Source organism: Peromyscus maniculatus, chromosome 8 (assembly GCF_049852395.1).
Source record: "Peromyscus maniculatus bairdii isolate BWxNUB_F1_BW_parent chromosome 8, HU_Pman_BW_mat_3.1, whole genome shotgun sequence".
Classification (NCBI taxonomy): domain Eukaryota; kingdom Metazoa; phylum Chordata; class Mammalia; order Rodentia; family Cricetidae; genus Peromyscus; species Peromyscus maniculatus.
In genome coordinates, this window is record NC_134859.1 from 88833168 (window position 1) to 88975335 (window position 142168).

At 48.8% G+C, this 142168-nt stretch overlaps 2 protein-coding genes and 1 long non-coding RNA gene across 8 annotated transcripts; 2 read left to right on the forward strand and 1 right to left on the reverse strand.

The window, feature by feature from the left end:
* Positions 1-10242: 10242 nt before the first annotated feature.
* Dhx8 (DEAH-box helicase 8) lies at positions 10243-47730 on the forward strand. The gene is made up of 23 exons (XM_006970630.4): positions 10243-10667; positions 16511-16596; positions 17319-17391; positions 17758-17843; positions 18794-18903; positions 19263-19670; positions 21151-21295; positions 21386-21589; positions 22255-22342; positions 24757-24854; positions 26441-26588; positions 30126-30307; positions 31278-31472; positions 31756-31941; positions 32039-32249; positions 33336-33517; positions 35297-35437; positions 37608-37763; positions 42701-42838; positions 44234-44362; positions 44528-44724; positions 45302-45481; positions 47031-47730. The coding sequence occupies exons 1-23, from the start codon at positions 10520-10522 to the stop codon at positions 47248-47250; spliced, it is 3711 nt and encodes a 1236-aa protein (XP_006970692.1). The 5' UTR covers positions 10243-10519; the 3' UTR covers positions 47251-47730.
* A 2395-nt stretch (positions 47731-50125) lies between these two features.
* On the reverse strand, positions 50126-65315 carry Etv4 (ETS variant transcription factor 4). 6 transcript variants are annotated; one of them, XM_006970628.4, is made up of 13 exons: positions 65085-65315; positions 64499-64609; positions 64212-64305; positions 63938-63985; positions 57342-57395; positions 55860-55986; positions 54567-54731; positions 54119-54387; positions 52212-52286; positions 51986-52054; positions 51626-51798; positions 51287-51388; positions 50126-50986 (listed from the first exon to the last, which is right to left on the reverse strand). In XM_006970628.4, the coding sequence occupies exons 2-13, from the start codon at positions 64556-64558 to the stop codon at positions 50762-50764; spliced, it is 1461 nt and encodes a 486-aa protein (XP_006970690.1). In that variant the 5' UTR covers positions 64559-64609; positions 65085-65315; the 3' UTR covers positions 50126-50761. The 6 variants fall into 6 exon arrangements, with proteins under 6 accessions (XP_006970690.1, XP_042138798.1, XP_076433800.1 ...); XM_042282864.2 differs by having other exon boundaries at positions 64212-64308; positions 65085-65238; XM_076577685.1 differs by lacking the exon at positions 65085-65315 and adding an exon at positions 64777-64883 and having other exon boundaries at positions 54567-54713.
* LOC121831466 (uncharacterized) lies at positions 53122-58219 on the forward strand. Its single transcript, XR_006074919.2, has 3 exons — positions 53122-53221; positions 54481-54580; positions 58095-58219. It is a non-coding gene; the product is annotated as an uncharacterized LOC121831466 (long non-coding RNA).
* Positions 65316-142168: the final 76853 nt, after the last annotated feature.

Sequence of the window (142168 nt, forward strand, 5' to 3'; positions counted from 1 at the left end):
GATATATATCTGACACCTTCACACAACTGCACATAAAACGGAGTTAAATAAACTTTAAAAAATAGTATTGTGGGTCCAGAGAGATGGCTCAGCAGTTAGCACTGGCTTCTCTTCCAGAGGACATGAGTTCAGTTCCCAGTACCCACACAGAAGCTCTTAACCACCTGTAACTCAAATTCTAGGGGACCTGACCCCCTCTTCTGGCATAGTGCCCATGTAGACGTCAGAGGACAACTTTGGGGAGTCAGTGGGTCTTGGGGAGCGAGCTCCGATGGCTAGCTTGGCAGCAAGAACTTTACCTATTGAGTCAATCTCCCTGGCCCCAACCGGACTTTATTTTGTGTTAGCAAAAATAGCTGGACATTGCCTGAAGAACATGTCTCCCTGTGTTCTGAAGGAAAAAAAAAAAAGATCTCCTTGTGAACAAGAGTGATAATAAAATTTAAGTGGTCAAGAGGATAATGTCTTTGTTGGTTTTTTTGTTGTTTTAGTTTTAAATTTTTATTTTATTTTTTTGAGATAGGGTTTCCCTGTGTAACCCTGGCTGTCCTGGAACTTGCTCTGTAGACCAGGCTGGCCTCGAACTCACAGAGATCTACCTGCCTCTGCCTCCTGAGTGCCTGTTTTAAATTTTGATTACATCTATCTATCTATCTATCTATCTATCTATCTATCTATCTATCTATCTATCTATCTCGTGTGTGTGTGTGTGTGTGTGTGTGTGTGTGTGTGTGTGTGTGTGTGTGAACACTCGAGATACTGCAGGAGTACAAAAGTCTGAGGTCAACTTGCAGGAGTCACTTCTCACCTTCCATCAAGTGTGTCCTGGGGATCTAATCAGGACCTCAGGCTTGGGGGCAGGTGTACTTACCCACTAAGACACCTCACTAGCCCAAGGGGACAATTTCTTAGTCACACACCCAGATGACATTTCCAGGTAGCTATGGATGACTAGCCTTGGGCCTCTCAACTGGGACAAGATGGCTGTTAGGAGTTGGAGGATACAGTTAGGGTTTAAAATCACTCTGCATAAATTTACTTCTGAAAAGCAGCCAAGGTAGAGACTTCAACATTTGTGGTCTGGCCGGAAGTCCCTGAGGCTCATCTTCCCACTTCCCTGTATCTTCTTGCAGATCCAGGATTATAGTAACAGCACCTAAAGTATCCAGACCTGTGCCCAAACAGGTGCTTGATAACAGTGATTTGCTTTCTTTTTCCAATGCTTAAAACTCTCTGTGTGGGGTGGGGTCACAGACAAGGAGGCACAGTGTTGTGTATGTATAGTCATAGCTTCTTGGGGCAGGGGGACTGAGGCAGGAGGACCATTTGACCTCTCAAATGAGTTCCAGGCCAGCTTAGGCAACACAGGCCTTACAGTGCTAATATTAAAATTATCATGAGCACACAAACATGGCTAGCTGCATGCATTCTACTATAAATGTGATTCATGTCACTCAGATATTGGCTGTGGTACCCTCTGATTTCTTTTAACTGGACGCACAGGATCTTACCATGTTCTCAACTGGGCCTGAGCAAGTTCAGTTTGAGCTTTTCAGTGTTTTTCCTGGCCTGTGAAGAATCAGGCAGGCATCTAGTCCATGTCAATATAAAAAAATGCTTGTATTATTTACATGGCGTGATACAGGCACATAGATGTAATGATAGCGTATGGTGTGCCAAACACTCAAAATAGCGGAATGGCTTTCTAAATTGCAGTTTAAGTATTCTCAAATCACTACTTTTTCCTAACAAGCCTGTGTCCTTACGATGCTGTCAGCACAATAAAAAAAGGAGGAACTATAGCTCTCCTCATTTTCTAGCTTCTGAATGTATGTCTTCTTCCACGTGACAGAAGATCTGTGACTAGCCACGTGGCTGTGGGCAAGCCAGGGTATTCTCAATTTGGAAAACATTTGGGTGTTGATGGGATTCGAGGCTTTGGGGTGGACTTCTAAGAGATGACTCAGACAAGCCTTTAAAGAGAAGGGATGATGGGACTTTCAGGAGTCCGGAGTCTGAATTGTTCAAGAAGCGTAGGACATATTCAGGAGTGGGACTAGGAAGAGGTGTCCAGGCCATGGCGAGAGTGTGGGAGGTTCTGGGTTTGATTTCCAGAACTGCAAAATAAATAAACATATAAGTAAGTAAATACATAGATAAGTCCTAGCTGGGACAGGCAGCAGCCCTGCTCCCTTCATCTTTGAAGAAGGTAGAGTGTTTCCTGGCCATCTGCAGCTAAAAAAAAAAAAAAAAATGTGTGTTGTGTATGTATGCATGTGTGCATACACACGCAGAGTTCAGAGGTCAGTGTCGGTTTTCTACTGGCTGGCCATTGAACTCCAGGGTCCTCTTGTCTCTGCTTCCTCAGGACTGAGATCCTAGCTACAAGCCCCCATTTGCTCCTGCCTGGCTTTTGAATTTTATTTCTTAATTTTTAAAGTGAGTGCTGGGGATTGAATTCAGGTCTGGGTGCTCGATGTGGCTTTATCAGCTGAGCCATCGGCTCCCTGTCCTCATAGGAATTCAGCTGACGCTAAAAAAGCCAATACATGGCGAAAACAAAAGAAGTCATCTTTCCTCCAGACGTACCCACATAATAGCGGTTACCTCCCCTTCTTTCTCCCTTTCCTCCTTTAGCCAATTTGCAGTTTAAAAAAAAAAAAAAAGAAGAAAAGAAACCAAACAGGGCAAGATGGTCATATCCTGGGGCAAATGACTTTGTAAGGCTAAACCACAAATTGGTGTTTATGACTAGCTCAGACTCACACTAATGTGTGGCAATTGGATGCTTGTTAGGGACCTGGGATCACTGTTGGTCTGGGGGTGGGGAGGGGTGGGGGACCCAGTCCCCTGTTCTCTGGCCCCCTCCTAATTGCCCATATGCTGGTTTTATTTGGTGGCTCATCTGGGTGGAGGGAACTCTGGGAAGAGATGAATTCATTCTTAGTTACCTCACCAGATTGCTAATTTTCACTGTGGTGGCATAATTACTATGGTCCCCAAATGGAGAGACAGCTATTCTGGCCAAGGGCAGCAGCTCTTGCCAGTACTAAGGCCCTCCTACCTGGGGTCCACACAGTATGTGGCTTGCTTTGTAGAGATGCTCTGGGATTTGGGATACAGTGCATGCAGGGCTGTTACTCTCCATCACCAGGGGAGGCATGACAAAGGAGGAGCCTCTTCTGGGTTAAGGGCAGGGGCCTGTGGCTTATCACAGACCTTCAGCTAAGCGCAGCTCAGCGGCAAATGTCATACTTAAGAATGTCCAAGGTCCTGCGCCCAATCCCCAGCACCTAAATAAACAAGCAAATGACCCTTGGCTCCAGGCCCCCGGAAGCTGCTTTAGGCTTGGCTCACAGAAGGTCAGCACAGTTCCAGCCTCTTCTCCCTCTTCCCATGAACTCACTTGTTGGTGTGGCTTGGGTTGTGTCTCTCTCCTGAGGAAAATGACCTCAAGCAAAAACCAGAGGCTGCAAAAATAGCCAGTCTCTAGATGGGAGGCTAAATTTCATTAGGGATCAGGCAAAATGCCTAACATAAGTAGTTACTTTGTCTATTACCTATAATGTTGATTTAATCACACACCGCCCCCCCCACACCATACCCCCCCACATACCACACCACACACATACACAACACACACACCATACTACACCACATACACCACACACACAGACACAGCACACACCACATACAACAGCACACACACACACACACACACACACACACACACACACACACATCATGCACATCACACCACACACACACACATACCATACACACATAACACATATAATACACCACACACACACACACACACACACACACACACACACCACAGACACACACAACACACCACCACCATCCCCCTCCCAGCACTAATGTGCTATAAACTTTTTGAAAAAGAAAAAGATGAAAACCTGGGTTGAGAATATAATTCAGTGTTATAATGCTTGCCTAGCAGCTAGATACTCTGGGATCAATCAATCTTAACATTATAGTAAATAAATAAATAAAGGAATAAACCTATAATTAGAACAAAATATAAAATTTCGTAAACAAATATGCAGTAATGACTTAGGATTCGCACAGAAGGTGGAGAGGTAGTCAGCCCAAGAACCACATTTCCTTTGTTGCTGTTTCTTTCTCTGAGACAGGGTTTCACCGAGTCCAGGATGGCCTCACCCTCTTCTGATCTAGGACTGTAACTCAGTCAATAGCTTGTTGGCCTGGTTTGTAAGAAGCCAAGGGTTTAATCCCCAGCACTGTATAAATTACCCAGTTTATGGTTGGCTCCCGGTTGGGATCCCAGCACTCTGGAAGTAGAGGCAGGAGGATCAGAAATTTAAGATGATTCTCAACTACACAGGAAGTCAGAGGCCACCCTGGGTGACTTGAGACCTGTCTCAAAAACAAAACAACATCAGAAATGAAGACAAACAAAAACCTTGCTCTGTGGCTGAGGACAACCTTGAACTCCTGATCCTTCTGCCTCTACCTCCCAAGGGCTGGGCTGACAGGCACCAGACAGCATGCCAGCTAAATGCAACTGCTTTCTGCCTCTGTTTTCCCTCATTTACTCCCTTTTGTTACATTTTTGACGTGTGTGTGTGTGTGTGTGTGTGTGTGTGTGTGTGTGTGTGTGTGTGTCTCACTGGCCCTGTCTTATATTTTTGGTTAGCATGCTAAGGAAAGGTTTTCACTGTAACATTTTCATATATGCTCTGCATATGAATCATTAGACTTTCTTCTTGTTCACTCCTTCCTGCTTTAATGGCAGATATATTCCATTACCCCATCTTGTCCCTCTCCTTCAGACCTCTCTTTCTTCTGTTTCACTGTCCTCTTTTTATTTTAATGTCTTACAGATACATATGAAATATATAGTTTGCTTTTATTTTTAAGATTGGGTCTCAGCTGGGCATGGTGCCTCACACCTTTAATCCCAGAACTGGAGAGGTGGGTGGGGAGGCAAGACATTTGGATCTCTGTGAGTTCGAGGCCAGCCTGGTCTACAAAGAGAATTCCAGGACAGCCAGGGCCACAGAGAAACCCTGCCTTGAAAAACAGAACAAAACACACACACACACACACACACACACACACACACACACACACACACACACACGCAAAACAAAAAAGATAGGGTTTAACTATGTATCCCTGACTGGTCTGGAGCTCACTTTGTAGACCAGGCTGGCTTCGAACTCACAGAGCTCCACCTGCCTTAGCCTCTTGAATGTTGGGGTTAAAGGTGTGCACATATGAGAGAAAACACAGAGTCACACAGTTTCTTGACTAGTCCATATCATAGTGTCTGGTTTTTCACTTTCTTTCTTCTTTCTTTCTTTCTTCTTCTTCTTCTTCTTCTTCTTCTTCTTCTTCTTCTTCTTCTTTTTTTTTTTTTGGCCTGGCATTTTAAACACAACCAGGAGATGGGGGTGAGGGCTGATTAACAAAAGAAAAGACCTGCTGAGGAGGAATGTTTTTTGCCTAATACTCTAAAGCTGGATGGATTTAGAGCCCAGAGCATATGTTATTGATGGCAAGTTGATGGCCTAGGAACAGAGAGAATTTTAGGTCAGGAATGTTTTGTGCAAAACCGAGGCTGCGCCTGGCCATTGGAAGATAAGAGAGACAAATAATGGATTGCGATGGGATAAATGGTTCTGGCTGGGGTCTGCTCCTCCCTCTCTTGCCCCAGCTGCCCTCGGAAGACAGGGAACAGACCTGCTTGTGTTTTTCTGACTTCCAATCACCTGCCTCCGTGTTTAGGCAGCAGACAGACGTGTGTTATAAACACAGCTCGGCAGAAAGCGCCCTTGGCCAAGGAGGGTATTTCTAGTGTTATAATTCTCCTTTGATGTTTCCCATCATCCTTTAGGTCCCTCACGATTCTATCCGGAACACACCACAGTGCCTAGATACAAAGTAGATGTCCAATACAAATTTGATAAATAGGTTCCAATCTAGAGAAGAATTTGAGGGGAATCGTAGAGTGGCAAATGGCTCACTTCCCTGGCGTCTGTCTCTCCCCATGAGTGCCTAGATGAAAGGACTGAGGTCATTCTTGGTCTCAGGATAGTTCAAAGGCTCTCCAGTGGGGTCAGGCCATGTTTTATGAAGCATCCCTCCCTGCCTTAAAGACAATGACTGTTGGGCGGTAGTCCCACACTTGGAAGCAAATGATTGTGATTTTTGTCTTCTAGAACATGGGTGTTCCCCTCAGCAGCTCCGTTTCACACCTGCACAAAAGGCCAAAGGTCAGGGCTGTCTTGGTCACAGCAACACTGCTTTGGTGTCAGAAAAGCCTGTGGTTTCTCTTACCAAGCCCCGAAGATGACGCTATAGTCTCCTTGCTCTCGGGGGCCCTGGGGTCACTATGAGGTTCAGTACTTTTGTTTTCTGCCAGATTCTTACCCAGATGTCAGCATCTGGGACAAAGCAGCAACAGTGTGAGAATTGGGGTTGGGGGTGAACACATCAGTCTAGGAACAGGCACGGAGGCTGAGGCTGGGATGCAGCTTGGAGCTATCGTACATAAGTGCAAGGCCCTGGGTTCAGTCCAGGGAAGGAGAGGGGACAGGGGTGTGGGAAAGCGAAGCAGTACCGCTGTCCCTTGGAGGATAATGGCAGGAAATCATGTTTGGTCTATGAGTATGTGTGTGCGCCTTCATGAATTCATGCACACCATATGTGCGCAGGTGTCCATGGAGACCAGGAAAGGGTCTCAGATATGTACCAGGCCTTGTCTTTTAGGGCCATCCACCAGCTCCCAAATCATGACACAGAGGGTTATTTTGAATGCTCAGCCTAGTTTAGGCTAGGCTCTGGCCAGCTCTTTTAACCTAAGTTAACCTGTTTATTTACCTCGGCCTTTTCACCTCTCTTCCTTCTGTCTATCTTACTTTCGCTGCTTCTTGTGGCGGGCTGGCGGCGGCCTGGCTTCTTGCCATGGGCGTGACCCTCTTTCTCTCCACCTTCTTCTCTGGTTCCTCCTTCTCTGGAGCCTAGATTGCCCCTCCTGTCAGCCCCAGGAACAATTGTTTGCTATATTTATTTTTGTGTGTGTATGGATGTGGGTGTGCACATGCCATGGTGTGCGAAGGTCAGAGGAACAGCTTGCAGGAGTCACTTCTCTCTTGTCACCACATGGGGCTGGGGAATCAAATTCGGGTTGTCAGGCTTGGCCACAAGCACTTTTGCCCGCTCATCTGTCTTACCAGCCTGGTGATAATTTATTTTCTTTCTTTCTTTCTTTCTTTCTTTCTTTCTTTCTTTCTTTCTTTCTTTCTTTCTTTCTTTCTTCCTTCCTTCCTTCCTTCCTTCCTTCCTTCCTTCCTTCCTTCCTTCCTTCCTTTCTTTCTTCCTTCCTTTCTTCCTTCCTTTCTTTCTTCCTTTCTTCCTTCCTTCCTTCCTTCCTTCCTTCCTTCCTTCCTTCCTTCCTTTCTTTCTTTCTTTCTTTCTTTCTTTCTTTCTTTCTTTCTGAGACTGGATTTCTCTGTGTAGCCTTGACTGTCCTGGAACTCACTCCATAGCCCAGGCTGGCCTTGAACTTACAGAGATCCGCCTGTCTCTCCCTCCCCAGTGCTGGGATTAAAGGCCTGCGCCACCCCCCCACCCCCACCCCCCGGCTGGTGATAATTTCTTACTCAACTCAAGTTATGAATAAGTAGTGACTTCGTATAGGCCGTTTGTTTTAGTTTTTTTTTGTGGTGCTAGGGAATCTCAAATTCAGGACCTCAAGTTTGCTAGGATTTATCATCAAGGGAGGGAGAGAGGGAGAAAAGGAGAAAGGAAGGAAGGGAGGGAGAGAGGGAGGGAGAGAGGGAGGAAGGAAGGACAGGCAAAGTATCTTCCACATGCTAGGATTTCAGTTGTGTGCCACTGTGTCCAGCTATATTCACTTTAAAAAAAGATTGATAGCCGGGCGGTGGTGGCACACGCCTTTAATCCCAGCACTTGGGAGGCAGAGGCAGGCGGATCTCTGTGAGTTTGAGGCCAGCCTGGTCTACAAAGCGAGTTCCAGGAAAGGCACAAAGCTACACAGAGAAACCTTGTCTCGAAAAACCAAAAAAAAAAAAAAAAAAAAGATAGAAAAGAAAGGAAGAAAGAAAAAAGGTTGATAGAGGCTGGAGAGAGGCTCAGAGGCTAAGAGTACTGGCTGCTCTTCCAGAGGTCCTGAGTTCAATTCCCAGCAACCACATGGCGGCTCACAGCCATCTGTAATGAGATCTGGTGCCCTCTTCTGGTGTGCAGGCATACATGCAGACAGAACACTGGATACATAATAAATAAATCTTAGATAGATAGATAGATAGATAGATAGATGATAGAGGTTGATGATGATGCATGTAAGTGCAGGTGCACGTGTGCCAAAGAGCACACATCGTTTCTGCAGGAAAGCTTTCGAGGGTCAGTCTCGTCTTCAGTCATGAGTTCTAGAACGGAGCCCAGGGGCTCAGGCTTGTGCTGCGAACACTGTTCCCCGCAGAATGGTCACGCCAGCCCGACATTCCCTTGTTGAGAAAAGTTACCTGTTTACTTGCTAGTGGGGCTGTGTTGGGGGTTGGTGGAGGTCAGAGGACACGACCTTTGTTGTCTCTTCTCTCCGTCCACCTTTTCTGCCGAGCCATCTTTTCAGGCCTCTGCTCACTTTTGATCTGCATTTGTTCCCATGAGTCTTCCAGGGAGTTGGGGGCTGGATTCCATGAACACACGTTTAGGCTGTTCCATATACTGTAAGTGTCACAGCTCTGAGGGGGAAGGGTAGCCTGGCAGTCTGGAGCCAAGGAACACCACAAAGTCACATCACACACCAAACCTCACACAAGAGATTTATTGGGAAAGACACGGGCGGGTGGCTGCCCTGCTTGCGAGACAAGCTGCAAAGAGGTGAGCTGGAGGCAGGCTTTATATAGGGTTTCTCTCCAGCTTCGCCTTGCCTGCTTTTATATATTGCTGGGGACTGAACTCAGGGCTTCCTGCATGCTGAGCTACCAACTGAGCTACAACCCCCAGTCCTCAAAATAAAATGAAATACATCTTTCTGTTCGTATTTACTGTTGAGACATACATGCAACATTTCCCAAGCAATTCTAAAAGCTCCTACAGTATTTATTATGATGACACATTATGATTCTATAACCCTTTTGTTTGTTTGTTGACAGGGTCTTCCTTCCTTCTTCTTCTTCTCCTCCTCCTCCTCTTCCTCCTCCTCCTCCTCCTCCTCCTCCTCTTCTTCTTCTTCTTCCCCCCCAGTCAGGGTTTCTCTGTGTAGTTTTGGTGCCTGTCCCAGATCTTGCTCGGTAGACCAGGCTAGCCTCAAACTCACAGAGATTCACCTGGATCTGTCTCCCGAGTGCTGGGGTTAAAGGCGTGCGATATCACCACTGCCCAGAAACAGGGTTTTTCTTGCCATGCAGCTCAGGCTGGCTTCAAACTCACCATGTAGCCAAGGCTGCCCTTCAACTCATGCTTCCCCTGTCTCCTGCAAAGTTCTGGGATTTGTCAGACATGGATCACACCTGGTATATAGAGTCTTTTCTCTTAGCTCTGGCTGTTCTGGAACTCACTACATAGACCAGGCTGGCTTCAAACTCACAGAGATCCGCCTGCCTCTGCTTCCTGAGTGCTGGGATTAAAGGCATGTGCCAACACGCCCAGCTTAGAGTCTTTTCTGACAGAGCTTTTTTTAAAAAAAGAATTATTTATTTATTATGTATACAGAAGAGGGTGCTAGATCTCATTACAGATGGTTGTGAGCCACCATGTGGGTGCTGGGAATTGAACTCAGGACCTCTGGAAGAGTAGTCAATGCTGATGCTCTTATCCTCTGAGCCATCTCTCCAGCCCCTGACAGAGCTTTTAAAATAGTTTTCTGCTTGACTGTGGTGGCACACACCTTTAATCCCATGGTAGGCAGAGGCTAGCCTGATCTATAGAGTGATTTCCTGGATCTCGCTCTGTAGCCCAGGCTGCCCTCGAACTCACAGAGACCCGCCTGCCTCTGCCTCCCGAGTGGGATTAAAGGCGTGCGTCACCACCGCTCGGCTCACTTGAGATTTCTTGACGACAAGAGGTCACAAACTGAGCCGATCAGGGACTAGACACGTCAATTTTACTTTTTCCAGAGAGTCTCTGTTTGCCCGCCCCCCCCCCCCCGAGATTCTAATGCGCAGGCGTGGACTGTTCCGTCGTGAGTCTTCTAGGGGCCCCTTGCACAGGCCGCGGTCGCCCTCTGCTGACGTAGTGCGGAAGCGCGCGGAGCGTGAACGTTAAGGAACCTAAGGGCGGGGAGCGTCCTTTCGCCCGATAGAGGGCGCCATGCGACGTACAGCTTAACTCTGGAGCGTCTGGCCCTTCGACGAGGACTTCCTGCCTGATCTCGCTGGTGCATACTGCGGCCATCGACGTTCTTCGAGTCACCGTAAACAAAGGAGACGTGCGCCGACCCGGAAGTGGAAGCCGTAGCTCGCGTTCTGGCCGGCCGGAAGGAGGCCGAAGGGAAGTTGTAGCCATGGCTGTGGCCGTGGCTACTGCCGGGGTCCTAATGGGCTCGGAGCCCGGCCCCGCGGAAGAGCTCGCTAAGCTCGAGTACCTGTCTTTGGTGTCGAAAGTTTGCACGGAGCTGGACAATCACTTGGGCATCAACGACAAGGATCTGGGTGAGCTGAAGGAGGTCCCTACGGCCCTTGAGGTTGGGGTCGGGGGAGGCCGGAGAAGAGTGGTTCCTGGGCCCAGTGTGTGTGTGTCATCGCGACTTGGGCTCCGGGAACCTGCGACAGGGGCCCCTGCTTGAGAGCCCTCCAGACGGAGCTGTTGGAAATCGTTTCTCAGAGCTGCCAGTGGAGGCTGGGGCTACCATCTCCGCTTGGTTTTTTTTTTTGCTTTTCAGTTCTGGGTGCTTTAACGGCGTTAACCATAGCAGCAGCAGCAGCCCCCGCAAAGATGATGTGAGGATGGTGATTATGGCCGATATTTTCTAGAAGCTCACGAGATACTGTTATGGGTAGTTCTTCATCTGTATTATCTTGTTTGATCTTCGCTACCCTGAGGCGGTGGTCAGCATCTGTGCTGTGAGCTGTGTTTTTGACTAGTCACATATTCTATCAAACACCAGTCATTGTTTAGGGGGCAAACTGTGGCTAGGGAACCCAAACAGAAATTGAGAATGCCTAGGGACCCAGATCATACATACGTAGATGGGAGTCCTTTTGATAATGAGAGAGCGTGTTTGTGAGTCAGGGGCGTGTGGGGAGCAATTCCATTTGCTAGGGACAGGGTTGTTTCATTTGTTGTCCCAGGAGAAAATGGTTGTAGATGGAGGAAGATTTAGAGACTGGTGGTAGAAACATGAGTGAAAGTGTCACCTGTTTTTTATTTTTAAGCATTTTCCCCTTTATTTTCCGTTTATGTGTATGGGTGTTTTGTCTGCATGTGTGTCTGTGCATCATGTGGGTGCCTGATGCCTGCAGAGGCCAGAAGAGGGTTTCAGATTCCCTGGGACTAGAATTACAGACAGCTGTGGGCCAACTTGTGGGTGTTGGGAATAGAACCTGAGTCCTCTGGAAGAGCAGCCAGTGCTATTCACCTGTGAGCTGGCTCTCCAGCCCCAAGTATTTTATTTTATGTGCATGAATGTTTTGTCTGCATGTTTGACTGTGTGTCTGTGTATCAGCTGCATGCATGGTGCCCACAGAGGGCTTTGATGCCTTGAAACTGTAGTTACAAATTGTTGTGAGCTGCCATGTGGGTTCTGGGACTCAAACCAAGGTCCTTTGGAAGAGCAGCCGGTGCTTTACCGCCCACTCCCCCGCAACTCACTCTGTAGACCAGGCTGGCCCTGAACTCACAGAGATCCGCCTGCCTCTGCCTCCTGAGTGCTGGGATTAAAGGCATGCGCCACCATCGCCTGGCTTCAGCCAGGGCTCTTAAGTGCTGAACCATTGCCAGCCCCTCTCCTGTCTGTCTGTTTATCCCTCTCAGGTCTAGAACTCAAAATGAGACCAAGCTGGCCTTGAACTCACAGACATCTGCTGGTCTCTGCCTCCCCAGTGCTAGAATTAAAGGTGCTGGCCAGGAAACCATGAACATGTTGTTTGTTTATTTGTTTTGTTTTGGGGACAGGTTTTCTCTGTGTAGCCTTGGCTGTCCTGAAACTCTCTCTGTAGACCAGGCTGGCCTTGAACTCACAGAGATCCGCCTACCTCTGCTTCCTGAGTGCTGGGATGAAGGCGTGCGCCACTACCGCCTGACGAAGACAGCTTTTTAAATGAACATGTGAAGTCATTTCATGTGGAGGACTCCAGGGAAGGGGAATGTTACAAGAGAGGTCAGGGGGAGCTGGGAATTGGTCGAGTACATACATGGGCTATGGGGTCCATCTCCAGCACCACCAAAATAAATAATAAACAAACCACATCAACAAAACAAACCCCAAGGGGCCACAGAAGTCAGATTTAGGACTTCAAGTGAACTGTTTTCTTACCGGTAATGGAATGTTACTTCTTTTCCTAGGTTAGCAGATGGCGCCTAAGCTGTCCCACAGCCAGTATGTGTCAGGTCACACTTTCTCCCAGTCAAGTGTGCCTATTTTGTACAGATTTAGCATCCCTAATCTGGAATAAAAAATCTGCACACTTTGAGCTCCACCGTGAATCCGTCAGTGTGAATGTACTGCTGCCAGCTTTGAGATTAGCTCTTTGAGTGTAGTGTGCTAAGTATGATTCATTTTTCTCTGCCTTTCTCTAAATAACTTGGTTGAAGTCAGCATTGCCTGGGTTCCAGCCCTGGCTTCATCATTTATTGTGTAGGATGTTATTTCAAGCATCAAGACAATAGCAACAGCCTACTTAGGTTGTTATAAAAATATTGGAAGTAACAGTGCTTGACAGACAAGTGTCAAACTATATTAACTATAGGCATTCTTTGTTTTTGTTTTTTGAGACAGGGTTTCTCTGTATTACAGCTCTGCCTATCCTGAAACTCAGTTTGTAAACTAGGCTGGCCTTGAGCTCAAAGAGATCCACCTGCCTCTGCCTTCTGAGTGCTGGGATTAAAGGCATTCACCACCACCGCTCGGCAACTATAGGCATTCTTATTAACTTGTAATTATTTGTAAGCTATTCCCATATAGTTGGGTGGTATTTGGTGGCTTTTTCTGAATGTCATCAAAAGTTAATGGCATCGCTGGGTGGTGGAGGCAGAGCCAGGCGGATCTCTGTGAGTTTGAGGCCAGCCTAGTCTACAGAGCGAGATCCAGGACAGGCTCCAAAACTACATGGAGAAACCCTGTCCCCAAAAAATAAATAAATAAACAAAAAGTTAATGGCAGCTGGGATGCCTCAGGCCTTGGGATGTGGAGGCTGGATGACTAGTAATTCCAGAGTCATATATAGAGAATCTGAGGGTAGCTTGGGTGTGTATGTGAATCAGGGGTGACTCTGTCTAAAAAACATGTACAATAAATACATGCTAGTACATTTTTTCAGAGATTTATTTTTAACTATGTATTGTATGCTTGGGTGGGTATGTGCACATGTGTGTTGGATCCCCCCTAGAACTGGAATTACGAGCAGTTGTGAGCCTCCTGATGTTGGTGCTGGGAACTGAAGTGAGGTCTTCTGCAAGCAGAGGATGTACTGTTTAATTGTTGAGCCATCTCTTCAGCCCCCATGCTGGTCTTTTTTTTTTTTTTTTTAATTAAAAAATTTTACTTCCTGGAGATATGGCTTATTGGTTAAGAGCACTCACTGCTTTTATGGGGAACCTGAATTCAGTTCCCAGCACTCATATCGGATGGCTCATAATCACCTATAACTGCAGCTCTAGGAAATCTGATGCCTTCTGGCCTCCAAGGGTATCTGCATACATGTAGATATTTCTTAGGTACCATTTTATTGCTGTGAAGAGATACCATAACCAAGGTAACATTCCCCCCCCACCCCCCTGCCCCAGACAAGGTTTCTCTGTGTAGTTTTGGTGCCTGTCCTGGATTTCGCTCTGTAGACCAGGCTGGCCTCGAACTCACAGAGATCTACCTGGCTCTACCTCCTGAGTGCTAGGATTAAAGGCGTGCGCCACCACACCTGGCCCAAGGTAACTCTTACAAAATAAGTGTTTGATTGGGAGCTTGCTTATAGTTTCAAAGGGTTAGTCCATTGTCATCATGAGAGGGGGTGTGGTTGTGGGCAGGTATGATGCTGGAGAAGTAGCTGAGAGCTCACATCCACATCCTGATTCACAGGCAGACAGAGAGAAAGACAACACACACATACATGCACAGTGGTCCTGGCATGTGCTTTTGAAACTTTCCACTCCCCACTGACACACCTCCTCCCACAGGCCACACCTCCTTATCCTTCCCAAAGAGTTCCACTAACTGGGAACCAAGCATTCAAACACATGAGTCTGTGGGATCCATTCTCATCCACACCACCACACTTACTCAGCTTGAAGATCGGATCATCCAGTAATAGCTAGCTGACTTCTCTTGTATAGATTGGGTCTGACCCTCCAGAAAGTGTTCTTCCGTGTGTGTGTGTGTGTGTGTACACATGGTCTTGTGTTTGTCATATGTTGCCCCTTTAGAAACTGTGTGGCAGTGTGCATAGGTCTAGCTTTATGGTGGGGGGGTATGTATGTACTGTCTGGGACAAATCTTTTCCCAGTTTATATGCATTCTAGAGCTTGGTTGAACATTTGGAGGAATATCTTCTTCTCATTTATAAAATCCACAGAACAAACCAGAGCGATCTCATCTCAGCCACTTATGTTTTCCTCCTGGGGCTTTTTTCTTGCCCACTGGTCCACATGCACTCCCAGGAGTGTTCGTCCATTCGTTCCCTTCCTCCCTTCCCTTCCCTTCCCTTCCCTCCCCTCCCCTTCCCTCCCCTCCCTCCTTCCCTTCCTTCTTTTAAGGCAGCGGCCCATGGCAGCATCCCACTCTATAGTCCTGGCTGGCCTAGAACTCACTATATAGAACAGACCAGGCTGGACTCAGACTCAGAGATCAATCTCTTTCCCTCCTGAGTGCTGGGATTAGTGGTATGCCTAGCTGTTTTTCTGTTTTTTATTTTTTAGGTGTGTGTGTGTGCGTGCGTGCGTGTGTGTGTGTGTTTTGCCTGCATCTGTGCTGTGTACCACTTTTGGGCAGTGCCTGTAGAAGTCAAGAGAGGGTTTGGACCCCTTGAAACTTAAGTTGTAGACAGTTGTGAGCCTCTATGTAGGTGCTGAGACCTGAACCCGGGTCCTCTGGAAGAGCAGCCAGTGCTCAGAACTGCTAGGCCATCTCTCCAGCCTTCATCTTCCTCTTTTAATTCACTGTCTTTATTTTGATGTCTACCCCTAATGCAGTCCTTTGTCTTGGGACATAAGAACTTGGAATGGGTGCTCCCTGAACTCACATCTGTGGCCTGGTACACGCATGTTTTTGCTGTTTCTTCTCCTTAACTTATTTTCAGCCTGCTCTCCCTGGTGCTCTGGACTTGCTCACTGTTTCTCTCACCTCCGTGCCTACACTAAAAGGCATGCCTTTCGTCTACCCCTCCTAGCGGCTGCCAGGAATTCCAGCTTGCCTGTCCTGTTGTTTGCTTTTAAACACTTAATAACATTTTTCTTGAGCTTCAAAAACTAAATAAAAATAGTTTCTTGGGGCTGGAGAGATGGTTCAGCAGTTAAGAGCAGGGGCTACTCTTCCAGAGGACCTGGGTTAGATTCCTGGCACCCACACCCATGTGGTGGCTCACCCCATCTGTAACTCCAGTCGCAGAGGATCAGCACCCTCTTCTGGCTTCTGCAGGCACCAGGCATGAGTGTGGTATACAGACACACATGCCGGCGAAACACCTGTCTTAGTTAGGGTTTCTATTCTTGTGAAGAGACACCATGACCACGGCAACTCTTACAAAAGAAAACATTTAGTGGGGTGGCTTACAGTTCAGAGGTTCCGTCCATTTCATCATGGTGGGACATGGTGGCTTGCAAGCAGCCAAGGTGCTGGAGAGGTAGCTGAGAGTTCTATGTCTTGCACAGGTAACAGGAAATGAACTGAGACACACAGATCTCAAAAGCCCACCTCCACAGTGACACACTTCCTCCAACAAGACTCTATGTATTCTAAGAAGGCCACATCTCCTAATAGTACGACTCCCTTTGGGGGCCATTTTCTTTCAAACCACAGCATCTATACACATAAAATAAACCATTTTAAAAAATAGGTTTTTTTCCTTTGCTCCAAGTAGATTATAGTTTTTAAGACATTTGGGTAATCTGATTAGTTTTTAACATACTTTAAAAAATTTCACCAGGCGGTGGTGGCACATGCCTTTAATCCCAGCACTCGGGAGGCAGAGGCAGGCGGATCTTTGTGAGTTCGAGGCCAGCCTGGTCTACAGTGCGAGCTCCAGGAAAGGTTCAAAGCTACACAGAGAAACCCTGTCTTGAAAGAAAAAAAAAATTCTGGATGGAGTCCCCATTTTTAATTCCTTTAAATTTTTTTCATTTACAGCTGAATTTGTGATCAGTCTTGCTGAGAAAAATACCACCTTTGATACTTTTAAGGCTTCCCTGGTCAAAAATGGTGCAGAATTCACAGTATGTATATCTGAAGTTGTTTTTTTTTTTTTTTTCCCTTTTTGTTTTGGTATTGCTACTGAATTTGTATTTTGATAGGACTAAAGGATTTTCAAATGGGAAGGAGACGGTTTGTACATATCAATTAAATACATATCAATTAAATAAGCCATCAAATGTGTAATGTACCATGCTGGTGAGGGAGCCAGATTTCCAGTAATGCTTTCCTAGGAGAATTTCCATCGTTAATTCTCTGAGGATGTTTACATTCTTGTTCTGTGAATCAGGAAGTCAGGAACAAGAGTCTAGGTTTTGGAGGCAGTTTTAAAAGATGGGAAATAAAATGGTCCCTGGGCATGGTCTAAGCCAATGGTTCTCAACTTTCCTAACGCTGTGACCCTTTAATACAATTCCTCATGTTGTAGTGACCCCCCAGCCATAAAATTATTTTCATTGCTACTTTATAACCATAATGTTGCTACTGTTATGAATTGCAATATAAATATCTGTGTTTCCTGATGGTCTTAGGTGACCCCCGTGAAAGGGCTGTTTGATCCCAAAGGGGTTGCACCCCCAGGTTGAGAACCACTGGTCTAAGTTATTACTGTAGCTTCCCAGGGTGGCCTTCCATGCTTTCTTGCCTTAGGCAGCTCAGCTCAAGTGCATGAGCACACTTCCCTGCAGCGAGATTCAGTCACTGATCAGAGCTGACGTTGTCTGTCTGATTCTTCTTTTCTCCAAAGGATTCTCTTATTAGCAACCTGTTGCGTCTCATACAAACCATGCGTCCTCCAGCAAAGCCTTCTACTAGCAAAGGTAAGCAGGGCTCCCAGCTGAGCTGAGCCTCCAGAAGGGTCTGGATGGTGACCACCCTGTAAATTGCTAACTTTGCTAAGCAAAGGAATGCCCTAGTTAGATTCTGAGACATTCAAATGAGGACTGACATGATCCCTCCCTTCCGTCATGGACACAGAGCTTGTTGAGGCTTTCACAGCCTTAGCTTCAGACAATTAAATTGTTTCTAGTAGTTATGTGATTAATATGTAGCAAAATACTATTTGTTTTTCACTTGCTACAACTCTAATGTTGAAATTATTTTATTAACCAGTAATAATATTAAATATCTCTCTCTCTCTCTCTCTCTCTCTCTCTCAACCCTTTCATGCTCCTTAATGAACTAAGATCCAGTTGTTAAACCCAAAACTGAAAAGGAGAAGCTGAAGGAACTCTTCCCTGTCCTTTGCCAACCAGACAACCCTTCAGTTCGGGTACGGATGCTCTCTGGGGAATATCTGCCCTAGTGTGTGCTCTGTCCCTTCTCATCTCCTTAGTGACTGTATGAATTCTAATTTTGTCCATTGCATGATGTTTTTCCAAGAATAGTAGGTCAAGGGTGATGAGCTTGGGGGCTCGGGGACGCAGTGGTGAGGGATAGGAAACGACTTAAGATTCTGGCCAAGATGCCCAGGGTATAAAATTAGAATATTTTTTCTCTGTTACATATTAAAAGATGTAATTATTGAAATGGTTCCACTTGTAAAAATTTTATTTTAGGCTAGATGTGCTGGTGAATCCCTTTAATCCTAGCATTTGGGAGGCAGAGGCAGGAGGATCTCTGAGTCCAAAGCCAGTATGGTTTACATATCAAGTTCCAGGACAGCCAGGGCTACCTAAAGAGACTCTGTCCCCCCCCCCAAAAAAAAAGTCCATTTTAGAAAGAATTTACTGAGTACCGTTAATCTCAGAGATTTGAGGAGAAACCACCGACCTAAATCATGGCCAGATTAATTAAAGCAAACAGTTTACGTCATTTCCAGATCACCCAGTGCAGTGGAAGCGCTGTGTAAGTAGTTGCTGGGCCATACTGCTTAGAGGGTCAAGGAAACCTGTCAACACGCGATTGACTTGAGTCCGGGATATTGTCAGTACGGAGGGTCAGTGGTTTGTGTCACAGCGGATAGCAGTGAGGACTATGGGAAGTAATGAAACGGGAAGCAAGGAAGGGAACGCAGGGAGACTGTTGATTTTAAAGTTTTGATGTCTGGAGCCGGAGAGGTGGCTCAGTGGGTAGAGGTGCTCCCCACCACACCTGACACCCTGAGTTTGATCCCAGGGCCCCCATCATGTGGGAAGGAGAGAACTGACCTCTGCAGGTTAGTGATATGACAGTGGGCAGAGTTTTTTCTTCTCATTACTTTGTTGGTCTCTGACCTTGCAGACCATGTTGGATGAGGAAGATGTGAAAGTCGCTGTGGATGTTTTGAAAGAGCTGGAAGCTTTGATGCCCAGTGCAGCAGGCCAAGAGAAACAAAGAGACACTGAGCACAGGTATGTCCCTTGTGTCCTTGTCCTGTTCATTTGTGTACTATGACAGTTGAATTTCATGGACCTGTTAAGCAAACCCTGGGACGAGTGTGTGGATTTTTGACTGGCTGTGTACTAGATTGGGTTTTCATTGCTCCATGCCAAAAAGATATTCCGAAGTTAGAAATTGGAGCTGAGGGAGGCCAACTCTGTCTGTGGCCTGAGTTTACTGGCCTGTGGGGTGTGGTGGTCATGAAACTTCTGTCCAGTTCAGCAGGTAGAGGGTGCTGAGCTTACACAGTGGCACTGTGCTGGGTGCTTGGGGATGCAGAGATGAAATTGGGTTGATTTATTTTTCAAACAGGTGCTTGTTGATTTATTAGGGACAGGACGAAGAAGAAGAAGAGGAGTCGGAGCCGAGACCGTGACAGAGACCGAGACCGGGACAGGGACCGAGACAAGGACCGAGAGCGAGATAGAGACCGAGACAGAGACAGAGAGCGAGACAGAGATAGAGACCATAAGCGGAGACATCGATCCCGCTCTCGGTCACATTCCAGGACACGGGAGAGGACTAAGGGGAAGTCTAGATACCGGTCCAGGAGCAGAAGTCAGAGTCCCTTCAAAGATCGAAAGGACCGGGAAAAGTATGGGGAGAGGAATCTGGACAGATGGCGGGATAAGCATGTGGACCGCCCTCCCCCTGAAGAGCCTGCCATTGGGGACATCTACAATGGCAAAGTGACCAGCATCATGCAGTTTGGGTGCTTTGTGCAGCTGGAGGGCCTAAGGTAAACAGTTGGTACTCTTTCACGTCCGTGATGGCAAAACGTCTCTTACTGCTGTGTGTTCGTATTCAAAGAGGCTATGAACAATTACACTTTAGTCATTCAGGTATTCAGGGGTTCTTGGAAAGTTTTGCTTCTTGTTATTTTTTTAAATTATATTTTATTTTTGAGATAGAGTCTGTCTGCTCTAGCTGTCCTAGAATTCTCTATGTAGACCAGGCTGGCCTTGAACTCACAGAGATCCACCTGTCTCTGCCTCCCAGTTGCTGTGATTAGAGGTGAGTGCCACCATGTCCAGCCTTTTTGTTGATTTTGGGGTTGTGTTTTTTTGTGATGCTGTACTTCGAACTTAGGGCCTTGAGTATACTAGGCAAGTTCTCTGCCACATTCTTTGCCTTATTCTTTGTTGATTTTGAAATGTCCCAGAGCCATTTGTCCCCTCCTCTGGCCTCGGGAGATCTGCCCTCTCTCTGCTGATTGTGACAGCTGAGGGTTGATCTCTCCTTCCCTCAATCAGTGTCTTTTCTTCCGGAGAGTCGTAATGCTTACAGTTTTATTGTTGGACCAACTTCTTGGTGCTGCTTTGTGAGCTTAAGCCCTTCCTCCTCCTTCCTTCCTTCCTTCCTTCCTTCCTTCCTTCCTTCCTTCCTTCCTTCCTTCCTTCCTTCCTTCCTTCCTTCCTTCCTTCCTTCCTTGTGTGTTGTGTGCATGTGTGCATGTTCATGTGTACAGGTGTGTGTGCCTGTATATGAGGGTGCCCACGGAAGCCAGGTGTTGACCTGGATGTCTTCACAGTTGCACTCTACCTTTGTTTGTTTGTTTTGGGTTTTTGAGACAGGGTTTCTCTGTAGCCCTGGCTATCCTGAAACTCACCTTGTAGACCTGGCTGACCTTGAACTTCAGATCCGCTGGCCTCTGACTCCTGAGAGCTGGTATTAAAGACCTGTACCCCCACACCCAGCTTTTACCTTAGCTTTTGAGACAGGGTCTCTGACCACCCCTGGGGTGCTGATTAGGCTAGCCTGGCTGGCCAGCAAGCACTGGGGTCCTCCTGTTGCTGCCTCCCCGTGCTGGGGTTACAGGCATGCACTGTGGCGTCTGTTTTCTTCTTTTGCCTTTGAGACAGTGTGTCATGTAGTCCTGGCTACCCTGGAACTCATAGAGATCCCACTGCTGGATTGAAAGGCATTTTTATGTGGTGCTGGGATCCAGACTCAGGTCCTCATGATGTGCTGCAAACATCTGCCTACAGGGCCAGCTCCCTCGTGTTCTTGAGACAAAGTCCCACCATTGTAAGCAGTGTATGGCGCCTCAGACTTACTGTGTATCCCAGGCTGAACTGCAGTTCACGATCTTCCCGCCTTGCCTCCTAGGGCAAAGATCTCAGCCTGTGAAGACTGTTTTGTGCAGTCCCAGTAGGAGTTGAAGTATTAGGGGAAGGGTTTGTTTTGACAAATTCCAGAAGTGTCTGACTCTCTCTCAGGAAGCGGTGGGAAGGCCTGGTGCACATCTCTGAGCTCCGACGGGAAGGCCGAGTGGCCAATGTGGCTGATGTTGTGAGCAAAGGCCAGAGGGTGAAGGTCAAAGTACTGTCCTTCACTGGGACCAAGACCAGCCTGAGCATGAAGGTGGGTGATATGTCTAGTCTGTGTCCACAGCTGATGGCCCAGGCGTGTGAGAGACAGCGCATGAACAGCACCCTTGTTATTGTGCCCTAGGATGTGGATCAAGAATCCGGAGAGGATCTAAACCCAAATCGACGTCGAAATCTTGTCGGGGAGACCAACGAAGAGACGTCAATGCGGAACCCTGACAGACCCACTCACCTCTCCCTCGTCAGTGCGCCTGAAGTAGAAGACGACTCGCTGGAGCGCAAGCGACTCACCCGGATCTCTGACCCAGAGAAGTGGGAGATCAAACAGGTTGGGGGCTCAGAGGCATTCAGCATGCAGCCTGGGGGGTAGGAATGTGGGCCTAGACCAGCAGCCCGTGGTGGCCTCTGTCCACTCAGTAGTTGTGTGAGCCAAGTTATTGCACCTAGTGTGCCTCAGTGCCCTTAATCTGTCCACCAGGACCATTGGTGGCAGTGTGGGATCAGCAAGTGAACAGAGTTGAACCTTAGTGCCTACCATCCTGTGGAGGTTGTAATTTTGACTCGGTTGTTGTTTTCCTCGTTCCTGTGAGCTTCAGAATGATGGTGTGTCCAGCCCCGTGTATCACTGGTGCTGTAAAGACAGAATTTCTTAGTTCCTGCCCTTGGGGAACTCACTGTCCAGTGGGATAGAGACAGCGTTAAACATGAGACTGTAGGGCTGGGTGCCACATGATCAGTGTATGCTGGGCGCTGTGGCGATAAGGGAAGGCCCGGTAACCCTTCCTGGGCACGATACCCCTGAGGCCGTGCCTTAGGGCCATGTTGTGCTGTTCCCTGGGGATGGGATGTGTGTCTCCGTCTTGACCTGACATGCTGGGTTCCAGGAGAAGACAGATTGGTTTCCTTGTGTGAGATCCTGGAGTTAACACTGGGACCGAGTCTTGCTCCTAGCGCAGATCTTAGTTACAGATGCCGCCTTCTGCTCTTCACTAGATGATCGCTGCCAACGTGCTTTCCAAGGAAGAGTTTCCAGACTTCGATGAAGAGACCGGCATTCTCCCTAAGGTGGATGATGAAGAAGGTAGTCACTCTGCCACTTGGATTAGCTGGAGGAGGGCCTGGGAGGGGATTGTCAAATTGTCACTAGAGTGGGCTCTCCGTAGTTTAACTGAGTGGGTATCCGTCACTTGTTTCCTGGGGCTCACCACCCCCTCTGGATAGACAGAAGCACATGTTTAGATAACCAGTGTACCTGTGGAATTCATTCTACTTTGTTTGGATCCAGCACCTTTTTTAAAAAAGATCTTAAAAATTTTATTATTTATTTATTTTTTTGAGGCAGAGTCTTTCTATTATGTAGCTCTGGCTGTCATAGAACTTGATAGGTAGATTAGGCTGGCCTTGAACTCACGAAGATCCACCTACCACCTGTGAGATCAGAGGTGCAGTGTTTGAGGAGGCCAGCAGAGGGCCAGAAATCGGATTCCCTGGAACTGGAGCTACAGTGTTGTGAACTGCCATGTGGTGCTGGAATCAAACCTGCATGTCTATTTCTCTACAAGAGAAACAAGTGTTCTTAACTGTCAGCCACTATCCAGCCCCTCAGTGTTTATCTAGGTTGACACTTGAGTTACATTTCATTTGGTTCATTGCCTTGGAGTAATTTGCATATAAATTTGTTATTCATCCATTTTACTTTTTTTCCATGGGATCTCATTATGTAGTCTAGGCTAGACTGGACTCTCTCTTTTTTTTTTTTTCTCTTTTTTCTTTTTCTTTTTTTTTTGAGACAGGGTTTCACTCTGTAGCCCTGGCTGTCCTGAAACTCACTCTGTAGACCAGGCTGGCCTTGAACTCACAGATCTGCCTGCCTCTGTCTCCCCAGTGCTGGGATAAAAGGTATGCACCACCACAGCCTGGTGACTTGGACTCTTGATCCTCCTGTCTCAGCCTCTCTAATGGTGGGATTACAGTCATGTGCCATAATGCCCAATTTTTTTACTTTACTTTAGATGCATATATATATTTAGTTTTTATGATTGTGTGTGTTTGTGTGTGTTGTTGTTATGTGCACTGATGTTTTGCCAGCATGCTTGTCTCTGTGAGGGTGTTAGATCCTGGAGTTACAGTTGTGAGCTGCCATGTGGGTGCTGGGAACTGAACCCAGGTCCTCTGGAAGAGCAGTTAGTGCTCTTAACTGCTGAGCCATCTCTCTATCCCTCATTATTTGCTTTTTTGAGACACAGTTTCATGTAGCCCAGGCTGGCCTGTAATTCACTATGTGGCCAAGTATGACCTTCAACTGCTGATCCTCCTGCTTCTGCCTTTCAAGTGCTGGGATTTATAGGCATGTGCTATCAAGCCTGGTTCTTCATCTTTTTTTATTTTTAATTATTTTTTATTTTTATTTATTATTATTATTATTATTATTTTTGGTTCTTCATCTTTCTATACTTTTTTTTCTTGGTGGTGCTAGGGATTGATCTGGCCTTGCATACCAGCAGTTACTATCACTGAGCTACAGCTCCTTTTCATCTTTAGGAGTAAGATTACTTTGAGGTTCCTAAATCAGCCTGTTAGTGTATGTGTGTAAGACCTTTTATTTTTCAACATGTAGAAAAGGTAGATGTGATGGTACACAGTTGTTACCTTAGTAGTCAAGGCTGAGGCAGAACCATTACAAGTTTGAGGCCAGCCTGGGCTACTTGGTGAGACTGTCTCTGAAATGGGGGAAAAATTGTTCCATAATGAAGTTGGGTGGCAAACATTCATTAATTCATTAGATGTCTTAATACCATCTAGACTATCAGGACAGTGTTCTCCCACAGGCTTGGCTTCTTTGGAAAGCAGTTCTAACCAGTTCTTGGACTGGAGTAGAAATGCCCTGGAAATGGCAGTGGCGCCTGGAGGGAGAGCACAGTCCTCTGTGGTAGAATTTCTCTTTACTGACACCCTTTTGACCTGGGAAGCTATTTCTTTTAAGTCCCCCCCCCCAATAACATTTGTTTATTTGTTTTTGTGTGCATGTATATGTATATATGTATTTGTGTGTATGCACATACATGTGTGCCGTGGCCCATATGTGGAAGATAGACAGAATATCTTGCTATAGTTGGTTTGTCCTTTTACCAAGTGGGTCCTGGAGATCAAACTTAGAACATCAAGTGACTTTACACATGGAGTCATCCTGCGTATGAATGTGTGTGCATGCTTGCATGCGTTCATTCGTGTGTTTTGGTTGTTGTTGTGTTTTGTTTTGTTTTTTATGTGCATTGATATTTTGTCTGAGTGTATGTCTGTGTGAGGATGTCAGATCTTGGAGTTACAGACAATTGTGAACTGTCATGTAGGTACTGGGAATTGAACCCGGGTCCTCTGGAAGAGCAGCCAGTGCCCTTAACCATTGAATCATCTCCCCAGCCCTGAATTGTTCTAATGAAAATGATTGGTCATTTCTGTCTTGTTTATGGCTGATTTGTTTTGGTGGATTTTTAGATGAAGATCTTGAAATTGAGCTGGTTGAGGAGGAGCCGCCGTTCCTGAGAGGGCACACAAAGCAAAGCATGGATATGAGCCCCATCAAGATTGTTAAGGTGAGAAGAATGGGGCTTTTTTACCTGGAATACCCACCAGCTTGTTTTCTTGAAGTGATAGTATCGGCATAAACAGGACTCAGGCTCTCTGACTGGTACCCAGGGTCTCTCTCTTGTATGGAGAGGGGCTGGGCTCTTGCTTTCCTGTTACACCTTCGTCTGCATATATTACCGTATTTGGAGAGAAAACAGAGGTAAACAGAAGAGCTGGCTCTGCCACATTGCTTTGTTGAGGACATAGGGCTTGCATCTTTGGTGTGCTGGAGGGCAGAGCTGCAAGAACGGAAACCAGAATCCTCAAACATTTTGGTGTGGGAAAAGATTATCTGGAAGGTCTGCCAGCCCAGCAAGTCCATATAATGCTCCTAATGGTGGTTGGTTTGTTTGTTCTTTGAGAAAAGGTCTTAACTATGTAGCCCAGGTTGGCCTGGAACTTTCAGATCTCTACCTGCCTCTGCCTCCCGAATGTGGGATTACAGATGTGAGCCCCACATCCAGCTGTGATCCACTGTTAGTTTGTCAGTGTTCTTCTTATGAGGTCTCAGCTGCTTACATTGTTAGTGATTCACTAACCTGTAAGGAAGCATGTGATGAATCTGATTGTTAATTCTGTCTGAAACACTCATACTGGTCTGCATTCTAGTTCTTAGGGTTATACAGAATGTTTTTCCATCCATCCCCCTCCCCCGTGCGCCCCCCCCCCCCCCCCCCCCCCGTGTTTGCATGTCCACACATTCATGTGTGTGAGTACAGGCATGTGGCTGTACTACAGTTCACATATGGAAGTTATATGACAACCTGAGGTGATAGTCCTCATCTTCCATCTTGTTTTGGATGAGTACACCAGGCTAGCTGACCCTTGAACTTTGGGATTTTTTTTTTTAATCTCTACTTCCGATTTCATTGTAGAAATGCTAGGATTACAAAGATACACACTGCTGTGCTGGCTTTTGTGTGGCCTCTGGAGATCTGAACTCAGGCTCACACTTGTGGGGCATGTGTTTTACTCACTGAGACATCAACCCAGTATTCCTCTCTTTTTCATGGATTTTCTTTTGTTTTTGAGTCAAGGTCTCACTACATAACCCTGGCTAGCTTGGTACTCGTTATGTAGCCAAGGATGGCCACAAACTCCCAGGAATCCTCCTTCTAGGATCATAGCTGTCTACGCAGTACCTTGTTCCCGACTTTTCTTCTGCCCTTTATGCATTTAAAAGTAGCATCATCCTCGTTCTCTAAGGATTCTCCTCCTTAAGCTAAACGTTCTTTCACTAACTTTTAATTTTATTTGTATGTGTTACAGATGATCCATTTCTTTCATGTAGCCTGAGACATTGATGTGAACTTTATTCCTTCTCCCATTTTGAAATGACAGTAATTCAACCATCTGCCCTTCTCTGTATTCTTAGGCAGAGTCTCAGCCATGTTGCCTTGGCTGGTCTGAAACTCACTATGTAAACCAATCTGCCCTCAAACCGCCTCTGTCTCCAAGTGATGGGGTTAAAGGTGAAGAGCACAAGGCCGAGCTAACCGCCCACCTTTTCCTAGGTACTCAGTGCACACTCCTTCTTCCTCTGTTGCTTTAGAACCCAGATGGCTCACTCTCCCAAGCAGCCATGATGCAGAGTGCCCTGGCCAAGGAGAGGCGGGAACTGAAGCAGGCCCAGAGGGAAGCTGAGATGGACTCTATACCCATGGGACTCAACAAACACTGGGTTGATCCCCTGCCTGATGGTAAGGCTCTGGAGTGTGGACCTCTTTTAAAATTAAATCTGAGGCTTTGTCTATATACGAAACAGTTGGTACTGCAGACACAGAGTGAAAATTTAGCCTCAGTTTCTCTTTTACATTGGAGCCTGGTCATAGATTTTTTTTTCTTGAGACAGAGTTTCTCCATGTAGTTTTGTGCCTGTCCTGGATCTTGCTCTGTAGCCCAGGCTGGCCTTGAACCCACAGAGATCACCTGGCTGTGCCTCCCGAGTGCTGGGATTAAAGGCGTGCACCACCACCACCACCACCACCACCACCACCACCACCACCACCACCACCACCCACCACCACCCACCACCACCCACCACCTGGCCCTGCTTTAGTTTTTAAACAGTTGTTTAAAATAGATGTTTCAGTGGCCTTGGTCGCATCATCATCTTCTGAACAACTTTAGGACTTGTATTCTAAAGGCAGTGCAGTGTAAGGGCTGGAGATGTAGCTCAGTGGTAGTTGTTTACCTAGCGTGCATGAAGCTCTAGGACCAGTTCCCAGCACTGGGGAAAGAAAGAGTATAATATGACGTAGATGAGGTTGCCCATGCTTATAATCCCAGCACTTGGGAGGCAGAGGCAGGGGATCTCTCTTGAGTTCAAGGCCAGCCTGGTCTATATAGCAAGTTCCAGGACAGCCAGGGCTACACAGAGAAACTGTATTTGGGGGGGAAAAAAGTTCCAAGGCCAACTTCAGCTACATTAAGACAATCTGGGCTATATTTGATCCAGTCTCAAAAACAACAAAGAACATAAAGATAGTATAGTCTTTTATGTATATGTGTGTTTGAATGTATGTACACATGCCGTGTGCATACAAGTGCCCTTGGAGACCAGAAGGGGGCAACAGATCTCCTGGAATTAGAGTTACAGGCAGTTGTAAGCACCTAATATGGGTGCCAGGAGCTGAACTTGGGTCTTCTACAGGAGCAGTGAATTCTCCTAATGGCTGAGCAGCCATCTTTCCATCTTTCCAGCCCCTGTGGTTTTTTTTTTTTTTTTTTTTTTTTTTTTTTTTTTTTTGTGTGTGTGTGTGTGTGTGTTGTGCCTGAATGTTATCTCTTTGCACCTTGTGTGTGCCTGGTGCCCCTGGAGGTCAGAAGAGGGCTTTGGGTTCACTCAGACTGGAGTTACAGATGATTGTGAGCCACCGTATGGGTGCTAGGAATCCAACTTGGGTCTTCTGCGGTAACAGTCAGTGCCCCTAACCACTGGCTATCTCTCCAGCCCTGAGTTTCATTGTGTAGTTCTGGCTGACTTTAAACTTACTGCATAGCTCAGGCTAGCCCTAAATTTGCAACAATCCTTCTGCTTCAGCCTTCTTTGTATTGGGATTGCAGGTTTGAGCTGTCATGACTGGCTAGAACCTGATCTTTTTTTTTTTTTTTTTTTTTTTAAAGATTTATTTACTATGTACACAGAAGAGGGTGCCAGATCTCATTACAGATGGTTGTGAGCCACCATGTGGGTGCTGGGAATTGAACTCAGGACCTCTGGAAGAGCAGTCAGTGCTCTTAACCTCTGAGCCATCTCTCCAGCCCTAGAACCTGATCTTTTATAGGGCTTTGTAGAGTATGTGAAGGCAAGGGAGTAGTAGCCTGTGTTAACAGCTTTGCAGTAGACAAAACACTAGGAAGTCTGTGTGGATGGACTAGTGTGTTGTTCTGGTGGCGAGGGATGAGGCAGGATTGGCAGGCCAGGGCTTTGTAGATGGTATTAGGTATCTGGGCTAATCCTAAGTGCATCATAGAATATAAAAGTGTTGAATTTCCAAAAAAATCATCAAAGGGCTCTGCAGGAGGAGTTGGAGAGGGCCAGAGTAGATGCTTCAGGTGGAGTAGCAGGCTTTTACGATAGTGAGAGGAGGGTGGTGGCCTGAGCCTGGTGCTCTCAGAGAAGAGGAATATCTTTGAGAAGGGTAGCTTGTTGAATGTGGGGACGGGGAAGTAGGAGTGGCCACATGGGAAGTAGGAGTGGCTACATAGCTCCAGGTCTAATGAGAGCCCCCAGTGAGTAATGGTACCTCTGGGATAAGAGACTGACAAGAAGCAGGTTTGTGGGTAAAGTGTGATGGACTTGTGTCTCAGTTAGCCGAAGACACCTCAGTTGGATATCAGGAATACTCAGAAGAGGGATCTGTGCTGTAGACAGAATTTGGGGGCATTATGCTAGCTTAGACAACAGTTTAGATGGAGAGAACAGATGGATTAGCGTTTAAGGGGTAGAAATATTCTTCTATTTTTCTTTTTTTTTTAATAATAAAAAAATCTTCTAGAGCCAGGGAGGTGTAAAGTGTTTGCCTTGCCAGTACTTGGACTTCGTTCAAGCCCTGGAGCCATGTTAATGAAGCTGGTCATGGTGCTGTGTGCTTGTAATCTCAGCACTGGGGGCGGAGGAGGACAGAAACAGGTGACTGAGACTTGCTGGCCAGCCAGCAGGGCCCGCTTAGCTAGTTCCAAACCAGTAAAAGACCCCGTCTCAGGAGAAAAAAAGTGATGACTCCTGAAGGACCCCTGATGTTGTCCTCTAGGTTCCACAGGCACGTATGTGTGTGTACACATACTCACACATTGATACACATGTGTACCTACATCAACACAATGGCGCGCACATGCACATGCGCATAGAATCCTTCATTCCCTAGGAACAAACTCCCTCCCCCTTGTACCCTCTAGTAAAAGGCTCCCTGTGAGACTCCTTTGGCCTCTTTCAAAGCTCACTGATTTGCTGTGTAGATTGAAGTAAGTGGGGGAGGGGAGAGAGTGAGAGAGTGTTTTTGTTTGTTTGTTTTTGAGACAGGGTTTCTCTGTGTAGTTTTGGTGCCTGTCCTGGGTCTTGCTCTGTAGCCTAGGCTGGCCTCGAACTCACAGAGATCCGCCTGGCTCTGCCTCCCGAGTGCTGGGATTAAACACGTGCGCCACCGCTGCCCGGCTGTATGTGTGGTGTTTTAAGAGGGGATCTTACTATGTGGCCCTGTCTCAGACTTACATATATATGAATTTAAATGTTTATTTTTATCATTTTAAGTTATGGGTCTATACCCACAGAGCTAGAGGTGCTGGACGCCCGGTGTTGGTTACAGGTGGTTGTGAGCCACCTACACTGACCATCTCTCCTGCCCCTGAGACTGGAGTATATTTTTATGGGTGTTTTTACCATCAAATTTATAACATTTTTGCATTTTTTTGAGAAAGTGCCCAAAATTTTCTTTATCTTGCTCGTTCTTTCACTCCCAATTCAAGCTACAAATTTTGGGGTTAACTTGAAAACATTAAAGCAGGTGAAAGTCCCCAAGACACCACACACTGTACGACTTCCAGCCCAAGAAAGTGGAGTAGTGGTGTCAAGGGAAGGTGAAGGGGGCAGAGGTTTCTTTGGAGAGCTGAAATGTAAAGTTAGGTGGTGATGGGTCACAGCTTTGGGTATATTAGAAATCCTTGAGCTAGCGCTTGGAAAGAAGGCCATGTAGCAGTTGCTTGAGGCTGGCACTCAAGTTTGCTCTCCTTTCCAGCGGAGGGCAGGCAGATCGCTGCCAACATGAGGGGCATTGGGATGATGCCCAACGACATTCCTGAGTGGAAGAAGCATGCCTTTGGGGGCAACAAAGCGTCTTATGGGAAGAAGACCCAGATGTCAATCCTCGAGCAGAGGGAGAGCCTGCCCATCTACAAACTGAAGGAACAGCTGGTGCAGGTGGGTGCGGTGTTTCTCCGGGGGCTGTGTGTTGGGTGCTGGAGCTTGAGTCCGGCCAAGCACTGTTCTGCTGAGCTACAACCCCAGTCTCCTCAGTGTGTGTGTGTGTGTGTGCATATGTACATGTGTGTGTGCATGTGATGTAGGGGCTGGGCACATGCCTGAAGGCATGTGTGGGGGTTGGAGGACATTTTGTGGGTTGGATTTCTCCTACCTTTACATGGGTTCAAACTCAAGCTTGTGTCAAAGAACCTTAAGCCACCAAGCCGTCTCACAGGCTCCTTACTTTATTTTTTTAGGCATGGCTTCATTCTAGCTGGCACAGGCTGACCAGAAACTCATTCTGTATCCCAGGCTAGCCTTGAAATAATGTTGGGGGTTGGGGATTCAGCTCTGGGGAAAAAAAAAAGAAATAATGATGATCCACTCTCTTACCTCAGCCTTCCCCATGCTGTGATTACAGGTGTGAACCACCACACCTGCCTTTAAAATATTTTTTTTAAGATGGGGTTTCATGTATTTTTTAATCTGGCCTCAAACTTTCTGAGGATGACCTTGAACTACTGATATTCCTGCCTTAGTTCTGGAATTATGGGCATGTACCACCACATAGAAGATCCCACATGTACTAGGGATCTTCTCCCAGCCCTTCCTTGTGATTTTTTGAGACATCTTGTCCTACCATATCCCAGGCTGACCTAAAACCTACTGTGTAGCCTAGATTGGCCTCAAACTCAAAAACATTCCTCCTTCCTGCTTGGTGTTTTGCCTGCCTGTATGTCTCTGCATGGCATGCATGCCTGTTGCCTGCAGAAGTCAGAAGAGGGCACTGGGACTACTGAGGTGCCATGTGGCTGCCGGGATTCAAACTCGGGTCCTTTACAAGAGCAGCCAGTGCTCTTAACGCCTGAGCCATCTCTCCAGCCCCTGTGGCAAATTTTAATAACTGTTTATATTGTGCTGCTTTCAGGCTGTGCATGACAATCAGATCCTAATTGTAATTGGAGAGACAGGATCTGGGAAGACCACACAGATCACCCAGTACCTGGCAGAGGCAGGCTACACTTCGAGGGGCAAGATCGGGTGTACCCAGCCCAGAAGAGTGGCAGCCATGTCCGTGGCCAAAAGAGTATCAGAGGAGTTTGGTTGTTGTCTTGGTCAGGAGGTAAGTGGTTGGAGAGGCTGCTGGGTGAATTCCAGAAGAAAAACAGAAAGGCCCAGATACCAATCTATAAAATGAGAATATTACTACGTTTTTAGATTTCTCCAAGGAGAGAGGTTTTCATTGTCATCAAGTTATTCAGGGTCAAGTTCAGGGCAGGGCAGTCTTTGCTAGAGGAAACCACTGGGATCTTGATTAATTTCCTCTCTGTTAGGAGTATGAGGGCCAGTCGGATGATTTCACAAAGGGACTTCGTGCTTAGGTTTGCTTCTTCTGTCTTGTGTAGGTGGGCTACACCATTCGATTTGAGGATTGCACCAGCCCAGAAACAGTCATCAAGTATATGACAGACGGCATGCTGCTGAGAGAGTGCCTGATTGACCCCGACCTCACTCAGTATGCCATCATCATGTTGGATGAGGCCCATGAGAGGACCATCCACACAGATGTACTCTTTGGATTGTTGAAAAAGGTAAGTAGATAAACACTGGTTTCTGGGAGTAGGATTTGAGTGCCGTGTGACATTTTGCATGGTCTTTTCTCGTAAACCACCTTACATTTCCCTTTAGACAGTGCAAAAACGACAAGACATGAAGCTGATTGTCACCTCAGCCACCTTGGATGCGGTAAAGTTTTCTCAGTACTTCTATGAAGCACCCATCTTCACCATCCCTGGTCGAACCTATCCAGTGGAAATACTGTACACAAAGGAGCCTGAGACAGACTATTTGGATGCCAGTCTGATTACTGTCATGCAGATCCATTTAACAGAGCCACCAGGTGAGGGGAGTGGAAGGCTTTTGTCTTAGGCCAAAAATCCTACTGTGAGCTAGTCTTGAGAAAAACACATTTTTTTTTTATTTTTAAATTTATTTTTATCTTGTGTGCATTTGTGTTTTGTCTGCATGTATGTCTGTGTGAGGGTATTGGATCTTGGGGTTACAGACAGTTGTGAACTGTCGTGTGGTTGCTGGGAATTGAACCCAGGTTCTCTTTGTAAGTCTCAGGCATGCATATTTGGAATGGTGATGGAAATGTTAAAAAGGTGATATAAGGTTTAAATGCACTTAATTAAATGTAGATGGATGATAACCTCTTGGTTTATTTATTTTTGTGATTTTTTTTTTTTTTTAGGATTTATTTATTATATATATAGTGTTCTGCCAGCATGTCAGAAGAGGGCACCAGATCTCATTACAGATGGTTGTGAGCCACCATGTGGTTGCTGGGAATTGAACTCAGGACCTCTGGAAGAGCAGTCAGTGCTCTTAACCGCTGAGCTATCTCTCCAGTGCCCCCCCCCTTTTTTTTTATTGAGACAGGGTTTCTCTTCGTAGCCCTCTTGGTTTCTAGAGCTCATAGTGTGAGTGTGTATTTTCTGTGTGTGTGTGTGTGTGTGTGTGTGTGTGTGTGTGTGTGTGTGTGTGTGTGTACAAAACAGCAGTGCTGTTGGTGTCGCTGTAGCCGTTCACACACAGGCAGAGTCTGGCGGTTTGTACCTGTGGGTCCAGCTACCAAGAGGTAAATCAGGAGGATTGCTTGAGCTAGAGGTTTAGGGCCAGCCTGGACAACATGCTTCAACTCTAGTTCAGAATAAAACAGATCCAAGTCCACTTGCAGGCTCATAATCCTAGCTAGCCAGCTAGGCAGAGAGATCTCAAGTTCAAGGCCTGCCTGGACAACTGAGTGAGACCTTGTCTCAAAATTTTACAAAGGGAGAAGAGGGCGGGGATGTGGCTCAGTGGCAGACATGCCCAAGACTCTAAAGTCTACCTCCCGTACCACAGAAGAAACAACAGAACACCCCCTCCCCCCCACTCCCCACCCCCCACAGAGACAGTAAGTGATGCTTCATTCTCTTCCTAGGTGATATCTTGGTTTTCTTGACTGGTCAGGAAGAAATCGATACTGCTTGTGAGATCCTGTATGAGAGAATGAAGTCCCTGGGCCCTGATGTCCCCGAGTTAATCATCTTGCCAGTGTACTCTGCCCTCCCTAGTGAGATGCAGACCCGGATCTTTGATCCAGCTCCTCCTGGCAGCAGAAAGGTAACGTGGGGCTAAAAGGAGGTTGTTCTGAATACTCTGAAGTCACGTGGGGTCTACAGCCTCCCCGGCATTACAAGCACATGCCACCACGCCTAGCACTTCTCTGTGGGTTCTGGGTCTTAAACTCAGGTCTTCAGACTTTTGAGACACGTACTTTACCAACTGAGCTATCCCGTGTCTGAGTTCATCATTTTTAAACGAGAATAATTGATTTTACAGCTGGACGTGGTGGCATGTGCACGTCATGACACGTGTGTGGGTCAGAGGACAATTTGCAGGACTCAGTTCTGTCCTCCCACCATCATTCAGGTCGTCAGGCTTGGTGGCAGGTGACTACCCACTGAGCCGTCCTGCACGACCCTGCGTGAATTCTGTTTTGTATATTGTTCATTAGTTGATAGACATGAGGTTATTTCCACTTTGGGATATACCGTGAGTGCTTCTGTGAACATTTGTTTACCACTTTACTGGGGTGTCTGTTTCTCTGAGTGTAGTCCTAGCAGTGGAGATAGATGGGAGGACACACGTGCTGTCAGGAGGTGGAGGGGTGAAGGGTGAGGGAAAAATAACTTCATGCTTCTACCTTGCATAGCTGGGTGCAGACTTGGGAGGGGCAGACGGTGAGTTCTTCCTCTGTCTTGTTTCTGTTGGTTGGATTGGTTCTTTGTTTCTTTTTTTTTTTTTTAACTATTTATTTATTTTTTAATGTTCATTGGTGTTTTGACTGCATTTATGTCTGTGTAAGGCTGTCAGAAGCCCTGGAACTGGAGTTACAGACAGGTGTGAGCCACCATGTGGGTGCTGGGAATTGAACCCAGGTCTTCTGGGAGAGCAGCCAGTGCTCTTAGGGCTGAGCCATCTCTCTAGCTCCAAGGTTGGATTGTTTCTAAGCAGGGCCTTTGTGGCTGTGTGGCAGGTAAATCCCTTTCAGGGCCAGTAGATACTGGTCTGATGTGAGACATTTTGGTGCCTCCCAGCAATGATTTTTCTAAGCAATTGTGTGTGTGTGTGTGTGTTTTTAAGATTTATTTATTTATTATGTATACAGCATGTGTGACCAGAAGAGGGCACCAGACCTTATTGCAGATGGTTGTGAGCCACCATGTGGTTGCTCGGAATTGAACTCAGGACCTCTGGAAGAGCATTTGGTGCTCTTAACCTCTAAGCCATTTCTCCAGCCCAGCAATTGTGTTTTACGAGCTGAAACTCTGGGTGGAAAACCAGTGGCAGAGCCAGGCTGAGAGTCATAATCTCGTAGATCACAGATACTGCTGCACACACACACACACACACACACACACACACACACACACACACACACACACTGTGAAACTCCTGTGGCCTCCTGGTTCATTTTACGATGAGGAGAGAAGACGCAGTCCTCGTCCTGTCCACATATGTGCCCGGCCCATTTGTAGTCTAGATGTCCCTGTGGGAGAAAGAAAAATCTCATTTTGCAGTGGCACATGTCACTCCAGGACATCTGTGCTTTCCCAGGGAGCTAGAAGAGTAAACTTAGAGTAATCATCTGCTCTGGACAGTGAGATGCACAGCTCGTTAGACCACCTGAGGTTGGCTCTGGCTGTCCTGCTCGACACCTCTGAGGCACCACCCACTTCCGAAGGAACCTTCAGGTGGAGGCTCTTTCCCATCTGGACACTGGAGACCTGAGCCGGCGTTAAGTGTCACGTGTCTAGAGGGGGATGGCAGCAGATCCCTGGGAAATGTGAGACCTGTTCCGGCTTCAGCTCACTCTGGCTTTGTCCTTCTCATCTGTAGGTCGTGATTGCCACCAACATCGCGGAGACGTCGCTGACCATCGACGGCATCTACTACGTGGTTGACCCTGGATTTGTGAAGCAGAAAGTTTACAATTCTAAAACAGGGATCGACCAGCTTGTGGTGACACCGATTTCTCAGGTTGGCGGCATCTGTCATAAGCTCTTCTCACAATCCTGGTGAAGGTCTTTCTGGGACTCATTATGGGTCTGGGTGGGTCCCTCTCCCTCCCTCCTTTCTTTCCTGTTTGTTTCAAGACAGGGCCTTGCCAGGGTCTCTGTAAGTTCTAGACCAGCTTGGTCTACATATCAAGTCCTGGCTGTCCCAGAACTTGCTTTGTAGATCAGGCTGGCCTCAAACTCATAGAGATCCTCTTGCCTGCCCCCCAAGCACTGGGATTAAAGTCGTGCACCACCACCCCCTGGCTTTGTATTCATCTTTTATAGCAGGCATGCATTAACTTTTATAGTTTGTACAAACCAACACAGTTGACCCAGTTCCAGGCACTCCTGGGTATCTCACATGCACTGCCTCAGGATTCTCACAGCAGTCCTGAGTAGTAGATAGCACCATCATCATTTCACAGTCAGGAGGGTAGGGCATAGCAGGAGGAAAGGACCTGCCTGTTACCACATAGTTGGGAGAGGCAGAATTTGGGTCTAGAAAACCTGGGTGCAGCAGATACGCTCTGTACAGCTTCTCAGGACAGTGTGTCTCTCTCCTGATGACCAGTCATTGGCTCCATGTGCCTTTCCTGATTTGGAGAGGCGTCATGGGAGTCTGTGCAGTCCTGGTCTGAGTGTGTGAGTGTTGTCTGGATTTAGATATGGCTCATTGTCCTTTTTTTTGTTTGTTTGGTTTTTTTTTTTGAGACAGTTTCTCTGTGTAGCCCTGGCTGTCCTGGAACTCACTCTGTAGACCAGGCTGGCCTCAAACTCGGAGATCTGCCTTCCTCTGCCTCCCGAGTGCTGGGATGTACCATCATGCCCAACCATTTCTTTTTTTTAAAGGGCTTGATTTTCTACACTGTTAACTATTACACATTCTACATTGGATGTTTACTAAAGTCTTAAAGTAAAAGTCATATAGTGCTGGAGAGAAAGCTCAGCAGTGAAGAGTGCTTACTATTCTTGTAGAGGACTTGGATTCTGTTTCCAGCACCTGTGAAGGGGTTTACAAACCCTGTAACTCCAGTTCTAGGAAATACAGTTCCTTCTTACGGCCTCTGAGGGCCCCTGGGTGCATGTAGTACACATAAACTCATGTGTGTACCTCCGTATCCACATAAAAATCATAAATCTAAAGAAATAAGCTGAGAGGTGATGGCACATTGCCTTTAGTCACAGCACTCAGGAGATTGAGGCAGGTGGATCTCTGTGAGTTCAAGACCAGGTTGGCCTACAGAGAAAGTTCCAGGACAGCCATGGTTACACAGTGAGAAATCCTGTCTCAAAGAAACAAAAAACGAGAGAAAGAAAGAAAGAGAGAGAGAGAAACCATGCATAAGCCACCCATAGACTAAGCCACTGACAAGTTGTTAAGGTGTTTTTCTCCAGCCATTTCATCCTAATCATTTATACAGACACATCAAACACTTCATAAGCTGGACATGGTGGTTCAGGCCTATAATCTCAATACTTGGAAGGCCAAGGCAGGAGGATCTCTGTGAGTTCAAGACATAGACCCCTAGGCATGATGTCAGGCACACACCTTTAGCACCATTAATCCCAGAACTACTCATTTCAGGCAGCCAGGGCTACATAATGAGACCCTGTCCCAAAAAACAAACAGAACAAAAGCCAACAGTTACTAAAGTTAGTGTCATATTGATTGTAACTTGTGCTTTTCATCTGATGAGTTGTCATTTTGTCATTAAACATTGCAAAGCCAATTGTAAAGTGGCCGCAAAGTCATTGGTGTGGTCTGCATAACTTAGTTAGTTTGCTTCCAGTTTTGGTCATAACTGTGGGGCCGGTGTTTTATGATCTATTCTGCTCTCTGTTTCTTTCCTTCACCCGCCTTGTGTGTGCTTCCCTGGAACAAACTTCCTACAAGTACGAGAATTGGGAAGGGCACCTCCAGTGTTGGGAATGGGCCTAAGCTGGTGACTGAGAAGCCCGCCCCAGTTCTGTGCTGAGTCTGTCCTTCTGAGCTTCCCTTTCCCCAGCTCTCATGCTTAAAGTCTGATGACCCAAACTCTGCTTCATAAAAAGCAGTCAGAAAACATTCGCCAGTCCCCCCCCAACAGATTTCCTGGGTAGACCTGCAAAGCGATATTTTACAGCTGGAACTCTGTATGCTCACCCTCTAGGCTCAGGCGAAGCAGAGGGCTGGCAGAGCTGGGAGAACTGGCCCAGGGAAGTGTTACAGGCTGTACACAGAACGTGCCTACCGAGATGAAATGCTGACCACCAATGTGCCGGAAATCCAGAGAACCAACCTGGCCAGCACAGTGCTGTCCCTCAAGGTAAGAACCAGTCACTCCTGGGATTGGCCTGGGGAACCGTCTACCCCACGGACCTCTTAACCTCAGGAACCTCCCTTGGAATGAAGTGCGATGTCTTTCAGTGTCTTTGATAACAGCTCCCTGTGCAGGTCTGGGCTCAAATTGCAGTTTCCTGGGAGTGCACAGTTTGTTTCTTACTGTAATAACCAGCAGGATATTTGGTCTACTAGGTTTTAGTTATGAGACATTTTCTAAAAAGAAATTAGACAATATAATCACTGCCAAACTACAGATAAACGTATTTAACCCCAGTCACTTTAGCTTTCAGATACAAATCTATTCTTTCCTTGCATTTTGTGTGTGTGTGTGTGTGCGCGCGTGCGTGCGTGCGTGCGTGCGTGCGTGCGTGTGTGTGTGTGTGTGTGTGTGTGTGCACATCTTACTATATATTGGCCTGGAACTTGCTATATAAACTAGGTTTGGCCTTGAACTCAAAGAAATCCACTTACCACTACCCCCAAGTGCTGGGATTAAAGGCATGTTCCATTACATTGGATAAATTGTGGCTTTTAAATCTTTAACATTTATTTTCATTATTTTTAATTATGTGCATATGTGTGCATGTGGATCTGTGGATATGAATGCAGATGCTCTCAGAAGGGAGGGCCAGAGGTGTCAGAATCCCACTGATGGCTGTGAACCTGACATGGATGTTGGGGATTGAACTTGGGTCCTCTGGAAGAACAGCAAAACTGCTCAGCCATCCCTCCAGCCTGGAATTCTGGTTTATAAAAGGGGAAAGGATGTACTGGTTCTGAAACTTTGCAAGGGGAGGCTGTCCAGGTCCCAGCTGTCCTGCAGGGCTTGCTTTTCAGTCGGAATTCTGCTCTTCCTCTCGCTGTCCCCAGTGAGGATCTTCAGTCTCTTTTGGCAGGAGGAGCCACATGAGTCATTTCCCAACTCGTGGCATGTCCCCTGACGCCAATGCTGCCCTGGAGCCCGGGTGCTTCACCAGTGCAGAGTGCTCTCTGTCATTTATTATTCATTTCATGTGAGAGAGGCTAAAGCAGAGCTTCGGAGAGAAGCCCGCTGTGGTCCCTAGAGGGCCAACAGGGAGGCCTCTCTGGCCCAGACTGCTTCTTTGGCCATGTGACTGGGCAAGTTCATCTGCTCAGCCCTCTCTCTGTTCTGTGAGCTTGTCCTGGGAACTGTTAATAGTGTTTGTTGGAGATACAGCTGGAATGATGCAGGCAAAGGCACTTGGCACAGTGATTGCTGACATAACTCTTCATGGTTATTATTCACACAATAAGCAGTTATTGGATACCTGCTGTGCTTATGATTGCAGACACTTTATGAGGAAGAAGTGGAAAGCACACACCCTTCATACAGACTTGAAGAGAGCATCATTCAGTCACTTTATCAAATTAGCTGACGATGTGTTAGCTCCTGTTTTGTGCCATACTGTGTTTGTGAACATAGTTCCTGTACATGGAACTCGTGAATAGGAGGCGTGTTGGCACTGTCATATCCCAGCCACCTACTGTGGTGTGAAACACTCCACAGATGTGCAGAAGGCAGGACAGTGATGCTGTACTCTTTTACTATTGTAAAATATTCATAATATAAAATGTACAGCTTGCTTTGAGCTTTTTTGTCTGCCTTCCTGTCTTCCTCTTCCTCCTCTTCCTCCTCCTTCCTCCTCCTTCCTCTTTATCCTCTTTTTTTTTTTTTTTTTTTTTTTTGGTTTTTTGAGACAGGGTTTCTCTGTGTAGTTTTGGAGCCTGTCCTGAATCTCGCTCTGTAGACCAGGCTGGCCTCGAACTCACAGAGATCTGCCTGGCTCTGCCTCCCTAGTGCTGGGATTAAAAGCATGTGCCACCGTTGCCCGACTAGCCTCTTCTTGTTTGTTGTTTTTTGAGAATGGGCTTCACTGTGTAGTCCTGTGTGTCCTGGAACTCACTGGTAGACCAGGCTAGCCTTGGACTTTCATAAAGATCTGCCTACTTCAGCCTTGAGCATTGGCATTAAAGGTGTGTACTACCACACCTGGCTGGTGTTGGGTTTTATTTAAACCTGCAGCCACAGCACAATCAGCTCTCACTCCCTCACTGAGCCACACCACTAGCCATTGGAACTTTTTTTTTTTTAAAGATTTATTTATTATGTATACAGTGTTCTGCCTGTATGTATGCCTACAGACCTGAAGAGGGAGGGCACCAGATCTCATTACAGATGGTTGTGAGCAACCATATGGTTGCTGGGAATTGAACTCAGGACTTCTGGAAGAGCGGTCGGTGCTCTTAACCTCTGAGCCATCTCTCCAGCCCCCTATTGGAACTTCTTTTGCCGTTTTTGTTTTTATTTTGAGGCAGTCTTGCTGTGTAGCTCAGGCTGGCCCCAAACTTGTGACCCTCCTGTTACTATTCCCAGAGTGCCAGGATGATAGATGTGTGCCATTGTGCTTGGCCATTGTAAGCTTGTAAGTGTTAACTGCACAACATTAGGTCTAGTCTTCGTACAGCCGTCAGCTTGATCTGTCCCAGAACGTTTACATTATCCCTTTAGCCAACTCCCTTTCCCCACTCCCTAGTCTTTGCTAGTAACTTCGCTGCATTCTGAGTGTGCGCATTTACCCAGTCTGCATATCATGCGCACGTGAATTCAGACAGTGTTTGTCCTGCAGTGTCTTCCTGGCTTCACTTAGCAGAATGCTTTTGAGGTGTGTGCAGGGTGTAGTGTGTGCTGGGATGTCATGCCTGTCTTAGGATAACGTTCCACTGCAAGTGTTCAGTGCATTTTCCCTCCATTCATCTGAGGATGGTTATTTGGGGTGTTTCTACCCTCTGACCCTTGAGACTACTGCTGCTGTGACCATGAGGGACAGTATTGAGTTCCTGCTTTCAACATGTTTTAGATTATTTACATGTGTATGGGTGCTTTGTCTGCATGTCTGGTCTATCTACCATGTGTATGCCGTGCCCGAGGAGGCCAGAAGAGGGCATTGGATCCCTTGAGACTGAGGTTGCAGAGTTGTGAGCTGCCCCATAAGTGTTAGGAATTGAACCTGGGTCCCTGGAAGAAGCCAGTGCTCTCAACTGCTGAGTCCTCTCTCTGACTCCTCAATATGTTTTTTGTTGTTGTTGTTTTTAAAGACTTATTTATTATGTATACAGCATGTATGCCTGCAGGCCAGAAGAGGGCACCAGATCTCATTACAGATGGTTGTGAGCCACCATGTGGGTGCTGGGAATTGAACTCAGGACCTCTGGAAGAGCACCCAGTGCTCTTAACTGCTGAGCCATCTCTCCAGTCCCTCAATATGTGTTTTAAGATTTATTTTTTATTATGTGTGTGGCTGTGTGTGTGTGGATATGTGCACATAGGTTCCGGTACTCCCAGAGGCCCTGGAGCTGGAGTTATGGGAGGTGTGAGCCTCCTGACATGGGTGCTGGGAACTGAACTCGGGTTCCGTGGAAGAGTAATGTGTGCTCTTAACCGCTTGACCATCTCTCCAGCCTCCTCCTGATGTTTTTAAGTATAAACCTAGGGATATATAAGTTGGGTCATATGGTAAATCTATGTTTAACTTTTTAAAACATTTTATTTTTGATAACTTGTTAGCCCTGGTTGTCCTGAAACTTAGAGAGAGCCAGCCCTTCCTCTGCCTCCTGAGGGCTAGAATTAAGAAAAACACCGGGCCAGGCCGGGTTTTACTTTTCAAACCACCACCAAACTACTTCCCATACTCCTGTAAGAAGGCTGCAGGCCGTGCTGTTTTTTCTATCCTGCCACACCTCTGCTGCAGCACTACTGCACTGTAGTTTTCACTCGCACTGCCTGCTGGAGCGCGTGTTCTTCTTTGGTGAAACATCTGTTTAAATCTCCAGCTTTGCTTACCACCCCACCTCTCCTGTGAGCCTTTCCCTTTGTTCAGTGACCGAGAGTGGAGATGAGTGTGTGTGGAATGCATACGGAGGGCAGAGGACAACTTTTGGGAGTTGGTTCTCTCCTACCGTGGAGGGCGGGTGCGGTGTCTAGGGATCAAACGCAGATTGTCAGGTTTGCACAGGAAACAGTTTTAGCAGATAGATCATATAACTGGACAATTTTTTTGGTGTTTTGAGACAGGGACTCACGTATTCCAGGTTGACTTAGAACTTGATGTGTAGTCAAGAATGACTTTGAACCAAGTTTACCAACCCCTTTGGGGGGGGGGGTGTCGGTGAGACAAGGTCTTACTATATAGTCTTGAATGGCCAGGAACACTCTATATGTAGGGCTGGCCTTGAATTCACAAAGACCCACCTATCGCTGCCTCTCTTGAGTGCTGGGGTTAAAGGTGTGTACCATCTCACATAGCTTCAGCCTGTTTTCAAAATTGAGTTAAAATTTGCCCTTTTGTTCTGTGTGTGTGTGTGTGTGTGTGTGTGTGTAAGATTTATAATTATGTGTAGCATGTGTATTTGCATGTGGGTGTTTGCACATGAGTGCAGGTGTTTTAAAAGGCCGGAGCACTGGATTGACTGACTATGAACTGCCCAGTGTTGGTTCTGGGGCCTGAACTCCAGAAGAACAGCAAAGTGCCCTTACCTATGAGCCGTCTCTCTAGCACAGAAGGAATGTTTTTTTAAGTTTCCTGAGGGGGGTAGGGGTTTAGCTCAGATGGTAGAGTGTGTGCGTCCCATTCATGAAGCCTTCGGTTCCTTCCCTCGCACTGCATAAGTCGGGCATAGCTGTGCCCGCCTGTAATTCCAGCACTCCACAGTGGAGACAGGAAGAGAGTTTCCTGAGAAAATACATGGTTGTTAATCTTCTGAGCTTCATGTGGTCAGAGTCTGGAGGTTCCTGCCACTCTGCCTGGGCTTCCTAATCGCATTGAAGAAACAGTGGAGCATATGATGGGATGCCTCCGTGTTAACTGGGGAGGCTCATCTTCCTGTCACTGTATTTTCTAGGCCATGGGCATTAATGACCTGCTGTCCTTTGACTTCATGGATGCCCCACCGATGGAAACTCTGATCACAGCCATGGAGCAGCTGTATACACTGGGCGCCCTGGATGACGAGGGCCTGCTCACTCGCCTGGGCCGCAGGGTAAGGGGCAGAGAGAATTTGTGGTGCCTTGTGGGGGATGCCTGGGTCAGTCTCCCCTGGAGAAGGTTTGAGTGGGTTAAATGCTCTTTAGAAGGTGGTGGAGGGGAATGGATAGTGGGAGCCCAGGCTGGCCTGAACTGTTATGTAGCAAAGGATGAACTCTGATCTTCCCATCTCTGCCTCCCAAGTGCTGGGATTCAGGCAGACACCACAACTGGCCCTAAATGCCTTTTATTTTCTTTCAAGAAATGAGTGGAGTTTATTTTTACTTAAGGCTTATTATTATTATTATTGTGTGTGAATGCTGGAGGCGGTCATGGATGCCAAGTTTGTGGAGTTGATTTTCTCTTTCCACCTTTGCGTGGGTTCTGGGATTGAACTCAGGTCACTAGGTTTATGTGGCAACTACCTTTATCTGCTAAGCCATCTTACCAGTTTGAAGTTTTGCCTTTTTATTTTTTTATTTTATTTTAGTGTAGACAGACTTTTCTTTTGGGCTGCCAGCTCACAAAAATTGACACAGAGACTTCTTAGTAATTACGAGAGCTTGGCCTTAGCTTAGGCTTGTTCCTAACTAGCTCCTGTAGTTTGAGTTAGCCCGCGTTATTAGTTTGCTCTCCTCCACAAGGCTCCCACCTCATCCCCGTGCTGCCCGTCCTGCTGCCTCAGCGTCTGGCTGCGACTCCGCCTTCTTCAGTGTCCTCTGTGCCTGGAAGTCCTGCCTAGCTATTGGCCACTCAGCTTTTTATTGAACTAATCAGAGTGAGACATCTTTACAGTGTACAAAAAGATGATGCTCCAACATTTTAGTTTTAGTTTTTGGGGGACAGGGTTTCTCTGTGTAGCCCTGGCTGTCCTGGAACTCACTCTGTAGACCAGGCTGGCCTAGAACTCAGAGATCTGCCTGCTTCTGTCTCCCAAGTGTTGGGATTAAAGGCGTGTGACATCACTGCCTGGCAGGTTTTGCTTTTCAACTTGAATTTTATATTATCACTTTAAAATGTTTCTTCTTAACAAAAAAGACTGTTTACAATTAGTTTTACTAGTATTGAATCTAGTCTTGGTTATATTTATGATTATTACTATTATTGTTGTTGTTATTTTAGAACAGGTTGTTCTGTATGTGCCCAGGCTACCATGGGACTAGCTCCCTGTATAGTCTCAAAAACAAAGAAAGGGTATCAGCAACATTCTCATTTACATCAACAGTAGTTACGTTCTTAAGCTCTGAGAGCTTGTTTAGCAAAGTAAATTTGTGGTGGAGACAGGCACCCCACATCATCATGGGGACGTCTGTGATGTCTTTTCCACTGACTAGTGAGTGCCTTTCATGACTAGTCAGTCCATGTGCATTGTCTACAGGGAAGCAGTTGTAGTTATTTCTTCTTCCTGTAGATGGCAGAGTTTCCTCTGGAGCCAATGCTCTGCAAAATGCTCATCATGTCTGTGCACCTGGGCTGTAGCGAAGAGATGCTGACTATTGTGTCCATGCTGTCTGTGCAGAATGTCTTCTACCGACCCAAGGTAAGGTGCTCAACCCCATGTCCCGATGGGTGTGGTGATATCAGCCTGGGCTGTGGTGTGTGTTGGAGATGCTATGACACCCATAAGGCGCCCATATGTTCTCTGCTAGCTGCTCACTTAGTAGTTGTTAGGTAAGGAGTGACTTTCTGCCCCACTGCTTGGCAGGATAAACAGGCCCTTGCAGATCAGAAGAAGGCCAAATTCCACCAGACGGAAGGGGACCATCTCACCCTGCTGGCCGTCTACAACTCCTGGAAGAACAACAAGTTCTCCAACCCGTGGTGTTATGAGAACTTCATCCAGGCTCGTTCCCTACGCCGGGCCCAGGACATTCGCAAGCAGATGCTGGGCATAATGGACAGGTCAGTCAGGAATGGGTGACGTTCGTGTTTGGGTGGCCATGTCTCCCCGGGTCTTACGACCGCTCGCCTCCAAATGCATCTGCACAGCTGCAGGCACCTGTGGGCTCGTTTCCCACAGAGCCTTTTCCTCCAGAGTTCATCTTTCTTGTGGGCTGTCTCCTCAGGCAGGCGTGTAGCTAAGATCTTCAGAAACTTCCAAAGAGGAAGAGAATTGAATTAGTTAAGAGTGTGTTGTATAGTCGGGCGGTGGTGACACACATCTCTAACCTCAGCACTCGGGAGACAGAAGCAGGTGGATCTCTGAGTTTGGGGCCAGCCTGGTCTACAAGCGGGTTCCAGAACAGCTGGGGCTGTACAGAGAAACCCTGTCTTGAGGTGGGGAAGAGGGGAGGAATGCTTTGCTTACAAACCTCTGGATCATTAGTCCGGGGTTGAATTCTTGCCTGAGCCAAGTATCTGGCTTTTATAGCTTCCTATTGCCCTCCATGTCCAGCGCTGCCTCTGTAGTGCTTTGAGGAAGGTCCAGCACATGCTCACTGACAGGCTCATGTCTTCTCTGCTCTTACTGTCCTGATAGGCACAAGCTGGATGTGGTCTCCTGCGGGAAGTCCACAGTCCGAGTGCAGAAGGCCATCTGCAGCGGGTTCTTCCGGAATGCTGCCAAGAAGGACCCACAGGAGGGTTACCGGACACTGATTGACCAGCAGGTGGTCTATATCCATCCTTCCAGTGCTCTCTTCAACAGGCAGCCGGAATGGTAGGTGGCACATCCTGGGCAGAGAGGAACCCTAAGTCTCTACCACCCCCACTTCTCATTTTGATTTTGCTTGCATTTCTAGAGTAGCAGAAGCTCAAAGTAGGGACACTACCAAGCTCCCCCTCTTTTCCTTTAATGTGTGTGTTTATGTGTGTACAGGGGCACCTCTGTGCGTGGGGGGGCGGGGGCAGAGGACAGCCTCAGGAGTCATCCTTGGGAACACAGTCTTTCTCCTCTTAAGATAATCTTGTTGCCTGGAGCTCACCGTGAGACCCGATTGGTGCTTCTGCCCCTCAGCACTGAGGTTGCAAGTGCACATCACCATGCCCAGCCTTATGTAGGGGCTGAGGGCCGAACTCAGATCCTCATTCTTGCAAGGCAAGCATTTTACCTACTGAGTTGTCTTTCCAGTCCATAAACAGCCCCTTTAAGAGAAGTAAATTGTAGGAGTGAAAGCAGGGAAGATCTTAGAAATCATCTACTGGTGAGATGGTCTTAAAAAGATTTTTTTCAAGGCGAGATCTCACTAAGTAGACCAGGCTGGCCTCGAACTCACAGAGACCCACCTACTTACGGCCTCCCAAATCCTGGGATTAAAGGCGTGTGCCACCACACCCAGCATGGTCTTTAAAAGTTTAAGCCAGGCATGGTGGCTCATGCTTGTAATCCCAGCTCTCAGGAGGCTGAAGCAGGAAGATTGCCTTGAGTTTGAGACCAGTCTGGGCACACGTGGAAACGCAGTCTCAACAAACAAAAGCAGGACTGGAGAGGTGGCTCAGCGGGTGTGGGTGCTCGCCGGGCGGGCAGACGCCTGAGCTCGGTCCCCAGAACCCACAGAAGTGGGGGTGGAGGAAGAAAACCGACTCCTCAGAGTATCCTCTAATCTCCACACACGAGCTCACACTCACACTCACACACACACACACACACACACACACACACACACACACACACGTACACTTAAAGGTGTGTGCCCCCACACCGGCACTACCCGCTGTGCCTTGTCCGCTTGGCCCTCCCTATCCCTTGGTAGTAATGTCTGTAGCCCCTCTCCAGAACCTTGGAATTCTGTGGAAACCAGCTGAGAAACCAGTTTGATTTTACAGATCAAGAAACTGGAATTTGTCAGGCAGTGGTGGCGCACGCCTTTAATCCCAGCACTCGGGAGGCAGAGCCAGATGGATCTCTGTGAGTTCGAGGCCAGCCTGGTCTACAGAGTGAGATCCAGGACAGGCTCCAAAACTACACGGAGAAACCCTGTCTGGAGAAAGGACCTGGGATTTAGAGAGGGACAGAGCTGTTTGACTGTCACTTGATGAGCTCAGGCCTGAGACAGGACTAGAGCTCTTTCCCTGTCAGCAGTCTTGTGCTGGAGGAGGGTAGGCTCGCAGTCATGGGGCGTGGCTTTCATAAACAGACCACCGTCTCCTGAAGGGTAGACAGGAGAAATGATAGAACAAACTGTCAGCTTAGCTGTGGTCCCCAGGGGACCAGACTGGCCCTGGGGTGGAGCCTGATCCAAGGCCTGAGTCCTGTCTCTCTCCCACAGGGTGGTCTACCATGAACTGGTGCTGACCACCAAGGAGTACATGCGTGAGGTCACCACCATCGACCCCCGGTGGCTGGTGGAGTTTGCTCCAGCTTTCTTCAAGGTCTCCGACCCGACCAAGCTGAGCAAGCAGAAGAAGCAGCAGCGCCTGGAGCCGCTGTATAACCGCTATGAGGAGCCGAATGCCTGGAGAATCTCCCGAGCCTTCCGGCGGCGCTGAACATGAGCTGAGAACTCACACGCCTCTCCTGCAGCTCGTGGCTTCCCCTGGCTGATGACAAGCCGCTCCTGTGATGGCCTGTCTTCAGCTGAGCGTTTTCAAAACCTGTCTTCATAGTGTTCAATAGAAACAGACTGAAGCAGGACTTTGGCCAGAGCCTTTAATCTTGGGAGGCAGAGGCAGGCGGATCTCTGAGTACGAGGCCAACCTGGTCTGCAGAGCTAGTTCCGGGATAGCCAGGGCTACACATTAGAGAAACCCTGTCTCAGAAAATCACACACACACACAAATCGGACAAGTTGTTCATCCTGGCATGGGTGATGCATGACACACAGCAAGGGCCCTGATGCCCCAGCTTGTGCTTGCTGAAGGAATGAACTGTGACACTCATGTCCCATGTTGACCTCACTCCCTACCCCTCCCCAGCCTCTGTATTTGGATTTTTACCTCCTGGAAATATTTATTTTCTTAAGGAAACAATGGTTTATTATGGCTTTTTCTTGGGGGGGGGGGGGGCAGCTGAAATGTCAGGCTCCCAGCCCAAGTTCAGGTGGGGCCCGTGGTGGAGTCTCCTAATAGCAGAACCTCTCTGGGTCCAGGAATGATGCTAAGGCCAAACCTCCAGTCTGTCAGCACCACTGGCGCTAGCTCGGCCTTGAGAGCACGTGGTCCCAGATTAACCAAGTCTGCAGAGTGCTTCAGCCTGGTGCCTGGTGGTTGGGGATGCGGCATCTGAACACAAAGCTCTCCTCAATCCCGTCCCTTCTGTCACACTCCTCATTGAGCAGTGCGTTCTGTTTCCTTTGAAACAGCAAGTATTGACACTATGGCAGTGTTTGTGCTTTGTTTCTGCTTTTTCCTCCTGAAGTCTTCAATGGACTGAGCAAAGCCTCCTTCCCACCATTGCCAGCAGAAAGAATCCAAGGAACATAGACCAGGAATTGAGGGACAGAATGTGTGTCCTTAGATGTCACCCTGGGAGGACCTGTGTGAAACAGAAGTAGGAACCCAGCATCCAGCTCCTGGTCTTTTTAAGGAACACTGGACAGTTGACAGATATACATGTCATCCTCGGAACGGGGCCATGCTAACATCCAGACTGTTGTCCTTTTCTCTCCTCTCGGCTCTCCTCTCCTCCTCACTGGAGATGGAATGTATATCCTCCATACTGAGCCCCAGCCCCAGAAAGGGTGTTTAATAGGTCAGGACCACAGAGCTGATTATGGATGCATCTGTAGATATTCCTTCACTTTGTTACTCAAGATCTGGGGCCACTTCTCTGCTGTGACAGTACTTGGGTCTGACCCGACTGCCCATCACAATAGCCATTTCAACTACCGGCCAAGACTCCTTTGGGGGGAAGAAGTCTCCTGTTGAGATTTGGAGGGTGAGCTGGCCTGTCAACAGTGGGCAGTGGGGCCCTTGGCCCTGATTTCTTTCCATACCCCAATGTGTGTTTGAAACTGGGTCCCACTTTATAGCCCAGGCTGCCTTTGGATCTAGCCTTCCAAGTGCTGGGTTTCCAGGTGTACATCACCAGTCCAGTTTTGTCTCTTTAGAAACAAAAAAATGCTTAAAGTATTTTATGTGCATGGGAGCTTTGCCTGCATCAGGCATGTTTGTGTGCCATTTGTATGTCATGCCTGGTCCCTGCATAAGTCAGAGGAGGGTACCAGATCCCCTGGAATTCAAGTTACAAATGGTTGTGAGCTGTCATGTGGCTGCTGAGAAACCTGGGTCCTTTGCAAGAGTCCCCAGTACTTTTTAATAGCTGAGTCATCTCCCCAGGTCCTTGGCTCTCATTCTTTCTCAAGCCAGTATTTCCTAGGATTGAGAGCCCAGATGATGTGGGTGGGTCTTGTGCACAGAACTGGAATCTTCTTGGCCACTGTGTGTGTGTGTGTGTGTGTGTGTGTGTGTGTGTGTGTGTGTGTGTGTGTGTGTGGTGAGAGGACAACCCATAGGGAGTTTGTTCTCTCTCTCTCCACCACGTGGATGCTGGGGATAGAACTCGGGTAGCTAGGGTTGGCAGGAAGCAAGCAACCCTTACCCACAGAGTCAGCCTGCTCCGCCTAAAACTTTAACCCCCAGAATTGGTTTTCTTTTTCTAGTTCTGAATTGAGTCACTACATTGATTTTCGGTGTTTCTAGGAAAAAGTGGTGCCTTGTATTTGTGGGTAGCAGTTGGCTTTCCGCTGAATGGGCTTGTTTTTAACTGAGCCAAGTTCTAGAAAGCTGGCTCTAGATACAGATTCTGTCCCTTTCTGTTCTTGATCTGCCTGTCACAGCTCCTCAATCATACCCTGTGACGTGTCTGCCACCCCCCTAAAAAGCCTGCCCAGAACCTGCTGTCACCTCCTCCCCTGCAGCGTCTTGTTTGGGTACCTTTCTCCTTTTCCATTCTCTAAACACTTGTCCCTGACCTCAGTAAAAGCAGCAACCTGGAGCTCGTGGAGGAGGAAGGACAAGCAGTTAGGGTAAACATGGTCTCCGGGTTGTGGGAACAGCTATGATCACAAAGCCATAGACTGGTGTCTCCCTGGGGATATTCCCTGGGACAGGCCAGCCGAGGGACAGTCAAGGGGCCCCATCTGGGTTAAAAAGTACCCTCTCCATTATTTCTGGATCCTCACACGATCCTGGGCTGGGGAAGAGCAGATTTCACCAAGTTCATTTTCTAGAGGAAAACCAAAGGCCAGAGGGGACTTGCTTTTCTCCAGATTTGCTCAGGAGGGCCTGAGCTAGAATCCAGGAACAGCATTATCACGTCATCATGTTTACATGCCTTGGTACAGACATCAGACTCTGGTCATCTGCTTTATGGCCATAGTTCTTCCCACCCTAGGTCTCACAGAAGCAAAGAGCACCCGAGAACTAACAGGAGAAGCAGAGGTGTTTATTAATGTCTGGCAGATGAGGTGAAGGTGGAACTAGGCATGGGTAGGCCTAGGGCAGAGAGCCAGAAGACCCCTTGGAGCAGGGACCTCTCTGTCCCTGCCTCTACCCAGCACCCACCCCAGCTGCCTTCCACCTGCTCCTGCCCCCCCAAGAGCACAGCACCAAGAACACAGGATCCCGGCTCAGGGCAGAGCCCAGAACCCAGGCTTCCCTCTCCCATGGCGGGAGAAGTGGGGGTGTCCCAGGAACCCCTTGGCCCTGCTGCCATAATAAAGTTTCAAAGCCCCTTGTCTGTCCCCGGAACAGAACAAACACTGGTTCTCTGTGGTGGGAGTGGGGAACTGCCTCCCAGTAAGACCTAGGCAGAGGCCAAGCGGAACTCCTGGGGGCAGAGGTGAACCACAGTGGACTCCAGCGTCGCTGCCTTTAGACTTGTCCTGCCTCCCCTGTCCTTCCTGCAGACTCTGGTGAGTCTGGCCAGGAGTAAGATGGGATAGTGGAGAGCTGATCCTAGAGACGTCTGTGGGTATGAGCACGAGGGCTTCCCCAACACCAAATCTGTTGATATGTACACTGGGCAGCCCCACCCATGGCAAGGGGAAGCCACTGGGGCCTAGTAAGAATAGCCACCTTTGTGGCTAAAGGGCTGAGCGGGGCCAGCCAGTTCTGGGAGGTAGGCAGGGCTCTCATCCAAGTGGGACAAAGGGACTGTGTCCTCCTCACTGACTGGCCGGTCAAACTCGGCCTTCAAAGCTGGACGCTGATTATCTGGGAAGGCCAGGGAGAACAGGGCCTCGGGCTCACACACAAACTTGTACACGTAACGTTCGCCAGCCACCTGTGGAGAGAGGGCTGTCAGGCCAGACATGTGTACCCTGCCTCAGCAGGGAATTTAGAAGATCCTGCCCTTCCCATGGATCACAGAAACACATCAGGACCCCTTGCCTTCCCCCATTGGTTCCTCTTGAAACCCACTCTCTTCGGGATTGTTCACACATTTCAATCTCAGCATGCTTAGGGACCGCTCGGTTTAGCAACTTCCCAGAGGAACGGTGGGATTTACATTTTAGCGTGTTCTCTCTCGGCCCACAGCCCTCCCTCCAACCCTCCTCATGGTCATGCCAAGACCTCACCCGACCTTCTGCATGATGCCTTTCTCATAATAGTATCGCAGTGAGCGGCTCAGCTTGTCGTAATTCATGGCTGGCCGGTTCTTCTGGATGCCCCAGAGCCTGGCGACCTGGGGACAAGAGACAAAGTATTTGGGTGGAGATGCCATCTCTGAGGAAAAATGGGGGGCAGGGGAGGGTGGAAAGCGCATTTGAGATTCTTGGTGCTGAGATCATCTTGACTTGTTACCATACAACGGACTCAGACTAGGTCAGCAGCCCGAGGGTGACAGTGAAGGCAAGGACCATCCTTTCTCCTCTCCAGGCTCCTGAGGTGCTGGAGAGGAGGGGTGGGAACCAACACCCACCTCTTCAGGTTCAATTAGTTTAAACTCCATCCCCCGGCCTGTCCACGCAATGAAGTGAGCATTGGTTGGGTCATCCAGCAGGGCCACCAGAAACTGCCACAGTTGCAAGGCACCCCGGCGCTGGTAGGGTGGCCCCTCCCGGAAAGCTCCAACCCCTTCCTGCTTGATGTCTCCTGGGAAAGTGGAAATAGGTGTGAGGTACATATCCCCGAACCAACCTCCTTCCCTTCCCATGGGACGTCCCCAAACTTTCCTGTGTGCCCCGACCTCTCCCAACAGTGAAATGTGACTCTTATAGGACCCAGTGTGATGGGGTGGAGAAGAAGGGCCCTGACCATCCTCTGCAGACTCTTCTCTGACCTTCAAATTTTTCAGGGACAATGCAGACATCATCTGGGAATGGTCGAAGAGATTTCTCATAGCCATAACCTTGTGGAGGAAGTTGGGGATTGCTCAGATCTGAGGCTTCACTGATTGGAGACCCCACACAATCTAAAGGCACTCCTGCCTGGGGTGACTCTCCCGGATGCAAGGATCCCTCCCCCCATTAGGAGGCCTTAGCCAGGGAAGGAAGGGGCTGCCTTACCTATCACTCCATCACCTGGAGAGGGCCCAGAGAAGCCCTCTGCGTGGAGATACATGGATGCACACCCAGGGACATCTGGGGGAGGGAAGGAAGGATGATGCCGTTAAGTGACTGAAGTGAAGCAGAGAAGCAGGGGAGGAAGAAGCCCTACGCACACTCAAGAAGTTCGTGTCGCTGGCCTGCGGTCCAGCGACTGTCCTTTTGCTACCAAATCCCAGGGGAAGTTCACCCAGAGGGAGCTGGAGGCTTGAGGCCCCCAGTTTGAGGGCTGGGGCAGAGGGCATGGGGGCAGCAGCTGGGACCAGGCAGCCTGTTCAGCAAGGCCCAAGATTCCAGGGAGCAGCTGTTTCCTGTGAGTTCAGGGGAAGGAGGGGGTGAGAGATGAACCTCCGGAGGCTGGGAAGGGTTCGTCTAAGACTTCCTCTGAATGGGCACATGTCCGGTCAGCAGGTCAGGTTCCAAGCCCAGTGGTCTGTTTTTGTTTCTGTTTCTCTCTCTCTCTCTCTCTCTCTCTCTCTCTCTCTCTGTGTGTGTGTGTGTATGAGAGAGAGAGAGGAGAGAGAGGGGAGAGGAGAGAAGAGGAGAGAGAGAGAGAGAGGAGAGAGAGGGGAGAGGGGAGAGGGGAGAGAGAGAGAGAGAGAGAGAGAGAGAGAGAGAGAGAGAGAGAGAGAGAGAGAGAGAGAGAGAGAGAGAGCGAGCTGATTTTTTTCTCGGGTCTAAGTGCATTCTACTGGGTTCCACGCCATGGAACTGAAAACTCCAAGCTCCACCTAGGGAAAGCGACTGTGTGAAGCCACGCTTCAAGTTGCAACCCTTTCCCGCCCCCCTCCGCTCCCACCTATGAATGAGCCGCTGACACCCGACACCTCGGGGGAGGAGACAGGGGGAGGGTTCATTCATGCCTCCATTTTGTGAATGGAATTCCTGACTCCATTCAGGAAAGCGGAGGGAGGAGGGGCAGGAGTTCAAGGGCAAGTAACACGATCCCCTCCGGTCTCCAGCCTTTGAAGGTCAGCAACTCAGAGCATCTCCCTCCTCCAGCCGCCACTTCACCGGGCTGGGGGCGGGGGGTGGGGGGTGGCACCGCCAGGGTGTGAGGAAGGGAAGCACCTATCCTGTTCTCTCCCTGGAGCTGCTAGGGGTTTGTGGTTCAGCTCCTGACCCAGAAATACTATGGGCACCAGGAAAAGAAAAATTCTGCAATTCCAGCCAGCTCTGCAGCGTGTTCTCTCTCTCCCCGCCCCCTCCATTTTTTTTTTTTGAGACAAAGTCTCACTCTGTAGCCCAGGCTAGCCTGAAATTCATTACGTAGCTCAGGCTAGTCTCAAACTCATGGCCAACCATCTGCCCTCCCCTCCATGATGCTGACAGTAATAGGAACGAACAACCACAGCTCTCTCTCTCCTCTCTCTCTCTCTCTCTCTCTCTCTCTCTCTCTCTCTCTCTCTCTTTATGGACACTAGTCAAGGCTAGCCTTGATGCCGATGATTATCCTGCCTCCACTTCCCAAGTGCTTGAACTACATGGGTACACATGTTCAGCTCCTGGAGACAAGGACTAATGACAAATCTCATTTTGTATCCTCTGGCTGCATACTCTTGTTCCAGGCACAGTACTCTGGTCTTAGTGCGTTAATTAAAACTCCCAAACCTCTAACAGAAGTAAATGCCCAGCCCTTCTTATTGCCAAAAGCTGTAAGGGCAAAGGTGTTATATACCCTATCATTTTATCTGAATGTCAGCTGGCTAGAAAACGATCATTCTTTAGAATATATTTTTTAAAAAGTGAATGAGTTGGATTATGAACCATGGAAAGGCACAAACCTTCTAGGGACCTTTGCTTCACCTCACTGCTCACAGGAGTACATGCCACCCCACCTGGTGCCCCCCCCCCCAAGAGTCTCTTACCTGAGTCATAGGAGAAGTCTGTGCGCTCCTGTTTGATCAACACCCCCGCCCCTGGGTACCTGTGCCCACTGACCCCACCCTGGCTCGCAGCTGGCTGGCCAGCCTGTTCATACAGGGGATCGTGGTATTCCTGCTTGAAGCTCTGCTGGGGGTAGGGTGGGCAGGGCTCCGACAGCTGGTGTTGGTAGGGGGCTGGGAGAGGTTCCCGGCCCCCTCCCTGAGGAGATGTGAAGGAGCGGCACATGTCCAGGGACTGCTGGAAGACGGAGCTGGACGGGATGGATGGAGAGGGAAGAAAAGAGAATCTTCCATTAGGTCCCCTTGAGCCTATCACTCGCTGACAGGTGCTCCTCTCCTCCCAGCCAGGTCTCCATGGAGAACTAGGGAACTGAGCCCAGACAGCCTGGCGAGGCCTGGGTCCCTCGGTACTGTGGATCTGTCTCCTTACCTGTGCTCACCAAGGTACCCGTGGCCAGGGTGGGACTGGGAAGAGCTGGAGGATCTCAGGAGACTCTGCTGTTGTTCTGCCCTGGGAAACGGCTGCAGGGGCGACTGTCCAGGGGCACCGGGGGCGGGGGACTTGATGCCGATTTGTCTGGGGGAGTCATAGGCACTGGAGTTGAAGGGGAGATGGGAATATGAGGGGACAGAGAAACTAGGTGACCATCTGTTCTACCCTTCATCCCCCTGGAAGTGATGATTACAACTGTAGCAGTAGAGGAGCTGGGTGAAAATTTTATTTATTTATATATTTATTTAAATTTTTGGGTTTTGTGCCCTCCTCCCTCCCCCGGTGACAGGTTTCTCTCTGTAGTCCTGGCTGTCCTGGATCTCCCTCTGTGGACCAGGCTGGCCTCAAACTCAGAGATCCGCCTGCCTCTGCCTCCCGAGTGCTGGGATTAAAGGCATGGGCCACTACTGCCCAGCAATTTTATTTACCTATTTATTGTAGTTTTGAGACAGTGTTTCTCTGTGTATCCCTGGCTATCCTAGAATTCACTCTGTAGCCCAGGCTGGCCTCTGCCTCCCAGGTGGTAGGAAGTGTTTTGTTTGTTTGTTTGTTTGTAAGATAGAGCCTCATGTAGCCCAGGGTGGCCTTAAACTCTCCAGAATGCAGCCAACAATGACCTCTCTTTTTTCCGCCTCACAACTGCTACGATTGCATGCACATCATCGCCCGCCAGGTCTATGCGGTGCTGACAATCCAATCAGGACTTTGCGCACTAGACAAGCACGCTACCGATTTCGCTAACATTCCCAGCCCCCGGCGAATTCTTTTTTTTCTCTCCCCATCTCCAGGGTCTCGCTTGACCTGAACCTCTCTATGGAGCTAAGGCTGACCTCAGACTCACCATCCTCCTGTCTCAAGCACATGCCATCATGCCTGCCTAAGTGAATTCCTTTTCTTAATCCTTGAACTGAGCCCCTTAGCTTGACATTATCTCTCTGACGCCCAGAGCAACTGGTTTGAGCAGGACATGGGCCTCCAGGAAGAGACTCATTGTGCTCAGGCCTCAGCACGCTGGGGGCCATCTGTCCGCTGTGTGGTGCCGCCTGCTAACACTCAGAGGCATCCCGGCGAGTGCTACCTACGGGACTAGGAAACCCTCCACGGTCCAAGCTTCACCTCTGCGGCTGCGGCAGCTCAGGGCTGCCCTCCCATCCGCCAACCCTCGAGGGAGCCTTGACCTCCTGACACCTTGCCCCAGACTTCACCACACCTTCCCGGGTCAGGGCTCACCTGGAGTAAAGGCACTGCTCTCCATGGTGGTAGGGGAGTGGTGGCTTCCTGCTGCAGGACAGGGCGGGTTCTGTGCGGGGACTCTGGGGTTCCTTCTTGATCCTGGTGGTGGGGCTATGGAAGGCTACTGTGGGGTCGGACAGAGCAAAGCCAGAGTCACGCCGAGGCCGCCAGGGCTTGTGACACCCCAGCTTTCTGAGGACGGGTTAGGTTACTGGTGCAGTACCCTCCCTTCGGGCTCTCGTTCTCAGAACACCGAAGTTGGATGCTTCCGGAACGTTCTGGTTACTCCTGTGGTGACTGGTTTTACTTAGGCTAACGTCTCGTATTAACCAAGAGAACCATCTAAGAGTTAACACGCACACCCCCAGCCAAGAAAACACCTTCGTAAAAGCAAGCACACTGGACCCAGGGCCTTTGGCTTTCAGAGTGCTCTGGAAAATTCCAAGTGAGAGACATGTTCTCTTATTTGGGGCTATAAAGATGCTTTGGTTTTCTGAGGGAGTCTGGCGATGAGCCTGCTTGTATGTCAGCTGAGTAACATACACATGCTCCTAATTATCTGCGAGGAGCATTGGCCTTTTCTGGGCGCTTGCTGGGTTCTCAGAGTCCAGCTACCACTGTGGCTGAGCCCTGGCGTGAGTGATGTCCTGGCCTCCTGCAGTCCCATCAGATGCCCTGGAATCCACAGTTCTGATGTCTGTGTTTTCCATTCTTGTGCCTGCTTTATTTCATGGATGGTGACAGCCGAGAGCAGTACCTCATATCCAAATATCTTTTCTTATATTTTCTTTTTCTTTTTTGTTTTTTCAAGACAGGGTTTCTCTGTATAGCCCTGGCTGTCCTCAAATTCACAGAGATCTGCTTACCTCTGCCTCCCAGGTACTAGGATTAAAAGCCGCACACCAGGCATTCTTTTTCATTTGAGGCAAGGCCTCGCCACGTATCCAGATTGGTTTCAAACTCACTATCCTCCAGATTACGGTGTGGGCCACCATATCTGGCCAAGCATTGTTTCTCAACAGGACACTTGTGACTTGGGGTCAGATTTGGGAGGATGTCTTTAATATTGTAGGGTATTTCTGCAGTATCACTGACCACCCCATTTTTACCCAACCCCAAACTCTCCAAAGACATTGACAATCTTTCCTGGGGCAACATCACCAGTGCTAAAGAGAATAAGAGAACAGTGAATGTGGGTCCTGCTGAGCTGTCTCAAGTCCCTGGCTTGGGCTGGAGAGAGAAAGCATGTATCTGTTCCAAGTCACAGGGCTACAGCTCCAGAGGGGAACCAAGGTCTTCATTTCCAGTCACTGCATTTGTCTTGGAGTCCATATTCCAGGATGAGGAGCCCTGACTTTCACCCTGTCTTTAGGTGAGAGCAAACTGCTCTCCTCTGGGTGACTCTCTGCCCCCATGACTCACTTCCTGTCTTTCTCTGATCCCCATCCCCCATCCCTGTACCCAGCATTCACTACTCACAGTTTTCTGAATGGAAATCAGGAACGAACTGTTCATCACTGTCTGGTACCTGAGCTGCAGAGAGAGGCTAGAGTGAGTCTGGGGTGTGACTGTACAAAGTGGCAGCCCCAGGAAGACACCATTGTCACCACCCTGAAGATTAGCTCCAGCCTTGAAGCAATCAAGAGCTTTCCTTAGACCAAGGGTCATTCCACCATAAGTCCCACACCCTCCAGCCCCTGCTGCATGAAGGCTCCAGGGAGGACTCTCAGAACTTGTCTGAGAAGACTCCAGTCTTTGCCTAGATGTTTTGTCCCTGGTCCCTCCATTTTCCTGAAGTGCAAATGGACCTGCCCTTCAAAATTTACAAGGCTTTGTCAGGGCTCCCAGCAGAGTGCTATTGGAGTGAGCAGGAATTATAAACTGTGGGATTCTGTGGACATGGAATCTGATGAGGAAATTCTGAATTTGAGAAGGGTCCAGGAGTCTTCACTTCAAATAATTTCCCAGGTGCTTTGGAGACACAGGAGAGCTCTGGAGCCTAGGAAAGGGGATGGGGGGGGGGGAGAACAGCTGCAGAGATGTGAAAAGAAGGTAAAAATAGGACAGGAGGAAGCTGGAGACACCATCTCATCACTGATGTGTAGCCAAGGGAAAGGCGGACTCTCCAAGCCTGGAGGTCTAGGGAGCATTCTCCAGGGGCCAGCATCTCTGTACCACAGGGTACCTCAATGGACTCCATCGTTTTTTGTTTACTTTTGCCTCTCTATCAAGGGGGAAAAAGAATTACAGCAGAAAGAAGAACAGACACAAAGAAGGACTTCCTGATTGTCTAAGATAATAGTGGGTCTGAAGCAGGACAATGGAACTCGTGACCCAGGAGACTGGACTGTCACTCCCGGGAGACTGCTCGCAGACTGGACAATGTCGAAATTGCAAGATAAAAGACTCAGACTTCAGAGTGGCTGGTGAGGCGTGTAAGATGAGGGGTAGGGAACACTCTACACCCAATCCCATGTGAGCACACAGGCTCAGATCTGGGCCACAGGACCCTGTGTTTCCCCATTCACCAGCTCCAGGTTCTGCAGCCCGCCCAGCTGGCAGGGTGATCTTTGTACAACAGAAACCAAATCACTTTGAGCTCTCCCTTAAAATGTGAAACCTGAACTCCTGCCCTTGGCCTCCTCTCATCCCTCTGGCCTGCCTCTCCTTGCTGCTGATAGGCCCTAGCACCTTGGTCTCCTTCAGCCCTCAGTCCTGCTGAGCTGCCCCCTCCCCCCCCCATCCTCTGTTCTGTTCAGGATCTCACTATGTAGCTAGCCCAGGCTGATCTGAAACTCACTCAGCATCTTCCTGACTCTGCCTGGAATGCTGGGATTGCAGATGGGCCCCTTGTCAGGCTGATTAGAGGCCTTCTCTGACCACTCAAAGCAAAACTGTCCCTTTTGGCTTTCTGTCTCAGCTGGCTTTCTCCCCGGCCCCCGCCCCCCCCATCTTATTAATGTATATTTACATGTTAGTGTTCATCTCTTCACCAGGAAGTTATTAAGCTGTGTGGACAAGGGCCTTTCCTTCTTCAGATGACTACCTAGCACTCAGACCAGAAACTGAATAATCGTTATTTATGAATAAGCATCCAAGGGGACTCATCCTCAGGCTGAGAGGAGCTAGCACCACAGACTCCAAAGGCAGGGCGATCCTAAGCCAAGCAATCCTCCCCTTACCCTGCAGCTACTCCTCTCCACATGCCAGCTACCACCAGCGTTGGCACACCACCGGAAAAGCTCATCTTACAGGGATGCTCAAGCTGTGATCAAATGCTTGCTTCAAATGTCAGAGGTACTAAGTGATTACAGATAGAGGTTTATAGTTGATTTTTACTTATTTACTTATTGCAATGGTTGGGGTTGAATCAAGGTCCTTATGAACCCCCAGGCCTTATTTTCTTTTTGAGACAAGATCTTACTAGGTACTCCAAGCTGGCCTTAAATTCTAAATTCACCATCCTCCTGCCTCAGCTTTCTAAGGGTTGTTAATTACAGGCCTATGCAAGACCATGTCTGGCTTAGATGATTAGTTTTTAGATAGAGAGACTGGCGTGAGAGAGTTTAAGAACCCGAAGTCTCCAGTAGTTAAGAACTTACTTAGAACAGCGCACTATAATTCCCAAGTGGCCAAATATATCAATGGGATGCTAAATCCCTCGGCAAAAGTATACATAAATCCCCAGCTTTTTGGAAGCCCAACTGCATCCCACAGAGGCTGTCCCCTGGTCAGCCTGACTAAAGAATCACCCAGGGGTGTTATCCCCAGCGGTTCCCAGGTTCCTAGTCCTCAAATCTGGAAAGTCATTCTATAAGACAGAGGTGGGACAGGCATCCAGATTTGCAATAAATGGCCCTGGTGGCTGGCTCATTTGGAAAGTGCTAGTCAAAGGGAAGGACACATTTCTTCCTGCTCAAAGGGAAGGACGCATTTCTTCTGGCCCATTCAAAGGTGACAGACACCCTGAAGGTGGCAGAAACAAACAGGCTGAGCGATACTTCCCTCCCTGCTACTTAGGCAAGGAGGGTCCCGAGGGCAAGGAAGGGGGCAGAACTTGGCAGGGGGTAACTGACGTACTCTGGAGCCCCTCCTGGGGCCTCATTAACTACTCGTTTCCAGTGAGGTAATGGGCTGGGGGCATCTGCTGACGCCACTGGGCAAGAGAGCCCTGTGGGTCATCTGACCTTTCCTCCTGCCTCACGCTTGAAAGTTGATCCAGAACCCCCAGAAGAGAGCTCTCTTCAGCACACAGACTGAACCCCCCAAAGATGACGCTATCCTCGTCCCAGAATGGGGAGTGAGCCCCACTCCCTGCTCAGCTCTCCCAATACTGGCCCTCTCCCACAGAGGGACCGCAGGGCCCTCAGTCTCCCAGAGACTATCAACGAGGGTAGAAATAGGAACAGAAACAGAGCCTTGCGTTCCTGGAGAGCAGAAGAAATTTTAATTACCATGTTTGGTATTGAACATGCACCATTCTGTTTGTTGACTCGGCTCTGTTTTGGCTGCTAAGCCAGTGTGCCAGAGTCTGTCCCCAGCTCCACTGGCACTAAAAAGAGACTGTCTAGGTGGGGACATGGCAGATGATTAAGGGAGATGCATGCATGCGAGCATGTGTGTGTGTGTGTGTACCCAGTGTAACTTACGAACACACACACACACACACACACACACACACACACACACACACACACACACACACACAGAATATTCAGGGACTGTCCCTTCAACAGGAAGCCAGGGGGACCCCAAAGATGGGCTCCAGAAGAGATGGGAAATTCAACCAGCTAAGCAGCAGAGGCTATCACGAGCCAGCTACCATGTATCCCACAAAGGGACGTCATCCTCTGGGCGTGGGGGCAGTCCCAGTCCCACATAAGAGTGAATGGTAGCATTCTCCAGAGCTTTGCTCTATTGTGTCACTGTTGGCCGGGGGCTCTCACCCGCACCCTGCCCCCACCCTGGCAGCCTCTATTTTGGAAGGAACCAGTTCTCTATCTGTGGAGGGGACATTCCTCTCCAGGAACCTTATGGAAGGGGAGGAAAGAGAAAGATGGAGGAGCCATTGAACTAGGAAAGACTAGGGAGAGAACTAAGGACTAACCCCCTCCCTCCCCAACAGACTGACACCCCCCCCAGACACCAGGGTGCATGCACACACTTTCACCGGAATTCCTTGTACTTCACTCTGAGAAAATAAATGGGTGAAAGCACCCTCCATGCTTTCTCTCCACACCAGGGGTCTCTTTTGGTCTCTATAGATAAGGAGGTCAAAGGGCCCAGGAGAGTGTCACCCTTGAAGGCGTGTTTGGCTGCGGTAATTGTGAGAGGATGAGCCAGATCCATCCCTTAAAATTCTGATAGCAGCAATAAACCATTCTCATCCTAGGAAAATCCGTATTATCACCATATATGATGCAACACCAACAATTTTACATGCAGAATAGCAACATCAGGGACCCCAAATCTATCCATAAGTCTTCTGGAAATTCACAGTCCCCCCGCCCCCCGAACTTCATACAAAGGGCGTACAGAGCTCAGGTAGTGTTCCCAACTACCAAAGAGACCAGAGTCATTGTCCCTAATGGTTCTTGAAGGCTCCTTACAGTTCCACAAAGAGACCCTCCACCAGATCCACAAATCTTTTACATTACATAACCACCAAATCTTGGCGCAGTCTGCCCGAGCCTGGGTTTCTCTGTGGCAGCCTGATCCTTTCCCCAACATCTCAACAGAACACAGGCACCCAGAAACCAGATGACCCTCCTCGGCTCAGTTCATCCTTCTACGCAGAAAAATCCCGACCCCGAAGATGTGTATGCATACTGCCTCAGAAGAGCCTTACCAGCAGTCACCCCAAAAGCCCAGTCAGCAGCTGATATTCCAGAAGCCACGTCCAATTCTCTCTATCCCCGCTTGGGTCCAGCCTGGTCACCACCACCTCCAAATCTTCACTGCCCCACCCACGCTATAAGAATTCACTGTTTCTCTCCAAATTGAGGCTTTAGGAAGAAACCAAGCTGAGAGAGGGGAGGTTGGGCTCTGGGCCCCATTCCTCGTGATGTCCCCCACTACTGGCAAGTTTCCAAAGGAGCTCGTCCCTCCCTGTCACCCCTTTGGACAGTGAGGGGGCCACTGACCTGGTGAGAAGAGGCAGGAAAGAAGATTGGGGTGATGTTGGGATGGTGCAGGGGGACAGGACCCCGGCAGCTGCATCTGTCTCCGCAGAGAGAGTGAGGAGCGAGTGGCCTCAGCATCCCCCCCTCAGGCCTGGCCATCCATCGCCAGCTGGGAACCTGAGCTGCTCCCTCAGGAGGAAGGAGAAGGAACCAAGGAGATCCCAGCCCCCCCTTACATTCCCCACCCCCACCTCCCCACCCACTGGATTTAAATGTACAGGGACTCCCAAGGCAGCAGTATGTAACCCACACATGCACGCGTGCGCACGTGCAAGCTTGCACACACACACTTGCTGTCATACTAACACACACAGACAGACACATGGACTGTCACCAGACCCACCACCAAGGGGAGGGGCTCCCATGGTTGGATGAAGAGAGCATTTTCCATCCCTTGTCACCCAAATAGACCAAGTACTGACAAAATGCCACCCTGAGCTAACTCACAGCCTGGGAGCTGACCACCATGGGGACCCTCAGCTGATGGGAAGGAACGGAACGGGAACCCAGAGAACCAGACCCAAATCAGAAATCAGGTGGTAAAAAAGGAGGTCTTTAAGAGATCATGGGAACTCTGAGTTCTTCAGCTCAAGAGCATGGAGAGGGAGTAAGCCTACCCAACAAAGCTATTCATGTAACTAGAAGCTGGGCACTCAGCTGAGGAAGATTCTCAACACCCCAGAACCCACCCACTCCCTGTTCCATATTTTTTGGAAGATGAACTCCATACTAAACAATCAATTTTCAGTAATAATAATATTAAATAATGCGGTGTGTGTGTGTGTGTGTGTGTGTGTGTGTGTGTGTGTGTGTGTGAGATGTGGCCAAGACAGACCTCATCTCACCCCACAGATCTGCTTAGTGGTCTTTCTTCTCATCCAAGCCACTCCTATAGAGAATCCTGAGAGAGGTGGATTTGGGGCTTTTAAATTCCAAAAGAAAGGTACCCAGAGTGGAGGAATGGGGAAGCCCACAGGAAGAGAAAAGACCTCAAGAAAGAGTTCACTTTCGGTTTCTTCGTTTTTAGAGTATGAATATAAAGGGGGTGTTAGCTAAGATGGGGTAAGTATTAACCCTTCCTGAGTCCCAGGGACTGTAAGTCACCATGCCTCCTTCTTCTGGCAGCCCTGCCGGCGACACCCTCAGCCTAAATAACCTCACCAAAACACACCAACTAGGATCCAGCTAGGACACACTACCCCACCCAGCCCAGGCTGGGCCACTGACCCCATCCTGGCCAGCTCACAACCGACCCACCAGCATACAGGAAGAGGGGCATTTGCCTGGGGGTGGAGGTATTCAGGAGGGATGGAGGGAGGACCAGTTGCCACTGGAATTATAATCAAGGCTATTTGGGGAGGCAGCCCTGAGTCTTCTCTGCCAAAGTGCCAAGAAAAGAATTATTGAAACTTTGGTCGTTTCTTTGGCTTGGGTAGTAAATTGGCCCTTGGAGCTGGGGAGAAGTGAAAGGGAGGGAGGAAAAAAAACAGCACTTGAGCAGCTCCAGGAGAGAGGTAACAAATTCCTCCCATTTCTCCTGGTCCTCACTGCTCCCTTTAAACATCCCAACACCCCAACACTACACCTAGGCCTGGGGCCTCCTGCCAAACAAACTTTGCAAATGAAATTTTCAACCAGGAAAAAAACGGGCCTAGGGCCAAGTTCCATTCAAATAAGCAAATACCCCACACAATAGTCTGATTCATCCCTAGGCCTAGTTATACAAGCCTGGCTCGGGGTGAGAAAATAAATATCGATATAAGTGTCCACACTGGGCACTGGGGAGAGGGAAGTGGATAGAGGCTGGGGGAGGGGAGCTGAAGGGCTCCTTGAGACAGAGAAGACCCCCCAAGCCCCACTTCTGAATTCTAGGAAGACAACAAAACTACTCACCTTCAGCGAGCCACGTCTCTTGGAAGTGACTGAGATCCTGGAAGAGATCTGATGGGTGAATATTGGAATTGGTGATGAGGTGGAGAGGATTTGGGGAGAGACCTGACTAGCCCGGGTTACAGCCTCCCCACTGGGCATAAGGGACGGAGAAGAATGATCAGAGTCCTCTAGGTGGTTTGACTTTTGGGGAAACGTGGGTTGGAGAGGTCCAGGATAGAGCTTTGGGATGTGTGTGGGTTGAGGAGAGGGGTCGCAGTTAAGTCTGGTTCTTTACCTTCGGAGTCGGAAGGCGGCAGGGAGCCCGGGTCCATGAGCTTCCCCTGCGGGACCATCAGCGCTTCGCCCAAGCTCCCATTTCCGGGAGATTTCTGCTGGAAGGAGGGGGGAGAATGCCCCCGAATCACCCTAAGGAGTCTAGCTTGGGGGTGGGGGTGGGTTCCCCGGGTGGTTCAAGGGCTAGGCCGCCCTGGACCCCACTGAGACCCCCCGGGAGGGGGCTGTGGGGAGAGTAGGGGCGGGGTGCGGGGCGGGGGCGGGCGTGGAGGCCGGCGAGGCGCTCACGCTGCAGAAGGTGTAGGGCACTCGCTGGTCCAAGTATCCGCCTTTCATCCTCCGCTCCATCCGGCCGCTCCCTCCGGCCACACGGCCGGGCCCCCGCGCGGAGGCAGAGACCTGGGAGGGGGGAGGCAGTTCGTACACGGTCCCGGGAGCGCTGCGGGGCGGGGGGGAGGGAGCGATCGCGAGGCAGCGGGTCGGACAGTGAAACTTCTCCGACTCGCTGGGACCTGCGCGGCCGAGCGCCGCCACCACCACTCCCCTCCCGCCAAAGGAGGTCCCACCTGCTCCCGCGAGCTGGGGTCGGCGTGTCTGCTTTCTGCAGCCCTGCTCAGCCCGAGCTGGGTTACATAAGACGTGTGTGTGCGCGCGTGTGAGTGTGTGTGTGTGGTGTGTGTGTGTGCGCGCGCGCGCAAGGCGCACACCATTCGCACGCCCATAACTCAGGCGCCCCCTCCAGCCCCGAATCCCGACGCCTCCCACCCCCGCCCCGGAATGTGCGGAAGCGGGCGCCGAATAGAGAGCGTGGTGTGTGGGAGATGAAGCGGGGAATCACAGACACTCTCCCTTCCTTCCCCTTGCGCAGCTTCACCTGAGGCCCGCGCGTCTGTGCAGGAGCCGCGGGGGGATGCTCAGCATGCCCGGGGGATGATACAACTAAGGTGGAGGGGCTAGGCCGGAGCGAGGCGGCCTGAGCCCCGGGTCCCCAGAGCCCCGGCTTGTTTTCCGGGCGCAGCAGACAGTTGTGAGCCCTGGGGAGCAGCTGATTGGTGCATTTCCTTTGCCTCAGCCTCCGTTGCTCCCCCCTCCACCCCCCCACCCCAACCCCCCTGGTTCCCTTTGTTTCATTGACTTTTGTGAATGAAACCCCAGGGCCGGGCACGCCCGCCAATCCGCAGACTCGCCTAGCCTGGCTTGAGGGCGGAGTTTCCCATCCACGGAGGCCAATCAGAATGTAGGGGCTGTCTCTCGGCTTCATTCACTTCTTGGACTTCCATTCATAAAAAAATAAACTCCTTTCGGCCTCAGTTCATTCATAAAGAATTGAGAAAAAAGAGGAAAGCTGAGGACCGGGCAGCTTCTCTACCGGTTCCGGCGTGGGCTTTAGGGTCTGAGGAGCCCTGAGCTCCTCCCGCTGGCATTAGCACACGCCTCGGTGCTTCTGTGCGTACGTGGGAGTGTGAACACGTCTGTGTGCCCCTGGGGGGAGGGGGAGGCAAACGAACTTGTGTGCCCAAAGGAACCATAGTAACTAGCATTTATGAAGCGCTCTGCCTCCACGTGCTCATTTCCTTCCCATAACCTGGTGCCGCGGAGCTATTGTTTCCATTTTATTTTACGAATGAAAATGGAAGAGAGCTAAGAAAGGGATAGTGTCCCTCACCTGAGGTAACTCAGCTTGTGGATACTGCTGGGCATTAGCGAGTCAAACCCGGCACGGTCTTCTGTGCAGCCCGATGAGACCATGAGCTTAAGTGAATTAAGCTATGTGAAAACAATAGACACACACTTGATTCACAGCGAATGTAAAATGGCATGAATATAGTTTTCTCAAGGGCCTGTGATCTGTAGATCTGTTTTATCCGTGACCTGCTTTATCATTCATTCATTCATGGCTGTGAAAACAGAGGCTCAAGGACAGGTAATTGTCCCACTCTCTGCCATCTTACTTGGTATCTGAAGGCAAGGGTCCCATAAAAGGAAGCACTCCCAAGTGATCAGAGGAAAGGATGGGTTTCAGTTTTGCTCCATAAGTTAATCATGGTGTTTGTAATTTCATTCCTTGCTTCATTCAGTAAATATCTGCTCTGTTACACCCCATGCTATGCAGCCAGCAAGCAGCTGTGAGAAAAGCTACCTCCCTTGGGTTCTGGGTTGCTCTAGCTGCCACTGCCACCACAAGGACCCACAGGTCCATGGGGCTGCTTTCAAAATCCATCTATCTAATCCAACACCCCCTCCTTTACAGGTGAGGCGGTGGAGGGTCTGAGAAGGAAATGGTACATGCAATCTCTTCCAGCCTGTAGGAGTCAGAGCTGGGACAAGAACATTAACTCCCCGGGACCTGAGTAAGGCTCCTTCTACAGCATCAACTCCCCCCTCTTATCTGCCAAACTCTTCTTTAAAAAAAAAAAAAAAAATTCAGGTGACCTTTTTTTTAAGTTTTTTTTTAAATTTATTTTTATTTTATGTGCATTGGTGTTTTTAACATGGGTGTCGGGTCCCCTGGAACTGGAATCACAGACAACCTTGAGCTGCCGTGTGGGTGCTGGGAATTGAACCCAGGTCCTTTGGAAGAGCAGCCAGTGCTCCCAACCACTGAGCCATCCCTCTAGCCCCCCAAACTCTTCTTTAAAGCTCAAACCTGCTGCCCCTCTCCTCTAGGGAGCCTTCCTTCCACGAGAGCTTGTGTTAGTCCACATTTCTGTTCATTCTGTTCCCTGTTACAGAAATCCCTATGTATATACAGGGAGCTCTGCAGGGCCCAGAGGAGGAGCTATTTGTAAGACCCCCCTGGAGCCTCGCTCATTTTCAAGAGCACAAAATGCCTGTCAGGTAAATAGCTACAATAAAAAGCAAAGTAATGGAGTTTTGCAGGCACCCTGCCCAAGGAAGGAGAGGCAAGCCCGAGCAGATCCCAGCGTGGGGTGGGGTGTGAGTTCCTAGGCCAGAAGTGGGGGAGGAAGGCAGGCAGTTAGTTCTAGGAAGAGAGCTCTGATGTGGTCTCCATGAAGGATCAGTTGGGTCCCCGAGTGAGCACTGGGTGCTCCAGTTGGGGCCTGTCCAGGGCTGCCAGTCTGGTTCTGAGTTCCTTCATTTCTCTGGAGGGCCCTAGCTCTTTCCTCACCCTCCCCAGGCAGAGACCAAAGGAGCCTACCTCTATCTCTCACTCAGCCTGCAGACCTAGTGAGAGGACACACTGTAACTACAGCTGCACTCAGGTTAAGATCAGTGACATTTCCAAAGGGAACACTGGAGCCTCTTCTCCAATGGGGGGGGGGTAGTTGAGGAAGAAGAGAGAGAGGCTGGAGGTGTGGACTAGGACTCACAATGTGGGTTAAGAGACACTGAGGGAGCCAGGCTTGTGTGCATGCTCTCCATCAATTCCTGCCACCTGCCACCCTCACCTCATTTTACAAGAGGTGACAATGAAGGCCTTCCAAATGCACATTAACCCCAAGGGCCCCCACTCACAGATTGGGGAGACTCCAAAGAGACTCACTTTATGGAAGCACATGAGGCCACTTGGAGGACCTGCCAAGCCTGACCTACACCACCACCACTCAGATTCAGGATGCTCAAAGCTCCACTACTCAAATGCAGGATGCTCACAGCTCCTTTATGAGCCAACATGCTTCCTGACTCCTCCAATATACCTCCACGAGAGGTCATGCAGGTAAACACCCTCTTCCTCCAGTAGATTGGGGGGCTAGACGCTAACCTGTTTCCTAGGAGTTTAAATAATAAATTGTTGGTGAAATTATTAAGGCCACTCCACATAGTTAAAAGGTTTATTTAGTGGCGTAACTTAAAGTGAAGGGATAGGTAGGTTGCAGGATCTAGGAAAGGCATGGCACAGTCCGAGGTGTTCTCTGGAGAACTCTGCTCGGTCTACCTCCAGCGTCCAGGGTCCACGAACCAAGAAGAGATGGCGCATCTGGATCTTGGGGCTTTAGGAACCTCTCTTGGCTCCGCCTTGTAGGCGTGACAGTTACCGAAGCCTCAATGGGTGTTGAAACTTCTAGATCAAGGTTGGAATGGCTACCCACTGCAATAAATTGTAAATTTGGACTTTAGAGATGTAAATTTTCATACAAAGGCAGCCCATAGTTTGCTGCAGGAGCTGTGCGACCCATAGTACAGGCGTGGGAAGGAAGAAGGCTGTTCAAGGTGCCTGAGTGCAACAGCATGCTGGCCTTAGAGCCATCGGAGGGGTGGACTCTCCCCACATAGCTTTTATTTATTTACTTTTTACCTTTATTTATGTGTATGTGTAGGTATGTGTGGGTGCCTACAGAGGCCAGAGGCATCGGATCTCCTGAAGCTGCAGGTAACAGGCAGTTGTGAGCCATCTGGTGTGGGTGCTGAGAACAGAATTCAGGTCCTCTGGAAGAGCAGCCAAGTGCTCTAAACTGATGAGCCATCTCTCCAGCCCATGTTTTATTGTGGCTTTCTCTCCAACCCCATCCGTCTCTCTCCTCCCTCCCTCCCTCCTTCCCTCCCTCCTTCCCTCCCTCCTTCCCTCCCTCCCTCCCTCCCTTCTTTCTTTCCTCCTTTCCCCTTTTTGAGACGGGGTCTCATGTAACTCATTCTGATGCAGAATTCCCTATGTAGCTAGGATGGCCTTAAAATGTTGATCCTCCGGCCTCTACCTACTTATGGCTTGGTCTTTTGAAGCAGGGTCAGATTCTAGGTCTCCCAGGCTGGCCTTAAATTTGTGATCCTCTGCCTTGTCTTCCTGGAGTGCTGGAATTACAGGTGGGCAACAGCACACCTGTGCACTTATAAGCTTTGGAGAAAGAATGGCAGGGGCCTGGATTTGGTCCTCGGTGCTGTGTTAGCTGGGGACATCCCGTGGGTAACCTGTCCAGACTGGCTGTTGCAGGAACAGAAATGTCTTTAGGCTTCGCTTCTGCAGAACCTTGGAAAGCAGAGTTCCAAGCACTTAAAGGGAGAACTCAGAGGATAATGCAAGATGACTCTATACATGGACCAGGGATAAGATAGGATTCTTTTGGTGTCTCTCAGGCTGGAGCGTTTTCCAGGTAGAATGATCCAGAGAGCAGAATCTGGAGTGGGGAGCTGTGTTAGATCCTTTCCATGAGCTGGTAATGGGGCATACCAAACCGAACAAAACCAAACCGCATCATTCTTAGACTTCCTTTTGTCCTTTTCTCTCTGGCTCAATTTCTCTTTGCTTCCTTCCAACTGCAGGGGCTCCAGACCCTCCTCCACGCCATGCGTGAAGTGTGCACCTCGGGAAGCTAATTGCCTGCATGAGTGTGTGTCTGTTCACCTCCCTGAAGAGAGACTCTATGGTTTTTATCAGGGTCACTGCAGAGTAGATCTGTAATCGCCCCATCCCCACTCTTCAGGTTAGAAACACGGCCCTTGTGTCCTTTACGTCTGTGTCTTCACGTTCATTACTGAAAACAGAGCAAGGGGAGGGTGGAAAAGCTGCTTCCCATGTTGCAGTTCACCTTCCACTAGCCTGAGTGTCCTCCCCCGAGCCCTGTCTCATGCAGACCTCAAACTCAGTGTGCAGCATCCTGATCTTTTTACGCTACCTGAGTGCTGAGATCACAGGTGTGCACGCCGCCCAGCCGAACCCTCTCTTGAGCCACCACTAAACAAGGGCTCTCCAGACAGTTAGCAGAAGATACAACGGGCCCAGAGGAGGGGGATGAGTAAAATCTTGCCCAATCCTGTGGCTCCCTGGTGGAGACCAGCAGTCTCTAGTTCTAGAGATGAGGACTCTGTCCCTCGGGTGATGCCGGGCTAGGTGTCCTCACGAGCCTCCATGAAATTAGGAGGAGCCCAAATGACTCCTCAGGAGTCACCTCTGCAGTCAGTAGTCTGGAGTGGTTCCCTAGAGACACCCCCATCTGTGTGGGACAATTGCAGCATTCCCAGGGATAGAGAGCTTAGCAAAGGACTTCTGTGGGGCTGAGCAATCCCAAGAAGGGTCTGATCTAAGGACTCTGCGGGAGTCGGGGTTCAAAGTTTGGGGACCTATACTTCATACTTGTAAATCTAGCGAGTGTCTGGGGGAGATGTTTAGTAGGTAGATGTGCCTGGGCCAAGCCTGGTGACTTGCGCTTGATCCCTAGGATCCCACATGGTCGAAAGAACCAACTTCCTTCCCCAAGTAGTCCTTTGACCTCCACACATGGCATCAATGAGTGTGCACGCACACACACACACACACACACACACACACACACACACACACACAGTAAATAAAAAAGGGTGAGCAACATTTTAATGTTTCTCCCCTTTCCTTTCTGTGTATATTGTGGTGTGTGTGTGTGTGTGTGTGTGTGTGTGCATGTTCAGATATGTGTAGGTATGACACATGTACAGGTGGCTGTGCATATGTATATCTGCAGATGTGGAGGTCTAAAGTTGAGGCAGGTGTCTTCCTTGATCACTCTCCATCTCATTTGCTGAAGCAGAGTCTCTGGATGAACTTGGAGCTTGCCAACTTGGCTAGTGTAGCCAGCCAGCTTGCCCAGGGGATTCCCTGTCGTTACTTCCTTCACTGGGGTTATAGACAGGTAGCCATGCCCACCTGGCACGTACATGAGAACTGTGGATCTGAACTCTGGTCCTCATGCTTGGGCAGCATGCTCTTTACTCACTGAGACATTCATAAAACCCCACATTTTAATGTCTTAAAATTGTTAATTGTGCTGGGCGGTGGTGGTGCACGCCTTTAATCCCAGCACTCGGGAGGCAGAGGCAGGTGGATCTTTGTGAGTTCAAGGCCAGCCTGGTCTACAAAGTGAGTTCCAGGAAAGGCTCAAAGCTACACAGAGAAACCCTGTCTCGAAAAACAAAAAAACAAACAAAAAAAATTGTTAATTGCATCTATCTATCTATCTATCTATCTATCTATCTATCTATCTATCTATCTATCTATCTATCTATCATCTATCCATCCATCCATCTGGAGGCATATGCTTGCTGCAGCGTGTGGAGGACAGAAAACCATTCCCAGGCCCTCTTTCATTCTACCATGTGAATGGGGATCAAACTCGGGGGTCAGGCTGGGCCAGCAAGTGCCTCAACCTGATGCACAATCTCACCCGCCCCATTTTAACATTTTTTTTTTTTTTTTTTTTTTTTTTGGGTTTTTCGAGACAGGGTTTCTCTGTGTAGCTTTGCGCCTTTCATGGGACTCACTTGGTAGCTCAGGCTGGCCTCGAACTCACAGAGATCCGCCTGGCTCTGCCTCCCGAGTGCTGGGATTAAAGGCGTGCGCCACCACCGCCCGGCCCCATTTTAACATTTTTAAACAAAGCCGACCATGCAGTGCCCTGCTTTTCTTTGAAACACTGTGTCCAGAGGAAAGCCTGATCCGGGAGGCCCGAGACAGTGGTGGCCAGAGGAAAGCAGTTTCTATTTTTAGAAGGTGCTGGTGACTCCAGCTTTCCACATTGGCTGCCTGCAGCAGCTCAGGACTCTCTTGAACATGAAGAGCTCTTTTTATTTTTGGCTCTGTCCTGTCCCTCCCCGTCCATTTAGATTTCCACCTCTCTGTTCCTAGTTCAGCCGTTCACAGATGAGCCCTCCCAGAAAACTGCAGGACAGAAGGTTTTTGTTTGTTTTCAATTCTTTTCCCTTTTGGTGGGAGGGAGGCAAACGGACAAATGTTAGCATTCTGAAGGATCTGAATGGAATTGGAGCCAGGTGGCCAGAGTGCAGGATGATCCCCTTTTTAATTAAGTGTGGACTTGAATTATGAGGGGCCATGGCTCCTGCTGGGCAGGGCTCTGCTGAGGGAAGGCAGTTTCTCTCTTCACAGATTAAGCATCGTTTATTCCACTTAGTCTCTCCTCAGTTCCCCGAGAGTGTCTATATTTGTTCTTGTCAGAAATAATGGACAGCTCTATGCTCAGCCAGCTCAGGCAGGGCTAGGGAACGCCAGGGCTGCCAAAACCTGGGGACCATTCCTGGAAATTATTTTTGGAGGGAATAGTGGGGTATGTGTGTGTGTGTTCTTTTTTTTTTTTTTTTAATTAATTAAAAAATATTTGAGCCGGGCGGTGGTGGCCCATGCCTTTACTCCTGGCACTCGGGAGGCAGAGCCAGCCAGGCAGATCTCTGTGAGTTCGAGGCCAGCCTGGTCTACAGAGCAAGATCCAGGACAGGTACCAAAACTACACAGAGAAACTCTGTCTTGAAAAACCAAATCAAAACAAAACAAAAAAATTGAGACAGAGTCTCATGTATCCCAGGCTAGCCTTAACTTAAACCCACAATGCAGTTGAAGATGACCTTGAATTTCTGCTGGTCCCGCCTCTCTGTCTTCAGACTGCTGGGGTTGCAAGCTGCACTACCACACCGTTTTTACTCAGTCCTAGATATGGAGCCCAGGCTAACTCAAGCTCCTTGTCCACTGAGCTGTGTCTCCAGCCTGGGTTTTACTTCCAAAGGTTTTTTTTCTTTTTCCCTTCCTCCACCCCACGCCACAACAGAAACCCTTTTTGTCACTTCTGGCCCTTAACAGCCCCAGAGTCACCAGGCGTCTCCTTTAGCTCAAGGAGCTGGCTGCAGCTGTCCATGGATTTCTCCTGTGGATTTTCATGTGTCCCACCGGCCACCGGAGCCTAGACTCATCAGGTGGTTTATAGCAATGGTTGTTGGTTTACAGTGTGGGGCAGAGCTGATCTCTCAGTCACTCTTCGGGGGACCTGGATGGAGAAGAACATGGGGGGGGGGGGGTGAGCGAGAATGCACACTGAGAGGACATAAGGCCTAGCCAGGTGGAGATCAGGCATTCATGACTTCCATTTTAATAAGGTGTTTGTATGTGAGCCTTAAACTTCGCTGCTTCCTGAGTGTGTCCGGATGTATCGTCTTGTTTCATTTCCCCTGTGCCCTGCGAAGTGGGTTTCTGGAGTTCCGCATTGTAGTTGAGCCCTCAGGAGTCCAGAGAGCAGTTAGCCTTGTGGGCCCCTGGAGTGTGAGAGGGAAACCAAACTCTCATTTCCATAGCCCCAGGGTCTGTGTCTCCTCTTCCACCAGCTCACAGGTTAGCAATTCTAAGCTGGAAGAGGGGGGAGCAGGTTGTTTCTTTTTGTTATTTGTTTTTGAGACAGGGTCTCATGTAGCCCAGGCTGGCCTGGAATTTGAAATGTATTGAAGGATGACCCTGAACTTAAAAAAGGAAATTATTTGTTAAATATTATTCTTTATGAAATTGAAATTGAATTTAATGTGTCCACTTGCATGCATGTCTTTGCTTCATGTACATGCAGTGTCCATGAAGCCTAGAAGGGGACATTGGGTCCTCTGGAACTGGAATTGGAGATGTGAACCTCCCTGGGGGTGCTGGGAATTGAATCCCGGTCCTTTGGAAGGGCAGCCAGTGCTCTTAACGGCTGAACCATCCATCTCTCTAGCACCCAACTTCTGGTCCCCCTGTCCCTGTCTCCTGGGTGCTGCTATTAAAGACCTGTGACACCACACCTGGTTATACGGTACTGAGGATCGAACCCTGGGCCTCATGCATGCTGGGGAAACCTATCCACTGAGCTACAACCCGACTCTGGCAATAGCAAATTTTAAACAAAAAAACAAACAACACCTCCCCCACAGTATTGTTGTTTAATTTTCTAAATTATTTTTGGAGACAGGATCTCATTATGTTGCCCGGTTTGACCTGAATCCCAGTCTTGAGATACCTTGACCCTGCCTAACCCTTACCTGCTTGATATTTCCAATTTCGTTTTCCCTCCTACAAGTCAGCCTCACTTTTCTGTTAAGGCGTACATGTTAAGGTCTTGCTAATTGTGTACCCTCTTAGGGGGTGCTCCGACAGTTTCTCCAGTTGTGCGGCAGACATGAATGTCTCCCACAAAGGGAAAGCAGATGGGGAAGGGGGAGCATTTTGCTCTCTAAAAAAAAATTAAGAGTGTAAAGTATATTTAATTAAAATGATAAATCTGGTTTTTATACTGCTAAAACGAATATATTTTACGCACATTTGCAGAAGGCTGCAGCCATCAGGCCAAAAGAGCTAGAGCTGCTTTTCCGATCTGTCCGTCTGAGCCTTTCATTTTATTGACAGAGAAAATGAGAGGCTGGAGTTGGGGACCCCAAAGTCCCCGTAAGGAGGGAGTGGCCAAGGTAAAGGCGGGCACAGCGGTTTGTCCTCTCCTCTGCTTCAATTCCTGGTGCAACCCAGGGTGGGAACTGTCAGCTCCTCTTTGGAAAGGCTGTTTGTTCCTTTCTCGGGGATGGGGTGGGGTGGGGTGTGGGGGTGTGTGGGGTGGGTGTGGGGTGTGTGTGTCTCAGCAGCTCAGTGGGCGGGCTTACCTCCTTAGACTGCACAGAGCCCTGCTGTGTTCCGTCCCCAGCAGAGCTCCCCCTGGGCATGGTACACACCCATGATCGCACGCAGTAGTCCGAGGGTGGAGGGAAGGAGGATCAGAAGTTCAAGGCCAGCCTGGGCTGAATGAAACTCAGCCTCATTTTTTTTTTAAAAGGGGTTCTCCTCTACCAGGCAGACAGACTCCAGCCCCTCCCCAACCTCCTAGGGGATGCTACTCACTCTCCGCCAGTTCTCTCTGGCTTCTCCGGCCCCTTGTGGCTTCTCAGTCCGGAGCCTTAGTCCATGACCATGAGTTACATTTGCTGCTTCGCCTCGTTTCCTTCTGTCCTGCTGCTAACCAGACCTTGGTTTCTTCATGTCCTAGCAGAGTTGAAAACAGATGCGACTGAGTTCATATTTCATATTGTGCTTAAAGTTGCACGTGCAAACCATTTACTGAGTAGGCGAGACATCCACGTGGGACCCCAATTCAAAAGTCATACAATGGGGCGTTCTTCCCTTGGACCTTCTCCTACTCTTGGGAATTCTTTTTCACCTTCTCCTAATAAATCTACATTTATTCTGCCTTTTGTTTTTTTTTAAAGTCATACAATGTTCTTCAGTGAAATTTTATTTATTTTTGTAGCCTGGGGATGGAACCCAGACCCTCAAGGCAAGTGCTTTACTCCTGAGCCACACCCTCAGATCCAGTGAAATTCTATTTTATTTATTTAATTATTTTTATTATTAGTGTTTGGTTGGAGGTGAACATGTGAAGGTCAGAGAACAATTTCCTTGTCGGTCTTTGCTTCCACCTTTTACGGATCCTGGGGACTGAATCCTGGTCACCAGCCTTCCGAGTAAAAATCTTTACTTGCTGAGTTCTCATTGACCCTCCACTGAAAGGTTATGGTCGTTCTTGTTCCTATTCATGGGGCTTTGCTGCGCCTTTCTGGAGGCAGCCATGCAGTTCAGTCTCTTGTGGCTCCATCCTGAGGTGGCCTTGCACTCATATACAGGCCACTGTGGACCTGGATCAGATAGGAGCGTCTTCTTTGTCAACACAATGGCTGTGGCCTGTGAGCACTTTGGTATGAATGGATTAAGGACCCAAGAGCTGGATGTGGTGACAAACGCCCCTGGGTAAGTAGGTGACCGGAGAACAAGCTTGGGTGTCGTTCCTCAGGTACCATCTACATTTCTTTCTTTGCTTGTTTATCGTGATCTCTCACTGGCCTAGAACTTGCCAAGTAGGCCAGGGCAGTGAGCCTCTGAGATCCCGCTGTCTCTGCCTCCCCGGCCTAGTAGGACTGCAAGCAGGCATCACCACACTTGGCTTTTTCACGTGGCTTCTGGAAACCAAACTCTTTGCTGACTGAGCCGTCTCCTCAGCCGGCTTGCTTCCTCCCTTCCCCCCTCCCTCCTTTCCCGACCCTCTCTCTCTCTTCTCCTTGTTCTTTCAGGTTTTTAGAGATGAGGTCTTGTGTAGCCTAGGCTGGCTGTCTCAGTCACCCTTCTCTTGCTGTGAAGAGACATCACAACAAAGGCAACTCGTATAAAGGAGAACATTTAATTAGGGCTTGCTAACAGTTTCTGAGGTTTAGTCCATCTTCGTGGTGGGGAGCATGGTGGTGGGCAGGAAGGTGCTGGAGCAGGAGCTGAGAGCTGCATCCTGATCCACAAAGGGAGAGGGAGCGAGGGAGGGAGGGAGGGAGAGAGGGGAAGAGGGTGGGAGGGAGGGGGAGGGAGAGAGGGGAAGAGGGAGGGAGGGAGGAGGAGGGAGAGAGGGAGGCCTGGCATGGGTTTTTGAAGCCTTAAAGCCCACCTTCCAGTGATACACTTCCTCCAACAAGGCCACACCTCCTAATCCTTCTAATCCTATCAAAGAGTGCCGTTCCCTGACAACTAAACATTCAAATCTACGAGCCTATGGGGGCCATTCTTGTTCAAACTGGCCTTGAACTCCTGTTCCTCCTGCCTCAGTCCCCTAGAGTGCTGGAGACACAGGCATGCACCACTGTGTCAGTAATATTTTTCAATGATTATGAAAGCCAAACCAAAGCAAACAGGAGGTGGAGAGGGAACTTGCCAGAAGCCATCCAAGTAGGAAAGGCCTCAGCCCACCTATCAACCCATGGGATATGATTTCAGAGGCCAAAGCCTTGACTACAGCCTAGGGGAGGCCTGTACTTGGGTGTTCCAAGTGTGGAGACAGAGAAAGCGCCTCTTGACTGCAAAGGTCATTGAAGAACTTTTGAAGGAGGAGGTAATGGAGCGGGCACTGAGGTCGGACAGACTGGAGTGCAGGCTGGGGGCAGGCTCTCCCTGCCTGAGGAGAGAGCAGCAGGGCCGAAGACAGAAGGCCAGGATGCAGAAGATTCCCTTTAGAAAAGGGAAGACTCCGGAGCGGTGTGGGAGGGGTGAATGAAGGCGGGAGACAGGACTTTGTAAACCTTTGGGGTACCCGCCTAAGAAGTTCCTCTGCGGTATTTTGTCTTTGTGGCCTCTCAAGTCCATGTGTTGGCCGGCCCTAGAGCAGAGAGAGAGATTCCAGGCCTGCTTATCCAGCTCTGCACACAGCAGTGGCGTTGGCCTTTGTCCCAGAACTCAGGCAGCAGGGTTTCCTTGAGTGCAGCCTGGGCTGGATCCTCCCTGGAGGTTCCGGGGCTGGCTTGTGATTGTCCCGTGGGTCCTCAGACACTGGTGCTAAGGGAGAGGAGGAGGAGGAGTCAGTTCTCTTCACACACGTGTATCTGTGGGTTCTCCTTACAAGCCTCTGCTGGACCTCTGCCGTCCTCTGGGGAAGCATGCTTCTGTCAAGGGCTCCATTTGGAGCGTTAGCAGCTCCTGCCCCCAAAGGATGAGCCTCAGAGTTAGGGAGATGGGCCAAGTGGGTAAAATACTTGCTGAATAAGCACGAAGACCTGAGTTCAGATCCTCGGCACCCAGGTAAAACCCAGAAATGGTTGGGAGCGCTTGGAAACCCACGGCTGGGAGGAGGAACCCCGGATGCTCACCGGCTCAACTGTCTAGCCAGCCGGTGAATTCCAGGCTTAGGTAGAAATGCAGTCTCAAAAAATAAGGTGGAGAGCATTAGAGGTAGACAGTAGACCTCTGGGCTCCACATACACACACATGCATGCATGGGCACGCACACACACACACACACACACACACACACACACACACACACACTCACCATGAGCACACTAAAAAAGAAAAAGGATGAGCCTCAGGCCTCCAGCCTGGGTCCTTGGCACCCTACATCAGTGCATAATAAATACTTGTGGGTGGAGTACTGAGTGGGTGGGTGCCAGGGGAGAAGATCGTCCACAGGGGTGTAGAGCAGGCCTCTACCTGCCAAGTGCTTCCTGTTTAGTCAGGGAGGTGGGTGGGCCTGGCAGAATTATGTTTACTAATAACATTTTTCCTAGCTCAAGTTTGAGGTGCCAGAGGCCACCTGGGGGGATGGGCGTGCCAATTCCAGGGTGGTGGAGGCCACGCCCACTCCCGGAAGAGGTGTGGCTACGCCAGGCCCCCCGCGGCTTCGTGCTCCCTGTGCCCAGCTGAGGTGGCTTTCCTGGAGGTCTCCCGGGTCCTCGTGCCAGCATCTCCCTTGGCCTCTGCCGTTCTCTGCCAAGGACGGAGACTTTGGGCCGGGACCCAGTGCAGAGGAGTCATTGATGTGTGCTCTGCTGGTGCTAGTGGTCTCCTTGGGAATGGGGGTGTGGGGGGGAATTTGGCGACTTCCGGTCCTGCGGCTCCCTCCAGGAGTTGCGCAACTTATTTTCTCAGCTTAGATAGAAGAGTGACAGAGGGGTTGGGTGCTAAAATGAGCTGCACTCTTTCTTTTCTTTTTTTTTTTTTTTTTTTTGAGACAGGGTCTTATGTAGCTCACCACGCCTGGCTTCTGTGGTGTTGGGGACCAAACCCAGGGCTTCTTGTATTCGAGGCAACTACTGACCTGTTGAGTTACATCCCCTACCACTTTATTTAGCTTTTAATTTTATTATTATTATTTGCATTTTTGAGACAGGGTTTCTTGCTGTAGACCTGGCTGTCCTGGAACTTGCTCTGTAGCCCAGGCTGGCCTCGAACTCACTGAGATCTACCTGCCTCTCCCTTCCGAGTGCTGGGATTAAAAGCATGCACCACCGCCACCACCACCACCCAGCAAAATTTTACTGTTTTTATGTGTATGAGTGTTTTGCCTGCTGTGGACCATGTATGTGTCTGCTGCAGGCAGAGGCCAGAACAGAGCATCAGATCCCCTGGAACTGGAGTTACAGGTTGTGATCTGCCATGTGGGTGCTGGGACTTGAACCGGGGTCCCCTGGAAGACCATCCAGTCGTCCTAACTTCTGAGCCACCTCTCCAGCCCCTTATTTCTTTATGGAGCAACTGCTAGATGGCAGGTACTTTTAGGAGGTGGGAACGACAGCACTGTGCGCCAGACTAAACGTTTTTCACACGTTGCTCATTTATTCCCACACCACGTGCTCAGAGAGGCAATGAAATGTTCCTGGGGTTACCGAGTCACAAGAGGGGACGGCTGAGAAAGCTCGCTCCAGTGGCCAGAGCTGCGAGAGGTGTGCTCCGTACGCTCGTACGCTCTGGAAGAGCCTTGGCAGCTGTGACAGGCGACTCTGCTTGGGGGTTCAGAGAAGGGGTTGTAGCCGGGCTGTGTAGGTCCAAGGAAAGGACAGCAGTAGCCAGGGGACGTTTGCGGGCCGGAAAAACAGCAGCAGCTGCTGCAAAGGAGCAAGAGGCAGAAAGGAAGTCCCAGGGTGGCGACTCGGGGTCCTGAGGGCAGGGGTGAGGAGGAGTGTCTTGAAGAAGAAGGCCTGTGGACCCTGGGAGTCACTGGGTGGGTGGGCCTGTTCTGGTGGGAGCAGACCCTGGGCAGGAGGAGACAGTTCTCTCTCTCTCTCTCTCTCTCTCTCTCTATATATATATATATATATATATATATATGTATGTATGTATATGTATATGTATATATATACACACACATATATGTATATATATACACACACATATATATGTATATATATATATATATACAATTTATTTCTTATTTTATGTACATTGGTGTTTTGCCTGCATGTATATCTGTGTGAGGGTGTCAGAGTCCCTGCAGCTGGAGTTACAGACAGTTGTAAGTTGCCATGTGGGTACTGGGAATTGAACCCCACAGTGTTCTTAAGCACTGGGCCATCTTCTCTCCCCAGCCCTGCCTGGGCCATCTTCTCTCCCCAGCCCTGCCTGGGCCATCTTCTCTCCCCAGCCCTGCTTGGCTCTTTTACATGTCTACATAGACCCAGATCCCCATGTCTATGTAGCAGACTCTTTGTTGACTGAGCCCAGGCTGCCTTTTTGGCTTTTGAGATAGGGTCTCAGTCTGCTGCCCAGGCTGGCCCCAAATGCTTGGTTCTCTCACTTCTGCTGTTCAGGTGCTGGGATCACAGGTGAGACCCACCACACCTTGATGACTTAACCTTCCTTCTTTAAAATTTTTAAAAATTTATTTATTTGTATGTGTGTGTGTGTATGCATGTGCGCGTGTTTGCATATGTGAGTGCAAGTGTGTGCAGAGGTCAGAGGCTAACTCTTGGGGGATGGCTCTCCCACTGTGGGATCAGGGATTGCATTCAAATTCCTCTACCACTGAACGATCCCACTGGCTTGACTTAACCCATCTTTGCCTCGGTTCGCTCACCTGTAAAATAGCCCTAACAGTTCGGGTGTGAAGATAAAATGACGATTTAGTGTCAGAGGCTGTCGGGAATGGGGTCATAGATTCTTTATTATTATTATTGTTATTATTATTATTATTATTGTTTAGAATTTTTTGAGACAGAGTTTCTCTGTGTAGCCCTGGCTGTTCTGGAACTCACTTTGTAGACCAGGCTGGCCTCGAACTCAGAGCTCCGCCCATCTCTGCCTCCCCAGTGCTGGGATTAAAGGCGTGCGCCACCACCAATCGCTGCATAGGTTCTGCTTGCTATTGTCAGATGGTCACTGGCAGGGTTGGTCCCCCGCACAGTCTGATCTAATTCCCAGTTGCTGTGATGGACCCTCGCTTCCCGGATAGCCTCCCAAGAGGGGAAGCTGGGTGTGGCAAGCACCCCGACCTCCCCTCACCAGCCACTCTGATCTCAGCGCCTTCCCCTCCCCGCCCCTGTGATTATGATAAACCCCCTCGAGCTAGTGGGCAGGCTCAGCTGGCCTCCTGCCTCTTTGAAGTCCCAAGCCAAATTCCCAGTCCCACATACTGACTTCTGAGAAAGCTGCTTCCTCTCAAATCCTGCCGCCAAAAAGACGCCCCTCTTAGGTATTCCTGCCAACTCCGTTTTATAATCTCCGTGCTGGGGAGGGAGGACGGTGTAGGCACTTTGTCTGCAGGAAGGAAGCAATTAAATTATTAGCACTTTGAGAAATTAAACGACATAACTTATGGTGGAATAAGTTTAGCAAAAAGAAAAAAAAACCCTTGTAATGTGAGAAAACAATTAAAAAGAATTATATAAGGTTGGGCTCGCTCCTTTATGGCAATAGAGTTAGCAGTTCATTGATTATCGTCTGGTTATAATGCAGCAGGATGGTGCGGGCTGCCGTGGTGGCAGCGATGTTCAGGAAGCTAAGCGCTTAGCTGGGTCCTGCGAGGGGGCATGAGGAGGAGCTGAAAGGTTTCCTGGAGGGGTGGCAGGGAGGGGGAGTGAGGTCAGCGGAGGAGCACCAGAGCAGCCCCTCCCCTGCTCCCTGCCTTTTCGGCTTTGACAGATGAGACTCTCTGAGTTTGTTCCTCTCAGCCTGCCCACTTCCCGTGCCCCAGCACCTCTGCTGCTAGCCCCAGTGAAGCAGGTACACGACGATTCCATAAGGAGGCAAGGACGGCTGACCAGTGGAGGGACCTTCCCTAGGACGGTGGATGCTCTGAGATGCCGCCTGCAGCCCAGGAAGCGGCAGATCGGATGCACGCAGAGCGGCGTCCAGAAGTCCTCAAATTTGATGCCCCGGTAGCTGAAAAGAACAAAGTACAGCTGCCTACGACCACGTAGAAGAATCTCCTCCTCGTCAGGATGACGGAAAGAGGCAAGACATGAAGTAGGAGCTGGTTAGGATGTTGTGGAGATAAAGTTAGAACAAATTCAAATCGGGCATGATGGCACATGCCTGTAATCCCGAGAATGACATCGAGAGGCGGAGGCAAGAGTTGGCGGGTTCATGGCCAGCTCTAGCTATATAGTGAGTAGGAGACTAGCCTGGGCCACAGGAGATACTGTTTCACTTCCCACCCTTCAAAAAAAAATCACAACAAAAGGACAAATTTCACCAATGGGTGGTGATAGAATCCGGGTAATAAGCACCTTGACGGGGGACGGAGTGGAGTTTACTGACTGAGAAGAGGCACAGATACCCTCTGTTAGTGCTATAACTGCTCTGGTTTTTTTTTTTTTTTTTTTCTTTCTTGAAATCCAGGTGGAGCACACAAGTGTCTACAGCTGTGCCCCGGGATTTGTTTCAGGGTCTCCTGAGGATACCCACAATCCACTGTGTAGCATGAGGTGCAGTGTTGGGGTGGTGCAGAATTGGGACAGAACTCAGGCACATCCTGAACCCTTTAAGCCACCTCCAGTTTGCTTACAGTGTCTAATACATTGTAAATGGTGGTTTAGGAGAAAACAAGAAAAAGTCTACATGTTTGGTACAGACACATTTTAAAAAGTGTAATATCTTTATTCTGTGGTTGGTTGGATTTGTGGATATGGAACCCATGGTTACAGAGGGCCAACTGGACATATATAAAGATCACCAAGCTTTAAAGGAAAGGTCAGGGGTTAGGGGGATGATCCAGTAGTTAATAATCCTTGCCGCTCTTTTGGAGGACCTGAGTTTGATACCCAGAATCCATATCAGGGGGCTCATAACCACTTGTAATTCCAGCCCCAGGGGATTTAACACCCTCTCCTGGCATCTATGGGCATCCTAATACGTGTGCATGTGCACACACACACACACACACACACATACACATTTAAAAATTAAAAAATTTAGCAGAGTGGTGGTGGCTTATGCCTTTAATCCCAGCACTAGGGAGGCAGAGACAGGTGGATCTCACAGTCTGAGGCCAGACTGGTCTACAGTATAAGTCCCAGGATAGCCAAGGGCTACACAGAGAAACTCTGTCTTGAAAAACCAAATAAATAAATAAATAATAAAAAATCTTAAAAAGATTTTTAAATTTTAGTTTATGTGCATGAGTGTTTTGCCTGGTTGTTATCTGTATAACATGTTTGTTTGTGCCGGATGCCCGTGGAGGTCAGAATATGGCATTGCAGCATCTGGAATTGTAGTTATGGGTGGTTGTGAACCACCATGAGGGTCCTATGCAACAAGAGGGTCCAAGGGCAACAAGTGTTCTGAGTCGCTGAGCCATCCCTCCAGCTCTAAATTAAAAATTAAAAACAAATAAATGGAAAGTTGCATGCTACACATCTTGCTGTGTGCACATTGTGCCCCAAAGGGAAAGTGAAGGGCTAGAATGTGAAGGGAAAAACAGTAGGGAATCAGAAGATGAATGACAAGATGCTGTTGTGGGATATTTGTACACTGTGTGAAGATGTAGTAAAAAGCTGAAAGACCAATAGCTAGGCAGGATGGAGGTATAGACAGAACCTCCAGGCAGGGAGAACTCAAAAAACAAAAAGCTAGTTAAAAGCAAGCCTAAGTAAGCCAAGGCCAAGCTTTCATAATTAATAATAAGTCTCCATGTCATTATTTATAAGCTGGCAGTCTCAACAAAACACATTGCTACTTGATACTATTAGGTAAATAAAGAATCCACTTGTGAATGAAGTAACTACTCATTTTGCAAGAGCTCAACAAACATATTGGACAGAAACAGAATTTGAGGATAAAGGGAATCGATGTGTGCATGTCTGAATGGATGAAGCCAAGATGGGCTTTTGTGTGGACCAGTTGAAGTAACAGAGGGTAACCCAACCCTCTTTCCCCTAAGGTAGAAATAGAAAATCATTTCCTAGGCAGGGGCTGGACATACAGCTCCGTTGGTAGAGTGCTCTTGTAGGATGTATGAAGGCCTGGGTTTGAGCTATAGCATGGCAGGCACCTGGCATGTGGCACACACATGTAATTCCAGTCCGGGGGAGATGGAGGCCAGAAGGTCAGAAATTCAACGCCTCCCTTCATAATACAAAGAGAAGCCAGTCTGGGTTGCATGAGACTTGTGAAAACAAACCAACAGAAAGACAAAAACCACTTGTTAATTGTACGAGGAAGTCTTTGGGCTGGGTGTGGTGGGGGAGGAGAGTTGAGTATCCGGGTCTGAGGATGGGTGGAGGTTCAGGTGCTGATTGATGCCTGTTGGATTGGGGCACTGTTCTTAGAACTCCAGACTTCTCCAAAGTGTGCAAGTTCATGATGTCCTGGGCACTGCCTTAGATACTCCTGTAGGGGGAGCAAGTCTCAGGAGTGAGGAGCTTAGAGCCAGCCTGCCCAGTACCGCTTCCTAGAGGGTTATGTTACCCTCTGGGCATCTCAGCTGGGAATGGGCATGGGGGAGGGTGACAGAGTACCTGAGGCTGGGCATCGGGATGAGAGTACCATTGAAAAGAAGACTTGGCAGCTGGGCGGTGGTGGCGCACGCCTTTAATCCCAGCACTCGGGAGGCAGAGCCAGGCGGATCTCTGTGAGTTCTAGGCCAGCCTGGTCTACAGAGTGAGTTCCAGGAAAGGCGCAAAGCTACACAGAGAAACCCTGTCTTGAAAAAACCAAAAAAAAAAAAAAAAAAAAAAAACCCAAAAAAAAGACTTGGCAAACTTTCTCTTAAGAGGGCCAAAAGGTAAATATTCCAGGCTTTGGGTTCTGTCATAGCTCTGTCATAGCTCCTGTCATAGGTCTCTGTCATAGCTCCTCCGGAAGTGGCCACAGACATAGATAAATGAGCATGGCTGTCTTCCAGCAAAATTATATTTATGGATCCAAACATTCAAATTTCATATAAATTTCACATGTTGAGAAAGAAGGATTATTCTCTTTATTGTTTTTTCTTTTCCTTTCCTTTCCTTTCTTTTTTTGTTTTATTTCTCCTCTCTCTCTCTCTCTCTCTCTCTCTCTCTCTCTCTCTCTCTCTCTCTCTCTCTCTCCCTCTCTCTTGGTTTCTTGATTGTTTTTCAAACCATTTGAAAACGGAAGACCGAGTCTTAGCTTTCAGGCTGTGTACAGCAAATGAGGACCAGAATTTGTGGCACTCCGGTCTCAGAGGAGTGGTGTTTGATGCATGGCAAGTACTCAAGGGAGCTGCACTATTTTCTTTCTTTCTGTCTTTTTTTTTTTTTTTTTTTTTTGGTTTTTCGAGACAGGGTTTCTCCGTGTAGCTTTGCGCCTTTCCTGGAGCTCACTTGGTAGCCCAGGCTGGCCTCGAACTCACAGAGATCCGCCTGGCTCTGCCTCCCGAGTGCTGGGATTAAAGGCGTGCGCCACCAACGCCCGGCTTTTTTTGGTTTTTTGAGGCAGGGTTTCTCTGTGTAGCTTTGCGCCTTTCCTGGAACTCACTTTGGAGACCAGCCTGGCCTCGAACTCACAGAGATCCGCCTGGCTCTGCCTCCCGAGTGCTGGGATTAAAGGCGTGCGCCACCACCGCCCGGCTCTTTCTGTCTTTTTAATTATTTTTGGCTTTTGACTTATGTGTATGCATGTATATCTGCCATGTATGTGAATACTCCAAAGGACAGAAGTCTTTTGAATCCCTAGAGTCACAGAAGGTTGTGAACCTCCATGTGAGTGCTGGGAACTGAACCTGGGACCTCTGCTGGAGCACTGAGGGCTCTTAACTGCTGGGCCGTCTCTCCAGTCCCGGAGCTATGCTATTTTCAATCTTTCTTCACTGTGCAGATAAAGAGGCACAGGGTGGAGGGTGAGGTGGCTCATTCAGGGTGGTCCAGGAGATCTCACGCTGAGTCTGGATTCAGCATTTTGAACGAATTGCTCTCTCTCTCTCTCTCTCTCTCTCTCTCTCTCTCTCTCTCTCTCTCTCTCTCTCTCTCTCTCTCTCTCTGTAATAGCTACAGATACTCGCCGGGCGGTGGTGGTGCACGCCTTTAATCCCAGCACTCGGGAGGCAGAGCCAGGCAGATCTCTGTGAGTTCGAGGCCAGCCTGGTCTACAGAGTGAGTTCCAGGAAAGGCACAAAGCTACACAGAAAAATAGCTACAGATACTCATCCAGGGTGCTGTGTATATGATGTATGAAGTGTGTGTGTGTGTGTGTGTGTGTGTGTGTGTGTGTGTGTGTGTGTGTGTGTGTATGTAAAAGTGGACAGTGTATATGTGAAAGCCACTTTGAAAAAGGGCCCACAAATTTCCCTCCCCTTTTGGAACTTGGGTTTGGGTCTTCTCAGGGATCTGTGTGGGCTCACAGGTGGAGTGTGACATGCAGAGGGGTGGGCTATGTCTCTGTCATAAGCACCCCATTTCTCAGCTGCTCTTGTGAGCAGCCACCCTAGGTTTTTACGATGCGGACACACTGTCTGCTGTAGGTGAATTCAGGGAAATGGGTTCTGGTCATTCCGGCAGACCCTTTTAGCGGTTGTCCATTTGGGCGGCTCTCAAGCCATCTATGGGTTTCTGGATGGTTTGCTGGAATTCTCTCTGAAATGTGCCAAGCTTCCTGCCCAGGAGAAGACATTCACTTAATTTATTTAATCTGGATGATTTAATTCTCTCATTCAGATGGAGTGAAACACAAATTTTGCATTAGAGGGGGCTGATGGAGAGAGAGAGAGAGAGAGAGAGAGAGAGAGAGAGAGAGAGAGAGGAATGGAGGGTGAGAAGCAGTGATGTCACTGTCCCTGCAACAGAATGTCTCTCTCACAGACCACAGGCATCTCACACTTGAGCTTGACATTTTGGAAGCCCAAAGAATAACAGCCTGTCTGTAGGGCCTTCCCATGCCCGACAGAGCTGGTCTTGTCCAGTAGATTTGACAAAGCATTTCTGTGCCTCCACTCCAGGCTGATCGTACCCTTGCTGACGTCCCCGTCCTCGGCCTCCCCCTCCAGCCTCGCTCCTCCTCCAATCCCCGCCTTGAACTTGAGCGCTCTGGTTCAGAGAACACTGGCCATGCCTCTGCATGTTCTCACAGCTGGCCCGCCCTGTGAGCCCTGCGTGCTCAGTTTAGGCTTTGCCTTTCCAGCTGCTTTCTCATCGCGTCCCTTCCTCTGCCTCTTTCCCTTCCTTGTGTCTTGACTGTGGTGCTGGCCACACCGAGCTGAAGTTCTTGGTACACGTGATTCTCCCCCACATACAGCCACAGGTTTCTTCTGGGCAGAAACTGTCTTGTTCATCTGTGACTCACCAGGTGGCAGGGCGATGCTCACCACAGAGGAGGTGCATGGGCCAACGGAAGCTTGCTGAGTGAATAAACGAACCCACAAATGGAACGACCAGGATGAACTCCACAGACCTCAAGTACAGATGCACAGACAGGCACCACCTCCCTGTCTCCCTCCTGTGCTGAGGTCATCACACAGGTATCCACCCCCACAAAAGTCAAAGGGCCACCCCAACTCATGCCATGATCTTCATTCTAGCCGTTATTTATGTTCTGCACACAGTGGCCCTGTGCTTTCAGACGGGCTCTGGGCAGTCGAGGCTGTCCTTTTAATATTGTCCGGGATGAGGGAGAAGGGTGGGATTAATGGGCGATCCAGTGTGGCCACCAAGGCAAAGCTCTGGTGGAGAGACCCAGTGGGCTGCCCTGCCTGTGCTGACAGGCTGGGACGGGAGGGTGAGGGAGTGAAAGTCCCCTAAGTGACCCAGATAAAGATCAAAGCGGATGGGGACAGATGAGTGCTCCTGCAGGTAACTGCTTCTCCTGTCTCCACTCCTCACTTCAGCTCTGGGGAAGGCTTCCAAGTACCCAGCATGTTAATACGTGAATGCACATGCATATGAATGCTGTTTGACTGGGCACATAATTTCCCCTTCCTTCCTTCCTTCCTTCCTTCCTTCCTTCCTTCCTTCCTTCCTTCCTTCCTTCCTTCCTTCCTTCCTTCCTCCCTCCCTCTCTCCCTCCCTCCCTTCCTCCCCCTCTCTCTTCTTCCCTCCCTCCCTTTTCTTTTTGACAGGGTCTCATATCACAGGTGAACCTTGAATGATCTATATAGTCAAAGATGACTTTGAACCTCTGATCACCCTGCCTCCATCTCCTCTCCCAAATGCTGGGATACAGACACCTGCGATCACACTTGTTTTTATGCTGTGCTGAGGGTGGAAAGAAGCACCTCGGGAATGCTACCCAAGCTTTCTACAAGTGAGCTACACTCCCCAGCCTGTTCCCACCCTCTCCCAATCCCAGTCTCTCCTTTTCTTTCAGTGCTGGGGCTTGAACCCACAGCTTCATGCGTGCTAGGCAAGAACTGAATCTGAGCTAATATCCCAGCCTGTTATTTTACATTTTTGAGTCTTTTCCCTCCCACTTAATTTATTTTTTATTTTTTATTTTATGTGTAGCAGCATTTTGCCTGCATGTATGTCTGTGTGAGGGTATCAGGTCTCGGAGTTACAGACAGTTGTGAGCTGCCATGTGGGTGCTGGGAATTGAACTGGGGTCTTCTGGAAGAGCATTGGTGTTCTTAGCCACTGAGCCATCTCTCTTGCACCCCCCTTATTTTTTTTTTAAAAAGATTTATTTATTTTTATTTTATGTGTGTGAATGTTTTGCTTACATGTATGTATATGCACCATGTGTGTGCCTGGTGTCGGTGGAGGCCAGAAGAGGGTGTGGAACTGGAATCACAGATGGGTGTGAGCCACCATGTGGATGCTGGGAACTGAACCCAGGTCCTCTGGGAGAGTAGCAAGAGCTCCCAACCACTAGGCCATCTCTCCAGTTCCTTTCCCCCACTTCTAAGGAGGAGGCGACTGATGTGGTTATCTCTAAGGTCTCTCTGGTTCTTCTAGGCCCTTCCCCCCCTTGTCTTCTTAGTGACCTGGGCACAGGTGTCAATAATCACCTGCTTACATTACGTGTGACGATGACCTCATAGCTGTCATTAGCTGTTTGAGCTCTCAGCCTAGAACAACCAATATTCTGAAGGGGGTTGAGAAGTCTTAGGTCCACCCCACCCCTGTGTGTGTGTGTGTGTGTGTGTGTGTGTGTGTGTGTGTGTGTGTGTGTGTGATATTTTGGGCAGGCTTCTTTTTAAGCTTCTGTCTCCTATGCATAAAGTGGCCACGATTATCGTCTTATTTACCACTCAGGGTTGTAGCATGAACGGAATGAGGAACTCAGGGGTTTTGCCATCTGTAAATGTCACTAAGGAATGATGGATGACAAGCCCCCACATCAGAGGCTTCCTAAATGCTCACTCAACAAATGAGTGACTTTCTGGCTCTGTGTCCATCCTTCCCGAGGCTCTGCAGGCTTCTCGGTTTTTCTCTTAATGGACTTTACCCCAGCGCAGCAGAGCTGGAGGCAGCCAGTGGTTCTCCATTACTCCACAAAGGCCCCCACCTGAGTGCTTCAACTCTGTCCTCACCCTGCCCCCCCATAAGTCAACAGAGTGGGTGGGTGGGGGCTGGGAGGGGGGAACAAAGGAGCTGTTAGCAGGTAAGAGCAAGTCGGCCTCTATCTGTGCAAGTCACCACCAATAAAACCCAATCAATGCAGCCCTTTTTAAGTTGGTTGGATCAGTGACCCAGAAAATAGCTCCCCTGCAGCAAAGGAAATGATAGTCAATAAACCGAGCCGTCAATGGGAAAAATCTATTAAGGGGAGTATGATAGCAGGAGACCTCTGGTGTTAACTGAGACCCTTTGGAACCGAGCCATGGAGGCAAGAGACTTCGTTAACCCTCTCCACTCAAGGCCCGGAGTCACCTCTGTCGCAGTATAGATGCCTGCGCGTATGCAGTGTCTGGTCCCCTCGGGTGGCATCGGAGGAGCGTGCCATGTGGTGTGTGTGTGTGTGTGTGTGTGTGTGTGTGTGTGTGTGTGTGTGTTGTTTACCTGGTCAAATGAACACTTTGGTGAGGGAGTGTTCCCGTTCGGTGGCCAGTAGGTGTATGTGGTCTCTGCCTGGGGTGCTACGGAGAGACAATCCCTTATAGCCTACGCGGTAAAGCATCTGGGGTCTCTTGAGCTTCAGGTGTAACTCAGTGGATGGAGTTCCTGACCCGCAGGAAGGAGGCCCTGGATTCAGTACCAGCACCGTAGACAAACCTAGGTTGATGGTGCAAACCGGTAATCCCCAAACTCAGGAGGTGGAGGCAGGGGCATCAGAGGTTCAAGCCCTTGGCTATATAGTGAGTTCGAGGCCAGTCTGGGTTCCATGAGATCCTGTCTCAACAATAAAATGAATATAGGGGTCTCTGTTCTCTCATTTCTAGCAGCTATCCCAACTGAGGTGTTGGGAGGCAGAGGACATGGCTCACCCCATGCCAGGAGGCTGGCACCACCTTGCCAGCCAGTGGGGCTTCCTTCTTCTGCTATTGACAGAGAAGGAAAGTGACTCCCAAGAAAATGGGCTTTCCCTCAGTATGTACTTTCAGCTCTCTGTCACCTGGCAACGTGGGGACCAGGGACACTATGATGGGCTGGCAGGTTTCTTGGGAAAGCTGTATTGAACACAGAAGTGTTTGGACAAGAAAACAGTTCTCATCGTCTGGTCCTGGGACAGCCACAGGGCCTGCCCTAGCCCTTCAGGCCACGTCTTCTGCTGTCACCACTGATGCCAAGTCATTTGGGCTGCACTGGCACGCGTATCTGCACAGCGGGTCCCCAGAGCTGAGGATGCTGTTGTGGAATGTCCCCTTATATCGTGCTGAACCTCCTCTTCGGTTAAGGACGCCTGGTCATGCTGATGTGTCACAGGTCAGTGTGCGCATGTTAAGGTATGTCAAAGGTGGCATGCTGATGCACAGTTGGGGTGACTCAGAGGACAGGCTTTGGGCCAAGGGCTGCAGGGGATAAGACCTCGGCTGTGCTGTGGCTGTGTTCTTGGCTTCTGCATAGGGCCTTTGGCTTAGTTTCATTCTTATGTGTCTTGTGAGTATTGTTCTTACTGCTGTACATCCTGTGTTTGGAAGGGACAGTTTTCTAGGGCCACCCCCATGTCAGTGAACCAGGGGATAGCTGTTGGCAGCTTCCTGGTCCGGGTGGGGCATTACCGGGGCCCGTGAGGGGATGTTTATTTTGCAAGTGGCCAAAGAGTGCGTAAGAATATGATGATATTCTCATCCCTCCCCCTCTCTGATTGAGTCTCATGTAGTCCAGGCTGGCCTAGAACACTTTGTATAGTCAAGTGACCCTAAACTCTGATCTTCCTGCATCCACCTACCAGGTGCTATGCTGATAGGTGTGTGCCACCACGCCATGCTTAAGATGAGTTTATGGATGTACAATCATAGGTAATATCTGCAAACTCGGGGAAGGTCCCCATTGCAACCCTCCCCTTCCTTTTCCCAGGTGGACACGTGCATTATTTGTGGGGTACCAGCTGCTACCATTCAGGGGAGTGGTCACATTGAGTGGGAAGGGAATTATGAAAGATGTTCTTGAATATTCATGGAGGCAAGCCAGCCATAAGCAACTTTAAAACACAATTTTGAGAGCTGAGTTCATCTTGCTTTTTTTTTTTTTTTTTTTTTTTTTTTGGTTTTCCGAGACAGGGTTTCTCTGTGTAGCTCTGCGCCTTTCCTGGAACTCACTTGGTAGCCCAGGCTGGCCTCGAACTCACAGAGATCCGCCTGGTTCTGCCTCCCGAGTGCTGGGATTAAAGGCGGGCGCCACCACTGCCCGGCCATCTTGCTTCTTTGTCAAGAAGGGAAATGCTTTCCTGAGAACACGAGACTCAGATGGCAACTGTCTTCATTGGCCAGCTCAGGTTGGAGGCAGCTTCTAGACGGGAGAGGGAGGGAAAGCTTCTCATTCCTATTGGCAGAGTGAGTGGACACACAGACATGTGAGTTGAGGTTTTGGTTCTTATCAGTCATGAGTTAATGCCCTTTAAAGGATCTAGTGGTTTCTCTGGCATTGAAACCAGAAAGCATCCGTTGTGCCCCAAGTCTGCCTGGCAATCCCAGAATTCCCAGTAAGGCTCCACCCAGTCCCTCTCTCTCTTGTCACCTTCAGCTCAGGGACCTCTCTCAATTTAAAAGGCTTGTGAAGGTGGAATCCTACACAGCTGAGAAAAATGAACTACTCATTCCTAGGAGAGCGCTGTCAGGAAAGATTGTAGGCAGAGCTTTTCCTCCGGACCACCAGCCAGCTCCCAAATAACCACATGGAGACTTATTATTAATTATACATGATAGGCTGATAGCTTAGGCTTGTTACTAACTAGCTCTCATGCATGGTGGTACCTTTTTTCAGCATGGCATGTTTATCTTGCTCCTCGCCGTGTCTCCTGGTGACTCCTCCCTCTTCTTCTCCTCACTCTCTTTTTGTCTGCAAGTCCCGCCTGCTCAGCTATTGGCCAGTCAGCTCTTTATTAACCAACGAGAGTAATGCATATTCATAGTGTACCAAAAGATTGTTCCACAGCAGAAGATTTTTCAGTTTCAGGGTAATCTCATCCCTTTAGCTGTGTGACTCTGGGCAAGTCACTTCACTTTCAAGAGCATTGGTTTCATTTGAAAAGTGAGGGTCAATAATGTCTTTTTCACAGGATTGCTCTAGGATGAAACTCGACAGGGTATGTGTGGTAGAGCATGCTGAGCACCGTAACTGGTATACAGCAGGGACTTGGAAGTAGGTAAATCTCGGGGCTGGGTTGATGACTTTGTAGGCAGAGTGCTTGTCATGCTAACATGAAGACCTGAGTTTGATCCCCAGTGCCAATGTAAAAAAGCCAGATGCAGCCTGGCTGTGGTGGCGCATGTCTTTAATCCCAGCACTCAGGAGGCAGAGGCAGGTGGATCTCTGTGAGTTCGAGGCCAGCCTGGTTGATAAAGGGAGTTCCAGGACAGCCAGAGCTACACAGAGCAACCCTGTCTGGAGTGGGGGGAGCCGGATGCAGTGGCTGTTTGTACCTGCAACCCCTGCACCGGGGAGGTGGAGACAGGAGGATCCTTGGAGCTCACAGGCCAGCCTAGCCCAATCAGTGAGCTCTGTCTCAAAAAAACCAAGGTGGACGGCTCTTGGGGGATGACACTGGTAGCTGACCTCTGGCCTTTACACACCTGGGCACACATACAGGTGCACACCCACACATAGAAAAGATAGGATTTTTAGAATTACATTTCTGTATCTATATATCTATCATCTGTCCGTCCATCCATCCATCTACCTATCTATTTCTGGGGGGGGGGAGGTAAAGGGGGTGCCTGTGCCATTGTGTTCATGCAGAGGTCAGAAGAGGACTTGTGAGAGCCAGCTGTCTTCTACCATGTGGATTCCCAGCCAGAACTCAGATCGTCACGCTTGGCTGTAAGTGCCTTTACCCACCGAGGCATCTCACCAGCCCCAAAGATAGGATTTTATTCGCAAAAATGGACACCCAGTGCTGTAAACTGCCAGCGATTTCTTTGGGGGTGTGTGTGGTCCTGGGTGTGCAATGAATCCAGGACCCAGGGCCTCAGATATACTTTTCCACTGAGCCACAACCCCAGCCAGAGAGAGGGATTTAAAACAAAACAAAATAAAACAAAAACTTAGGGTTGGAGAGATTGCTCAGTGGTTGGCATATACTGCTTTTGCAGAGGACCTGAAGACAGTTTCTAGGGCCTCTCCCTCCCTCCCTGTGGGGAACTCACAGCTACCCATCTCCAGCTCCAGGGGATCTGATGCCTCCGGCCCCTCCAGGCACCTGCATGCATGTGCACACATCCACACGCATACACACATAATTAAGATAAAATAAAAATTCGATAACATTATTAACGAGAAGAAAAACAACAATAAACACCTCGAGCCACTCTGCTGATGGGGAGTGAGACCCTGTTGTCGCCTGGCGGCAGAGGAGTGAGTGCCCTGACCACCAGCCCAGAAGTCTCCACTGGAGTTGAGTGTTGCTGCCACCAGGTGGCAGTGTTGGCAAGCACACTGCAACTCCGGCTGCTGCCAGGCCTAACAGGAAGAATTTCACTCTGGTTCAAACTTTTATTTAGAATGTAGACACCCTCACAGACCACCTAATCCAATGTGTCTTTACCTCAGGAGATGGAGGGCCAGAGAGGGGAGGAACTCGGCCCAAGACCACAGCTCTCTGCCAGCACCTCCAGCCACTGCACCTCCATCTTCTGGTTGAGGGCAGGGCAGGGAACGAGAGGAGCTTGAGGACCCCAGGTTCAATCTTAGCATCCCAGTTTTCAGAGCATGTGGGACCCCCAATAGCTCACCTACCGGGGGAAAGCTGCCCCAGGGTTCACAAAACCTGAACTGTAAGTCCTGTGCCTCGGTTATGGGTTATTCGTCATCTGGCTATGAGAAATCATTATGCTCCCCGAACCTCAAGGACTCAGGAACAGCCTCCCTCTCATCTCTCTGTCTCTGTCTCTCTGTCTTTCTCTCTGTGTCTCTCTAGAGCATCCTTTTGCCTCTATCTCCAAATCCGAGGGTTGCAGACTTAGGTAGGGCTGGAGAACAAACCCAGGGCTCCCTCCATGATATCGAACACTTTACATCCCTAGCCCTTCTGAGACAGGGTTTCACTATCTACCTTAGACTGGCCTGGAATTCACTGTGTAGACCAGGTGGCCTCATAGCCACAGCAATCCTCCTGCCTCAGGTTTCACAGAGCTTGTATGGCACGTGGGGCCACTACATCTGGCTGGTGTTTTAAGACAAGGGTCTATTGTTCTTTCATAGGATGGATGACAGGACCCCTGTCATCCAGTGCTTGTTTAGAAGGTTCTTAGGCCTGTAGCGATGCCTCAGCTGGAAAAGGTGTCTGCTGCCAAGCCTGAGGGACGCCCATAAGGGAAGAAGAGAATCGGCTCCCACAAGATGTTCTGTGACCTCCACAGCTTCACTGGGGGGATGCTTCCTCCATACACAGAATAAATGAAAATGTAATTTTAAAAAAGATGGCTCTGTACGCAGCTTGGCATGCTAACCTTTACCCTCACTGGGTCACAATGGGGAGGTGCTTATACTCAGTTTCGCTGAGACCACTGGGATTCAGAGAGGAAAGCAGCTCACCTTGGGTTACACAGGATTTGTTGAATCTGAGCTTTTTGCTCTTTGGGAGCTGGTCGGATTGGGAGGGAGGAGAGTGGGGAGGCCCACCTCCGTGTGGCGTGTAACCTCCGATGGGTCCTTTGTCCTGCCTGGGAGAGCAGTGCGGAATAGCATGCTCTGCGCAGACTCCAGCCTCCTCGTCCCGCTCCCCCACTGCAGATCCCCATGAGTTCCTTTCCAGAGCACTCACTGAGTAGGTTGCTAGTGGAAATGTGGTTTTCAAATTTGGGAAATCTCCATTAAGTCCTTTTATTTAAGGAGGATGTCATTATCACGCCTCCCCGAGGACTATTACGGTTCTATTAGGCAAGGCCGCAGACTTCCTAGGTACTGTCTGGGGTCTGATTCCTGGGCAGGAAAATACGAGACAGGAAGAAGGGGGGCAGGGAGCGGGAGAGAGAAAACGGGATGCGGAGCAGGCAGGAGGGAGGAGAGGAGAGGGGTGAAGGAGCCGAGAATGCAAGAGGGAGCCTGAAAGGCGAGAGGCAGAGCGCGCCCCCTAGTGGTGGAGAGAGGCCAGGGAGCCCCTGGGGCCACGTGGCCACCTGCTCCTCTTGAAGGTTCAAAATAGAACTGGAGGAAAGCTGCCTGGATTCTGCCCTCTGCATAGCAGGAAGGGGCCACAGGGGAGTCCCGGTGCCCTCCAGTTCCTGCTGGAGTCTAGGTTCAGATCTTGGAGGGGCCAGAGACAAAAAAAAAAAAAAGAGTTAACTAGGGAAGGCAGTTCTGCAAACCAGGCCTGGGCTCAGGGCACTGGCCTTCCTGGCCGCTCTGAGACATCATTTGCCTTCTGGGTGAGCTCCAGGGGAGCTCGGTCCTCCCGTCTGCTCTGTGATGTGGCCCCTGACACCCGGTAGGCGCTCAGCACATGTTTGTGTCACAACTGAGAGAGACAGAGAAATGGCCCCTCTGATTCCCCATCCTGTCTCTTCTTGTACTCATATGGTTTGAGTTGCTCTTAGGAAGGCTTGGTGACCCTGGATGTCTTCAGATTATCCTACTGAGGACCCCCGCCTCCAGCCCACCCCAACCCACCTCCTGGGTAGAGTTTAGGCAGGGTCAGGAGCCGCATGGCAAGCAGCTGACACTCGTTTGACTAACCGGGAAAGAGGAAAATATATGCTCCTCTTGAGACCCGTGTGTTAGGGGTGACCAGCCCAGGCTGGAAACATTCACCTCCAGGCAGGAAGGCTGCTACTCGGAGGAGAACAAACATCCTGACCCGGCAATCCCCTGCTTGTGAGTCCCTGGGGCCTGGGCAACCTCCTGCGTAGTCCCGGGTCTCTTTAGAGCTGCCTTGGATCCTGAGCCCGAGGCCAAGACGCCCCCCCTTCCCACTCTCCTTCCCCTGTGAGAGCTAGCCCAGCGCCCCCGGGGTGCCCCTGCCTGGGAGCTCCTGTGCAGAAGTGATTAATGAGGCGGGGATAAAACCTTTCTTCCCCCAGCTGTGTCAACAAGCCCCTGTGGTCTTCCAGGCTGCCGGGATGGGGTAGCAGCCCCAGTTCCCCAGGCCTGTTCTCCCCTTACCCTGGGCTCCCCTGGACCAGCAGAGGCTGCCGGTGATAACGACGACCGCGAGGATTATGGTTTTATGGTACCCGCGGCTGTTTTCTGAGAGTGCTGAGGGGGGGGAGGAGGGGATCCCTTTCTCTTTTTCCTCTCCACTCCTCAGCTGTGTGAGCCACAGGATGTGACAGAGCTATCTTTGGCTGACAGGGAACAACTGGTGCCCGATGTCACCTTCTCTGTGAATCCTTTCCTGAGGGTACCTGGCGGGCTTCATATACACGTACACATGCGCTCCTCTCAAAGGCCCTGCTTCCTTGACAGAGGAGGCTGCGTGTGTGTGTGTGTGTGTGTGTGTGTGTGTGTGTGTGTGTTTTAATCTTTCACCTTTTAAAAATGTTTTATTATTTATTTATTTATTTATTATGTATACAATGTTCCGTCTGCATGTATCCCTGCAGGCCAGAAGATCTGCTTGCACCAGATCTCATTACAGATGGTTGTGAGCCATCACGTATGTGGCTGGCTGCTGGGAATTGAACTCAGGACCTCTGGAAGAGCAGCCAGTGCTCTTAACTTCTGAGCCATCTCTCCAGCCCCCCACCTTTTTTTTTCAAGTGCTGTGTGGGTGCCAGGGACTGTGCTCAGGGACTCGCATGGGTGACACACGTGGTCTGCTCTTGAGCTCTTTCCAGGTCTCTCTTAGGCAGCGGTCTTTCCCACATCCTAGTCTTCGGGTGGCCTGGCTCCCTGCTTGGGCCGCTGCCATGAAATGAATAAACGCCCAGTAGACCTGGAATGATCTGTGGTGCCAGGGCTTTGGTCCATGGTGTCTGTAGTTGTGGCTCAGACATGCCCAGGACCACACGCCGTGACTGTGCTGGTCTTTGCAGCGTTTCTAGGGTCTTCCACAGATGGCATCTGATGGAGACGATCATGGGCCAAGCCATTGGGTTGAGGGTAGGTCAGGAGCAGGAAGCCGGCTGTTGTTACGTGGTATCTATTTTATTTTATCTTTTTAAAATTTTTTTTTGTTTTTCTTCCTTTCTTTCTCTCTCTCTCTCTTTCTTTCTTTCTTTCTTTCTTTCTTTCTTTGTTTTTTTAGATTTATTTATTATATATAGAGTGTTCTGTCTGCATGTATGCCTACAGGCATCAGATCTCATTACAGATGGTTGTGAGCCACCATGTGGTTGCTGGGAATTGAACTCAGGACCTCAGGAAGAGCAGCCAGTGCTCTTAACCGCTGAGCCACCTCTCCAGCCCTATTTTATTTGATCTTATCCACATTGGTTTGGCACTAGCTCTGTAGTCCAGGCTGGCCTTGAACTTGTGTGATCTGCCTGCCTCAGCTTTTCAAGTGCTGGAATTACAGACATGAGCCACCATGTATGGCGATATTTAAAAACAACCTCATTTGCTTTATAGAAAAGCTGCACTTAGACGTTTTACTCAGCTCCTCCTCACGATAACCCACACAGCCAGGTACTTCGGGCAAAACTGAGAACTTTACATCACGATGGGTAGCTTTAAGTGACAATGTGACACAGCCTAGAATCCCCTGGGGAGGGAGTCTCGGTGAGGGACTGTCTAGATCAGGTTGGCTGTGAACATGCCTCCCCAACTTTTTTTAACCTGGGTTGACTAATGTCGGAAGATCCAGCCTGAGTGGGGACCGCACCATTCCAAGGGTGGGTCGGGCCCTGGACAGTAGGTATGGGGAGTGGGCTGAGCACAAGGAGCATGCAAGCATGCATTAGCTCGTTCTTTCGGCCCTTGTTTGCAGGTGCGACATGGCTAGCTGCTTCCGATCCCTGCTGCCTTGACTTCTTGGCATTAGTGGGCAAGAAGTAACCTGGAATTGTGAGCAAAAATAGACCTCCATCCTCGAAATTCTCTTTTGTGAGGGTATTTTATTACAGCGACAGAACCGAAGCTAGAACGGAAGGCCCCCACTAGATTTCACCAGTGAACCCATGGGTGGCCTTTAGTCCATATGATTTTGTTGTTTTATTTGAGACAAAGTTTTACCCTGTAGCCTAGGCTGGTCTTGAACTCTTGGAGATCATCTTGCCTCAGCCTCTGAAGTATTGGAATTAAAGGCTTGCCTCTGAAGTATTGGAATTAAAGGCTTGGTCTACTATACCTTTTTTTTTTTTTTTTTTTTTTGAGGCTGGATCTTGGTATGTAGTATATCCCAAACTGCCCTTCCTTAAACTTACCAGCCTCCTGCCTCAGCTAGCCTCCTGAGTGCTGGGCTCACAGTGAGCGAAGCTACACAAGGCTTTAACCAACATAATTTTAAAATGGTGCTTTATTTAACAATTCACACACAGGGCTGAGGGCGTAGCTCTGTGGTAGAGTCCTTGCTTACCATCCATTGGTTTGATTCCCAATGCCACAAAATTAAAACAAAAAGTAAATTATGGTAGTATTGTTTTATTCCAAGTAACCAATTTGAGTTATTGTAGGGATAAAAAGTTCACATTGGCAAATATTCTGGTTAAATATTGTGATTATTCTTGCTTTTCCCACTTTCTTGCATACTATCACAGGTTCTGTGTGGGGAATGAAATCCCGATTTTCTTTTAAAGATTTGTTTTAATTTTTAGATGTGTGTGATGTATGTGTGTCTGTGTGTAGGTATGTGAACATGGGTGCAGTACAGATAGAGGCCAGAAGAGGGCATTAGATCTTCCTGAAGCCTTGCATGGGTGCTGGGAACTAAACTCTGTAAGAGCAGCAAGTTTCTCTTAGCTGCTGACCCATCTTTCCTGCCCTTGAAACATCTTTTTGAAAGGATATGCTCAAGTTATATTTTGCTGTACTGGGAAGGACCTGAATCCAGGGCCTTGCATTTGTATGGCAAGCACTCAAGCAACATACCCAGACATCCCTACTATTTTTTTTTTTTTTTGATATGTTTGTTTATTTTGAGATGAAGTCTCTCTCTATAGCTCTGGCAATCTGGAAGTCACAGTGTAGTCCAAACTGACCTGGAGCTTGCAGGGATCCTCCCATAGTTGCCTCCCCAGTGCTGAGATTACAGACACGGACCACAATCCCCTCGTCCTGAGATCATCTACATCCATAACGTTACCATCTGCTGACTGCTGGTTTGAGCAGGAAGTGATTGCTGGGCCGGTGGAGGACTGAGGAAAACAGAGGGAGGGCTGGAAAGGAAGTAGGGTTGGGGCAGATCTGTGGAGGAGAAAGCTCTCTAGGTATGGACTCTGTTAGTTCTGCCTCCCTGAAAGGCAGAGCTGTGCCTTTGAGCTGAGAGTAGGGTGACCATGCTGCGCTCTGTGGTCCATTGATCTCAGCCAGTTTCCTGTCCCCGTCTCCGTCTCCTTGGTTACCCACCTTGCACGTGTGTGTCTGTCTACGGCATCACAGTGTCACAGTTGCTCCTGGTTTTACTTGCCCTTCTGGCCGACTGAAGTAATTAGGATGAAAATTTCAATTATAATGCCGCCAGATGCTCTCTTAATAAGAGAGGTGATCATTCCACCCTGCTGGAAGGGAGACAGGATCTTCCTGTGGAGTTAAGTCTTTGGAGGCCTGAAGGGCTGGAGGAGGAAGAACGCAGGTGGGCCCAGGGGTGAGCTAAGGTCCCCACTCTCCGTGGACGGCTCCCTTTCTGTTTCGCAGGTCACAGACAGTGTCCACTGATGTCATCTTCCGCCCTTGCTTTCTAATCCTCTCTCCTTCAAGAGGTGGGCCGGCTGGGGCCCGGCGAGCCGGCCAGAGGATGTGGGAGGTGAGGCGTTTGGAATTTGGTTCTGGAATAACTTTTGGAAGGCTTGGAAGGCGAGGCGGTGACTCCTGGGAGAGACCTCCGCAGGCTGTCCATCTGGGGAGGGGCAGGGCAGTCTGCCTGAGAAAGCAGCTCAGGATGGAGAGGCGCTTGAGTCGTGTGTGCCCCCGCTCCTACCCCATCCCCCGCTGCTGAGGACAGGGCACTCTGCTAAGGTGGGCTGAAAGTCTGAGGTCCATGCCTACCCTCAGACTTTCAAGTCTGTGTCTCTCCAGGCTTCACACTTGCTTCAGGATGATGTCTGGTAGTGAAATGGGGGGCAGGGAGCCTTTAAGTGCAGCAGAGGCCTCTTAGCCACAGGTAGACTTTTGCTCAAGACTCAGGGTGCCAGAAGCTCATGGTGACATATAAAACTCCCACTGAGTCATTGCCTCCAGGTTCTCGTCTTTCGAATACAGAGGATGAATTTCGTAGACAACAGGAGAGCGAATTCAGACGGGAGTTTTCTCGGAGGATTATAGGTGGAAGCTTAAGATGAAGCAAGGCAGAGCGTCTGTGACAGAAAGGGTCCTAGAAGTAGGGCGCCATCAAGCTGCTGGGCCAGGAGCTTTTTTCTTTCAAAAATTGTATTACGTTTGTTTATTTACTTATTGGGGTGTGCCTCACAGCATACATGTGGAGGCCTGGGGACACCAACTCAGGTAGCTGGGATGAGTAGCCTAGTGCCTTTACTTGTGTGACATTTTGTTTGTGTTCTGACAAATAAAGCTTGCCTGGAGATCAAAGGGCAGAGTTGGCCAATAGTTAACCATAGCAGCTAGGCGGTGGTGGCTCACACTTTTAATCCCTGTACTCAGGAGGCCGAGAGAAAAAGTGATAAGACAGGCAGAGACGATCTCGTCTCTTTTGGTCGGAGGATCCGGAGAGGTAAGAAGTCACTGGTGACTGGCTGCTCCTCTGCCTCTCTGATCGTTCAGATTATTACCCCGGTATCTGACTCCTGGTTTTTATTGGTAAGACCAGCTAGGGTCACGCTTCACTTACTTCCCGAGCTATCTTGTCACCTAAGTCCCAGGGGCTTTTTCTAGGGCTTCTGGGAGAAACTGAGATGATGCTTGGGTCGGGTGGGCCAGTCAGTCCTGTTAACCCACCCATGAGAGGCCCAGGTGCCTCCCAGTTTCAGTCACGTCTTCTAGTGCAGTGGTCCTCAACCTTCCTAATGCTGTGATCCTCGAATGACCCTTTAATACAGTTCCTCATGTTGTGCTGACCTCCGACCATAAAATTATTTTCGCTGTGACTTCATAACTGTCATTTTGCTACTGTTATGAATTGTAATGTAAGTATCTGTGTTTTCTGATAGTTTTAGGTGACCCCTGTGAAAGGGTCCTTTGATTCCCCACAAGGGTCGTGACCCCCCTGTTGAGAACCACCGTTCTAGTGCAACTTTCAGTCACAGAGAAACACACAGACATATCACACACACACACACACACACACACACACACACATACACACACACACACACACACACACACACACAAATACATAACACCCAGACACACACATACACATCTATTCTCTCTGACCCATGCAATGCCACCTCTTCCTCCTTCTCAGAATGTCTTGAGGGAGCTGTCTACACTCATGGCCTCTACTTCCTCCCTTCTCATGGAGTCCTCACCCCTTCCCCAGTATTCCATGGAAAAGGATGTGGTAGCTCATACTTTTTTTCTGCAGCTACCTCGGAATATCACAGACTGGGTAATTTATAAAGAATGAAGGCTTGGCCTTCATTAAATTAAATTATTTTTATATGTATTTATATAAATTAAATTAAATTTATGTGGATAGGTGTGCTTTGGTGTGATAGCAAAGTGATTGTTGCCCAAACATAAGAACTTGATTGGATGCCCCAGAACCAAGAAGTGGCACACGCCTGTAATGCCAGCACTGGGGAGTCCTGGCCAGGTGGATCCCTGGACTCAGTGGCCTGCCAACCCAGCCTAGTCGGTAGGCAGTGAGAGACACTGTCTGAAAAAAAAGGCGAATGTTGTCTTCCTAGGGACTGCACCCAAGTTGACCTCTGGCCTCCATGCATCGGCAAAGATGTAGACATGCTTATGTACATGTGATAAAGATAAAAAGTCTAAACGCTTATTCAGCTCCTAGTTCTTGGGGCAGGAATAGCAGGAGGGACAGACAATTCAGGAGACAGAGTTAAATAGGCTTTTCATTTTCAATTTTTAATAAATCCTTTTAAAAGTTGAAAAGCTTTAAAAAATTTATTTTTATTAAGCTTTAAAAGATTTAGCCGGGTGGTGGTGGCGCAAGCCGGGCGGTGGTGGCGCACGCCTTTAATCCCAGCACTTGGGAGGCAGAGGCAGGCGGATCTCTGTGAGTTCGAGGCCAGCCTGGTCTCCAAAGCGAGTTCCAGGAAAGGCGCAAAGCTACACAGAGAAACCCTGTCTCGAAAAACCAAAAAAAAAAAAAAAAAAAAAAAAGATTTATTTATTTTGTTTTACATGTATGAATGTTTTGCTTACACGCATGTATGTGTATCATGTGCATGCTGGAGGCCAGAAGAGGGTGTCAGATCTCCTGGAGATGGAGTTATGGGATGTTGTGAACCTTCACCATGTAGATACCTGAACTGAACCCAGGTCCTCTGGAAGAGCAGCCAGTGCTCTTTACCCCTGAGCCGTCCCTCCAGCCTCCATATTTATTTTCTAATTTGTGCTTGTGTGTATATGTGAGTTCAGGTACCTACAGAGGCCAGAAGAGCATGTCAGGCCCCCTGCAGTTGCAATTACTGGCTGTTATAACGACCACTCTGATGCCCATTAATCATAAATGGACTCATTGCTCATGAAGAGCTTGGCCCTCAGGCCCTCATCATCCCTTAGATCCCCCCGCCATCCCCATGTCATTTCTTAATACCTCAAATTGGGATTGAATCCCAACACGGTTTAATGGAAATGCAGAATTTGGCCGATGTTGAAATTCCTTTAGCAAAACTCGCCTACAGCCCGGCGGCTCTGAGCTGCAGCTGGCTTGTCTTTCTGCTTTCCCATCCGCCACGTGGATGCTTCTCCTCCAGGGTGTCTGTCGGCTCTCCTGGTCTCCTCGGCACCTTTTTCCTAGTCTTTCTTCTCCTGAGCTTCCTGGCTAGCCCCCGGGGAGGGTGGTTCTGAGTTTTATAAGAATGTAGACTGGGCAAGCTGGGAGATGCAAGCCACTAAGGAACACTCCTCCACGGCCTCTGCTTTGATTGCTGCCTCCAGGTTCCTGCCTTGACTTCCTGCCCCAACTTCCTTTGGTGATGGACTGTGTTGTGGAACTGTAAGCTGAAACAAATCCTTTCTTTCCCAAGATGCTTTGGTCACAGTGTTCTATTACAGCAGGAGAAACCCCAAGACAGTGGGTAAAGGTTTTTACTACCAAACTGGACCACCTGAGTGCTGTCTCTGGAACCCACTTTTTTTTTCTTTCTTTGAGACAGGGCTTCTCTGTGTAGCCCTGACTGTCCTGGAGCTCACTCTGTAGACCAGGCTGGCCTCAAACTCAGAGATCCACCTGCCTCTCTCTGCCTTCCCAGTACTGGGATTAAAGGTGTGCACTGCCAGCGGTGGTGGCGGCGGCGGCGGCGGCGGCGCCACCACCAAATGAGTACTGACTCTTGAAAGTTGTCCTCTGACTTGCATACACACACAGTGACACACGCATGCCCACACAATAAATAAAATGCAATTTAAAACTAGATTGAAAGCTCTCATTGTGTGCCTAAAAGCTTCCAGAGCCTTCTTTTCTATTGCCGACAGAATAAAGTCCAAGTTGTTAATCTTCTATTCATAGTCTATGCTGAATTACGCTTTGCTCAGCCTCTTGGCCTCTGGTCACCCACTATCTCTCACGCTTGTCTAGAGCACACACAGGTTCTTGTCTGAACAGTGCAGGGCCATCTGTCTGCCACAGTTTTGCTTGTATAGAATGCAAGGCCCTGCTTTGCACAACTCTCCCCTGACCACCAGCTAAATGAGTGACCTCTGTGAATCCCGACATTGCCTCATTGCTGAGGAGTGCCTAGCACTCTGTGCTACAGTCAGCTTTCCATGCCCACCTCATAGTACCGTATTATAAACATTTTTACAAAATTTGATTTCATGGGTATGGGTATTTCAGCTGAGTGTTTGTTTGTGCACCGTGTGTGTGCCCGGTGCCCTTGAAGGCCAGACAAGGATGTCAAATCCCCTGGAACTGGAGTTTTAGGCAGTTGTGAGCTGCCATGTGAATGCTGGAAATTGAACCCAGGTCCTCTGGAAGAGTAGCCAGTGCTCTTAACCACGGAGCTACCTTTCCAGGCCCAAGATTGTATATTTTGAGACCAAAGATCACTTCTGACTTGACCAGTGGCCTGGCTGTGTTTGGCATGAATAGGTAGCCTTTTAAAATGCTATGTATAGTGGATACTTATTATCCACTGAAATAGAAACAATGAATGAATGAATGAATGCATTCTTATCTCATTTTGTTGCTGTGATAAAATATCTTGACCAAAGGCAACTTAGGGGAGAAAAGATTTGTTTTAGCTTACGATTACAGGTTACAGTCTATCACTGCAAGGAAGTCAAGCGGCAGGCAGCTGGTCATGTCAAGTCTATAGACAAGAGAACAGAGAGATCAATGCATGCATGCTGCTTATTTGCACTCAGCTTGGTTTCTGCACTCATACAATTCAGGACCCCTTGCCTAGGGAATGGCACTACCCACTGTGGGCAGGGTCTTCACACATCAATTAACTTAATCAAGATAGTCTTTTAGAAACAATGCTCATAGGCCAAGCCAATGTAGACAATCCCTCATTGAGACCCTCTTTACAGGTGATTCTATATTGTGTCAGGCTGAAAATTAAAGCTAACCATCAGGCTAGATTTTTTTTTTTTTTAAATCCATGGGGCTAGGCTACAGTCTTGGGAATCCAGGTCTCATGTCTTGTTTATCTGTTTGCCCTAGGAGAGTCTGGCATGTGGTACCCACTCTGTTGGAGAACTGGTTGCGTCAAGGTCCTGGGTCTGGGCAACTCTGCTTTTTATGGAATGAAAAGCATCAACCATCACTCTTTCCATTTACAGGGAAAGTAGCTGAGTTCAGAATAACACTTCCCAGGTGCACAGGAACTTGAGATAACTCAAAGGTCCAACTTCTGTGGGGCTCTCGACCACAGAGCCTTGGTGATTTCCAGCTGAATTGCAATGTGATCTATTTCTGTGGAATATTGGTCTCTCACTGGGGTTTGGAGTCTTGGAAAAGGCCTTCAGGGCCACTTTGGTATAGGGAGAGGGTGTAAAGGGGCCTTCATGGGTCTAAAAATATAAGGCACACCAAAATCCTTTGATAAATAAATAAATAAATAAATAAATAAATAAATAAATAAATAAATAAATAAAATCAAGGGGTGGAGTGGTAGTTGGGTGGTTAAGCCTGGAGTAATCGAAGCCTTGGGTTCAAGTACTAGCACCATACAAAGAGGGAGGAGGGATAGATGAGGGGAGATGATGGAGGAGGAAAAATAGATGGAACAGGGGGAGAAAAAGGAGATCTGGAGGAAGAGGTGGAGGAGAAAGAGGTGGAGGAGGAGGAGGTGGAAGAGGAGGAGGAGGAGGTGGAGATTGGGAGGAGGAGATGGGGAGGAGGAGATGGGCAGGACAAGAAAGAGAGAGAGGGAGAGAGAGAGAGAGAGAGAGAGAGAGAGAGAGAGAGAGAGAGAGAGAGAAGGACTATTGTTTATGGGTCAATTGCCTGTTCGTTAAAATAAAGTTGTTTTTTTTTTTTTTTTTTTTTTTTTTTTTTTGGTTTTTCGAGACAGGGTTTCTCTGTGTAGCTTTGCGCCTTTCCTGGAGCTCACTTGGTAGCCCAGGCTGGCCTCGAACTCACAGAGATCCGCCTGCCTCTGCCTCCCAAAAAATAAAGTTTTATTGAGACAAAGTACTAAGCTTGACTGGGGAGATGGACTGGGCAGTCAGTATACATGGGATGGGGCAGGGCTAGATCTTCTTTTTTTTTCCCTCAAAATTTCGATGTTTCGTTCATTGTGGGATTTTTGTCTGTTTGTCTTATTATGTTTTTGAGACAGGGTCTCTGTAACCCAGGCTGGCCTTCATCTTCCACACTCTGGGATTGCAGACACGCCCCACCATACCCAGGTTCCTTTTGGATTTTTGTGTTAATTTTGAATTTTCAAGAATTACAATAGATAGTGTATAGTTTGGATTCTGAGTCAAGACACCCTTTCCATTGCATGTCTGGAGTAAGTGGCTTCCTGGTGTCTCAGAGCCTCTGCTCAGTCCCAGGATGGGCATCTGCAAGCCTGAGCTAGGTCCTCGGAGCTGACTGATTAGCTAGGTTGGACGCAGCATATCCCAGGGGTCCTCCAAGTTCTACTGGCCCAGCTCTAGGATTTCAGGCTTGCACGACCATGCCAAACTGTTTAGTGTGCGCTGGGGTCTTAACTCAGGTCCTCATGGTTGTATGGAAACATTGAACTGACTGAGCCATCTCCCCATCTCCGGTTGGTTATTTTTATTTACTTATTTTGAGGTAAGAATTTGCTATGTAGCTCAGGGCGACCTTAAATCTGTGATCCCCTTGCCTCAGCATCCCAAGTGCTGGTTTTATGGTCTACACTACCATGCCCAGGTCTAGAATTGGGACACTGAATGTCCCCTAGACCTGTTCCCTGTGCCCAGCTCAGCAGCTCCCGCTATCTCTCCTGATTGGCCCCCACCTCCAGCACCCCTTTGCACCCCAGCTTCCACAGTGCCCCCCAGAGCACCTGCCCATCTCATCTCCCTGTTTCTCAGCTGAACTTTCCAGTGCTCTCTGCACAAACTCCCCGTTGTCTGAATTTACATCAACTCTTTTTGACCAAACTTGAGTCAGGGTCCTCTGGAACCAAATCTTGACCTTGGCCTTGTCTTTCAACCATACAGTCATTTGTGTGTGTGTGTGTGTGTGTGTGTGTGTGTGTGTGTGTATGTGTGTGTGTGTGTATGTGTGTGTGTGTGTGTGTATCTATATATATGGAGAATGAGAAAGAGAGAGGAGAGAGAGAGAGAGAGAGAGAGAGAGAGAGAGAGAGAGAGAGAGAGAGAGAGAGAATGTACAAGAGTTCTGCTGGGTGAATTTTGCAAACATCCCCCACTCTTGATTGATGGCTGATCAAATCCCTCATCCCCAGGCATCAGGAGCTCATCAGCCTGGCTTGCCTCCAACAGGAATCCCACTGGCCTTGATGCTTCCCCTCACTAACTTTCCACCCGCTGACTCTGCCCTGTTCTTTGGTTATCAGTCTTCACCGTCCTCGTTGTGTTCGGAGCTGGGCCTGGTCTCTCTTCCCCATGGCCAAAGCCCACTGCGGCTGACCTAGCTCCCCTACCATCTTGTCCTTTTTCACATCGAGATAAAGTCTCACTATGTAGCCCAGGCTAGCCTTGAACTCTCAAACTTCTTGCCTTAGTTTCTCATCTTTAACAACTGCCATGAACAATTCCTTCTTTTTAAAAATGTATTTATTTATTTATTATTGGTGTTTTGTCTGTTTGTGTATCTGTTGAGGGTGTTGGATCCTGGAGTTACAGACAGTTGTGAGCTGTCCTGTGGGTGCTGGAATTGAACCCAGGTCCTCTGTAAGAGCAGTCAGTGCTCTTAACCACTGAGCCATCTCTCCAGTCCCTCTTTCTTCTTTTAAAAAAAATATTCATTTATTTTTATTTTGTGTGGATGAATTTTTGTCTGCATGTATGTCTGTGTACCATGTGTGTACCTACAGAGGCCTGAAGAGGGCATCAGATCCTCTGGAACGGGAGTTACAGATGGTTGTGAGCCGCCATGTGGGTGCTGGGAACCAAATCTGGGTCCTCTGAAGAACAGCCAGCCCTCTTAACCACTGAGCCATCTCTCCCGTTCAGTGATTCTTTTCTTTTTAAAAACAGAATAGCCTGCCCGAGAAGGCCTGGCCTTCCTATCCTCTGCGGTCTCCTCGGGCTCCCCGCGGTGCAGGGGTGTGTGCATCCCCCCCTCTTTCTTGCTTCTCTCTTCATTCTTGGACCCTTCCTTCGATGTGATCCCGCTTTCACTTGCCCTTCTTGTTTTAAAACATTCGCTTATTTGGTGTCTGTGTTTGTACGTGCCTGAGTGTGGGGGTCTGATGACTCAGGTCATCACCCACTGAGCCATCTCAGTGACCCCCACATGCCTTTGAAGCAGCTTCAATCTTCCTGGTTCCCCTGCCGCCCCTGACCTCCCTGCCCCTTACCTGTGTCTGTGCGTGTTGTTTATTTGTTCACTGGGCTCTGCTAGCTCCGCCCTTGTTGTATGTATCCTTTGCTCTATCCCCACACCCTCCACACAGGGCCTGGCACAGCATAGGCGAATAACGAATAAGCGAATGAACGGAATAAACACTGCAGGACAAAGAAAAATCTTTTCCTCATTGCTTCTCGGCCAGGTCTGGGGTGGCGCTCTGACCCTTGACCTCAATTCAGAGCTTGGAACATCAGGTTTGGAGGTCCGGATCCTGGTGCCCCTAGCCCAAGGAGGACAATAAAGGCCGCCTCTGGAGAGCTTGGCCATTCCAACGGAGGAAATTAAAACAAAATTGAATTAATTATTCTCCACATCGAACCCTGCTTCTTAAGTGTGCTAAGTGTCCGATTAAACAAACAACCCCAAAAGATAGACTCGCGCCCCTATCATTTTTCATAGTAAGAGAAAAAACAAAGATGTTGATTTAAGATACAGCCCAGGGCGGGGGGGGGGGGGGGGGCAGGGGGGAGCTTTGGGGAAAACCCGGGGAAGGCTCTTGTAGTTTGGGGTCGGAGGTCATGGGAGCAGCTGCTGCCTGGGGATCCAAGCTGAAGGTTCTGGAGAGATGGAAAAACCTGGCTGGCGCTTTTCCTCCGCCGGCCCCTTAGCTGCTAACAGGAGCCAGCTGAGCGAACACAAACAGGCCCTGTGACCGGCACAGATCCCAGCTTCCTCTGAAATTTCCAGCCTCATTTTTCCTGTCGGATTCCAGACAGATGAAACTTTCCTGGCCCTGGCCTGGTCCTGGCGGCATCTCTCCTTTGAATCACCATAAATCAGGTCTGGGGGTGGCGGGGGGGAGCAATGGGCTTTTCCTGATTGACAAGCTGCTGCCTCGCTAAAACGGGGTCTCTGCTTCCTAAGCTAATAAAATAGCTGGGGGGGGGCTTGACTAAATCGTCGCCGCCGCCCTCCCCCCTGTCCCAGGACCTTTAGGTATCCCTTTGTATTTTAAAGTTTTGAATCTGTCTATGATTATTATTTCATGGAGAAGGGTTGCGGATGTACAGACATGGGTCTTTGGGGGCTCTGGTGGTCGTAAGCAACACCATTGTTTGAGGGATCACATAGGGGGCCTGTGCATTCCTTAAGGCCTCCATCATCCATGAGCCCCCAATTAATTTCAATACAAACACCGGATCTGGCCTCCTCTGCGTCTCTGCAGCCATAACACATGAGGTCATGCAGCTTTGGTTAACCAACCCGAGGAGGTGCCGGATGGAGGTGGGGGGCTTCCAAGCCCTTGGGACGCTGGGGTATCTGTCCCGCCTGACTCCAGCCTGGCTCTGTATTGCAGGGAGGCTTCATCAAGCATCTATACTCTTCTCTCTTCCATGGCTGCTTTTATTTACCCAGCCTCTCCCTTCATCTCGAGCCATTCACCTGCCGTAGCGCCACTTTGTCTTTTTGTTGTTTGTTTTGTGACAGGGTCTTGAGTCTCTCAGGCTAGCCTTGGAAAGTCTCGAACATCTCATCTCCCTGTTCCCATCTCCTGAGTACTGAGATTCCAGGGGTGTGCCATGAGAGCTGGTTTTATGAGATGGGGGATTGAACCTAGGGCTTCATGCACGCCAGGCCAGCACTCTACTGATGGAGCTACATGCCAGCTCCCTCCTCCTTTTATTTGTAGGCAGGGACAGGGTCTCGTGTATCCAAGAACGGGAATGACTTCAGACTTGCTGTATAGCTGAGGCTGATCTTGAGCTCTTGATCTTCCTATCTCTTGAGGGCTGGGATTATAAGCATGTACCACTACATCTAGTTGGTACTCCTGGGGATCAAACCCAGGGCTTTGTTCATCTATGCAAGCACCCTACCCCTCTCATTCTCCTCCCTACCATACCCCTCCCGCCTTTTTTCCTCCCCCACCCCCCTTTTAAGATAGGGTCTCACTGTGTAACCCAGCCTAGTCTCAAACTCAAGATCCTCCTGTCTCAGCCTCCTGGTGCTGGGATACAGGCATGCCCACTACAGGCTTCCCCCTGTACTTCTTTGAATTCCCCTCCCCGACGTGCTCCGGAATCCAAAGCTCTGTCCACTTGGGGTGTCCTGTGACCTTTTGATCTGGCTCCTTGTTTACTGTAGGGGCTTCTTCCTTCAGGAAGCCTGCCCCACCCCCACCCCCATCACTTCATTCGGGATTAGTCACCATGCTCTGTGGTCCTCCACAACCCATTGGTTCTCAGACACGGGTTCCCGTCAGAATCACCTGAAAGGTTTATGAAGGCACCAATTGGTGGGCCTGCTCCCACGTTCTGGATGATTGACGTGGATGAGAGCCCGTACATGTGACTTTCTAACAAGCTCTCAGGGGACACAGATGCTACCACAGTCCCTGGCAGCCGCTTCCCTTGATAGCACTTATCCTGCGGGCTTGCAGGATTACTCACTTATTTTTCTGTGCTCTCCCCTAGGGACATCTGGGACCGTCGGTTTCCTCTCTAAGCCTGTGGTTTAGACAGCTGCGAACAGCGAAGCAGCTCACTGGAGGTTTGTAGAGTAAGTGAGCTGTGGATTCAGAGGAGACTGACTGCCGAGCTCAGGAGAAGGCCCTTGGAGACGCCCATCTCACAGAGGAGGCTGCTGGGCAGGAGGGCTGGGCTTCAGGCCCCATGGTTCTGGTGTCATCAGGAGAGCTCAGCCTGATTTTTTCCCTCTGAGACCTGGGACGGCCACATAATGAAAGAATACATGGCTCTTCTTTTGATTCCATATGGTGTGTGTGTGTGTGTGTGTGTGTGTGTGTGTGTGTGTGTGTGTGTATGCATGTATGTATATGTGTATGTAGGCCAGAAGTAAATGTTTTGTGCATTCTGTTGTGATTTGATTTGGGTTTCTCTGTGTAACAGACCTGGATGTCTTGGAACTTGCTCTGTAGACTAGGCCAATGCTGGGGGATGGTCTGTATGGCAAATTACTCTGATTGGTCAATAAATAAAACACTGATTGGCCAGTGGCTAAATTACTCTGATTGGTCAATAAATAAAACACTGATTGGCCAGTGGCTAAATTACTCTGATTGGTCAATAAATAGAACACTGATTGGCCAGTGGCTAGGCAGGAAGTATAGGCGGGACTAACAGAGAGGAGAATTAAGGGAACAGGAAGGGAAAGGGAGTCACTGCCAGCTATGACAAACAGCATGTGAAGATGCCGGTAAGCCACGAGCCACGTGGCAAGGTATAGATTTATGGAAATGAATTAATTTAAGCTATAAGAACAGTTAGTGCCGGCGTTGGTGGCGCACGCCTTTAATCCCAGCACTCGGGAGGCGGAGGCAGGCGGATCTCTGTGAGTTCGAGGCCAGCCTGGGCTACCAAGTGAGCTCCAGGAAAGGCGCAAAGCTACACAGAGAAACCCTGTCTCGAAAAACCAAAAAAAAAAAATAAAAAAATAAAAAAAGAACAGTTAGCAAGAAGCCTGCCACGGCCATACAGTTTGTAAGCAATATAAGTCTCTGTGTTTACTTGGTTGGGTCTGGGCAGCTGTGGGACTGGCGGGTGACAGAGATTTGTCCTGACTTTGGGCAAGGCAGGAGAACTCTAGCTACAGGCCAACCTTGAACTCACAGAGATCCGCCTGCCTCTGCCTCCCGAGTGCTGGGATCAAAGGCATATGCCACCACACCCAACAATGTCTTGCATTTTAATCACTCTCCATCTTATTCTTTGAGGCAAGGTCTCTCATTGAATCTGGAACTCACAGACTGAGCTGTACTTGCTGGCCAGCAAACCTTAGGGATCCTCTCGCCTTTGCCTCCCTTTGCTAGGATTACAGGTAGGGTTTTAGAGACTGGGCCCTCCCCCATACATACCTCCTTCCCTTGAATTAGTCCCTGCTGAATCTCTGGCTACTGAATGCTCTGGACTCACCATTGGGCCAGATCTCAATTTCCACCCAAACTATGAACTTCTTGAGGGCACATCTCACAGAAACCACAGCAGGCAATTGTTTGATCTGAGCTCCTGAATTGGCTCCAACTGACCAGACCATCCATACAAAATGGAGTCACTCATACTAAATTCTGCATAATCAAACCATAGCTTTAAGGAGGCAGATAGATTCTAAAACAGATGGGCTCATTCAAAAAACAAGGGTTTGTATCTGATCTTTTTAACATTGTAAGGAAATCACCCTTGGTTTAACTGTTATATAAGAGCTACTTGATGCTGGGTAGTGGTGATGTACACCTCTTATCCCAGTGGGAAGCAGTGGCAGGCAGATCTCTGAGTTCAAGGCCAGCCTGGTTTACAGAGCAAGTTCCAGGACAACCAGGACTACATGGAGAAACCCTGTTTTGAAAAACAAAAACAAACAAACAAAAGAGTGACTGCAAGTTAACTAAATCTGGCTTTTCTTCTGTTCCACTTGCTTGTTCTCACCTTACAAAGCTCATTGTTGTGCTGTTGTCTGTTATGCCCAGATCACGGGGACCCCCAAAAGACCACCACAGAGACCGAATCCCCCATGTTGAAGCAAAGAGCCTTTATTTCAAGCTCGGAGCTTGGTCTCTCTGCCTGACACAGCGGTGAGAGCAGGGACCCTGAGCCCGGGCAGGGTGGAGGTTTTATTACAGCAGAGGTTGGGGTGAGGGGATTTCCAGGGTTCAGGACCCCGATTGGCTGACATTTGTCTAGGGGTATAGGTAATATTTGGGATGTCAGGTATTTCCCCTTAGATGCAGGCCTTCCCTGGGTGGGGTCAGCTCACGGCTTCCCCTGGATCTGAGTGTTACCTGCCAGTAAGACTGTCACAGAAGCTATGTCTGGGCCTCTAAGTCTGTCATGGCAGTTGTGTGGTCAAGCTGTTTTGGGGCCCCCCACATTGTCCAACAAATCTGCATGATAGAAGCTCCCTTTATTCAGGAACCAACAGTAAAGCTAATTCAAGGGCTGGGTCTCAGTGGTACAGCACTTGTGTAGGATGGGCAAGGACCTGGGTTTGAACCCCATCCCTGAAAACAAAATCTACCTGATTTATAGCTTTATTGCTGTTATCAGGCCGTTTGTGCTTTGTCTTTTTTTTTTTTTTAATTTGTTTTTTTGAGACAGGGTTTCTCTGAGTAGCCTTGGCTGTCCTGGAACTCCCTTTGTAGACCAGACTGGCCTCAAACTCAGAGATCCATCTGCCTCTGCCTTCCAAGTGCTGGGATTAAAGGGTCCTTTTGTTTGGGGAGGTGGGGTTCAGGTAGCCCACATCTGATCTCAAACTTGCCATGTTGTCAAGGAGGACCTTGAACTCCAGATTCTCCTGCCTCATCCTTCTGAATTTGGTTATAGGTGGGTACTAACTACCATGGAACTTTTCTTCTTTCTTTTTTTTTTTCCCTTTATTTTTGTGTAACAAGGTCTCACTCCAGCCCAGGCTGGCCTTAAACTTGCAGTGATTTTTCTGTGTCAGCCTCCTGAACTCTGAGGTTATAGGTAGGACTCCTTTCTGTAGCTTACCCTCGCTTCTCCTATAGCGCCTTCAATGTTCTACCACAGCTCAGAGAGCCTGACGGGAGAGGGTTCAAAGCCTGTTCTGCCACTTATCACCTGTGCCTGCTTGGATGAGTTATAGGTTGTCACCATGCCCCTACTGCTTCTTCAAAAAAAGGGGAGTGCTACCCCCAGCCCCATACTGCGATGAGGACTTGAGAGGAGACAATACGCCCGGTTCCAGACGCAGGGTGTGCCATGAGTCGTCTCTCCCTTGGACCAGACTTCAAGCCCGAATCTGGCCTTCGATCTTTGTCTTTCCATGTCCCGGATGTGGCCAGCTTCCTGCACAGCCCCATTAGCTCCCTGACAGCAACTGAGAACAACAGCGTGCAAGGGGTCCACGGAGCTGGACACAAGCTCTCTTACCCAGTCTGAGTTCAGCTGGAAAGCCAGACCTCAGACAGGCGGGAGGAAAAATTATTAAAGGATTAAGTCCAGGATAATCCTCTACATCCCAGGAGGCTCAGAAAGCAATAAGCTCTGGACTTAAAAATCTGATCTGTGGAGTCGTGGGGGTGGCCCCGGTGTTGGGAGGCTGGGAGTAGGTTTCAAGGGTGCAGCATGGCCAGATCTTTGCTAAAATATGGTCTCATTCTGGACACTTGGACAGCATTTCCCACTCATCTTGTCATGGTTTTTAATAATAAGTAAGCTGCAAGAGTAGGGGGGACTTTTTTTTTTCCCTGAGATTCCACAAAAATAAAAAATTTAATTAAAACCCACAAGTCGTGAAATTTCATCCTTGTAAAGTGAGACATTTGGGACGCAGCCTCTAGCAGCTCTCACTCCTGGGAGCTGGGGTTCACACTGGCTCCTCCCTGGTCACTGATGGAGGACACCAGCCTCATAGGTGACATTGGCTCCGGCATCCAGCAGCTCTGAACTATCTGGGGTGAGGGAGACTCCAGTGACCTGCACAGAAAATCCAGGAGAATCACAGAGCTGGAGCAGGGGACATTTCAAGGGCCTGAAGAGGGGCCCCAGAATGTGGGCCATGGAAGAGACTGAGTGTCCGGGATGTGGGGGACAGAAAATGCAGTTTCCATAGGAGACTTGGAGCCAGGGGTCTTGCAACCTGGTCCCTATGATGTCACAAACTGGCTTATAACATGGTCAACTCATTTCTTTATGGGCCTCAGTTTCCCTATCTGTAAAATGAGTTGAGTTAGCTAGATAAAGGCTTTTCTTTCTTTCTTTCTTTCTTTTTTTTTTTTTTTTGGTTTTTCAAGACAGTTTCTCTGTGTAGCTTTGGAGCCTGTCCTGGAACTCACTTTGTAGACCAGGCTGGCCTCGAACTCATAGAGATCCGCCTGCTTCTGCCTCCTGAGTGCTGGGATTAAAGGTGTGCACCACCACCGCCCAGCGATAAGGGCTTTCTTAAAAGGCACATGGAGGAGGCTTGTGGATTGCTTCAAGCTCTTCTCTGCGACTCCCAGGTGTCTCTGAGGGTCAAGCTCCCCTCTTCCTGTCCCATGCCTGCCTCCTCTTGTCTGCTTCCCAGACTGGGTTTTCCTGAAGATTTTGCTTGAACAAAGGGTGCTGAGGCTGAGAATGCTCACAGACCTCTGAGGACCTTTCTGGTGATCTGCCCTTAGCATCTGGCCCTGATTTCTCTCTGGCAGTGCTCCTCGCTTCCTTCAGGAAATATGACTCCTCCCTTCTCCCAGCTCTTTCTTTTTTTTTCTATCTGTTTTCCTAGTCTCAGAAACTGGTGAGAAGCTGGTGAAGGTACCAACCCTCTCCCTGGAAAAAATACACATAGGAAAAAGCATATACAGATGTGGATTGGTCAGTTCTCCAAGATGCTTAGGACAAGAATTATTTTGTATCCCCCCCCCCCCGCCAATGGATAGTCATTTATGTTTCATATATATTTTATATGCATAGCTTGGGGTTGGTTTATAGGTGGAGTTTTTCATCAAGACCACTGGTCGGTCAGCTCTGTCCCACCAGCAGGCTCCCTGAATAACCACACAGAAACTTAATATTAACTATAAATGCTTGGCTGATAGCTTAGGCTTGTTACTAACTCCCTCTTACAACTTAAATTAACCCCCATTTCTTATCTGTGCTCCGCCATGTGTTGGCCCCTTTTTCAGTACAGCATGTTCATCTTGCTTCTCTGTGCTCTCCTGGGGACTCCCATGGCTCCTCCCTTCTTCTTCCCCATGCGTATTCTCTTTTTGTCTGAAAGTCCCACCTAACTTCTGCCTGTCTAGCTACTGGCCATTTAGCCCTTTATTAGCCAATGAGAGTAGTACATTTTTGCAGTGTACCAAAGATTGTTCCACAGCATTGGTTTATTTTTATACATTTTAAAGAATTCTGTACAAGAAGCTGATTTTAAATTTTTTAAATTAGGTAATTAATTGCTGTTTCTATGTGTATGTGTATGTATGTGTGTGTATGTACGTGTGTGTATGTATGTATATGTGCATGTGTGTGTGTCGCTAGAGTTTTCCGCCTTGCCCACAGTCAGGACAAATCTTTGTCACCCGCCAGTCCCACAGCCGCTCAGACCCAACCAAGTAAACACAGAGACTTATATTGCTTACAAACTGTATGGCCGTGGCAGGCTTCTTGCTAACTGTGCTTATAGCTTAAATTAGTCCATTTCCATAAATCTATATCTTGCCTCGTGGCTGGTGGCCCACCGGCATCTTCACATGCTGCTGGTCATGGCGGCGGCTGCAGTCAGTCCTTCTGCCTTCCTGTCCTTTTATTTCTCCTGTTAGTCCCGCCTATCCTTCCTGCCTAGCCACAGCCGACCAGGTTTTATTTATTGATCAATCAGAACAACTTGACATACAGACCATCCCCCAGCACAGCCAAGTGCAGACCATCTCAGACACCTGCACTCAGGCCCATGGTCCTAATCATCCTCTATGCGGACCTGCTGGGTAACGCCACAAAGAACCCAAGAAGGGCTCCCACAGGACATACAGAACATCCCACAGCATGTGTGTATATGTGCATATGTATGTATGTGCATGTGCGCATGTGTATGTGTATGTACATGTGTGTGTATGTGCATGTGTGTGTGAGTGTGGCTGTATGCACATGTGTGTGTCATAGTGAGCATGTGGAAGTCAGAGAACAACATCCTAGGGATGGAATTCAGATAATCAGGCTTGGCAGCAAATTTTTAAGCCACTGAGCTTTCTTCCTGGCTCCCAAATCAAGAGTTCAAAAAAAAAAAAAAAGGATCAACTTACTATTGTAGTGTGTATGAGGCATTCACACGTACCACAAGGCATGTGTGGAGGTCAGAGGGCACATGGTGGAGTTCTACCCTGTGTCAGTTCTGAGGACTGAGCTCAGTTGTCAGACTCAGTGGCAAAAACCTTAACCTACCATTTTGCTGGTCTGAAGCCAAGTAGGTTTTTTTTTTTTTTTTTGAGACAGAATCTCACCGTGTAGCCCTGGCTGGCTTAGAACTTGGTATGTAGACCCCAGCAGCCCCAGGCCTGACTCCCAGCTTAGGATAAGAGACTAGGAGGCTGCAATTGAATGGAGCCAGGCTGTGGTCAGGTGCTTAACCCTCAGGCTGGGTGGAGGGAGAATTCATATGGGATAACACTTCTGGAAACGTGGAATTGGACTACAAGGTAGTTCGGTGGGGAAAGGCACTTGCCACTAAACCAGATGACCTGAGTTTGATCCCTGGAACACACAAGAAAACGGGCTCCTGCAAATTGTCCTCAAAAATCTGCATGTGTGCTGTGGCACATGTACTGCCCCCGACCACACTGATAAATAAGTAAATACAAAAACTAATAACCCATGGAATTGGAGAAAGTCTGTTGTCTTAGTTCAGGTTACTATTGCTGTGCTGAAACATCATGACCAAAGCAACTTGGGGAGGAAAGGGTTATTTGGCTTACACTTCTACATCATTGTTTGTCATCAAAGGAAGTCAGGGCAGGAACTCAAGCAGGGCAGGATCCTGGAGGCAGGAGCTGAGGCAGAGGCCATGGAGGGGTGCTGCTTTCTGGCTTGCTCATCATGGCTTGCTCAGCCTGCCTTCTTATAAAACCCAGGACCACCAGCCCGGGGATGGCACCACCCACAATGATCTGGGCCCTTCCACATCACTAAGAAAATGTCTTATAGCCTGTCTATTCCTCTTGGAGTTTCAGTTTACAATATATTTGTAGATGAGTGGTTTTTTAAATATTTTAATTTTACTGTACTGAATTATGGAGGACAGCTAACTTCTGTTCAGGTCTGCTTGGAGCATCAGAGTAGGGTTCTATCTGTGGGTAGCAGGAAACAGGATGATTTCCACAATTATGGTGATATATTGTGTACCCTAATAAAATTTGCCTGAAGATCAGAGAACAGAACAAGCCACTAGATTAAACATAGAGGCCAGGCAGTGGTGGCACACACCTTTAATCCTAGCACTCGGGTGGCAGAGATCTATCTGGATCTCTGAGTTCAAAGCCACCCTGGACTACATGAGATTGACTCAGTCTAGGAGAGAAAACAGAGCCAGGCAGTGGTGGCACACACCTTTAATCCCAGTACTGGGAAGTACACATGCCTTTAATCCCTGGAAGTGATGGCTGGTTGGAGAAAGGTGTATAAGGCGTGAGGAGACAGGAACTAAAGGCTTTTCAGCAGAAGGGTCCCTTTCAGCTAGAGGCTTTTTCAGCTGAAGCCTTTTGGGTGAGGACTCAGAGCATTTCAGTCAGAGGATTTGTGGAGTTGGTGAGGTGAGTCATGGCAGTAACTTGTTCTTTTGTTTCTCTGATCTTTCAACATTTACCCCAATATCTGGCTCAGGGTTTTTATTGAAAAACCATTTCATTTTATTTTTTACTTTGTTTTCTTTATTTTTCACGCATGTGTATATGTTGTGTGGGTGCATGCATGCCATGGTATATGTGTAAAGGTCAAGAGACAACTGGCAAGATTCTTTCTCCACGTGGGGTCTGGGGATCTAATAGTTAGGTCATCAGGCTTGATGGCAAAAGCCTCAACCTTCTCATCTGTTTCCCTAACCTGACCATTTCTTTTCTTTTTTCTTTTACATTTGTGTGTGTGTGTGTGTGTGTGTGTGTGTGTTTGAGAGTACTAGAGAGAGAGGAGAGAGAGAGAGATTGTGGAATATTGTTTTAACTAGACAAGGATGTGTTATATGTGTTTATGCTGCAGAATATTACTTTTTTTAAACTCCCCTTTTAAAAAATTTATTTACTTTATTTTATGTGCATTGGTGTTTTGTCTACAGTAAGTCTGTGTGAGAGTGTCAGATCTTGGAGTTATAGACAGTTGTTAGCTGCCATGTGGGTGCTGGGATTTGAACCCAGGTCCTTTGGGAAAGTAGTCAGTGCCTTGAACTGCTGAGCCAGAGAGACCATCAAATTGAAGACCCTGACACATATGAACACCTGATTTTTGACAAAGAAGCCAAAACTATATAATGGAAAAAAGAAAGTATCTTCAACAAATGGTACTGGCATAACTGGATGTCAACATGTAAAAGATTACAAATAGATCCATATCTGTCACTATGCACGAAAGACCATTTTAGAAATTGAGCTACATACAATGAATCAACTTAGACTACTATGAAGCCAGTGATAACCAGGATGATCATTAGGCCTCAGAATCCCAGGTGCACCCAGGTGGGCTGCATGTTGGATGTGGTTGGCACCGATTTTATGTCAACCCAAAGGATGGGGTGTTTTAGCTGGTACCTGGCTTATATACATGAAACAGTGCACACAATTCTGAGATTTGGGATCTTCTGGAGCCCAGGCGGAGGAGAAGATGGACTCTGCCTTTTTCTCCTGTCTCATTTATACTCCTCTCCTCACACAGCGGATTTGAGGATTCACAGTCTCACCCATGCCTCAGGCCCCTCTGGGCCACTCTGAGATCTGTACATTTCCATGTGAAGCTTGTGGAACGGTCCCAAAGGACGGTGGAGGAAACCTGGCATATGGCATCCGAACCAGTTCCCTCCCTCAGATGGAGACAGAGGTGCCAAGGGAGTAAACGTCTCCTGCCAACCCCAGCCCCCCCACCCCACTGCTGAGGATTCCACCCTCCAGATGATGTAATCTCTGGCGCATGGGCCTCGGCTAGGAGCAGCCGTGGGTCACCCATTGCAGGCGGCTCCTAGCCCGGGGAGCTACCACGACTCCATCCTGGGCCTCAGCTGCTGCGGGATTTATGGCTCCCTGCTTTTCTTGGAGCCGACAACTGTGGCAGGCTGGGGAAAGGAGTTTGAACGTGTCCCAAGGAAATGATTCAAAAGAAGGAAAACACTCCAGGCAAGGAGGTGTCCCGGAGTGTGGCGGTCCCGCCGGTCTGTAGCAGCCCAGAAGTCTTGCAAGGCAATGGCTATCATTTGCCCACGCTTCACACTCCCCTGCCCCCTCCCACCCCTCACAGTTACCATGTGAGCTTCAGAGACCCCTGGCTGAAGTTTATGCAACGGTGTAAGGCACGACTAACTTGAAACTGGAACTCATTAAATACACCTCTATCGCCATGTGTCTGCCTCCTAATTTTTTTTTTTTACAAAAGAAAACGTCTCACTATAGCCCAGGCTGGCTTGAACTCATGCTGGGATTAGAGGCATGAACCACCACTCCTGGTCCCTGCTACCTGATTTTATCACTTGCTTTGTACAAATTAAACTTACAATGAAGGCCTCTTTCCCCTCCTTTGTGGTAGTTCTTAGGGAATCAAACCCAGATCCTCATGTGTTAAGCGTGTGTTCACCATAAGCGACTGTGTCATACATGTTATCTATGTATACCAATCAAATCCTTCCCCAAGCTCTGTGAGATGAATTTTTTAAAAAAGATTTATTTTTTAAAGTTATGCTTGTAACTGTGTGTCTTTGTGTATGTGCATGTGAGTGCAGTTGCCCATAGAGGCCAGTAGAGGGCACTATATTCCCCTGGAACTGAAGATAAAGGCAGCTGTGGGCCACCCAGAATGAGTGCTGGGGACAAAACTCTGGCCCTCTGCAAGAGCAGTACATGCTTTTAACCACGGAGTGATCTTTCTAGCCCCTGGGCCAGGCTGACCAGACAGAGATCTGCCTGCCTCTGCCTTCCTAGTGCTGGGATCAAAGGTGAGCACCACCAACCACCTGGCCTCTGAGTGATGTTTTTTTTTTTTAAAGATGTGGAAACCGAGGTTCCAAGTGAGTGAGTTATTTGCCCAGAGTCACAGATGTCCTTTCAGGTTGTGTTAGATGATTACAATCACCACAGCACCGAGTTACATCTTGAGTCTAGATTTTTTTCTCTTAAAAATTATTTTCTTGGAACATGTACACACACCCACACCCTCACACCAGCCACCAGTCCCCCCACAAAGCTCTCTGAGCTCCTCCACTAGTGCTAGGGTTCAAACATAGGGCATTGTGCTGGCTACTGCTGAGGTATATGCCTAGCCCTTGGGTTTCTGAGAAAGGGTTTCACAATGTAGCCCAAGCTAGCCTCAAACTCACAATTGTCCTGTTTCAACCTGCTAAACGCTGGGATTACAGGTATATTCTGCCACACCTTGGTGAGTTTCTTTTTTCCACATCTGACCCTCAACCCAGAGCTTTACATAGCCTAGGCCAGTGTTCTTGCTACTGAGCCACGCCCCCGGCCCCTTTGCTCATCATTTTGGGCAACAAAATGGTTCAGAGCTGAATAGATGTTTGACCTCACACATAAAATGGTTCAGAGGTGGTGTGTGTGTGTGTGTGTGTGTGTGTGTGTGTGTGTGTGTGTATGTGTGTGTGTGTGTGAGGGAGGGGGAATGGTACATAGTGAACTGAGTGTGTAGACTGCCCTCCTGGCAAGGGCAGGCAGGGAACTATTTCCCAGAGCCCTGTGATGTCCTGCATTTACCTTTAAAAGTCACTTGGGCAGGCTGGGGGGATAGCGCGGGGTTTACCTTTCAAGTATAAGAACCTGAGTTCAGTCCCCTGGAACTGCGTCAAGAAGCCAGGCACAGTGGTGAGCAGTTGTAACCCCGTGCTGGGGAGGAGGAGACAGGCAGATCCCTGGGGATTGCTGCCCAGCCAGCCTAGCCTGCTCACAAGATTCCAGCCAGTGAGAAGCCCTGCCTCAAAACAACAACAAACCAATGTGGACAGTGCCAGAGGAATGACGCCAGACATGCACATGTGTTTCTGTGCATAGATGAACACACATACAGACAGACAGACAGACACACACAGACACACACAGACACACACAGACACACACAGACACACACAGACACACACACACACACACACACCACTCAGCAAAAGTTCACAGTGCTGGATGATTAGGTTTTCCTTGCAGCCCATGGGACACAGAAGAATTTTCGGCAAAGGTCAGAACAAATCATCATGAGATAGATATGCCCATAAAAATGTCCAAAGTACATCAGGTGATGATGGACAGTGCCCATCACACGGGGCAGATAGCTTCACTGGAGGCCTCCATCCTATAGCCTGAACATGTGTGCACACAGTGTGTACTCACGTACACACATGCTCGTAAGAACACACAGAAGATGACCGGGAGGCCATTCAGCCGGGCTGTTGGAACTGCTGGGGAGTGAGGAGCTCTCTGCTCCTGGCTGTATCTGAGCAGAAGTTGGTGCTTTATAGGGAAGTCGTGGAGAAGGTTCTGGATCGAAGCTAGACAGAGTACGTCCAACTCAGAGCCTCTGATTTTCTGCCCTTTGGACTTTCAGGCATTTGAAGTTCAGGAATGCTTATAGATGAAATCGTTACCCAATCAGAGAAACTGTTTAAACAGCCAGCTCTCCTCCAGGTCTTTAAAAATAGAACTCAGTTTACAGAGTGGCTCAGAGGGAGTGGGACTCCGTGTAGCCCTGTGACAGGCTAGGCATTGTGTCATTTATTCCCACCAACGCTCATACCTGGCTAGGGAGGACATTCAGGTGGGAAGAGGTGGAGGGATTTACTCAGGACATGAAGTGGTAAGTGGGTGGGCTGGCACTTCAGCTTGGTTAAGTAGGTACGACCATGAGCATGCCTGGACCGAGGCAGACTCTCTGGGCCCCTACTGGGCAGGCAGCAGGCCCTAGTTGGAGGGTGATGGGCTCAGGTCTCTTGCACTGTAAAACACTGAATGAATAGCATCATGCAGGCCTGGGGCCCTGAATATAACTTCTAGCGTCAAGCTGGCTCACTGGTCTGGGGAAGTGTCTTCCACTAGGCCACTGCAGGCTGTGATCTGCCTGCCCTGGTGACATTGCACACTGGACTGTACTCGCCTCTGGGCTTGCCTGTGGTATTCACTTGCCTCTGGGCTTGCCTGTGGTACCTGTCAGGCTGCCAGCTCCTTTTCAGCACAGAATATTCACAGCAGTTGCCTTGCTTTTCAGCATATAGTGTATCCCCTAAAAACATGGACTAGAAACAGCTGGCCAGGGTCCTGGGGACCTGTGGGCGCACTTCATGAGAGCAGCACACGCCTCCCAGTGCATCTTGACCGGCTTTAACTTGTCATCAGTTTGGTCTGCTGATCTTCTCTCCTGGCTTTCACTTCACCATGTCCACCAAGCTAGGAGACTGAGGGGGACTGGAGAGATGGCTCAGTGGTTAGCACTCACTGGCTGATCTTGCACAGGAGCAGGGTTCAGTTCCCAGCACCCACAAAGTGGCTCACAACCATCTGTACTTCCACCTCCAGGGGATCTGATGCTCTCTCTGACCTCCATAGGCCCCAGGCACGCACACAGTATACATGTGTACAGGCATCGCACTCATACACATAAAATAAAATAAACCTTTAAAGAGTCTTAAAAACAAAATTTAAAAAGCTGTGAAACTGAACTGTAGAGTGTATTCATTTTACTTTAAATACTATACTTGTGCTTTGGGTTGAAATGAAACCCCGGGGGGAAGCATTGCTGTGCCTGTTTCACTGTCCTCCTAGAGCAGAGCAGCTTTTAAATATTTATTTACTTACGCGTGCACGCACGCACGCACGCACGCACGCACGCACGCACGCTCGAACATGTGCAGACAAATGCCACAGCACACATATGGAGGTCAGAGGACAACTTGTAGGAGTCAGTTCTTGCCTTCCATTATGAGTGTCCTGGGCACTGAACTCAGGTCATTAGGCTTTGCACAAATGCCTTTACCTGCTGAGCCATCTTGCTGGCCTCCAGAGTGGCTAAAAAAAAAAAAACAAATCTTTTTTGTTTGTTTGTCTTTTTCAAGACAGAGTTTCTCTGTGTAGTTTTGGTGCCTGTCCTGGATCTCACTCTGTAGACCAGGCTGGCCTCGAACTCACAGAGATCCGCCTGGCTTTGCCTCCTGAGTGCTGGGATTATAGGCGTGCGCCACCGATGCCCAGTGAAAAAACATTTTAATTGACTTACAGTTGTACATTTTTCAAGAGGGAGACAGAAGGGGCTGGGAGATGGCTCAGTGATTAAGAGCACTTGTTGCTCTTGCAGAGGATCCAGGTTTAATTCATAGCACCCACATGGCAGCTTATAACCATCTATAATTCCAGTTCTAAGGGATCTGATGCTCTTTTCTGAACTCTGAGGGTACCAGATATGCACACGGCACACATACACACATGCAGTTCAAGTGCCCGTACACATAAAATCTAATTTTTAACAGAGGAGTTCTGGGGATCGAGTCTAGGGCTTTGTGCATGCTAGGTAAGTGTTCTATACTCAGCTATATCCTCAGCCCTGTCATAGTTTTTGAGACTGGGTCTCACAGTGTTGCCTAGGCTGGTTTTGAATTTCCTGCCATAGCCTCCCAAGGGCTGGGATTGCAGGGCTGTACCACCAGGTCTGGTTTATGGGGCATATGTTTTTGGGGTTCAGTGTGAAATTTCAACACATGTATGCAATGCTCAGATCAGGGTAATGAATGACATAGCCTGCCATTTCTTTGTGTTGGGAACATCTTGGCAATTTTGAAATTCTCAGCTCGTCATCATCAGCCATACTTACCCCACCATGCTATGGAACATTAGGAGCAAAGAGAGCTTTTTGGAAGAAGGTTCCATTGTTATCCTCATGTGGTAGTTAAGGAAACAGAGACACAGGAAAAGGCCATCATGGGCTCACACTCATGACTGACCAGCAGTGTGGGCAAAGCTTTTATGTCCTAGAGAGGACCCTTGGCACTTCTGCTTGCTTCCCTTGAGCCTAGCGGTCTGTATCTAGCTGTAAGGGAGGCTGGGAAGTACAGTCTGTATCTAGCTGCAAGGGAGGCTGGGAAGTTCAGTCTGTATCTAGCTGCAAGGGAGGCTGGGAAGTACAGTCTGTATCTAGCTGCAAGGGAGGCTGGGAAGTACAGTCTGTATCTAGCTGCAAGGGAGGCTGGGAAGTACAGTCTGTACCATGCTTAGCTGCAATTTTAGCTATGACTTACCCCTAGGCAGATGGCTCTGGATCCCACATTTAAGAAGTTACATGGTACATGAAGTGTCAGGCACATGGCAGGGGCAGATCAGGTTGCTGAGGGAGAAACTGGACTTTATCCAATCCCCCTTCCCCATTATGTCCAACAGGTGGCTGGGCCCTAGGACACAGGTGTCGTCAGCCCTATGTGAGAATGCAGATTTGTCTGCCTTCTCAGAGATCCCAAGTTGATTTTTCTCTTTTGTAACAGTCCAAGAGTTAAGCATGGGGGCTCCAGAGGGCTGGGAGGTCAACCCTCCCTTTCTGCTGTTGTTCAGAATCCCTGGAACATGGCCCTTGGTTGTCATTTACTCACTTGGAGAGTGGTGTCCTTGTTGGCGTGACTGCAGATAGCTCTATACCACCTCTATATTCACATTCAAAATGGAAGAAAGGTCTATGAAAAGCTCTGACTCCATTTTGGTGTTTGCTTCAACTTTATGTCCCAGCCCTCTCTTCCCTGCACACCCCACATTCTCAAGCTGATGAGCACTCATGTGTGCTCCCTCCATTGGGCAGCAGGAAGTTGAAACCTTACTCCAGCTTCACCCCCAGTCTCCAGAGATCTCAAGCCAGTCCCTGATCATCCTTTAGAAATCTAAGAACCTCTAGTCTGTGAGTAAATAAGTATCTTTGTAACCTTTTGGTGACATCATCTGCCTTGATATCTCAACCACATTTTGGATAGGGTTCAATTCTATCTCTCCAGATGTTCACAAAACTAAGGGAAATGGATAGAGCTTCCGTGTGCTCAGAAGGTATGCATTGTTCTCTGGTTTGTCGAAAAATGCAACAGTCACGTGACCATAGCTGCAAGAGAGTCCAGAAATGTAATCTCTACCAGGCTGCCATGTCCTCAGTGGAAATTCTAGGGTCTGTTGCTAAAGGAAGAGAAAAATGTTAGCTTCTAGAAGTCATATCATTCTTATAGAAGACACTTGGGCTGAGTAAACTCCCCAAGATAATAAAGTTAGAAACCCAGGCTCATTAGCTTTGCTGGGAGATGGAGCATTGTCCCCAGGAGACTGTTCTCTGCATGGAGGGCCACATGCTTTTCTTCTCTGGAAGTCACCTAGTAGGTGCCAATTAATACCACCTGTAGTTGCAGACTGTCCTTTCAGGCTGTCAATCACAGCTACTTCTTGCACTTCCTGAAGTCTGGTACTTATTTGGGACCTAGCCTCAAGTTTCTGGATGGATGGAGGGAGGGCTGTGCATGAGGGCTTGGAGCAAAAAGAAGAGAGGAAAGTTATCTCACTCTGCACAGCTCACTGAGCTTTCCCCCAGATTCCTACAGCAGAGCATGCTGTACTGTAATGTCGTGTATTTCTGAATCTGTCTCTTCCCTTGACCCAAAGTATCGTAAGTGTTCTGGAGCCCCAGTTCCTGGCGTGTGACAGGCATCTTGTAAATGACTGGTGACTATGTGAGTTAATGAACTCAAGTGGAGGTCAAAGGTTGTATGTAGGATCAGGGATTGGAAGAATGCCATAGTATCTATGCATGCCAATTTTAACTATAATAACACTCTCTAGCCAGTCACCCCAAAACACTGGTTAGCCAGCAACACCAGTGTTCATGTGTTTTCTCCACTTGTGAACCTGATGACCAACTGGCTGTACAGGGTCCAGTTGCACATAACTCTGGGCCACATTCAGGTATGTTCTAGATATTTCTTATTTTCTTTTGGCAAGTTGCTATTTGGGACACGACTTTCTCATGGTAAGTGACTCAAGTGGAAACACATGATGGCCTTTCAGGCCTGGCTTAGCACCACAGTCTGTCACTTCTGCTCACATCAGCACAGGTCAGGTGACCAGGGCTAATGTCACCAGAGTAGGGAAACACATTCCACTCACTCTTCTACTCCAAGGTCACTTGGCTAAGTGAGTCAAGGACTGAATAGCAATGGACTACAGCATCCTTGAACAAAGCTCAGAGCTTCTTTAATTCCTCCACCTAGCGTCTCAGGGAGAGGGGCTGAGGGCCCTGATATCACTCTCCTCTTGAGGTTTATGGCGAGAGGTGACAACTGTCCCCAGTTGCTTCCCTTGCTGCCTTCTTTTTCAGAAGCAGCACATTCTAATATGATGCACGCTAGGGACCACATTCCCCAGCCTCCTTTGCAGTTGGCTTTGGCCAAGTGGCCCATGGGATGATGCAGAAATGGACCAACCACCTTCTGATGACAACCGTATGGGAAGCTGCTTGCCTCTTCTCCTTTGTCCTTGCCCTAGGATGAATCGCTTGGTGAGATGGCCCTGGCCCTGGCTGTAAAGATGACTTGTTATGTAATAGAACTTGCTGCCAAAGCAGATGACCTGAGCTGGATCCCCGGGACCCACATGGTGGAAGGAAAGACCAGTTCCCACAGGTTCTCCACTGACTGCCACAGGTATACTGTGGCAAGAATGTACACAAACCAATTAAATAAAATGTAGCAAAAATTAAAAACAACTATGAGGCTGACATTTTACTTTATTTTGTTATTTATTTATTTATAAAAATTTACTTATTTATTTAATGTGCACTGGTATTTTGCCTATATATACTCCATGTGAGGGTGTTGGATCCCCTGGAACTGGAGTTACAGACAGCCGTGAGCTGCCATGTGGCTGCTGGGAATTGAACCCAGGTCCTCTGGAAGAGCAGTCAGTGCTCTTAACTGCTAGCCATCTCTTCAGCTCCTATTTATTTATTTATTTATTTATTTATTTATTTATTTATTTATTTATTGGGGGGCGGTGTTTCGAGACAGGATTTCTCTGTGTAACAACCCTGGCTGTCCTAGAACTCACTCTGTAGACCAGGCTGACCTCAAACTCAGAGAGCTCGGCCTGCCTCTGCCTCCCGAGTGCTGGGATTCAAGGGGAGCGAACCACCACCTCCTGGCCACTACTTTATATTTCTTAATTTTATTACATTTATTTATTTATTTTTGCATCTCTCTGTCTCTGTCTCTGTCTCTGTCTCTGTCTCTCTCTCTCTCTCACACACACACACACACACACACACACACTCGCCATATGTACATGTGGGAGTCAGGGGACAACTTGCAGGAAATGGTTTTCTGCTTCTACCATGTGGGTCCCTGGAAAAGAACTCAGGTTGTCAGTATTGGTAGCAAGCTCCTTTACCCACTCATCCATCTTGCTGGTCCCAGAACAACACTTTAGGGGATGAGGGAGATCACGATGGAATAGAAAAATGCCCACACAAGCTCTTGGAGTTTGCCTGATCGCCTGCCCATCCCAGACCCAAGTGTGAGGATGGCAGGACCCTCCCTGAGCTGTATTCTCACTTGCTCCTGGATCTAAGCCTGTGCCTCCGACCCTCAAGTCACCCCTTTGCCACTCTGTGACATCCCTACTCCAGCCCCCGAGGACCTCTAGTCTCTCCTCTGTCCCTATTCGTTGAAGTGTGGCCTCAGGTCTCCTTCCATTTTTCCCTAGCCAAGCTGAGATAAGATGGATTAGGAAAACTTACAAATGACAATTAGTAGTATAAGGAAGTCAAGAAAGGAAGCCATCAAGTTCCTACTGTAGAGCCACCATGCACCACAGCAGCCATGCCCAGGTGTCATGCCCAGGTACACACCACAGCAGCCATGCCCAGGTGTCATGCCCAGGTACACACCACAGCAGCCATGCCTAGGTGCACACCACATCAGCCATGCCCAGGTGCACACCACAGCAGCCATGCCCAGGTGCACACCACAGCAGCCATGCTCAGGTGCACACCACAGCAGCCATGCCCAGGTGCACACCACAGCAGCCATGCCTAGGTGCACACCACATCAGCCATGCCCAGGTACACACCACAGCAGCCATATCCAGGTACACACCACAGCAGCCATGCCCAGGTGCACACCACAGCAGCCATGCCTAGGTGCACACCACATCAGCCATGCCCAGGTACACACCACAGCAGCCATGTCCAGGTGCACACCACAGCAGCCATGTCCAGGTACACACCACAGCAGCCATGCCCAGGTGCACACCACAGCAGCCATGCCTAGGTGCACACCACATCAGCCATGCCCAGGTACACACCACAGCAGCCATGTCCAGGTACACACCACAGCAGCCATGCCCAGGTGCACACCACAGCAGCCATGCCCAGGTACACACCACAGCAGCCATGCCCAGGTGCACACCACAGCAGCCATGCCCAGGTGCACACCACAGCAGCCATGCCCAGGTACACACCACAGCAGATGTGGCCAGGGCAGTCTGATGGGGAGATTTCACCCAGGGGACTGGAAATCAGAGAATATGAAATTTAGAGTGATAATGACAAATAATAACATTTTTTGAGATATGGTATCGTTATGGCTGGTCTGGAACTCATTATGTAGACCAGGCTGGCCTCAAACTCACAGAGATCTGCCTGCCTCTGCCTTCCAAGTGCTGGGATTAAAGGTGTGTACCACCATGTCTAGTAAGAACAACACATTTTTAAAAATTACTTAAAATTTTTAAAAATTACATTCAATGAATTGTGTGGACCATGTCACCCACATGGAGGTCGGAGGACAGATTGTGGGAGTCAGTTCCCTTCTTCCACTAGGAAGGGTCTGGAATTGAACTCAGGTCATCACCTTTACTTTCTGAACCTTCTCACTGGCCCAAGAACGACAGTATTTAGAAAGTTACAGTGGCATTCTAATGGCGTTTGCATTTCTTTTCACTGACACAGAAACAGAGGGATTTGGCTCTTCCATAGGAAGCTTCCAGAGGGTCTGTTGTTAATCACTCCTGCCTTGTGATTCATAGCTGGAAAATCAGTTGGTTGGAGGGTGTTTCAGGGCCCGGCCTGAAGTAGCCAAATGCCAGAGCTCTGTGCCTTGCAGAGGTGACTCACTCCATGGCGCGGCCACCTTGTAGACTTTCCAGCTGGTGCAGCTCGGTGGCCACCTCCTGGAGTCCCTTGCTCCGGGTTTCCCAGGCTGCTCCTCTCCAACAGAGTCATCTGCTTCCTGCCCTCCGTGACCTGGCTGCTGGCCACGGCAGTCCTTTCTTGGGAAGGAGCAGGAAAATTCCCCAATGCTCTGGAACCTTCCAATTCAGTTCCAGGCTTAGTTTAGAATGGCTGTGTCATTTCTAGATATTGCCAGGAATCTGGGGACGAGACCAACCAATAACCATGTCTCCATATTTCCCAGCATCCTGTGGGAATTTGACATTTGCAAATTCAAAGTCTCACAATTTCTTTTCACTTTTTTCTTTCCCCACCTCCTCTCTTTTAGTGTACACATGTTTGTGAGTGCGTTTGTGTGTGTCAATGGTGTGTGTGAATGTGTATGTGCTCACACGTGTGTACAAATCTGTGTCAGTGGCATATGTAGTGTGTGTGTGTGTGATGTTAATGGATGTGTGAGCATGTGTGTGTCAATGGTATGTGTGGTGTATGTGAGTGTGGGTGGGTGAGTGTGTGTGGGTGAGTGTGTGTGGGTGTGTGTAGGCTGGAGGTCAACCTCAGGCATTGTTCCTTAGGTGCTGTTATGCCTTTATTTTTTTTATTATTTTTTTATTTTTGGCTTTTCGAGACAGGGTTTCTCTGTGTAGCTTTGCGCCTTTCCTGGAACTCACTTGGTAGCCCAGGCTGGCCTCGAACTCACAGAGATCCACCTGGCTCTGCCTCCTGAGTGCTGGGATTAAAGGCGTGCACCACCACCGCCCGGCTATGCCTTTATTTTTTTTAAGATTTATTTTTAATTAGGGGTGTGTGTGTGTGTGTGTGTGTGTGTGTGTGTGTGTCTGTATGTGTATGTGTGTACAAGTACCCCAGGAAGTCAGAAGTGTCAGGTCCTCTGGAACCAGTTATGGGAGTTTGTAATCTCCTGCCATGGGTTCTGGGAACCCAGCTCAAGTCCCCTGAAGGAACAGGAAGTGCTCTTAACTGCTGAGCCAGCTCCCCAGCCCATCACCTTTGTTTTAAAAATAAATTAAAAATTACATTTATTTATTTTATTGTGTGTGTGCATATGCCTCTGTGTAGGCACACAGGCGCCATGCTGCACATGTGGAGGTCAAGGATAACTTGTAGGAATTGATGCTTTCCTTTTATCATATAGGGCTCAAGAATCAAACACAGGTTGTGAGACTTGGTGGCAAGTGCCTCTGCTCACCATGCCATTTGGCTGGTCCCTACCTTCTGTTTTGAGGCAGTCTGTCGTTGGCCTGGGTTCACTGATTTGAATAGTGGATAATAATGGATAGCTGGCCAGTGAGCCCCAGGGATCCGTCTGCCTCTGCCGAAACTATGATTGCATGCTCTCTCTCTCTCTCTCTCTCTCTCTCTCTCTCTCTCTCTCTCTCTCTCTCTCTCTCTCTCTCTCTTTTGGAGACAGGTCTTATGTAGCCCACATGGCCCAGACCGAATGCTGAGAATACATATGTGCACCACCATGCCCCACTCACAGTTCCTTAATTATATAATATCCTTTGTTTCCACATGAAGGAAGAGAGGAAGGAAATATTAAATGAACACATACTGGGTGCCAAATATTTTCCCCATTTCCATCCTAATCTAGCTGCAGGATAATAGGGTAAGTGATGAGCATTTGGTCAGGGACACAAGAAGACAGAGGGACCAAATGGGAGGGGCCTCAGGTGACCCGGGAAGAGGTGATAAAGGAGATGAAGGGTCTGCTTCAGCAAAGGACTTGGGACCCCAAGCATGAAGCCTTTCCTTCACACTGTGCTTTCTGGAAACACCCACATCCCCTCATGAGATGAGCTCACCCGGCTTTGGCTCTGACTGCCTTTCAGCTCAGTCCTGGCCAGGCCAAGCTACCATTTCTACAGGAGGAATATAGCAATAACAGCGATCTCATTTTTCTCCTTAAAATAATACCTGTGTGTTCTGCCAACAAGCAGGGAGCGGTCCTGTGGGAAGCCTGTTCCCAGCCCGCTAGGATTAGGCTTTGCAGGAGCCAATAAAGGCAGCCCTCAGACGACCTGGACTCCTGGCTACAGATCTCCCCTGTCTTTCCTGTCCCCGGGGGGAAGGAGAGTCACCTTCAAGTCCCCATTCAGGCCTCTCCAGGGCAAAGGGATGCTGTTGCCATGGTTCTACTCTCTGCCCACTGGTGACCTGCCTCCCTTTGCATCTCTCTAGAAGCTGAGGCGATCTGCTATGAGAAAAGGATCAGTGGAAACCACCATTTTGAACAGGAAGAGTTTAATTTTTCTTTTCTTTTCTTTCCTCTCATCCTTTCTGCCTTCCTTCCTTCCTTCCTTCCCTCCCTCCCTCCTCCCTTCCTTTCTCTCTCTCTCTCTCTCTCTCTCTCTCTCTCTCTCTCTCTCTCTCTCTCTCTCTCTCTCTCCCTCCCTCCCCCAGCAAGCCCCCCCCCCTTTTAAAGAAGGAAAAAAAAAAAGCTCTCATTTGCGTAAAGGTCTAAGTGCCTGGAAATTTCTTCCCTGTGTGCACATTACCCACTTCCTGGCTGGAGGGACGGAAGGACTCAGAGAATTCGAAGGATATTAACCAGATTCATAATGGACTCAGCAGTATAAACATGTCTCAAGTGCAGACAGAAACGCCACAAGCCCCTACTCGGCTTAATGTAAAACATACACCCGTTGTGTCTGTGTTCCCACTTCACAAATAAGCAAGGTGGAGAGATGGAGTCAGGAATTGTCCCTGGAGAGCCAGGTGCCTCCGTTCGTGGCAATTTGGAGACTTCTACTGCCCACAAGCAAGCCAGAAAAGGATGCTTAATGTAGCGTTGCAGACCCTTGCCAAGAGGCAGCAAACAGGAGCCCCGAGCGGATGGTGCAGCCAGCCCCAACATTCCCGGTGATGGCTCAAGTGGCAGAGGTGGGCTGGGGACCCCTCAGAGGGTGTTGCTGATGAAATGGGTCCAAGTAAGCAGGGTCTATGGGGCTGATGAATGTGGGTTCAAGCCCTGATTTTGTCTCCTTGACACAGGCTGTGGGTCCCAGGGGTACTCCATTCCTCCATGCATAGTTCTCATCTGTGAAATGGGACAGCCATCCTCGTCCAGTGGACGTCACTGCAGGATTATGAGGGTGTGACAGTGTCCCAGGAGAGACCTCAGGAATGGTCCCTTTCCCAGGTGGATCTGTGAAGGTCTTTGGCCAGCCAGCCTAGATGAATCAGTGAGCTCCAGGTTAATAGAGGCTGCTTTGAAAATAAAGGTGGAGAGTGGGGGAAGAGGATACCCAGTGTTAGTCTCTGGCCTCCATGGGCACACACATGCACACATATATAAAACACACACATACACACACATACACCACCACTACCACCACGCCACATCACACACACACACACACACACACACACACACACACACACACACACACACACACCACAGGATTTAAGAGGATTTGAACTTCCGATGGTGTCATCTTTCTATGTGCTTTGGGCTGTGTTGGGCAGCAGGTACCCAGCCATGTCTATTGCTGTGTGTGTGTGTTGACGGAAAGAGAACAGGAGAGATGCCCAGAGGAAGACCGTGAGCCTCATGTGTGGGACACAATCTGACAAAAACCATTCGTACTTAACTAGCCTTTCTTTCTTTCTTTCTTTCTTTCTTTCTTTCTTTCTTTCTTTCTTTCTTTCTTTCTTTCTTTCTTTCTTTCTTTCTTTCTTTCTTCCTTCCTTCCTTCCTTCCTTCCTCCCTCCCTCCCTCCCTCCCTCCCTCCCTCTCTCTCTCTCTCTCTCTCTCTCTCTCTTTCTTTTAACATTTATCTTCATTCATTTGTGTGTGTGTGTGTGTGTGTGTGTGTGTGTGTGTGTAGCGGGGAAGGGATGCGCAAGTGTTTTACGGTGTGCCTGTGGATGTCAGAGGACAACTTTCAGGGCTTGTTCTTGCCTTCCACCTTGTTGAGTGAGGGCTCTCTTGTTTTTGCCTCCCCAGGCTAGCTGGTCTGTGCAGTGTACTCCAGGCTAGCTGGTCTGTGCAGTGTACTCCAGGCTAGCTGGTCTGTGCAGTGTACTCCAGGCTAACTGGCCAGAAAGTTTCCTGATGACTCTCCTCCCTCTGCCTACCACCTGGGTAACAGCTGGGATTACAGATGGGTGCCACCACATCCATTTTTTTTTTTTTTAATGTGAGTTCCAGGGATTGAACTCGGGTCATCAGGCTTACATGATGTTGTTTGAATGAGAAATGTGCCCTGTAGGCTTGAGTATTTGAACTCTTGGTTCCCAGTTAGTGGCGCTGTCTGGGAAGGTTGTGTGGCCTGGTCGGAAGAGACATTGTCAATGGAGTGTATGGCCTTGCCCCATGTATGAGTCAGGGTTCTCTGAAGGAATGGAACTGAGAGAATGACTGATACGTATTTATTAGATTTATTAGAGGGAGCTTACAGGCTGTGGTCTGTGTAGATCAACAATGGCTGTCCCCAGACAGAAAGATGAAGGGTCTTGTAGTTGCTCAGTCCACAAGACCGGATGCCTCAGCAGTCCCAAACTGGTGCTGGAGTCCAGAGAGGTCCTGGAGAGCTGCCAGTAGTGGGCCCACACTGGAATCCTGAAGACGTGGGTTCTAACACCGGTGAGGGAATGCCTCAGCGTAGACGAACTTGCCTGTGAGAGCGAGGGCAAGCAGGCAAAACCCAAAGCTTCCTCCTTCCATGCCCTTTTCTGTGGCCTGCCTCCAGGATGCCTGGCACATGTTTACGGTGGGTCTTCCACCTCCAACGATCCAATGGGAAAACTGTCTCGCAGGCGTGCCCAGTTGCTTGGGTTCTGGTTGATGCCAGATGTCGTCAGGTTGACTAGAAAACCAGCCATCACCCTTTCCTTCTGCGTCGTGCTTGTGGTCGAAGATGTGAACGCTCAGCTTCCTGCTCCCGCCACGGTGCCTGCTCTTGGCTGCTGCCTCCCAGCCGTGGAGAACCGGTTCTCTCTGGAGTCACAAGCTAAAATAAACCATTTCCTCCATAAGTTGCCTTTGGGTCAGGGTGTTTTATCAAGGCAAAAGAAAAGCAACTCATACCCATAGCTATCTGGTGCTCTTCCTCACTGAGTCATCTCTCTAGCCCTCAATTAGCATTTCAGAGACATCAGCCAGGCACTGTTACCATGGCGATAATCACCATAGGGTACCATTGACTGACTCCTTTCTTTGTCCCAGGTACAGGGCTTCATATAACTAAATCTTTACTTTGAAAAGAAAATACCACTATTCCCATTTTGCAGATAAGGAAATAGAGGGTCGGAGAAGGGAGGACTTTCTATTCCCATGGTTGGGAGCTGGCACCAAGGGGTCTTGTTTCCCAGAATGCACACCACTGGTTCAGCTGGGTTCAGGCACCTGCTCTCAGATCCTGGCCCAGACCTAAGGCATCTCTGTGTGGCTCTCTGTGATCTCATCTGGCCTAGGTGCAGTCTTTCTGGGTGCTGGGTCATGGTGCAGGAGGCCTTGGGTTGTCCAGGCAGGCATCACTTTCTTCCTCTGGGTCCTCTTGGCCAACACTCATTCTTCACTGAGCCTGGATCAGTCCCCCCACAGGCTTTTGGCTATGCTCTTGGCTCAGGCTCTAAGGATTCTCTGCTCTCAGATAATAAATAACGAGTTCCTAAGTCTTCCAGCACCGAGGGAAGGGAGAGGCTTAGCAGCTCCCGGGTCTGAGGAGCCCTGAACCTGACCCAAGTGTTTCTTGGCATCCTGGTGCATCTGTCTCCAAAGACATCTACTCTTCCACGCCTCTGATCTGCTGCTGTGTAAATTATCCCCATCTTCCCTAAAGGACATGGAATAGGAGTGGAGAATGGGGGGAGGGACATGACCGCAATCTGGGGGAGGGAGAGATAAGAATAATCCTTCTTAGTTCAGAAACTTTATAGCATCAAACAGAGCATGCAGTCTTTGTCCAGGCCCCACACAGGCATCCTGCCACAGCATGTGGAGCCCATGGGGCTGAGAGGTTATGACCCACTGAGGTCTCGCTCTGCCTTATACTGAACAATCCTAGGTTCCTAGCCTCTCCTGTCCCAGGGGCCCTGCAACCTCTTCCTCTCAAATCCACCTCCCCAAGATGCCCCAGAGTGCACCTCTGGCCACCAGATGTTCTCTCTCTCTCTCTCTCTCTCTCTCTCTCTCTCTCTCTCTCTCTGTGTGTGTGTGTGTGTGTGTGTGTCTAGACATCAGGGCTGGTGTGGCTAGAGCTGCCTTGTGCGTCTTCAGGAAGCCCTGACCATGTCCTGGTGGTGTTGGAAGAGAAGAGGGGAGTGGGTATGGGACAGAGCCGAGACTGCTCCTCCCCAGCCTGTGGTGCCTCATACTGCATCTGCCACAGATCCAGAGACACCAAATTCAAACCTGGCTTTCCAAGTATCCCAGAATATTTATCTTTTAAGAGTGGAGGATAGATATAAATAAATAAATAAATAAATAAATAAATAAATAAATAAATAAATAAATAAATAAATAAAAATAAATACATAAATACATACATACATACATAAATAGAAAGAACAGACTCTTTGATTCTATGCAGTATTTTTATTATTTTAATTTATATCTATATTTTATTATTTTAATTTTATGTACAGGACTTTGTTGTGGGGATGGGGTATGTGAACATGAGTGCATGTACCCACTGAGGCCAGAAGAGGGCACTGGATCATCCGGAGTTGTGAGTCACCTCATGTAGCTGTGAGTCACCTCATGGCGCAGGGAGTCCAACTCCAGTCCTCTGGAGCAGGACACACTCTTAACCATGGAACCATCTCTTCAGCCCCTATGCATTGGCTTTTTTATGTTTTGCTTTTGTCTCTGTTTCATTATTTCTTCCCTGATACTAATTATTTCTTGCCCATCTACTGCTTTGGGGTTTGGATTCTTCTTGTCTTTCTAGAACCTTGAGGCGCATCCTGAGATGGTTGGAAATCTTTCTGGTTTTACTTTGCTCACACTTCCGTTCTATTCCTTCTGGGTTTCAGAATAAGTGCCCGCCTCTGTACTTTCTCCTGAGAACAACTTTAGTTGACCCCAACGCGTCTGGTAAGCCATTGCTTCCAAGACACATTTAACTGTAAAACTTGACTTTTGGTTCTTGTTTAGATGCATGTAGATGGCTCTCCATCTGTGCCCTCTCTCCAGGAGCTGCAATTGTTTGAGGGGTCCTAGAGTCCAGACCCCTCTTAATCCATGCCTCCCCACAAGGATACAACCTCTTTTAGCCACCACCAGCTAGGTACACAGTAGTCCTTCTTTATCTGCAGGGGACATTCTCAGGTGCCCCACAGACACCTGAGGCAGTGCCCAGTGCCATGTCCTGCGTACTACTGCATGTGCCCACCAGTGATAAAGTTCAGTTTATAAATGGGTCGCGGTAAGAGAGTGACAGCTATAAATAAAATGTAACAATCATAGCAATGGACTGTCATAAAAGTTACTTAAAACGTAAGGATTATTTCTGGAATTTTCCACTGAATTGGATCATGGTTGACCACAGGTAACTGATACCCAGAGATTATTGTAATTATTTTCATGTTTGAGGAAAAACTCACTCTGGGCATGGTGATGCACACTGTAATCCCTAGAGTAGATAGTACAGGCAAGAAAATCAGAAGTTCATCACCCTTGGCTATATATCAAGTTCCAAGCCAGCTTGGGCTACATGAGACCCTGTATCCAAACAACAGATAGATGATGACTTTGGGGTTCAGGAAGTTCCAGTGCTTGTCTGTGTGCGGATAGCTGGACGTGGCGGAACTTGTCAATCAAAGCCTTCAGCATTTATCTGGCCTTTCCTTCTCCTCTTCCTCGTCCTGCCGTGAGGGTTCCTTCTCTTTTAGGAGGGACTTCTGTGGAGTGGGAAATGGAGGAGGTTTTACACTGGAGACATCCAAGAACACCCATGCTGAAGGAAGGGTACTAAGAAGACCCTGGTCCATCGGAGCGGCAGGCAGTTCCTGACAGTCCGGCTTCAAATCCACAACCTCATTGGCGGCCCCAGAGCTCCCTTCTCCCAAGAGGCAGAGTTTTTCATTGTAGAGAGGGAAGAAGAAATGCGACCCTAATCCCTCTGTCCCATGATTTCGTCCCTGCTCTTCTCAGGGACTGCAGGCCAGAGTTGGGAGGGGGGCCAGTGGGGCCGAGCAGCAGGGAGGGGACTCTGGGGGTCCCCAGGGGCTTTGGGCAGGAGAGAAGAGCTGAAGAGTAATGCGTCCTCTCCCCAGAGCAAACAGCTGGACGCCCGGGAGACTCCCAGGAGGCCTTTCTCCCCTTCCTTGCTCTCTGGCTCCACCCCCTCCACCGTCCCCTGTGACCCACCACAGATAACTGCTGCCTGAGCGCAGGTCTCCTCATTTCCCACAGGGTTTACTCCAGCTGCTGCTGTGGCCTCCAGAGCCTAATGTGTCTGTCACGGGCCCGTACTCCACCCAGCAAATATCGCCGCCCCCCCCCCCCCGCCCGGGTAATGTCTCAGGGTTCCGCAGCAGCCATAGGATGGAGCCTGGGCTCCAGGAAGGCACTCAAGGCCCTCCCTGTCGTTCCTCCTCTCCCATTCCAACTCAGTGGTTGGGCATAAGCTCTTGTAACCCCGGAATCCTCTGGTACTGGCCTGGCTTCCATAGTATGGATCCTGTTGTTTTGTCTCCTTCAGGAAATCACACATGTGCTGGTACACACACACACACACACACACACACACACACACACACATGCACACGCACACGCACACACACGTGTGCACACACAAGCGCGCGCACACACACATACACACACACACACACACGCGCGCGCACACACACGCGAACACGCGCACGCGCACGCGCACACACACATGCAAACACACACACACATACACACATGCACACACACATACACACGCACACACACACACACACATACACACACACGCACACTACTTCTTGGGGTTCCTATAGTCACCTGCATTTCTTTTTACTTCTTTCTCTCCCTCCTCTCTTCTCCTTTCTTCTTCTCCCTTCAGACAGGGTCTTGTGTAGCCCTGGCTTCAGACTTGCTGTGTAGCTGGGGGTAACCTTGAACTCCTGACCCTCCCACCTTTACCTCCTAAAGGCTGGGATTATAGGTGTGCAGCCTCATGCCTGGTTTATGCAGTGCTGGGATCAGGCCCAGGCCTCCTGGGTCCTAAGTAAGCACTCTGACCACTGAACTACATTCTCAGCCCTCCCACACCATGCTTATTTCTCTCCTGTGCACGTATCATGCCCCCCCCCAGCATCCACTTATCCCTCACCTACTGAGCTCCCTGGGGAGGGAAACAGCCCCACACTTTCAGTCTTACTTCCCCAGATGCTAACAAAGCTTATGGCTGCCCATCCCCGCTTGCCTCCGCTTCCCGTGCTTGAGGAAAGCAGCTAGGACTGTATTGTTCAAACGCGTTTGCCAGTGGCCAGGGGACGGGGATGGAACACTGAACTCATCATTAGGGTCAGCTAAACCCAATAATTAGTTTAGTCACTCATCGGGGTTTGTTAAATACTGCTATGTGCCAAGCTGTGCGAGCCTCGGAAACTCCGGGGCTGGCCTCCTGGTGGGAGAGGGATGAGGCTTCCGGGTTGATCCATTCAGGTAATGCTATCCAGGGAAGGATAGGCCTGGTGGCTCAGGCCTGTAATCCTGTCTGCTTTGGAGGCTGAGGCAGGAGGATCACAAATTCAAGGCCTGCCTGGGCCCCAAAATGAGTTCAATACCAGCCTAGGCAGCTGCTTCTGCCCATCCCAGAGTTCTGCTGTCAGGACTGGTGCATGTTTGGCAGACCTGCACTCCAGGTTTGAGGTAACACGAGGTTTCTAAGCAAGCGTCATTTAAAAGGGACTATCATCCATGGCCAGACCATGGATAAGCAAGCTTTCTCTGTGGAAGTCCAAATGGTAAATACATTAGATTTGGGGGTCAAGAGCAAAACCAAGGATATTAAAGACTTATATAACATCAGAAAAAGGCAACAGATATCCACAAATGCTTCATTAACAAAAATCAAAACATATTAACAATTGAGGACTTTTTGCATACAGGTCTACTAATGAGAAGAATCCAGTTACTTTTGAAGGGCTATGATATTTTGCATAATTGTAGGGGGTTATGTGACTCAGCTTTCCATCCCCATAACAAGACACCTCAAATAATACATTTATACACAGAAACACGATTTATTAATTTACACTTATTATCCAGTGAACACACACACACACACACACACACACACACACACACACACACTCTGCATACAGTTTTCTGGAGACAGTTTTGCTATGCATCTTGGGCTGGTCTAGACCTCATGACTCAGCCTCCAGGTCCCAGGCTGACAGGTGTGAGTTGCTACACACAGCTCAAGAGAAAAGGCTTGTTTTGGCTCCCTGTTCTGGAAGCTGCAGTCTAAAGATCAACCGTCTCACTGCTGGAGTCTCTGCCAGAGGACGCTTGTCAAAGGTGGAATGTGTCATAGAGCAAAGCCGCCCACTTTGTGAACCAGGAAACGACAGGAAGAGCAAGGGGCCAGAATCTCAAAAGTTCCTTCAGGGGTTACAGCCCATGGATCTAAGGACCTCTCACTGGGAACCACCTCCTAATGGTTCTACTACTCCCCAGTATTGCCATCCTGGAGACCACCCCTTTAACTCCTAGGCACTGTGGGGACATGAAGATGGGACCCATATGATGGCGTGAGTGACTTTATAATAAGAGGAAGGAAGCTGGGTAGCGGTGGTGCAGGCCTTTAATCCCAGCACTCGGGAAGCAGTTCCAGGCCGGCCTGGTCTGCAGAGCGAGATCCAGGACAGGCACCAAAACTACACAAAGAAACCCTATCTTGAAAACAAAAACAAAACAAAACAAAAGCAAAAACAAAAGAAAAAAAAAAAAAAGAGGAAGGAAGACCCAGGCTGGCACACTCCCATGAACTCTCATGCTCTTAGGCTTTTCTGCCTTCCACTATGGGATGGCATAGTGGGAAAGCCTTCACCAGACACAGCCCCTCAAGGACTCTTGGTCTGCAGAACTGTGAGCCAAATAAACTTCTGTGGTTTATAAATCTACCAGCCTCAGTTATTGTAATGGACTGAACTACCAAGGGTCTACCCACTATGGTGTGCTGATCAAATATGACTTTCTGGCTTTGTGAACTAAAACTATTTTCCCAGGGGCTGGGGAGACGGCCCAGATGATAAAGTGTTTGCCATGCAAGCATGTAGATCTGAGCCCAGATCTCCAGCACCCACATTAAAAGCCAGGTACAGCTGTGTACCTACAACCTCAGCTCTTGAGAGGTAGAGACAGGAGGATTCCTGGGGATTGCTGGCCATTTAGGATTTTGATAGAAACGATCTCACATTCATCAGTGTTCTCCAGAGAGATAAAACCAACAGGGGCAGAGATAGACAGATGCATGGCTAGCTAGCTAGGCCTAGCCAATCTCATAAACCAGTGAGCCACATGAGAGACCAGTATCAAAAAACAAGAACAGCGATTGAAGAAGACACCCAGTGTTGATCTCTGGCCTCATACAATTGCACACATGTGTACATGCACATCCATATATATATATATATATATATATTACATACATATATATTACACACATACATATATATGTATGTATGTATGCAATATATATATGTATGTAATATATATATATATAACATACACACACAAAATCAACATGGTCAAACATTTCCGAAAGGAGAATTTCTTTCCCAAATCACAATGCCCTATCATAAATTACTCTCTCTCCCCACTACTCCCTCCAAACAAAATACATTCAGGATCCTAACTTGGTAGAATGTCAGGGATGAGTTCTCTGTGTAAGTATCAATCATGTTTCTCTGGTCCAGCAATGAGCAGCTAGGAGGTTTATACAGTGCAAACTAAAAAATATTCCTAAAGGAATTAAAGATATAATTTTTAAAAAGACCCCCGACGTTCATGGATCGGATGGT

Bases quoted from the DNA above. Each gene is read 5' to 3' on its own strand.
- Dhx8 (XM_006970630.4), top strand. From the start codon at position 10,520: ATGGCTGTGGCCGTGGCTACTGCCGGGGTCCTAATGGGCTCGGAGCCC. The intron at 22,343-24,756 runs GTAGTCACTCTG...GTGGATTTTTAG, and splicing joins TAAGGTGGATGATGAAGAAG to ATGAAGATCTTGAAATTGAG. The intron at 30,308-31,277 runs GTGGGTGCGGTG...TGCTGCTTTCAG, and splicing joins TGAAGGAACAGCTGGTGCAG to GCTGTGCATGACAATCAGAT.
- Etv4 (XM_042282864.2), bottom strand. From the start codon at position 64,558: ATGGAGCGGAGGATGAAAGGCGGATACTTGGACCAGCGAGTGCCCTAC. The intron at 64,309-64,498 runs GTGAGCGCCTCG...CCCTCCTTCCAG, and splicing joins TGCCCTACACCTTCTGCAGC to CAGAAATCTCCCGGAAATGG. The intron at 54,732-55,859 runs GTGAGCCCTGAC...CTTCAACTCCAG, and splicing joins GAGCAGTGCCTTTACTCCAG to TGCCTATGACTCCCCCAGAC.